At 35.3% G+C, this 144,179-nt stretch overlaps 7 protein-coding genes and 1 pseudogene across 11 annotated transcripts; 3 read left to right on the top strand and 5 right to left on the bottom strand.

Moving 5' to 3' along the window:
- Positions 1-38,462: 38,462 nt before the first annotated feature.
- LOC130967464 (NADH dehydrogenase [ubiquinone] iron-sulfur protein 1, mitochondrial) lies at positions 38,463-43,277 on the top strand. The gene is made up of 5 exons (XM_057892329.1): positions 38,463-39,190; positions 39,863-40,109; positions 40,637-40,931; positions 41,442-41,816; positions 42,159-43,277. The coding sequence occupies exons 1-5, from the start codon at positions 38,776-38,778 to the stop codon at positions 43,053-43,055; spliced, it is 2,229 nt and encodes a 742-aa protein (XP_057748312.1). The 5' UTR covers positions 38,463-38,775; the 3' UTR covers positions 43,056-43,277.
- A 212-nt stretch (positions 43,278-43,489) lies between these two features.
- Positions 43,490-45,059, bottom strand: LOC130967465 (uncharacterized). Of its 2 annotated transcripts, none has more exons than XM_057892330.1 (2): positions 44,901-45,059; positions 43,490-44,224 (listed from the first exon to the last, which is right to left on the bottom strand). In XM_057892330.1, exon 2 carries the CDS (start codon positions 44,213-44,215, stop codon positions 43,802-43,804), a length of 414 nt encoding a protein of 137 aa, XP_057748313.1. In that variant the 5' UTR covers positions 44,216-44,224; positions 44,901-45,059; the 3' UTR covers positions 43,490-43,801. The 2 variants fall into 2 exon arrangements, with proteins under 2 accessions (XP_057748313.1, XP_057748314.1); XM_057892331.1 differs by having other exon boundaries at positions 43,490-44,217; positions 44,901-45,056.
- An 8,840-nt stretch (positions 45,060-53,899) lies between these two features.
- On the top strand, positions 53,900-55,804 carry LOC130970784 (aspartic proteinase PCS1-like). Its single transcript, XM_057896970.1, has one exon. The coding sequence runs from the start codon at positions 54,053-54,055 to the stop codon at positions 55,412-55,414; it is 1,362 nt and encodes a 453-aa protein (XP_057752953.1). The 5' UTR covers positions 53,900-54,052; the 3' UTR covers positions 55,415-55,804.
- Positions 55,805-60,440: 4,636 nt separating this feature from the next.
- Positions 60,441-68,826, bottom strand: LOC130970723 (uncharacterized). 2 transcript variants are annotated; one of them, XR_009082100.1, is made up of 19 exons: positions 68,632-68,826; positions 68,015-68,113; positions 67,537-67,712; positions 67,336-67,440; positions 66,685-66,785; positions 66,018-66,096; positions 65,759-65,770; positions 65,509-65,574; positions 64,511-64,579; positions 64,361-64,417; positions 63,574-63,651; positions 62,884-62,981; positions 62,756-62,801; positions 62,436-62,563; positions 62,091-62,199; positions 61,947-62,009; positions 61,799-61,861; positions 60,912-61,703; positions 60,441-60,800 (listed from the first exon to the last, which is right to left on the bottom strand). XR_009082100.1 is itself a non-coding variant. In XM_057896891.1 (18 exons), the coding sequence occupies exons 1-18, from the start codon at positions 68,741-68,743 to the stop codon at positions 61,578-61,580; spliced, it is 1,587 nt and encodes a 528-aa protein (XP_057752874.1). In that variant the 5' UTR covers positions 68,744-68,820; the 3' UTR covers positions 60,441-61,577. The 2 variants fall into 2 exon arrangements, 1 of the variants encoding a protein (XP_057752874.1); XM_057896891.1 differs by having other exon boundaries at positions 60,441-61,703; positions 68,632-68,820.
- Positions 68,827-69,265: 439 nt separating this feature from the next.
- On the bottom strand, positions 69,266-77,609 carry LOC130967078 (uncharacterized; annotated as a pseudogene).
- A 5,113-nt stretch (positions 77,610-82,722) lies between these two features.
- On the bottom strand, positions 82,723-86,945 carry LOC130968902 (glutamine synthetase nodule isozyme). 2 transcript variants are annotated; one of them, XM_057894396.1, is made up of 10 exons: positions 86,748-86,945; positions 84,799-84,838; positions 84,599-84,702; positions 84,326-84,374; positions 84,113-84,219; positions 83,949-84,036; positions 83,646-83,849; positions 83,467-83,558; positions 83,224-83,383; positions 82,723-83,026 (listed from the first exon to the last, which is right to left on the bottom strand). In XM_057894396.1, exons 1-10 carry the CDS (start codon positions 86,819-86,821, stop codon positions 82,874-82,876), a joined length of 1,071 nt encoding a protein of 356 aa, XP_057750379.1. In that variant the 5' UTR covers positions 86,822-86,945; the 3' UTR covers positions 82,723-82,873. The 2 variants fall into 2 exon arrangements, with proteins under 2 accessions (XP_057750379.1, XP_057750380.1); XM_057894397.1 differs by lacking the exon at positions 86,748-86,945 and having other exon boundaries at positions 84,340-84,374; positions 84,799-84,823.
- A 742-nt stretch (positions 86,946-87,687) lies between these two features.
- Positions 87,688-95,315, top strand: LOC130967859 (uncharacterized). Of its 2 annotated transcripts, XM_057892893.1 has the most exons (13): positions 87,688-88,352; positions 88,649-88,852; positions 89,627-89,772; positions 90,342-90,607; positions 91,031-91,128; positions 91,282-91,429; positions 91,505-91,944; positions 92,464-92,978; positions 93,073-93,133; positions 93,249-93,527; positions 94,084-94,345; positions 94,538-94,854; positions 94,956-95,315. In XM_057892893.1, exons 1-12 carry the CDS (start codon positions 87,999-88,001, stop codon positions 94,849-94,851), a joined length of 3,087 nt encoding a protein of 1,028 aa, XP_057748876.1. In that variant the 5' UTR covers positions 87,688-87,998; the 3' UTR covers positions 94,852-94,854; positions 94,956-95,315. The 2 variants fall into 2 exon arrangements, with proteins under 2 accessions (XP_057748876.1, XP_057748875.1); XM_057892892.1 differs by having other exon boundaries at positions 94,538-95,315.
- A 28,861-nt stretch (positions 95,316-124,176) lies between these two features.
- LOC130967077 (uncharacterized) lies at positions 124,177-126,273 on the bottom strand. The gene is made up of 6 exons (XM_057891899.1): positions 125,913-126,273; positions 125,565-125,800; positions 125,062-125,277; positions 124,848-124,940; positions 124,655-124,756; positions 124,177-124,560 (listed from the first exon to the last, which is right to left on the bottom strand). The coding sequence occupies exons 1-6, from the start codon at positions 126,271-126,273 to the stop codon at positions 124,177-124,179; spliced, it is 1,392 nt and encodes a 463-aa protein (XP_057747882.1).
- Between the last annotated feature and the right edge of the window lie 17,906 nt (positions 126,274-144,179).

Below are 144,179 nucleotides of genomic sequence, written 5' to 3'. Positions count from 1 at the left end.
AAGCAGGGGCGTGAAATACAAGAGATGAAACGCCAAAAGCTCTCCTCTCAAGCTGAGGGAGCATCCACTTCTCAAAATCAAGGTTGTTGAGTCCTAACTCTGTGAAAACCTCTATCATTAGGAGCCTCTGTTTTTTGTTTTTTTTTATTTATTTTCCTTTATTTTGTTTCTATTTTTCGTTTTTCTAGTCTCATTCTATATCTATTTTTGAGTCTTATTTTTAATTCATAATTAATAAAATTAAAGTTATGCCTTAAAGTTATGAATGTCCTATGAATCCATCACCTCTCTTAAAAGAAAAAATGCTTTAATCACAAAAGAACAAGAAGTACAGGATTTCGAAATTTATCTCTGAAACTAGTTGAATTAGTTTGATGTGGTGACAATACTTTTTGTTTTCTGAATGAATGCTTGAACAGTGCATATGTCTCTTGAATTTGTTGTTTTTAAGAATGTTAAATTTGTTGGCTCTTGAAAGAATGAGGAGAAAGAGAACTGTTATTGAGGATCTGAAAAATCATCAAATTGATTCTTGAAGCAAGAAAAAGCAGTGAATACAAAAAAAAAATTTCGAAAAAAAAAAGAGAGAAAAGAAAAAGAAGAAGAAAAGAAATAGAGTTGTGATCCAAGGCAATAAGAGTGTGCTTAAGAACCCTGGACACCTCTAATTGGGGACTTTAGCAAAGCTAAGTCACAATCTAACAAGGTTCACCCAATTATGTGTCTGTGACATGTATGTGTCCGGTGGTAATACTGGAAGACAGAGTGCTTTGGGCCACAGCCAAGACTCATACATAAGCTATGTTCAAGAATCATCATTCTTAACTAGGAGAATCAATAACACTATCTGAGTTCTGAGTTCTCATAGATGCCAATCATTCTGAACTTCAAAGGATAGAGTGAGATGCCAAAACTGTTCGGAGGCAAAAAGCTACTAGTCCCGCTCATCTAATTGGAACTATGTTTCTTTGATATTTTGGAGTCTATAGTATATTCTCTTCTTTTTATCCTATTTTGATTTTCAGTTGCTTGGGGACAAGCAACAATTTAAGTTTGGTGTTGTGATGAGCGGATAATTTATATGCTTTTTGGCATTGTTTTTAGTATGTTTTTGGTAGTTTTAGTTGAGTTTTTATTATATTTTTATTAGTTTTTAGTTAAAATTCACTTTTCTGGACTTTACTATGAGTTTTTGTGTTTTTCTGTGATTTCATGTATTTTCTGACTGAAATTGAAGGTTCTGAGCAAAAATCTGATCCAGAGACTGAAAAGGACTGCAGATGCTGTTGGATTCTGACCTCCCTGCACTCGAAGTGGATTTTCTGGAGCTACAGAAGCCCAATTGGTGCGCTCTCAACGGCATTGGAAAGTAGACATCCAGGGCTTTCCAGCAATATATAATAGTCTATACTTTGCCCAAGATTTGATGGCCCAAACCTGCGTAGCAATCCGGCCTCAGAAATTCCAGCGTTAAACGCCGAAACTGGCATAAAACTTGGAGTTAAACGCCCAAACTGGCATGAGAACTGGCGTTTAACTCCAGAAAACGTCTCTACACATAAAAGCTTCAATGCTCAGCCCAAGCACACACCAAGTGGGCCCGGAAGTGGATTTTTCTGTCATTTACTCATTTCTGTAAACCTTAGGATACTAGTTTACTACATATAGGACCTTTTGACTTTGTAATCCGTACCGGATGACCTCATAACATTTTTGTACACGTTTCTTTCCACAGTATGAGTCTCTAAACCCCATGGTTGGGGGTGAGGAGCTCTGCTGTGTCTTGATGGATTAATGCAATTACTACTGTTTCTCTTTCAATCATGCTTGCTTCCATTCTAAGATAATACTTGTTCTTAATCCGGATGAATGTGATGATCAGTGACAATCATCATCATTCTCAACTATGAACATGTGCCTGACAACCACCTCTGTTCTACCTTAGATTAAGTAGTTATCTCTTGGATTCTTTTATCGGAATCTTCGTGGTATAAGCTAGACTGATGGCGGCATTCAAGAGAATCCGGAAGGTCTAAACCTTGTCTGTGGTATTCTGAGTAGGATTCAATGACTGAATGACTGTGACATGCTTCAATCTCCTGAAGGCGGGGCGTTAGTGACAGACGCCAAAAGAATCACTGGATTCTACTCCGGTCTGATTGAGAACCGACATATGGAATGCCGTGCCGTGACAGGGCATTAGGAATCGTTCCAATGAGAGGATGGGAGGTAGCCATTGACAACGGTGAAACCCTACATACAGCTTGCCATGGAAGGAGACTTGCGTGTTTGATGAAGAAGACAGTAGGAAAGCAGAGATTCAGAAGATGGAGCATCTCCAAACCTCAACCTATTCTCCATTACTGCAAAACAAGTAACCATTTCATGTTCTTTTACTTTTTACAATCAATCCTGATAATTTCTGATATCCTGACTAAGATTTACAAGATAACCATAGCTTGATTCAAGCCGACAATCTCCGTGGGATCGACCCTTGCTCACGCAAGGTATTACTTGGACGACCCAGTGCACTTGGACGACCCTTCCTCTCAAGGGTGCATCAAGACCACTTCTACGAAGTTGTGGCCTTGAAGAAGGTGATCCCCGAAGTCCCCTTTTCACTCAAAAAGGGTGAATATCCGGAGATCCGCCATGAGATCCGAAGAAGAGGTTGGGAAGTTCTTACCAACCCCATTCAACAAGTCGGAATCTTGATGGTTCAAGAGTTCTATGCCAATGCATGGATCACAAAGAACCATGACCAAAGTGTGAACCCGAATCCAAAGAATTATCTCACTATGGTTCGGGGGAAATACTTGGATTTTAGTCCGGAGAGTGTGAGGGTGGCGTTCAACTTGCCTATGATGCAAGGAGATGAGCATCCTTACACTAGAAAGGTCAACTTTGATCAAAGGTTGGACCAAGTCCTCACAACCATATGTGAAGAGGGCGCACAATGGAAGCAAGATTCAAGAGGAAAGCCGGTCCAATTGAGAAGGCATGACCTCAAGCCCGTGGCTAGAGGATGGTTAGAGTTCATACAACGCTCAATCATCCCCACTAGCAACCGGTCCGAAGTCACCATAGACCGGGCCATCATGATCCATAGTATCATGATTGGAGAAGAAATAGAGGTTCATGAGGTTATAGCCCAAGAACTCTATAAGGTGGCGGACAAGACCTCCACCTTGGCAAGGTTAGCCTTTCCCCATCTCATTTGTCACCTCTGTTATTCAGTTGGAGTTGACATAGAGGGAGACATTCCCATTGATGAGGACAAGCCCATCACCAAGAAAAGGATGGAGTACACAAGAGATCTCACTCATCATGAGATCCCTGAGATTCCTCAAGGGATGAATTTTCCTCCACAAAACTATTGGGAGCAACTAAACACCTCCCTAGGAGAACTAAGTTCCAACATGGGACAACTGAGGGTGGAGCATCAAGAACACTCCATCATCCTTCATGAAATTAGAGAAGATCAAAGAATCATGAGGGAGGAGCAACAAAGACAAGGAAGAGACATTGAGGAGCTCAAGCACTCCATAGGATCTTCAAGAGCAAGAAAGAGCCGCCATCACTAAGGTGGACCCGTTCTTTGATTTCTTTGTTATTGTTCTTCTGTTTTTCGAATTTTAATGCTTATGTTTATCCATGTTTGTGTCTTATGATCATTAGTGTCTTAGTGTCTATGCCTTAAAGTTATGAATGTCCTATGAATCCATCACCTTTCTTCAATAAAAACGTGCTTAATTGATAAAAGAAAGAATTGCATGAATTTTGAATTTTATAATAGTTTAATTATTTTGATGTGGTGGCAATATTTTTGTTCTCTGAATGTATGCTTAAACAGTGCATATGTCTTTTGAATTTGTGGTTCATGAATGTTGGCTCTTGAAAGAATGATGAAAAAGGAGACATGTTACTGAGGATCTGAAAAATCAATAAAATGATTCTTGAAGCAAGAAAAAGCATTGCAAAAACGAAAAAAAAAAAAAAAAAAAAAAAAAACCGAAAAAAAAAAAGAAAGAGAAAAAGAAAGAAAAAGAAAGAATAAAGTTGTGATCCAAGGCAAATAAGAGTGTGCTTAAGAACCCTGGACACCTCTAATTGGAGACTTTAGCAAAATTGAGTCACAATCTAAAAAGGTTCACCCAATTATGTGTCTGTGGCATGTATGTATCCGGTGGTAATACTGGAAGACAGAGTGCTTTGGGCCACAGCTAAGACTCAATAAATAGCTATGTTCAAGAATCATCATACTTTACTAGGAGAATCATTAACACTATCTGGATTCTGAGTTCCTAAAGAAGCCAATCATTCTGAATTACAAGGGATAGAGTGAGATGCCAAAACTGTTCAGAGGCAAAAAGTAAAAGCCCCGCTCATCTAATTAATACTGATCTTCACAGATGTTTTTGGATTTTCATTCATTGAGTATAGTTTTTGGCATTGTTTTTAGTATGTTTTTAGTATGATCTAGTTAGTTTTTAGTATATTTTTATTAGTTTTTAGTTAAAATTCACTTTTCTGGACTTTACTATGAGTTTGTGTTTTTCTGTGATTTCAGGTATTTTCTGGCTGAAATTGAGGGACCTGAGCAAAAATCTGATTCTGAGACTCAAAAGGACTGCAGATGCTGTTGGATTCTGACCTCCCTGCACTCGAAGTGGATTTTCTGGAGCTACAGAAGCCCAATTGGCGCGCTCTCAACGGCGTTGGAAAGTAGACATCCTGGGCTTTCCAGCAATATATAATAGTCCATACTTTGCCCAAGATTTGATGGCCCAAACCGGCGTTCAAAGTCACCTCAAGAAATCCCAGCGTTAAACGCTGGAACTGGCACCCAAATGGGAGTTAAACGCCCAAACTGGCACCAAAGCTGGCGTTTAACTCCAAGAAGAGTCTCTACACGAAATTGCTTCATTGCTCAGCCCAAGCACACACCAAGTGGGCCCGGAAGAGGATTTTTATGTCATTTACTCACCTTTGTACACCTTAGGCTACTAGTTTTCTATATATAGAACCTTTTACTATTGTATTTTAAGAAATCTTTTGATCACTTTTAGATCTCTAGATCATCTTTGGACATTTTAGTTCTTAGATCATTGGGAGGCTGGCCATTCGGCCATGCCTAGACCTTATGCTTATGTATTTTCAACGGTGGAGTTTCTACACACCATAGATTAAGGTGTGGAGCTCTGCTGTACCTCGAGTATTAATGCAATTACTATTGTTCTTTCATTCAAATTCCGCTTGTTCTTTATCCAAGATATCACTTGTTCTTCAACATGATGAAGGTGATGATTGACGCCCATCACCATTCTCACCCATGAACAAGGTGACTGACAACCATTCTTGTTCTACAAGCATCTGAGGCTTAGTGAATATCTCTTGGATTCCTGATTGCACGATGCATGGTTGATCGCCTGACAACCGAGTGCTCGCCTGACAAACGAGCCAACCATTCCGTGAGATCAGAGTCTTCGTGGTATAGGCAAGAACTGATGGCAGCATTCAAGAGAATCCGGAAGGTCTAACCTTGTCTGTGGTATTCTGAGTAGGATTCAATGATTGAATGACTGTGACGTGCTTCAAACCTGTAACCTACTGGGCGTTAGTGACAGACGCAAAAGAGTTATTCTATTCCGGTAGGGGAGGGAACCAAACCGGTGATTGGCAGCACTGTGACAGAGTGTGTGCATTAGCTTTCACTGCGAGGATGGGAGGTAGCTGCTGACAACAGTGAGACCCTATACGAGCTTGCCATGGAAAGGAGTAAGAAGGGTTGGATGAAGACAGTAGGAAAGCAGAGAGACGGAAGGGAAGGCATCTTCATGCGCTTATCTGAAGTTCCTACCAATGAATTACATAAGTATCACTATCTTTATCTTTTATGTTATTTTCGTTCATCACCATATATATCTGAGTTTGCCTGACTAAGATTTACAAGATGACCATAGCTTGCTTCAATACTAACAATCTCCGTGGGATCGACCCTTACTCACGTAAGGTTTATTACTTGGACGACCAAGTGCACTTGCTGGTTAGTTGTGCGAAGTTGTGTAATGCCATGGTATTGAGCGCACCAAGTTTTTGGAGCCATTACCAGGGATTATGAGAGTTGTGAAAAAGTATAGTTCACAATTTCGCGCACCATGAGCATATGAACTGAGAAACCAAATCTTTATTCTTATCATTTTTAGCTACTCATTTGACTAGCATTCAATTTAAGTGCATATGAAAATAAAATTGGTATACTCTTTCTCTCTGAATGGTTTATCAAGCAGAAAGTGTTTGTGCTATATAAATTCTTAATTAAAATAGCAAACCATGAAAAAGTTGTCCTGCAGAAACACTTTATTTGATTCAATTTTTCTCATGATTGTGGCAAGAATAAATAGGATACCAAAGATAAAGGAGAATTTGCTAAATGCTTCTCAAAAGATTGTGCAAAGAAAACATATATAAGAAAAAATTTTGTACACCTACCTCGGCCACTTTCTTAGATGAAGAGGAACTCATCCGTTCCTACTTTCAGATCGAAATGAAAAATTTGGTTTGCACCCTAGAATAAAAAGAAGCCAATAGAAGAACTTGAGACTCAATTGGATGAGTCTTATTACTCGCTACTGTGCAAGAAGAAACGAGAGGAAACGGGTTTACCAATTTCTGATCAAAATATGTGTTCTGTAACGCATATTCAGTGCAGATTATGAGATGAAGCGTTTCAGAGCATCTTGTTTTTTCATTACTTCAGAATAAAAAGAAGAAAATAGAGAAATTTGAGACTCAATTGGAGAATCTCGCTGATGAACAAGAAGGAAAGGAAAAGAGAAAAAGGATTACTCAGTAGACATTATTGTATGAAGCGACGCATCTTGTTTTCTTTTTTTCCTAATTACTCCTTCTCTCTAAATGGTTTATCAAGCAGAAAGTGTTTGTGCCATATAAATTCTTAATTAAAATATCAAACAATGAATAAGTTGTCCTCCAGAAACACTCCATTTGATTCATTTTTTCTCATGATTGCAGCAAGAATAAATAGGATACCAAAAATAAAGGAGAATTTGCTAAATGCTTCTCAAATGATTGTACAGAGAAAATGTATATAAGGAAAGAAAAATTCCGTACACCTACCTTGGCCGCTTTCTTAGATGAAGAGGAACTCATCCATTCCTACTTTCACATCGAAATAGAAAATTTGGTTTGCACTCTAGAATAAAAAGAAGCCAATAGAAGAACTTGAAACTCAATTGGATGAGTCTCGTTACTCGCTACTGAGCAAGGATGAAAGAGGGAGAACGGATTCACCAATTTCTGATCAAAATACGTGTTCTGTAATGCATATTCAGTGTAGATTACTGAGATAAAGCGTATCAGAGCATCTTGTTTTTTCATTACTTTAGAATGAAAAGAAGACAATAGAAAAATTTGAGACTCAATTGGAGAATCTGGCTGACGAACAAGAAGGAAGGGAAGGGGGAAAGGATTACTCAGTAGACATTACTGTACGAAGCGGCACATCTTTTTTTTTCTAATTACTCTTTCTCTCTGAATGGTTTATCAAGTAGAAAGTGTCTGTGCCATATAAATTCTTGATTAAAATACCAAACCATGAACAAGTTGTCCTCTAGAAATACTTCATTTGATTCAATTTTTCTCATGATTGCGGCAAGAATAAATAGGATACCAAAGATAAAGCAGAATTTGCTAAAAGTTTCTTAAATGATTGTACAAAGAAAACGTATATAAGGAAAAATAAATTTCTGTACACCTATCTTGGCCATTTTCTTAGATGAAGAGGGACTCATCCATTCCTGCTTTCATATCGAAATGGAAAATTTAGTTTGCACCCCACAATAAAAAGAAGCCAAGAGAAGGAACTTGAGACTCAATTAGATGAGTCTTGTTACTCTCTACTGAGCAAGAAGGAAAGAGGGGGAACATATTTACCAATTTCTGATCCAAATATGTGTTCTATAATGCGTACTCAGTGCAGATTATTGAGATGAAGCGTATCAGAGCATCTTGTTTTCTCATTACTTCAGAATGAAAAGAAGACAATAGAGAAATTTGAGACTCAATTGGAAAGTATTGCTAATGAACAAGAAGGAAAGGAAGAGGGGGAAAGGATTACTTAGTAGCATTACTGTATGAAGCGCATCTTTTTTTTTAATTATCTATACCCAGGACAGGTGTTTATTTGGCAGTAGTGCTTCCATCTGATTGATCACCAAACACATTGTCATTAGCAAAATTAAGTATTACCTTATATGACTAGAATTGCTTTTTTCCCCCTAATTTTCTAAACCCTGGACAGGTGTTTATTTGGCAGTGGAGCTTCCTTCTGATCGATCACCATGCACATTGTCATTAGCAAAATTAAGTATTTCCTCATATGACTAGAATTACAGTGCTAAAAAATATAGTATATTAATGCAGAAATTGGCTCTGGATATGCCAATTATTAATTGTTGATGGAAAATTGAACAACAAATGTTGACTTATATCCCAATTACTCATTCCCTCTATATTTATTTTTTGCTTCTCTTAACTTTTTCTTCTGAATAAAGAATGCGTTATTTCTTCTTGAACTCATTTGTTGATACAGTTGAAAGTTGATGAGAAAATTTTTAGGAACAAACAAACACTCCAATTGATTCAATTTTTCTCATGATTGCGGCAAGAATAAATAGGATACCAAAGATAAAGGAGAATTTGCTAAATGCTTCTCAAATGATTGAACAAAGAAAACATATATAAGGAAAAAAAAATTCTGTACACCTACCTTGGCCACTTTCTTAGATAAAGAGGAACTCATCCATTCCTACTTTCATATCAAAATGGAAAATTTGGTTTGCATCCCAGAGTAAAAAGAAGCCAATAGAAGAACTTGAGACTCAATTGGATGAGTCTCGTTACTCGCTACTGAGCAAGAAAGAAAAAGGGGGAATGGATCCACCAATTTTTGGTCAAAATATGTGTTTTGTAAAGCATACTTTACTGAGATGAAGCATATCAGACCATCTTGTTTTTTCATTACTTCAGAATGAAAAGAAGACAATAGAGAAATTTGAGACTCAATTGGAGAATCTTGCTGATGAACAAGAAGGAAAGGAAGAGGGGAAAGGATACTGAAGTGGCACATCTTGTTTTTTTTCCCCTAATTTTCTAAACCCAAGACAGGTGTTTATTTCAGGAAATTTGGTTTACCCCCCAAAATAAAAAGAAGTCAATAGAGGAACTTGAGACTCAATTAGATGAGTCTCGCTCCCGAGCAAGAAGGAAAGAGGTGGAATGGATTCACCAATTTATGATCAAATTATGTTCTGTGATGCATAGTCAATGCAGATTACTGAGATGAAGCGTATCAGAGCATCTTGTTTTTTCATTACTTCAGAATGAAAAGAAGACAATAGAGAAATTTAAGACTCAATTAGAGAATCTCGCTGATGAATAAGAAGGAACGGAAGGGGCGAAAGGATTACTCAGTAGACATTACTGTACGAAGCGGCACATCTTTTTTTCCCTAATTACTCTTTCTCTCTGAATGGTTTATCAAGCAGAAAGTGTCTGTACCATATAAATTCTTGATTAAAATACCAAACCATGAACAAGTTGTCCTCCAAAAATACTTTATTTGATTCAATTTTTCTCATGATTTCGGAAAGAATAAATAGGATACCAAAGATAAAGCAGAATTTGCTAAAAGTTTCTTAAATGATAGTACAAAGAAAACGTATATAAGGAAAAAAAATTTCTGTACACCTACCTTGGCCATTTTCTTAGATGAAGAGGAACTCATCTGTTCCTACTTTCATATCGAAATGGAAAATTTGGTTTGCACTCCACAATAAAAAGAAGCCAACAGAAGAACTTGAGACTCAATTGAATGAGTCACATTACTCGCTACTAAGCAAGAAGGAAAGAAGGGGAATGGATTTACCAATTTCTGATCAAAATATGTGTTCTGTAATGCATACTCAGTGCAGATTACTGAGATGAAGCGTATCAGAGCATCTTGTTTTTTTATTACTTCAGAATGAAATGAAGACAATAGAGAAATTTGAGACTTAATTGGAGAGTCTCGCTGATGAATAAGAAGGAAAGGAAGAGGGAAAAGGATTACTCAGTAGCATTACTGTATGAAGCGCATCTTTTTTTTTTCTAATTATCTAAACCCAGGACAGGTGTTTATTTGGCAGTGGTGCTTCCTTCTGATCAATCACCAAGCACATTATCATTAGCAAAATTAAGTATTACCTTATATGACTAGAATTGTTTCTTTTTCTCCAAATTTTCTAAACCCTGGACAGGTGTTTATTTGGCAATGGAGCTTCCTTCTGATCGATCACCATGCACATTGTCATTAGCAAAATTAAGTATTACCTTATGACTAGAATTAGAGTGCAAAAAATATAGTATATTAATGCAGAAATTGGCATCTAAATATGCCAATTATTAATTGTTGATTGAAAATTGAACAAAAGTTGACCTATTCCCCAATTACTCATCCCAATTAGATAAGCCTAACAACTGGCATTGGCCCCCTAGGATTCATGAAAATTTTCTCATCAACTTTCAACTGTATCAACAAATGAGTTCAAGAAAAAATAATGCATTCTTTATTTAGAAGAACAAGATAAGAGAAGTAATAAATAAATAAATAAATAAAGTCTAAAATATCATTATAAGTTTTAGCACCTTTTGCATTAGCAGAAGTCCAGGATTCCTGGTGAAACCTCAACGATCCCATAATCAAAACGCAAAAGCTGCAACGATATATTATCAGCTATATTTTTTTCTTGTTACGTTTCACATGATAGACAATAAAGATTTATCAAAGGCCAAACCTGCTACGACTTCTCCACATAAATTCAGGTAACCAATAGTACGTTAAATAACATCCATAAGATTCGAAAACTACACATGAAATAATATGTTAGAAACTTACATTAAGGTAGGATATTGTACCTGAATTTGTGAGCAGTTAATATGCTCTCTCATAGCATCAATGTGAACAACATCTTTGTAAATATGCCTGTAGATTGTGATCACCTTATGAAGAACATGTTTGGGTCCAGATGCACGATTTTGGCAAATTGAATCGGTACAGGTTATGCAGTATTGGTTTAACTCTTTCTTAAGCACGGCATGAGTTGCACAGGAAGATTCAAAGAAAGTCCTTTTCAGAAGAGACTTAAGCCACTCTGGCTGAAGAGCTTTCTTCACTTTCTTAGCCTAAAAAGTAAACACATCGTTAAAGTTTATGCTTCAAATTAAAGAGATACAAAATCTCACCCACCTTATTTTTCTTAACAATAATAATAAAAAAAGTAGAAAACTCACTGTTTATCTTCAATTCTTTGTGTGCCATAAAAGTCAGGTATCCTGCTAGAATGTTTGCATTATGTGGTGAGAAATATAGTTTGTTCATTGGACGCATCAATGCATCCAAATTCACTTTGATTCCAAAACAATGTTGTCTTTTATATTTGAAACTGAAGAAAGAAATACACATGCCGCCATTAAAATAACAATATCTATTAATTTTAAGTAAAATAGACTACAATTTGAGGATCACATTGAAAATAATAATTGCAGCAATTCTTTCTGTTTTTGCTGAAGCACTTTGCTACTCAAATCTGATAACATAAATTCTCACATTTCAATCCTGGGAAAATTCATAAGACTACAATCTTCAACCAAAATAGAAAATAAAAAATGTTTCGTATTAATTACGTTAGGACTGAATCTATGAAAAAAAATATGCCTTTAAGAACTAACAGTTTGATATATCTAAAATCCATTCAAGTTTTATTAACCTTTTACTTAACTTCCATCGTGAGCATATAAACTGAGAAACCAAATCTTTATTCTGCTCACTTTTAGCTACTCATTTGACTAGCATTCAATTTAAGTGCATCTGAAAATGAAATTGGTATACTCTTTCTCTCTAAATGGTTTATCAAGCAAAAAGTGTTTGTGCCATATAAATAGCAATCCATGAACAAGTTGTCCTCTAGAAACACTCCATTTGATTCAATTTTTCTCATGATTACGGCAAGAACAAATAGGATACCAAAGATAAAGGAGAATTTGCTTAATACTTCTCAAAATATTATGCAAAGAAAATATATATAAGAAAAAAAATTTGTACACCTACCTTGGCCACTTTCTTAGAGAAGAGAAACTCATACGTTCCTACTTTCAGATCTAAATGAAAAATTTGGTTTGTGCCCCAGAATAAAAAGAAGACAATAGAAGAACTTGAGACTCAATTGGACGAGTTTCATTACTTGCTACTGAGCAAGAAGGAAATAGGGGAACGGGTTTACCAATTTCTTATCAAAATATGTGTTCTGTAAGGCATACTCAGTGTAAATTATGAGATGAAGCGTTTCAGAGCATCTTGTCTTTTCATTACTTCAGAATGAAAAGAAGCCAATAGAGAAATTTGAGACTCAATTGGAGAGTCTCGCTGATGAACAAGAAGGAAAGGAAGAGAGGAAAGGATTACTCAGTAGATATTACTCTATGAAGCCGCCCATCTTGTTTTTTTTCTTCCTTAATTTTCTAAACCAGGGCAGGTGTTTATATGGCGGTGATGCTTCCTTCTGATCGATCACCAAGCACATTGTGATTAGCAAAATTAAGTGTTACCTTGTATGACTAGAATTAGTGTGCTAAGAAATATAGTATATTAATCTAGAAATTGGCATTTGAATATGCAAATTATTAATTGTTAAGGGAAAATTGAAGAACAAAAGTTGTCTGATACTCCAATTACTCATCCCAATTAGATAAGTCTAACAACTGGCATTAGCCCCCTAAGATTCCTGCTAATTTTCTCATCAACTTTCAACCTTATCAACAAATGAGTTCAAGAAGAAACAATGGTTTCTTTATTCAGAAGAAAAAGTTAAGAGAAACAAATAAAGTCTAAAATATCATTATAAGTTTTAGCACCTTTTGCATCAGTAGAATTCCTGGATTCCTGGTGAAACCTCAACGCTCCCATAATCAAAATGCAAAAGCTGCAACAATATATTGTTCTTCTGCAAAATATAGCATTTACCAAGGTTTACTCCGGATAAATGTAGATATATCACCACTACTAAGTTTTTTACTATTCTCTTAATCAAATGGCAACCATGGATAAAAGTTAGAACAAAGTTCTTCCTCGAAGCCAATGTCTCGTCGATCCGTCATTGTCATCGAGACCTCCGCAAGAAGCTCGGGGACTTGATGCGTGGAGCTGCTGACGTAGTTGGTCCTCCTCAGCAATGCCACCAGCCCCAATTCCCAGCTTTTTCGCTTGTGTTCTGCCATAGTCACCCAACGCCGAAGACCTGCCTCGATGCAGCTCCTGGTGGTACACTTGGGTTTGCTTTGAAGTTCCTGGTCTCACAGCCATGATATGGCCACTGCTGCTCCTCTGTCGCGCAACCTCCTGCCAAGTAGTAAGTCCATCGGCATCCCCTCTGCTGAGCATTCTCCCTATGTTGATAGTGTCATTGCTGGTGTCATTAATCGGTTGTTGCAAAGTGGTGGGTTGAAACCGCTCTTCCCCTTCAGGTGCGTGCTTGTCACTGGTTTCCGTTTCCACCTTCCCAGGTAACCTCTCTTCTCTTTGGCATCCTTGAAGGCTGGTTGAAACTAAAACCTGATTGTCTTGATTTTGATTGTATTGATTATGCTGAAGAATTACGAATTCTGCTTCTGTTCTGATTGTATTCCTGACCTATACAGGCGGAATAACTGTTCACTGCCTCTGTAGCTGATTCCCCGCTACCATCGCTGCTAGTTGGTGAGCTAAATTGTTGCCTTCTCATGGAGTCCAAGTAGCTCCCACATTCGGAGCCTCCTCCAGCAGTTGGAGAATGTCTCTGATGATTGCGTTTGCTTCAGCTAAGGGCATTCTTGCTTTAATCACTTGAACCAGAGGTAAGCAATCTGTTTCAATTATACAATTCCTTATCTGAAGATTTTTAATGAGAATGAGAGCTTCTCTGTATGCTTGAGCTTTTGCTGCTAAAGTTGATGTTGTTCTGAATATTGATGTTGTCCCAGTGATGATTTTTTCTTGCCAGTCTCTGACCACCGCTGCTGACGCTGCCATGCCTGTTTCCTTGTGAAATGTCGCGTCTGTGTTCACTTTCACCCTATTTTGTGGCAGAGGCCTCTAGGTAATTCTCCTACCCTCACCATTCCTGCCTATTATAGGTTTGTTATCTCTATTGAGTGCCTTTGTTGCATTATGGTATTTTGTTGGAAGATGCTCTGAATAGATTATTGCCTTTTGTGGATTGATTTTTGTTTGCTGAAATATGTGCTGATTTCTCGCTTTCCAAATGCACCAACAAACACATCCCAAATTGCACAAAATTTTGTCCTGTTCATTTCTTGTCTCACTCTTGATTTTGTCAATTGTGTTCATCATCCATTTTTCAAAAGATCCCACATTATAAGCCATAGGCACAATTTGAAGGCTAGATCCAAACCGCACCGCTCTAGTCCACGGGCACAAAAGTAACGCATGTTCTATTGTCTCATCTTCTTCCTAGCATATGCTACACGTGGGTGAAACTGCACTTTTGCGCTGATATAATTTCATTTTCATTGGCAGAATTTCGTGCACTACTTTCCATAAAAATATTCTAACCTTTCTCGGCACTAGTAATCTCCAAATAGTCTCCTATACCTCCCTCAAATTCTGACTTGTCGATGTTTTGCTGAGTTTTGTCTCTTCCTTTGTGTCTTTCTCTTCCTTCGCAGCATGGTATCCAGTTTTGACTGAGTACTGTCTGTTATTTCTATACGGCCAAACAAAGTGATCCTTTTTATTAATCAAACTAATGGGCGTTCTAGTTATTAGTTCAGCCACATTACCATGAAAAATGTCATGAATTTTGTTTAAGTCCCAGCCCTCGCCCTCTCTTACCATCTCGCTCACTCTTCTATATCGATTTACTCCACCTCTCCCCAACTTATCTATTCCTACCACCCAATTATCTCCCCAAATATCTATCCCTGCTCCACTTCCTACACTCCACCTTCCCTTCCTTCTGAGGAAATCTCTTCCCGCCAACATACTCTTCCATATCTATGATGTGTTTCCTCATCTTACCGCTTCCCATAGGCTGCAATTAGGGTAGTAACTGGCCTTTAGTATCCGAGCCCATATTGCATCTTGCTCTTTTAGAAGTCTCCAAGCTTGCTTAGCCAAGTGTGCTATGTTTTGACATTCTAAATCCTTAAACCCCAAGCCTCCGTTTAATTTACTCTTGGTCATTTTTGTTCACCTCTTCCAATGAATGCTTCTTTCCTTTCCATTGTTTGTCCACCAAAATCTCGCAATTGCTGATTCAATTTTCTTGCAAAAGGATTTAGGGAATTTGATGACGTTCATGGCATAGACTGAAATCGCATGTATAACTGCCTTTATCAAAACCCCCTTTCCAGCTTGATTTAATAGTTTCTCTTTCCATCCTTGCATTTTGTCTAGAATCTTCTCTTGTATCCACTCCAGTGCCTTGTTCTTGGATCTTCCTCATCTCGCTGGTAACCCTAGGTATCTTCCAGAATCTTCCCACGACGCTATTCCGGTGATCTCTTCAATGTTTACCCTCCTCTGGATAGATACCTGACTTCCAAAAATCAGTCCGGATTTCTCAGTATTAATTCTTTGTACTGATGCCTCCGTATATTTGTTTATGATCTGAATTAGTTGATAAATCTCCTCTTCTTATGCACCTACAAAAATAATATAATCATCAGCAAATAATAGATGAGTTATGACCGGTGCAGTTGGAGCTAACCTTATTCCTGAAATAAGATTATCCCTCAACGCCTTTTCTATGAGAACAGTCAAACTTTCCGCTGCCAAGATAAAGATATAGGGCGATAGAGGATCTTTCTATCTGAGACCTCTTTGAGGGTAGATCTTGGTTGACAATTTTTCATTAATTTTAAATCTATAAGTAGCAATTTTCACGCAGCTTATCATCAACTTCACCCATTCTTTACTAAAACCGAACTTTTCCATGACCCTTTGCAGAAAATTCCATTCCAATCTATCGTATGCCCTATTCATATCCAATTTGATGGCTATGTCATTGCTTCCATGATTTCCTTTTCTATTTAGTTTGTGAAACACTTCCTGTACTACTACTATATTATCTTGTATGAGTCTTCCTTTTATAAAAGCACTCTGAACTGGAGATATGATGGCATCTAGCACTTTTCTTAACCTTCTAAACAAGACCCTTGTTACAATCTTATATATGAAATTATAGCAGTTGATGGGTCTAAGGTGATTCAGGCTTTTCGGTTGACTCACTTTGGGAATCAAAACAACAATTGTTTCTCCTAAGTCCTCTGGTAAGCTATGGTGCACGAAATTGTGATCATCAACAATGGTGCCAATAGGCTTGGAGCTCTCAAACGTGAATCACACTTTGTCACAAATTCACACAACTAACCAGCAAGTGCACTAGGTCGTCCAAGTAATACCTTACGTGAGTAAGGGTCGATCCTACGGAGATTGTTGGTATGAAGCAAGCTATGGTCATCTTGTAAATCTCAGTCAGGCAGATTCAAATGGTTATAATGGTTTTCGAATAATAAGACAAATAAAGCATAAAATAGAGATAGAGATACTTATGTAAATCATTGGTGGGAATTTCAGATAAGTGTATGGAGATGCTTTGTTCCTATTGAATCTCTGCTTTCCTACTGCTTTCATCCAATCCTTCTTACTCCTTTCCATGGCAAGCTGTATGTAGGGCATCACCGTTGTCAATGGCTACTTCCCATTCTCTCAGTGAAAATGGTCCAAATGCTCTGTCACAGCACGGTTAATCATCTGCCGGTTCTCGATCATGTCGGAATAGAATCCATTGATTCTTTTGCGTCTATCACTACGCCCAACAATCGCGAGTTTGAAGCTCGTCACAGTCATTCAATCTCTGAATCCTACTTGGAATACCACAGACAAGGTTTAGACTTTCCGAATTCTCAAGAATGGCCGCCAATAATTCTAGCTTATACCACGAAGATTCTGATTAAGGAATCCAAGAGATATTCATTCAATCTAAGGTAGAACAGAGGTGGTTGTCAGGCACACGTTCATAAGGAAGGATGATGATGAGTGTCACGGATCATCACATCTATCAGGTTAAAGTACGAATGATATCTTAGAACAAGAATAAGCTTGAATTGAATAGAAGAATAATAGTAATTGCATTAATTCTCGAGGTACAGCAGAGCTCCACACCTTAATCTATGGTGTGTAGAAACTTCACCATTGAAAATACATAAGTGATGAAGGTGTTCATTGGTTCCGACCCCAAAGAGGGAACCAGCATGACCAAGACAAAAAATACAATAGTAAAAAGTCCTATTTATACTAGATTAGTTACTAGGGTTTACAGAAATAAGTCTAAGTGCAGAAATCCACTTCCGGGGCCCACTTTGGTGTGTGCTTGGGCTGAGCTTGAGCTTTACACGTGCAGAGGCTTCTTTTGGAGTTAAACGCCAAGTTGTAATGTCTGTTTGGCATTTAACTCTAGTTTGTGACGTGTTTCTGGCATTTTACTCCAGAATACAGCATGGAACTGGCGTTGAACGCCAGTTTGCATTGTCTTAACTCGAATAAAGTGTGGACTATTATATATTCATAGAAAGGCCTGGATGTCTACTTTCCAACGCAGTTGAGAGCGTGCCATTTGGAGTTCTATAGCTCTAGAAATTTCATCTCGAGTGTAGGAAGGTTAAAATCCAACAGCATCAGCAGTCCTTTTTCAGCCTAAATCAGATTTTTGCTCAGGTCCCTCAATTTCAGTTAGAAAATATCTGAAATCACAGAAAAATACACAAACTCATAGTAAAATCCAGAAATGTAAATTTTGCATAAAACTAATAAAAACATTCCTAAAAGTAGCTAGATCCTATTAAAAACTACCTAAAAACAATGCCAAAAAACGTATAAATTATCCGCTCATCACAACACCAAACTTAAATTATTGCTTGTCCCTAAGCAACTAAAAATCAATTAGGATAAAAAGTAGAGAATATACTATAAATCCCAAAATATCAATGAATATTAGTTCTAATTAGATGAGCGGGACTTGTAGCTTTTTGCTTCTGAACAGTTTTGGCATCTCACTTTATCCCTTGAAATTTAGAATGATTGGCATCTATAGGAACTCAGAGTTCAGATAGTGTTATTGGTTTTTCTAGTTAAGTATGTTGATTCTTGAACACGGCTACTTTTATGAGTCTTGGCCGTGGCCCTAAGCACTTTATTTTTCAGTATTACCACCGGATACATAAATGCCACAGACACATGACTGGGTGAACCTTTTCAGATTGTGACTCAGCTTTGCTAAAGTCCCCAGTTAGAGGTGTCTAGAGCTCTTAAGCACACTCTTTTTGCTTTGGATCATGACTTTAACCACTCAGTCTCAAGCTTTTCACTTGGACCTGCATGCCACAAGCACATGGTTAGGGACAGTTTGATTTAGCCGCTTAGGCCTGTATTTTATTTCCTTGGGCCCTCTTATCCATTGATGCTCAAAGCCTTGGACCCTTTTTACCCTTGTCTTTTGGTTTTAAGGGCTATTGGCTTTTTGCTCTTGCCTTTTGGTTTAAAGAGCTATTGGCTTTTTCTGCTTGCTTTTTCTTTTTCTTTCTCTTTTTTTTTCTTTCGCCATTTTTTTTGCAAGCTTTATTATTCACTGCTTTTTCTTGCTTCAAGAATCAATTTCATGATTTTTCAGATCCTCAATAACATTTCTCTTATTCATCATTCTTTCAAGAGCCAACAAGTTTAACATTCATAAACAACAAGATAAAAATATGCACTGTTCAAGAATTCATTATGAAAACAAAAAAGTATTGCCACCACATCAATATAATAAAACTAATATCAAGGATGAATTTGAAACTCATGTACTTCTTGTTCTTTTGTATTAAAAACATTTTTCATTTAAGAGAGGTGAAGATTCATGGAATTATTCATAGCCTTAAGACATAGTTACCAAATACTAATGATCATGTAGTAAAGACACAAACATAGACAAATATGAAGCTCAAAAACCGAAAAACAGAGAAATAAAAACAAGAAAGTTAAGGAATGAGTCCACCTTAGTGATGGTGGCGCCTTCTTCTTGAAGGACCAATGGCGTCCTTGAGCTCCTCTATGTCTCTTCCTTGCTTCTGTTGCTTGATCCCTAGTGATTTTGGTGCTCCTATCCTTAGTTGCTCCCAATAATTGTGTGGAGAAAAATGTATTCCCTGAGGTATCTCAGGGATTTCTTGATGAGGGGATTTCTCATGCTCTTGTTGAGGTCCATGAGTGGGCTCTCTTGATGTGCAGTCAAATGCTCTACTACTGAGCTATGGACCCTTAAGATGAATCTCTCCATCTCCCATGACTCGAAGGTGGAAGATTTTGTCTTCCCTTTTTCTCTTTTTAGAGGTTTCTCCGGCCTTAGGTGCCATCAATGGTTATGGAAAAACAAAAAAGCTATGCTTTTACCACACCAAACTTAGAATGTTGCTCGCCCTCGAGCAAAGAAAAGAAAAGAATAGAAGAAGAAGAAGATATGGAGGAGAGGGAGAGATGTGTGGGTTTCAGCTAAAGAGGAGAAGAGAGGGTTGTGTTGTGTGAAAATGAAAAAAGATGGAGGGGTTTATATAGTGGAGGGAGAGGGTAGTAGGTTCAGTCATTTAGGGTGGGTTTGGGTGGGAAAGAGATTTTGAATTTGAAGGTAGGTGGGGTTTATGGGGAAGAGTGGATGGATGTGAGTGGTGAAGAGTTGATGGGGAAGAGAGATTGTGGTGATTGGTGAAGGGTGTTTGGGGAAGAGTGTTATTGGATAGTGTGAAGAAGAGAGATGGTGAGTTGAGGTAGGTGGTGATCCTGTAGGGTCCACAGATCCTGAGGTGTCAAAGATTTATCATCCCTGCACCAATTAGGCGTGTAAAACACCCTCTGCATGCAATCCTAGCATTTAACGCCAGACTTAAGCTTGTTTCTGGCGTTAAACGCCCAGATGTAGCATGTTTCTAGCATTTAACGCCAGCCTCATGCTTGTTTCTGGCGTTAAACGCCAGCTTTCCTCAGGGTGCAATCCTGGCGTTTAAACGCCAGACTGCTGCTTGTTTCTGGCGTTGAACGCCAGCTAGATGCTCCTTACTGCCAGTAAGCTCTTCCTCCAGGGTGTGCTTTTTCTTCTGCTATTTTTTATTTTGTTTTTTATTTTTGCAATTGTTTTATGACTCCATATGATCATAAATCTAATAAAACATAAAAGAACAAGAGAAATATAGATAGATAAAAATTGGGTTGCCTCCTAATAAACGCTTCTTTAATGTCAATAGCTTGACAGTGAGCTCTCATGGAGCTTCACAGATCATCAGAGCATTGTTGGGACCTCCCAACACCAAACTTAGAGTTTAAATGTGGGGGTTCAACACCAAACTTAGAGTTTGACTGTGGGAGCTTTGTTTGACTCTATATTGAGAGAAGCTTTTCATGCTTCCTCTCCATGTTTACAGAAGGATAACCTTGAGCTTTAAACACAAGGTTGTCCCCATTCAATTGAAGGACTAGTTCACCTCTGTCAATATCAATCACAGCTCCTGTTGTGGCTAGGAAGGGTCTTCCAAGGATGATGCATTCATCCTCCTCCTTTCCAGTGTCTAGGATTATGAAATCAGCAGGGATGTAAAGGCCTTTAACCTTCACTAACACGTTCTCTACCAATCCATAAGCTTGTTTTATTGACTTGTCTGCCATCTCTAATGAGATTCTTGCAGCTTGTACCTCAAAGATCCCCAGCTTCTCCATTACAAAGAGTGGCATAAGATTTATACCTGACCCTAGGTCACACAGAGCCTTCTCAAAGGTCATGGTGCCTATGGTACAGGGTATTAAGAATTTACCAGGATCTTGTTTCTTTTGAGGTAGAGTTTGCTGAACCCATGTATCTAGTTCACTAATGAGCAAGGGAGGTTCACTTTCCAAGTCTCATTACCAAACAACTTGGCATTTAGCTTCATGATGGCTCCTAGATATTGAGCAACTTGCTCTTTAGTTACATCTTCATCCTCTTCAGAGGAAGAATAGTTCTCAGAGCTCATGAATGGTAGAAGGAGGTTTAATGGAATCTCTATGGTCTCTATATGAGCCTCAGATTCCTTTAGGTCCTCAATAGAGAACTCCTTTCTGTCTGGGAGACGTCCCAAGAGGTCTTCCTCATTGGGATTCACGTCTTTTCCTTCCTCTTTGGGTTCGGCCATTTTAATTATATCAATGGCCTTGCACTCTCTTTTTGGATTCTCTTCTGTATTGCTTGGGAGAGTACTAGGAGGAGTTTCAGTGATTTTCTTACTCAGCTGACCTACTTGTGCCTCCAAATTTCTAATGGAGGACCTTGTTTCAGTCATGAAACTTAGAGTGGCCTTAGATAGATTAGAGACTATGTTTGCTAAGCTAGAAGAGCTCTGCTCAGAATTCTCTGTCTGTTGCTGAGAAGATGATGGAAAAGGCTTGCTATTACTAAACCTGTTTCTTCCACCATTATTAAAGCCTTGTTGAGGCTTTTGTTGATCCTTCCATGAGAAATTTGGATGATTTCTCCATGAGGAATTATATGTGTTTCCATAAAGTTCACCCATGTAATTCACCTCTGCCATTGCAGGGTTCTCAGGATCATAAGCTTCTTCTTCAAAAGATGCATCTTTAGTACTGTTGGATGCATTTTGTCATCCATTCAGACTCTGAGAAATCATGTTGACTTGCTGAGTCAACATTTTATTCTGAGCCAATATGGCATTCAGAGCATCAATTTCAAGAACTCCCCTCTTCTGAGGTATCCCATTACTCACAGGATTCCTCTCAGAGGTGTACATAAATTGGTTATTTGCAACCATGTCAATGAGTTCTTAAGCTTCTGCAGGCGTTTTCTTTAGGTGAATGGATCCACCTGCAGAATGGTCCAGTGACATCTTAGAGAACTCAGATAGACCATAATAGAATATATCCAGAATGGTCCACTCTAAAAGCATGTCAGAAGGACACTTTTTGGTCATCTGCTTGTATATTTCCCAAGCTTCATAGATGGATTCACCATCTTTTTGCTTGAAGGTCTGAACATCCACTCTAAGCTTGCTCAGCTTTTGAGGAGGAAAGAACTTGGCCAAGAAGGCCGTGACCAGCTTATCCCAAGAGTCCAGGCTATCTTTAGGTTGTGAGTCCACCCATGTTCTAGCTCTGTCTCTTACAGTAAAACAGAAAAGCATGAGCCTGTAGACTTCAGGATCTACTCCATTAGTCTTAACAGTCTCACAGATTTGCAAGAACTCAGTTAAAAACTGGTAGGGATCTTCTGATGGAAGTCCATGAAACTTGCAGTTCTGTTGCATTAGAGCAACTAGTTGAGGCTTCAGCTCAAAATTATTTGCTCCAATGGTAGGGATTGAGATGCTTCTTCCATAAAAGTTGGAAGTATGTGTAGTATAATCACCAAGCATCCTCCTTGCGTTATTATTGTTGTTATTATTTTCGGCTGCCATCTTCTCTTCTTTTTCGAAAATTTCTGTCAAGACCTCTCTAGAGGGTTGTGCTTTAGCTTCCCTTAGCTTCCTCCTTAGGGTCCTTTCAGGTTCAGGATCTGCTTCAACAAGAATATTCTTGTCCTTGCTCCTGCTCATATGAAAAAGAAGGGAACAGAAAATAATAATAGGGATCCTCTTTACCACAGTAGAGAGATTCATTTATGTTAGTAGAAGAAGAAAAGAATAGAAGAAGGAAAAGAGGAAAATTCGAACTCAGAGAGGAAGAGGGGGTTCGAATTTTAAGATGAAGAGAAGTGTTAGTAAATGAATAAATAAATAGAAAGAGATGAGAGAGAAGAGTTTTCGAAAATTAACTAAAATAAAAGAAAAATATTAAAGTTAAAATTCAAAAATTAAGAAAAGGAATAAAATAAAAATTAAAATTTGAAACAATTAGTTAAAAAAATAATTTTGAAAAAAAAAGGGAGGTAATTTTCGAAAATTAGAGAGAGGAAAGTAGTTAGGTGGTTTTGAAAAAGATAAGAAACAAACAAAAAGTCAATTAGTTAGTTGAAAAAGATTTGAAAATCAATTTTGAAAAGATAAGAAGTTAGAAAAGATTTTTAAAATCAATTTTGAAAAAGATATGATTTGAAAAAGATATTTTGAAAATATATGATTGAAAAAGATATGATTTGAAAAAGATATTTTGAAAATATATGATTGAAAAAGATATTTTGGAAAAGATTTGATTTTTAAAATTAAAATTGATTACTTGACTAACAAGAAACTAAAAGATATGACTCTAGAATTTAAAGATTGAACCTTTCTTAACAAGAAAGTAACAAACTTCAAATTTTTGAATCAATCACATTAATTGTTAGTAAAGTTTTCGAAATTTTGAAATAAAGATAAGAAAAAGATTTTGAAAATAAATTTTAAAAATTTTCGAAAATAATAAAAAAATGAAAAAGATTTTATTTTTGAAAAAGATTTTGAAAAGATAGGATTTTTTAAAATTAAAAATTTGACTTGACTTATAAGAAATAGCTAAGTTTTAAAAATTTTTTACTAAGTCAACTCAATTTTTTAAAAATTATGAGAAAAATAAGGAAAAGATATTTTTTATTTTTGAATTTTTAATGAGGAGAGAGAAAAACACAAATATGACCCAAAACATGAAAATTTTGGATCAAAACACTTAATGCATGCAAGAACACTATGAATGTCAAGATGAACACCAAAAATACTTTGAAGATCAAGATGAACATCAAGACTTATTTTTGAAAAATTTTCAAGAAAAGAAAAACATGCAAGACACCAAACTTAGAAATTTTTCATATTTAGACACTAAGAATTCAAAAATGCATATGAGAAACAACAAAAAACACAAAACAAGAAAATATCAAGATCAAACAAGAAGACTTACTAAGAACAACTTGAAGATCATGAAGAACACAATGCATGAGTTTTCGAAAAAATACACAAATTTTTAAAGACATGCAATTGACATCAAACTTAAAAATTGACACTAGACTCAAACAAGAAACACAAAATATTTTTGGTTTTTATGATTTTATTAAATTTTTTTGTATTTTTTTTGAAAAACGAAAACAAAGAAATTTTTTAAAAAAAAAATTTGAAAACTTTTTGGAAAACAGAATTACCTAATCTGAGCAACAAGATGAACCGTCAGTTGTCCAAACTCGAACAATCCCCGGCAACGGCGCCAAAAACTTTGTGCATGAAATTGTGATCATCAACAATGGTGCCAATAGGCTTGAAGCTCTCAAACGTGAATCACACTTTGTCACAACTTCGCACAACTAACCAGTAAGTGTACTGGGTCGTCCAAGTAATACCTTACGTGAGTAAGGGTCGATCCCACGGAGATTGTTGGTATGAAGCAAGCTATGGTCATCTTGTAAATCTCAGTCAGGCAGATTCAAATGGTTATCATGGTTTTCGAATAATAAGACAAATAAAGCATAAAATAGAGATAGAGATACTTATGTAAATCATTGGTGGGAATTTCAGATAAGTGTATGGAGATGCTTTGTTCCTGTTGAATCTCTACTTTCCTACTGCTTTCATCCAATCCTTCTTACTCCTTTCCATGGCAAGCTGTATGTAGAGCATCACTGTTGTCAATGGCTACTTCCCATCCTCTCAGTGAAAATGGTCCAAATGCTCTGTCACAGCACGGTTAATCATCTGTCGGTTCTCGATCATGTCGGAATAGAATCCATTGATTCTTTTGCGTCTGTCACTATGCCCAACAATCGTGAGTTTGAAGCTCGTCACAGTCATTCAATCCCTAATTCCTACTCGGAATACCACAGACAAGGTTTAGACTTTCCGGATTCTCAAGAATGGCCGCCAATAATTCTAGCTTATACCACGAAGATTATGATTAAGGAATCCAAGAGATATTCATTCAATCTAAGGTAGAACGGAGGTGGTTATCAGGCACACGTTCATAAAGACAGATGATGATGAGTGTCACGGATCATCACATCCATCAGGTTGAAGTACGAATGATATCTTAGAACAAGAATAAGCTTGAATTGAATAGAAGAATAATAGTAATTGCATTAATTCTCGAGGTACAGCAGAGCTCCACACCTTAATCTATGGAGTGTAGAAACTCCACCGTTGAAAATACATAAGTGATGAAGGTGTTCATTGGTTCCAGCCCCAGAGAGGGAACCAACATGACCAAGACCAAAAATACAATAGTAAAAAGTCCTATTTATAATAGACTAGTTACTAGGGTTTACAGAAATAAGTCTAAGTGTAGAAATCCACTTTCGGGGCCCACTTTAGTGTGTGCTTGGGCTGAGCTTGAGCTTTACACGTGCAGAAGCTTCTCTTGGAGTTAAACGCCAAGTTGTAACGTCTGTTTGGCGTTTAACTCTGGTTTGTGACGTGTTTCTGGCGTTTTACTCTAGAATGCAGCATGGAACTGGCATTGAACGCCAGTTTGCATCGTCTTAACTCAAATAAAGTGTGGACTATTATATATTGCTGGAAAGCCCTGGATGTCTACTTTCCAACGCAGTTGAGAGCGTGCCATTTGGAGTTATGTAGCTCCAGAAATTCCATATCGAGTGCAGGGAGGTCAGAATCCAACAATATCAGCAGTCCTTTTTCAGCCTGAATCAGATTTTTGCTCAGGTCCCTCAATTTCAGCCAGAAAATACATGAAATCACAGAAAACACACAAACTCATAGTAAAGTCCAGAAATGTGAATTTTGCATAAAACTAATAAAAACATCCCTAAAAGTAGATAGATCCTATTAAAAACTACCTAAAAACAATGCCAAAAAGCGTATAAATTATCCGCTCATCAAGCTACCGTCTTCAAAAATCCGTCTCACCACACCACACACTTCTTTAATCAGAATATCCCAATACTGTTGGAAGAATAGCCCATTTAGACCATCTGGCCCTGGAGCTTTTAAGCTTCCCATACTAAAGACTGTGTCCTTAATTTCCTCGTCTTTGATCTTTGCCATTAGCTCATCATTCATCTCTCTAGTGACTCTCGTTGGTATATCTCTTATGCACTATTCCAGGTTCCTATCCCCTTCAGAAGTAAACAGCTTAGTAAAATGTGTTTCTACTAACCTCATTATGTCTACTTCTCCTTGTATCCAATGTCCTGCCTCATATTTTTCAATTTGTCAATTCTATTCCTCATTATTCTCTGTATGGTTGTTGCATGAAAGAAAACTGTGTTTTTGTCACCCCATTTTAACCATTTTAACCTTGATCTTTGCCTTCAATATTTTTCTTCTTGTTTCCAAAGATCTGATATCTGGTTCTTCAGTTCTCTCTCTCTTCTTTGATCTCTATCCGTCATATCGCCCTCTTGTATTTGATGTAGCTCACTTTCCTTTTTTTCTATTTCTTTATTTACTCTTTTAAACTTTCTTCTGCTCCACTCCGTCAACTCCCTTTTGCATCAACTTCTCTTTCTAGTAAATTGATTTCAACAGTTTCTATTTTCATCATCCTGCTGCCAACTCCTCCTAATTACCTCTTTGCACTCCTCATGCTCTGTCCAAAAGGCCTCAAATCTGAATTCTTTTTTTATCCGATCTCGCGGTTGTGTTTCCAAAATTAAGGCACAATGGTCCGAACTTATTGCCGGAGTAACTTTTAGGATAACATTCTAGTATACATACAGCCATTTCCAATTTACTAACACCCTATCTAGTCTTTCCCTAGTGATAAAGTTGTTTCTTGGATTGCTGTACCATGTGTACCTACTTCCTTTAAGGTCAATATCCATTAAACCATTATCATCTACAAACCTTCTAAATGTATCTAAATAAATTCTTGGTTGTGGATGAATGCCTACCTTTTCGTCTTGACTTAGAATATCGTTAAAGTCCCCCAAATAAGCTTGAGGTTCTTCCCTGCTCCTATTACTTACCATAAGCTCCTGCCATAGTTTCCTTCGCTTTTGGAAGACTGGGTTACCATACACAAAATCGCCCTGCCATTTTAGAACATTATTAATGTTAATACTAGCTTTAATATAGTTATCACACCACTCGTAAACATCGATATTAGTATTAGATGTTCATAACAAACATAGTCCACCGGACAAGCCCCGGGATTCTACGCAAAACATCTTGTCAAAATTAAGCCTTCTTCTTATCCTATTCATTTTTTTCTTGACTAGCCCTAGTTTCCATTAAAAACACTATAAGCGGCTTTACCTTTTTACATAGATTATACAACTCAAAAATTGTCGGGGCAGCCGCTATTCCCCTACAATTCCAGCTAATGATACTCATAGCTGAGGTTGGGGCATGTTAAGATCCGCTTCCTCAACCATTTGTATTCCTTTATTCTGACCAGAGACATGCTTAGCTAACTGATACTCCCCTGTGCCCAGAGTGGTGATGCTGTTCTTTACTTTCTTGGGTTCCCTATCCTCTTGCTCCTCTTTCAGCTTCGATTCCAACTTCTTAGCTAGTCGCGTTTCCCAATCTGTCTGTGCTTCCGTTCCTTTATCTTCATCTTCATCGCTTGCTAACTCTACATAGTAGACGTTCTCACCTGGCTTGACATGCTGACTCACAAATTCATGTTCTCCATTCTGAGCTTCCTTGTATAGCTTTCTTAAAGCATTCTCCTCCGTTCCACCCTTCAGCAGTTCTTGATTTTCCTTTCCCTCTGTTCTGGCTTCACACGCTTGTTTGTCCCTCGTTCTTGCTAACATAAGTCTTTTTAATTCCTGAGCTATGGTTTCTTTATTTTTTTCGGGCCCAACTTCCAATCTTCTATTTTATAGTTGTTCACTTCTTCTTCTTCTTCAGTTATATAATTATTCAGCCCACTTCCTTCAACATTCCATGCTTGCTGATGTAAAGCCCTTGTGTTGGGCCCAATATCCCTTATTTGTCCGTTTTCACCTGATTTTTGCACCTCATACCTCCTTTCTCCCTTCTGGGCCTTTTTGTTATTGGCCCATTCGTTGTTCCTCTCTTTTATCTCCTTAATGAGATTGCTGAGTTTATAGGCTGCTCCTAGCTCACGCTGCGTATCCCTCTCTTCCTGAAAATAAGGGATTTTCAGTACTTCTTCTACCTGCTCTTCTGCATCTGCCATCTCTTCTTCTCTCCTCATTTGGTTTTCCCAGACACTTTCCTTCCAGATTTTCTGCTGCAGTACTCGCTCAGCCCTAATCCTACTCTCCTTAGAGCTTTGTTCTTCACCACTCTCTCTATCAGGATTCAGTTGCTCACGCGTCTGCTCCTCCCCTTCCTCTCTCCATCCTTGTTGTTTTGAGATGCCTCCTCCCATGGTTGGACTTGGTCGTCCCTGACTTACTCCCAATCCCGGTGAGTATTTCTTCTTTGTTGGATCCCAGCATGCCATGACTGTTGGATTCTTGCATGTTTTCTTCTCATGTCCTAATATACCACAGTTGAAACAATAGCTGTCCAGCAGCCTCTCATACTTGAAAAAGACCCACAATTGTGGCAACTTCTCTCTATCTAACCAGAATCCTGTAGGTAGAGCCTTGGTAATATTGATGCTAACCCTGATTCTCAGATATGGTCTCCTAAGGACTCCATCTACTTTTGGATCTTCAGCTTCGACCAAGACTCCTAACATTTCGCCGATAAGAATATCTGTCTCTTTATCCATGAAGTCATGTGGAATGCCATGCACTTGAATCCAAAATTTCATGAAGTCATGGTCAACTTCGAAAACGGATTCGCCCTCCCTCCATAATATGAGATTGACCATGTTTCCTTTGACATTCCATGGTCCATTCCGAATAATCTGCAGCCCTTTCTTGCTGTCTTTGAAGCTGAATAACATCTTCCATCCAATGTCTGTAACTGCAACACCTTGAGGATTTTTCCACATTTCCAGCAAAGCATTCTTACATGTTTTGAAATTTATCTCCTTGTCACTTATTAACTTACCCACCACATTTAAGTATTCTTTCTTATATCCTAGTTCTCCAGGCTTGTTGAGCTTGATGGCTTTTCCTTCGATATTGTTCATGTTGTAGGTTACTAAAGAAGAGTTGTTGTGTATTTCAGGTTTCCCAGTGGTTTTGAAGGTTCAAGTTGAGCGAGGATTATGTGAGAATATAGATTTGGTAATTGAAACAAGGTTGAAAATAACTCCCTTTTTGGAGAAGAATCCGAAGTTATTAGAAGACTCTCCTATTGAGAGAAAAAGAGCTCCCTAAAAGAGAAAAAATAACCTTTTTTTATAAATGAATAAAGGTTAAATATTCAGATTTTATAAAATTATTTTTAGTTTAATTTTTTTCATATATAATGATTTTTGTTTTGTACATATATAGATTTTTTTTCCTTTGAAATTTGGATTGCACTAAGAAAAACGGTGGAAGCAATCACTGGGCGGGACCCAACTCAACAACCCACGATGGGCTTGGATATTTGTTAAGAACTATTCTATTATTTTTTACAGAGATCATCAAGAACTACTTAAAAGCGTAAAAAATCAATAAACAAACATATTCTTCCTAAAGAAATAGTTTGCTTGTTAATAGATATGAACGAATTAAACAAATATTTTATCCTGTTTAGTTACTCTTTCTTTTTGGACTTGTTATTCCGTTTAGTTTGAAATTTATTGTTTCTTCTTTGTGGGCCTTTAACTCGGTTCATGTATATATTAAAAAAAGGCTCGGTTTAAAACCACGTAGATGTAGACCGAAAAAAAAGCACGTAGCTGAATTCTGAATTTTGGCTTAACTAAATAGTGAAGCCTGCAAGGCCAAAGAAATAGTAGAGCCTGTTGACGAGTTTGAATTTGAGACGTTTTGTATTAGGACAAGTGGGCAACTGCTAATAAGTAATAACTCTGTCTCCTTTTACCAAAAAAAAAAAAAATCTCTGTCTCCTCCTAGCTTTAGATAAAATCATAAAAAACTGTACACCATGAAAAAAAATCATAAAAGATAATTACTATAAATATTTGAGATTCATAATATAATATAGAACGATATATTATATAGCGATATTTGTATACTTATTTTATATGTTTTACCTCTTATATTAAAAATTATAAATTGGGTAAAGTATATTTTTTGTTTTTAAAGTTTGGCAAAAATTTTGAAAATACCTCTAAGTTTTATTTTATTTTAATTTTGTCCCAAAAGTTTTCGATTTGTATCAAATATATTCTCGACAGCTAAATTTTCAAAAAATTTAAGACCAATCTAATAATAATATATGAAAATTATGCTTGATTTGTTTGTGTTGAGGGTTATTATTATGAAATTGTTGTTGAATTTGTCTTAAATTTTTTGAAAAATTAGCCATCAGAGATATATTTGATGCAAATTGAAAACTTTTGGGATAAAATTGAAACAAAATAAAATTTAAAAATATTTTTAAAATTAACCATTTGTACCCATGAGAGTTCAGAACGCTGACAAATGTACCCATCGTAGAACGAAACTGACTTTGTAACCATGAGAGATGGGCTCCGTGTGACAAAAATAGCCTGCCTTGGGTTGGCACCTGCTTCGGGTATGTAGCGTCCAACGTGGCTCTCCGAACCTCCCAAACATTAATCCACGTGGGCTATGCACGAACACGTAGCCACGAACCCTAATTCCCAATCCTCATCTCACCCTCTCAGTAACTCAGTCTCAACTCTCACCCTCTCACCCCTCTGACGAACCCTAATAGCCACCACCATCGCCACCGCATCCCACCGCTATCGCCACCGCATCCCACAGCCCCTCTTCGTCGTCCCACCTATCCTCCATTGCCGTCGCGGAGCTCCTCTCCTCCATCGCCGTCGCGGAGCTCCTCTCCTCCATCGTCCTCGCCCAACTCGCCACCTCCACCGTCGTCGCCGAGCTCTCCACCTCCACCGTCGTCGCCGGTAATACTCTGCCTTCCACCTCGGCTCCTATTCAATCGTCGCCTACTCTGTGCTTGATTTTATAATTTTTTTATTTTTCTGTTCATGATTTGTTAAGTCTGTGTTCATCTATTCATGTTTTGTTAGCTGTGTTCATCAGAAGCTCAGAACATGTTTATAATTGATTTTTCTGTTCATGTTTCTGTTCCTATTTGTTCATGCTGGATTACATGATTTTGGTTGCTGCTTGATGTTCATCTGGATTACATGATTTTGAGTTGCTGCTTCATGTTTATCTGGATTACATGATTTTGGTTTCTATTTGATGAATCTTCAATCTGTTTTTGGCTTTCTATTATGATGTGTTTATTGGTGACTTGGGATTGAATGATGATCATTGCAAGCAAATTGAGGCTGGGGCGTTGAAGGCAGCTGGGGAATATTTTTACTTTTTGCTGCTTCAATTTTGCTGCTTCATGTTTCTGTTCCTATTTGTTCATGCTGGATTACATGATTTTGGTTGCTGCTTGATGTTTATCTGGATTACATGATTTTGAGTTGCTGCTTCATGTTTATCTGGATTACATGATTTTGGTTTCTGTTTGATGAATCTTCAATCTGTTTTTGGCTTTCTATTATGATGCGTTTATTGGTGACTTGGGATTGAATGATGATCATTACAAGCAAATTGAGGCTGGGGCGTTGAAGGCAGCTGGGGAATATTTTTACTTTTTGCTGCTTCAATTTTGCTGCTTCATGAATCTGTTTAGAAATAGGGTTTTGTTGCTTCAATTTGATTTTTCTGTTCATGTTTCTGTTCCTATTTGTTCATGCTGGATTACATGATTTTGGTTGCTGCTTGATGTTTATCTGGATTACATGATTTTGAGTTGCTGCTTCATGTTTATCTGGATTACATGATTTTGGTTTCTGTTTGATGAATCTTCAATCTGTTTTTGGCTTTCTATTATGATACGTTTATTGGTGACTTGGGATTGAATGATGATCATTGCAAGCAAATTGAGGCTGGGGCATTGAAGGCAACTGGGGAATATTTTTACTTTTTACTGCTTCAATTTTGCTGCTTCATGAATCTGTTTAGAAATAGGGTTTTGTTGCTTCTGTTTGATTCAATGACGAGTATAGGGGTAATTCATGATTCATCCATTGTTTGCTTCTATTTTCCTGCCACTTTGTTCTTATTGCTTCTTGCCATTGGTGTTTGATTTGGATCTGCCGATCTGATGCTTTTCGATTTGAGAGTAGTTAGACAGATTACATTACCATATGAAATCGTGGTTGAGAATTGCTAAATTAGTTGATTAGTTGATTTAGGCTTTGTGTTAGGTGTTTAAGTAGTTGATTTATGGTGTCTGTTAGGTGTAGTAACATGCACTATTTTCTTAGAATGTGTTGGTTTATTTCACTTTTAGGAATGGCCACCATCCATATAACACTGTGTATTAATCATAGAGGACGGTTTGAGAGAGGGCCGTGTGGGAAGCTTAGTTACGTTGGTGGTGAAGTCACAGAGATAGAGAGGGTTAATGTTGATACCTTGAATGGTTTTTTCGTATCTGATTTGGTGAAGGACATAGGATATACATCTGTGTCTAATTTTTTCTGGCTGGAACCTGGAAAAGAGCTTGATGATGGATTGAGGGACCTCAAGGTTGACATGGATATAGTTAGGATGTATGAGGCAGCTGTGAAGAATAGTAACAGAATAAATGTATATACAGAGCATCCGGTGAATGAGCCTGTCTTAGTTGAGGAGAACAACATGACTCCATGAAAGATGAGGGTAAAGCGTTGTGCTAGAAAGGTTCCAACTCCGAAAAAGAGTCCAAAAAGAAGGTTGATAGTAGTGGAAGATGAGGATGATGCTGAAATTGTAAGTAATCTGCAAGTTAGGAAGGAGGACCGAAAAAAGAGTGAGGCCCAGAACAGGGAAGAGGCCTATGAAGCACATAAACAGGCTGGTTTGGAGGCCCAAAAAAAGGACAATATCAGTGCGGCCCAGGAGACAGCAGACCCACAACTTTCAGGATCTGTTGAGGCAGGACATGTTTCTCAGCCTCCCCCAACACCTGTCATACCAGATTTACCACCATCAACTCAGTCCCAACCTTCTCAGCCACCTATTGAACAAGATCAGCAACCAACAGCGTCTGCTTGTTCAAACTCAGTCCCTTCTTCTCAACCCAATGTCTCTGCACCTCTTGAACCAGAACAACTAACCCAATACACCCCACATCCATATGGGAATCCACTCTCACAATCAATCCCTCAGACAGTCCCACCATCTGAGACCAATAGGACTCCCCAGAATGATCAGAGCAATCTTTCAGAGGAGGTTCAGGGAAGGCCAAATGTGAACAAGAGGAGATCAATTAAGAGGCCCCCCTACAGGCCAGTCTTTCATCCCGAACCCCAATCCAGACAAGCCTCTAACCTTCTACGTCCCCGTTGATGATGATGATTTCTCTGATGAAAATCCTGGACATCATTACTATGAATCAGAGGAATTGCATAGCATAGCAAGTGACGATGATACTGAGCAGACGCCAGTTTTTCCACAGAGCAATGTTGATGCCCCAGTTAACCAGGTTCGGTTGGAGGTTGGGATGGAGTTTGAAACTCTAAGCCACTTCAGGAAGGCTGTCAGAAATTTTAATATCAATATTGGAATGAGCATATTATTTGCTCGCTGTGATTCTACAAGATCGAAGGCTATATGCTATGATGAGGATTGCCCTTGGCAAATATACTGTGCCAAGAGAATATTTCCAGCAAGTTTTCAGGTAAAGACATTTGTGAATGAACATACCTGTAGTAGGGACAATCACTGTAAGTCAGCAGATGGAAAGTGGGTCATAGATGAGTTGGAAGAGAGGATACGAGTGCAGCCAAACTTGACAATTAGGGAGGCTGACCAATACTTCAGATCCGAGTATGATGTGCTAATCAATGAAAGGAAAATTTATAGATCTATGAAGAAAGCAAAAGAGCGAATAGAAGGTTCTGAAATTGCACAATATGCACGACTTCGTGATTACGGTAACCAGATACTAAAGACTAATCCAGGTTCGACAGTAAGGATCCAAACGGATCCCATGCCTGATTCAAATCCAGTTTTTTTGAGGATCTATGTTTGCTTTGATGCGTGCAAGAAGGGGTTTGTGGGAGGATGTCGACCTTTTATAGGGTTGGATGGGACTTTCATAAGAGGATACCATGGGGGCAGTTACTGACTGCAATAGGACAGGACACAAATAATCATATCTATCCTATTGCCTACGCAGTTGTTGAATCAGAGAACAAAGAAAGTTGGAAGTGGTTTTTGGAGATACTCCAGGAGGATGTTGGAGATTTTCAAGCTAATGGGTTTAACTTCATGTCGGATATGCAGAAGGTACTTATGCATATTTACTTATAATCATGTATGGCCGATTCATGTTAGTAGGGACTTTGATGTTTTCTCTTAATATATGTATAATAATGTATGGCTGATTATTTGTTTTGGGTTTTGTTTAGGTATGTTTTAGAAGTTAATTGAAATTTCATTGCTTAATCGTTAGTAGCTTAATACTGAATTCTGTTTCGGAATGAGACTGATATTGACATGTTTGGAATGATGGATTAGCTGAATAGTCAATGAGACTTATGATTTAGTTTTGGAATCTGGTTTAGATTTAGTTAATTATGGTTTGGGCTGAGACTGATATTGGGAATTTGGAACCTGGTTTAGCTAAATAAACAATTCTGTTTTGTCATGAGACTGAAATTGGAATGCTGGGAAATTGTCTAGCTGAATACTTATTTCTGTTTCTGGTTTTTTGGAAATCTGAGCGATGTTTACTTAAATGAATTTCTGTAGGGGCTAATCCCAGCCGTACAAGAGATTTACCCAAATTCCAACCACAGATTCTATGCAATGCATATATGGCAAAATTTTCGCAAGAAATGGAGTGACTTGCAGCTGAAAATGTGCATGTGGTCTTGTGCCAAGGCAACCACAACACAAGACTTCAATGCTGCCATGGAGAAAATGAAAAGGATCAATGTTGGGGCTTGGGAGTACCTGCATAAGATTAGTCCTAAACAATGGAACAGAGCTCATTTCAGTGAATACCCTAAGTTGGACAACTACACCAACAACAACTGCGAGGTGTTTAATGCAAAGGTTAAGAAGATGAGGGGTAAGCCGATAATTACAATGTTGGAGAAAGTGAGGTGCTACGTAATGAGGATTATGGCTGGGAACAAAAAAGCTTTGGTTGGGTACAACGGAAGACTAGCACCAACCCAACAGAGCATATTAGAGAGGGAAAAGCGAGAGAGCAACAAATGGAGGCCTCTGCCTACTGGAGATGATATAGGGAATGTGTATGAGGTGCATTATCTGCCAACGAAGGTATGTGTGGATCTTGGGAAAGGTACATGCAGCTGTCGACTATGGAAAATCACAGGTTTACCATGTAGACATGCTTGTGCTGCTTTGGCTTACCAGAACAGAAGGCCAAAAGAATATGCCCACAACTGGCTCACCATGGGTGCATACAACGCAGCCTATCAGACTTCTATGCGTCCAGTTCCAAGCCAGGAGTACTGGGAGCACGATGTTGATACCCTCCCCATTCTGCCACCTCAGTATAGAAAATCAATCGGGCGACCTACACTCAAGAGAGACAAGAGAAATGATGGCCCTAAGGAGAAGAGTGACCCTCATAGAACAACGAGGAGGATTGGGGCTATTATCTGCAAATACTGCCTCCAGGTATGGTAAACCAATTATATGTGAAATTCTGTCCTATTCTATAGTTATTGATAAATGTGATTCTTAGTTCAAATTACGACTAATCCTTGTATCATTAGGCTGGTCATAATAAAAGAAGTTGTAAAAAGCGGAAGGAAGCTGCAGGTGAAGGGAGTTCTATCCCACAAGCACAGGCAAATGCTGAGGATGAGGATATGCTGGCTGAAATGTACTATGAGGAGACATTAGAATCTGCAGAGGCTGAACAGGAGGCCACTGAAGAGGAAAATGAAACCGCAAGAACCAACACGCAACAAGTAAGTGCATTGTTTTAGTCATTTAACTAAGTTGCCTTGTGTGATAATAACTGCGTTGTTCTATGGTTTGCAGCAGCCTCACCCAATGCCTCCCCCACCGACTGCATAGCCACAGCCACCAGCAACAAATGCAACAACCAGAAAACAGGTTAAAAGGAGAAGTGTTAAACGCCCTCCTCCAGCCAGACAAAGACAGCAGCCAAGTACACCACCTGCCAACCAGCCAGCAACAACTCCATCCACACACAACTCTCAAACTACACCACATCCACTGCAAGGTGCTAGTGCAGGAACAAGCACCTGGTTCATGCGGTTCATGCCCACACCTGGAGTTGTCACTCCAACTGCTACAGGTCGAGGCACATCTGATAGAGGGAGAGGTCAAGGTAGAGGTCGAGGCAGGATACGTGGAGCAAGCGGAGGAAAAAATGGTCTGTCAAGCGGGAACAGTAACTCGACCCCAATATCATAGACTACTATTTGGGAATTTGGAATCTGGCTTTTTGTTGTTTTTAGTTTACACTTGTGAGATACATAACTCTTGTGTTTTTTGATGCATTTTCATGCAATTGCTTAGATATGACTTAGTAAGGCTTTTTTTTAGGGTGTAAATTCAGTGGCCAGTATTTGACTTTTTTGTCTAATATCAGAATGCTTGGAACCTCCAGCATTCATATATATATAATGAACAATTTACTTGTTAAAGCAGTTATATATTTGCCTTCTTTTGCCTATTTTTGATATCACTATTGTTATTGTTACAACACTTTCTTCATCCAATTTGGTCCTTACTCATATATTGAAAAGCAAAATTATCAGGTTGCTAATTTCCAGCTTTCTGTTTGATCCTTAAGGAGAAAGTACATATTTATGTCCATTTTGTTATCAGAATCATTTCAGATTGCAGCAACAGATTCAAACATTGTGTATCTACATCAATGTATCACATGTAAAGCAAACCAGTATAGATTAGAAACAATCCATATCATGCCAATATCATTCAAAAATTTTAACTATGACAGAACAAAGACCTCCAATTTTACAAGTCTTATGATTTCATAACCAAATACATCTCACAAAACAGACAAAATGCTACCCCCAGTGCAGCAGTAATAATCATCACTCTAATTCCCCTAATTTCACCCCTAATTTCAACCCTAAATTTGTCTATCTTCTTAGCCATCATTGAGGATGCTTGCAAAATTTCCCCCCTGTATTCAGAGTCAATCCATCATCAAGCGTTGCATAACAATGCTCGAACTTTCTCTTGGCTAAACATCTTGCCACGCCCTCCTATCCTTGTTCGAGTTCATCCACCCAAATAAAGTATCTGCAATCTCTTGTCTGAGAGGGAAAAAAAAGCCCAAATTTGTCAACTAAAACTCAGAAATCATTGTCTCACCTCAACAACAACAGCACCTGTCCCTTACCGCCCATAGAGGACATCTGATGAACCATCTGTTAGGGTTTGTAATCGTTCCAGACTCCATCAACACAACATCCCTCCCACAGAAACATTTGTCGTCCAGCTTCTTCTCCTTCATCTTCTTCGAACTGGAAGAACTGCTGCGAGTTCCAAAATTGGCATCTGAGTTAAATCTGCGTGATAACATCGCTGGGGTTCTGAGATAACTCTTGGTGCACTTGAATTGCAACAATGTTTCAGATTTGGGGTTATGGTTCGAATTGGGGAAGAGAACTTGCTAAGGTTTTCATTTCAACCATTACCTACATATACAAACATTCAGATCCACGTGGATTAATGTTTGGGAGGTTCGGAGTGCCACGTTGGACGCTACATACCCGAAGTAGGTGCCAACCCATGGCAGGCTATTTTTGTCACACGGAGCCCATCTCTCATGGTTACAAAGGCAGTTTCGTTCTACGATGGATACATTTGTCAGCGTTCTGAACTCTCATAGGTACAAATGGTCAATTATTCTTAAATCTTTTATCAAACTTAAAAGACAAAAAATATACTTTACCCTTTTTATTAAATTTTTTCTTTTCGAAGAGAATCAAGACCAAGAGATAACCTCTGTGTCTGTGGTGACTAGCTTTTTATTTCATAACAATTGGGCTTATGCCCAAAACGAAATCTCATGTATTTTGAGGCAATTGAAAAGATGAGACAGGCCCTCAACGACGGAGTGGTGGCTAGAAGATGAAGAGTGAAGACCTCCTCCTAGTGCCTGGAGGCTGGAGAGAAGCTTGAGTGAGATCCGGTTTATTGTCCGGGTTGGGCGATTTCGGTTCTTTGGGCAGGTCAGCCTAGCTGCCATTGGGCCACATCCAAAAAAAACACTGGCGTAGTCACTCACTGGTCACAATCACAAGCATAGGTCGGTGACTGAACGAATGGGCAATGCTCCCAAAAAATGTGGAGAGGAAACTATAAGCGTAAGCAGCATGAAATTGAGAGGCCCATTTGAACAACATTCTACATTCATCATTTCATTCACCAACACCATTCGTATACAGACCGGATCAACCCGAATAATAAACCGGAGCATCCCACCATAATTTCTCTTCTTCCCCTTCAACTCCACACACACCAACACTCTCCCCACTCAAATCAATAGACCCAAAGATCAATCGGAGATTCAGATTCCTGCAACGATCCGACAGCACCCCTCAAATCCCACGGGAACGCCGTAACACAATCTCATATATATATATATATAGAGAGAGAGAGAGAGAGAGAGGAAGAAGAAGAAGAAGAAGAAGAAGAAGAAGAAGGAATCGGAAGAAAAATGGGGCTGGGCTTGTTAGCTTCAAAGGCCATGAGACCCACCTCAAGGCTACTCAATTCTCAAAACCCTAGGAACATCTTCATCCGCACCATTGTCTCCAAGCCCGAGCTCCAAAAGCCCGAAGCTGCCCAGGCCCAGGCCCCTCCCCCGGATCTTCCGCCCCGGACCCCCGTTGCCGGCGCTAGGGTACACTTCCCTAACCCGGAGGACGCCATCGAGGTGTTCGTGGATGGGTACCCGGTGAAAATCCCCAAGGGCATGACTGTCCTTCAGGCCTGCGAGGTTGCCGGCGTCGACATTCCCCGCTTCTGTTACCACAGCCGCCTCTCCATCGCCGGTAACTGCCGCATGTGTCTTGTCGAGGTCGAGAAGTCTCCCAAGCCTGTTGCTTCTTGCGCCATGCCTGCTCTTCCTGGTCGGCTTCTTATTCTTCTTCTTTTTCTTTTTGAATGATTAGCTGTTGTAGTTCGTCCTTATGTTGATTATATGGATAGGATTTCATTTTGGTGTCCCTCTTGTATTGTGATTGCCGGATACGTTTATGACATGTTGGAATTCGATCATGTTCATGATTAGAGGGATTCGGCACATTATGATGATTTCTTTTTTCTTTGTTTGATTTCCACTGCCATGTACAAAACTTTGTTATCAACTGTTTATGTCCAAATTTGTGCTTCCTTGAACATATTATGAAGTTTTATCGGGTTACGTTGTTGCCTTGTTGGCATGATGTAGTTTGTAGAGGATGGTAATGAAATATCATTTAGCTTTAATCCAGTTATCTTTGGTGCTTTTTGTTTTATATTTTTTTAAGAAAGAACAAACTTTCAAACCGTTGTTTCTGTGTTTAGTAATTATCCGTGTCAATTGTTAATTTTGCAGATTTCTCACTAGTTCTCCCTTTCTCTCTTTGCACACTGATTTCCCTGTATTGTGTTTCTATAATAGAGAAATTATAAGTTATCATTCTCATTAAGCCGAACACACTAAATGAATACATGCTTGGATTTTGTTTGGATGGGGTTTTTAACCTTTTATTGATCTGATTCTTGTTAAAGATTTAAGCTAATGAGATATTGATCTGTAGGAATGAAAATTAAGACCGACACACCTGTTGCAAAGAAAGCTAGAGAAGGAGTGATGGAGTTTTTATTGATGAACCATCCACTAGATTGCCCAATTTGTGATCAAGGTGGGGAATGTGATCTTCAGGATCAGTCAATGGCTTTTGGTTCTGATCGTGGTCGGTTCACTGAAATGAAGAGATCTGTGGTAGATAAGAACCTTGGACCTTTGGTGAAGACTGTGATGACTCGTTGCATTCAATGTACAAGGTAAATTTTTTGCAAATCTAATTGTGTGAATTTTGGATATAAAGGTGCTATTTCTTTTTGTATCAAAATAAATAAATAAATAAAGGTTCTGTATAGTGGAAGTCAGAAATGCATTATGTTATACAAGCTATGATTATATTGTTCTAGATAAGTAACTTCCACTTTAATGGTTTATATCATGTTTATTTGTGGAATAATCTTTAAAAGAATTAAGCATCCCCTTATTCTAAAATGAGTCAGTGGTCGATACCACATTATGGAAGATTTTGTAAAAGATTATGTATTAAACTAATTTACATGGAGTGAAAATTGCCTTCCTTGGAGATATGTTAATCTGATTTTCATTTTGTTCCTGTTTGGGCTGGCTTTGGCTTCTTTTAAGTTGTCTTAAACTAATTTACATGAAGTAAAAATTACCTTCCATTTTATGTTTTCACTTATTCACTTGAATGCTAAATGTTGTGTAAAGCAATCTTACGTGGTGTGCTAAAAGGCTCTTGTGAAATTCCTTTTTTTTCCCCAAACAGGTGTGTTAGGTTTGCAACAGAGGTTGCTGGGGTTCAGGATCTTGGCATGTTAGGTCGTGGCAGTGGAGAGGAGATTGGGACATATGTTGAGAAACTTATGACAAGTGAACTTTCTGGAAACGTGATAGATATCTGTCCTGTTGGAGCACTCACGTCGAAACCTTTTGCTTTTAAAGCCCGAAATTGGGAATTGAAGGGAACAGAAAGCATTGATGTTACTGATGCCGTTGGATCCAATATTCGAATTGACAGCAGAGGACCTGAAGTCATGCGTATTCTCCCTCGTCTAAATGAGGTTTGATCTGATGAAAATATTTTACTTAACTATTTGTGGTTCTTTCTTGTGGTTGCTAAGGCTCCAATTATTTTTTTGGCACTTAAATTTATTTGTTTCTGTAAACAAAAATCATCATTCTGTTGATACACTAAGCTGTTGTTAGTCCGCAGATGTTTAAGGAGCACTTGATCCTCTTGTGGGTGAGATATTGGAGGGACAGTAAGGTTTTAACATGTTAATATATTTTTGGTGGGGTTGCATTCCCTCATTAGTTTTTCACTCAACAGGATCCTGTGGGGGGAGGAAGGGGAGGGGATGGGAGAATAAGGTGCTTTACCTAGACTCCCTGCATGCCTTATATTGGACCCCACAAAATTTGGCCTGCAAAATTTTTGTTGTTCAACATATTTTTTCATAGTTCCATGCTTCTTTGTCATTGTTACTGTAGCACCTTTTTTCTTCTGTCTAGAAGGTTCATTTTTATATTTATAGTTTGCCGATATAGCCTATTCTGCATTCCCTTTGCAGGACATAAATGAAGAATGGATTTCAGACAAGACCCGCTTTTGTTATGATGGTTTGAAGAGGCAGAGGTTAAATGACCCTATGATTCGTGGTCCTGATGGACGTTTTAAGTCTGTCAGCTGGCGCGATGCCCTTGCTGTGGTAGCTGAGGTTGCGCACAAAGTTAAACCAGAAGAAATTGTTGGAATAGCTGGCAAACTTTCCGATGCTGAGTCCATGATTGCACTAAAAGATTTTGTAAATAAGATGGGATCAAATAATGTGTGGTGTGAAGGCATTGGCGAAAATACTAGTGCAGATTTGAGATCGGGATATATTATGAATACTAGCATTGCTGGCCTTGAGAATGCAGATGTCTTTCTGTTGGTTGGTACCCAGGTATATCACTAGTCTCTGATTTTAGTGAGTCATTTCTAAATATTCCTTATATACGTCTTTCTAACTTTGCTGATGATCAAATGGTTCTTGTTTTATTCAAATTCCATTTCTTTTTAGTAGTTACCGTGTCCATGGACTTGATTCTATAACTGTTATTTTGGAGTTTATAGGCATGGGTAGGTTTAGAGAATACAAGACTATCAACAACAAAGAATTTTTGTGAAGTATTCTATATTTTTGCTGAGTTCATCTACTATTTACACATTGTGCTTTCTTGGGTGCATTATTTTTTTGTATTTGGTTATCTAATACTATCTTGTGTGTTTAATATCAAATTTGCAGCCAAGGGTGGAAGCTGCTATGGTTAATGCCAGAATACGCAAGACTGTCAGAGCAACTCAAGCCAAGGTTGGGTACATCGGTCCTGCTACTGATTTCAACTATGACCACCAACATCTTGGTACTGGCCCCCAAACACTACTTGAAATTGCTGAGGGCCGCCACCCATTCTCCAAGACTATATCAAATGCCAAAAACCCTGTTATCATTGTCGGTGCTGGAATCTTTGAGAGAAAGGACCAGGATGCAATTTTTGCAGCTATTGAAACCATTGCAAAACAAGGTAAGGTTGTCAGACCTGATTGGAACGGCCTTAATGTATTACTTCTTCATGCTGCCCAGGCTGCTGCACTTGACCTTGGACTTGTGCCTCAATCTGAAAAAAGTCTCGAGTCTGCAAAATTTGTATATTTGATGGGTGCCGATGATATAAACTTGGACAAGATCCCAGCTGATTCTTTTGTTGTTTATCAAGGTCACCATGGTGACAAGAGTGTTTATCGTGCCAACATCATTTTGCCAGCTGCAGCATTCAGTGAGAAGGAAGGAACCTATGAAAATACTGAAGGATGCACTCAACAAACTCTGCCTGCAGTTCCAACAGTTGGTGACTCCAGGGATGACTGGAAGATAATTCGGGCTCTGTCTGAGGTGGCTGGAATCGATTTGCCCTATGATTCAGTTGGTGCTGTTCGTGCTCGAATCAAGATTGTAGCCCCAAACCTAGTGCGCCAAGATGAGAGAGAACCAGCTACATTGCCATCTTCTCTGAGGCCAACCTTCAATACTAAGATAGATACCACTGCATTCGGGACTGCCGTAGAGAATTTCTATATGACCGATGCGATTACTAGGGCTTCCAAGATAATGGCACAGTGCAGTGCACTGTTGAAGAAATGAAGCATGGATTTTAATTTTTTGGTTTAAATAAAAAACAGAGATTCATGTTTTTTGTTTTCCTTGACAATGCAAGAACTTGCACCCCCAAAGTTTCTCGGTTGTTAAGAGTACCTAATAAAATTAAATTAGGCTTTATCTATTCCATTGTAATATGCAGTGTAAAAGAACCATTTTGTAGAATTGTTGCCATGTACAATTTCGGGTTACCCGATTGATTGTGAAGTTCACTCTTACCATGAAATTTTTCCATGCGAGAAAACCAAATGGTCAAATTCGTATGGCTAACTGTCGGCTCTTGCTATTGTATATAATTAAGTGTTTATGCTATGCAGAGCACTGGCCAACATACCATAACAGTCATTAAAACAAATATGAAAACTCGTCTCTCTTCCCATCTCATATAAAGGAAGCATAAACATTCTAAAGCAAGTATATCGGTCAAAGAGACATAACTTGTTCGTGACTCTTTCTTTTTCTTGTTTTTAGGTCAATTGTGAGCATGTTGGTTTGGGATACCAAATCCACACCCAGATATTCATAATGTTCAAGTATCTGCGGGCACTTACATACAGTAATGCAAAAGCAGAAAAGAAGTGGAAGGAAAAATATCTTCCAGTTTTTTTAACACTCGAGAGAATCCAATGTGATCTCTCACCTATAATTCTATAAGTGGAACCAGAAATAAATGAGAGAGAGAGTAATGAATCCCCTATTGATCTCATCTATGTCCCAGTTCTTGTAGGGAGTTACTTCTGAACCTTTGAAAATGAAGAGATGTCTGACTGATTAAACCAGCTCTCCCAGTTCTTGCCATCAGCCTTCCTGATTTCAATGTGTGTCAATGTTCCAGGGTCCACACACCTGAAAGTAACCGCAACACCATCCGGGTTCGACCGCGGATGATAGAACGAGCTTATACCGCAGATCTTGCAGAATGTGTGCTTTGCAGTGTGAGTGCCGAAGGTATAAGTTGTAATAAACTTGGAAGATTCCCCTAAAAGCTGAAAATTGACAGCAGGCACAACAAAATGAGTATTGCCTCTCATGGAGCAGTCAGAGCAGTTGCAGTCCAATGCAACAACACTTGAAGGAGCAACCACTTTCCACCTCACACTCTTGCAATGGCAACCTCCAGTATGCACCACTGTCTCAGCATCCATTTCTAGTATCTAGAAAGAATGAATGAATGAATGAAAACAAATGGTTCACAATGAAACATTGTTATTAATTCCTCTCCAAAGTTCACAGAGACAAATACACAAACATCTTATGAGCAAGTAGATTATCCCAATTAATACGCACAGATATGGGATTGTTGACCTCGAAGAAAGTAGAAAACTTTGTAGAAATGCATGATGACAAATAAGCAACAAAATTTAGAATGTTATTGCTCAAGAAAACGAAAGCAGGAGTGTTATTTTTTCCCTAAAATTTGTTAAAATTTTTAAAATTATCCCTACATTTTATCTTGTTTTAGTTTTGTCATAGAAGTTTTTAATTTGCAATCAAATTTACCCTAATTACTACTTTTTCAAAAAATTTATGACAAATTCAACAAAATTTTATAAGAATAACATTCAACACAAACAAATTATAATTATCATGGATTGGTCCTAAACGAGTTGTGAGAATATATTTGATACAAATAAAATAAAACTTAAGAATATTTTTAAAATTTTTAACAAAATTCAAATGTAAAAAAATATATTACCCAGTAAAAATACAACAGTTTTCATGAATGAAACAGAACTACCAAGCACAGCAGAAACTCAGAATCTATGCATGAAAATGATCAAATATTCTTAAGAATAAAGAGTAGGTATCAGCACAAAAATGAATTTTGACCTGAGGGGAAGATAGTTATTTGGGACTCAGCCTACTTCACTTGAAAACAGGAAAACTTCTCCCAACTTTGCTTCCGCTGATCTGATCTTTCATATCTTATATTTTTATATATATAACCTGTGACTGACTTTTGTTTAAGAAACATTTAAAATACAAATAATATACAGAAAGCATGCTAGTACTTAGTTGTGTCATTTTTCGTTTAAATTTAACCATAAAATAAAAAAAAATGAGCCTAAGCAACTATTATACAATAAACGATCAAATTCACTATTAAATTCGCTCCTAAAATATCACTCGATTTTTAAATTAGTTTCAAAAATTTTTTTAATCAAATTCTTCCTTCAAAATTTGTTAATGTACGCCTTAAGTGACACTACAATACACTTCTAAAAATTTTAATTGATTATAAAATTAGATCAAATCAAAATCTAATTGAGAAAAAAATTTGAGGCATTAGAATTTTTCGATTTAGAATTTATTTGATTTAATTTCACAAACTTATCATATTAGTCGCCAATTAAAATTAATAGATATGTGTTGTGATGTCACTTAACGTGTCATATCAACAAATTCTGACGTCATTGACAATGAAAGTGATGAAAAAAGTAACATGACAACTTAAAATCTTTAAAGAATAAATTTAATTAAAAAGACTTTCAGAAACCACTTTGAAAAATCAGTCATTTTTTTGGAACTAATTTGATCATTTATTCGTATTTTTTTCTGTTCTTTTTTTTTTGGACAGGTTTCTCCCTTCTCTTTTATATAATTTTTGGGTGGATGTCTTATCTGCTTCTATTTGTGTTTTTGGTCATGGTCTTATCTGCATCTGACGTAACCCAAAAAGTAGAGGCTTTGCTTGGTTGAATGGGCAGCCCAAATTATGGGAAAGGCTGTCCTATATGGGCTAAAATTTCATAATAGCGGCCATGACTTTTTCTTAGGCCACAAGCAAGTATTGGCAGGGTTTGAGAAGTTATCAAATACCGAAAAAATAGTGTATATACTGTATGAGAAGTGAATGCAATTTTTTTTTATCATTGCTAATTTTCCCTTTCCTTACATGTAATCTTTATATGTGACACAAATTTTCAAGTTAACCTTAACAACCTTAGTTTACTTGATTCGTAGGAAGTTTGTTCTCTTTTTATTGGTCTAGTATTTAGCTTCTTTCAAACAATATTTTAAAAAAATAGCAAAAATAGCAAAAATTAGAAGTCCTCGGTGGGAACCAAGTCCATACTCCATACCCTTTTGCAATGGCGGTTTTTCTTTTTGAGAAGGTTATGTAACAAAGCACATGGAAGCCCTAAGAAGTAACATAAGAAGTTGTGTTGTGTGTGCCCCTCCTGAGGACCACATAGTGATGAGTGATGACTTAGGGTCCTTTAGCTTCCTAATTGTGGGCAGTGGGCACCCATTACCTGAAAGATATTTATGGTACAATCTTCCCATTATTATTGAGCTGGATTCACATGCCCAACTTTGTACTACTCCACCACTTTCCTTTTCAATAACTATACCTCTTAACCTGTGTAAACACTAATTTACATCATATGTTCATTGCACTTAGCAAAGGTAAAGTATAAGTCATAACCAAAAACAAAATCATTATTATGGAGCTTAGGATAAGGAACATAGAAAACTGCTGACCTGGTCCACAATTACATTGATTGATATTCTTCTTCATTTTCTTCTTTTTTTCATCCATCCATCCATGTCTCTCTTTCTCAGAAATCGAGTACTTAGCCCCACCTTACCTAAGCTGCGACTTATATACGTCACAACTCACAAGGTTTCATTGCCCTTGGGACCTATAAGCATCACTAGCATACAATAGTGGTTATTTTTGTAATGCAGATATTATATTAATAATATTTTGTTATATTTTTATTTCTTCCAAGCATACAAGCTAGCATGCGCCCCATGAGATATAACAATTTTTTTTCTAAATCTTTTTTTACCCCAAACATATGTTACTTTTATATATTTCAAAAGAAAGTAAGGTCATTATAATAAAAAAAAATGGAATTTTTCAAAAACATCGTCTAAGAAAATTACAATAATATTTAATCTAGAAATAGTGTAGAAATTAAATAAAGAAAGACGAATAAAAGATAAAACATATGAATCATACTATATTGTACACAAATAATAGAGATTTTTTCTTAGATAAAAAAATGTATAAGTTATTTGCATGATTCCAGATGACATTCAAGGTCGCTTCTATAGTGGGGACTACGTGGATGTCTCTTGAAAGTGATGCAATGATGTTATGTAAGAAGAACCTTTCTCTGATTTAGGATTAAGATCATTGATACAAAAAATCCAACTCAATAAGTGGATGGATCGGATTTCATGCATGGAGGTACATATGTGATTAAAATATCATATGGTTGCTCCTGTTCCTTGTAAATGTTCATCGCATATAGACGACTCAACTGACTTACAAAGAACTTTATTAAATCAAATATAAAAAGTATTTCAATTTTAATTATGGGTACCTTGGAACATGACTTTTAAATTAAAGTATTTTGGACTTATTCTTATGAATTAAACTTTATACTATTATTCAATGAAGCTTATGCATGCATTGAATTACATAATCAAGCTTTTGAATTTAATTAAATTAATACTTATTGGGATCTCATCCCTATACATTATCACCCAATTGAGGTTTAGAAACCCTATATACTATTGGTTATTAGTATTTACTTTAGGAGTTAAAACCGAAACGCTAGGGATAATCTAAACACTATGGTAAGGTAATGATTATTTTAAAGTATTGAGACAGAAATAGAGAAGTTAAGATTTAGTATTATGTTTATTGGTTTAATAATTAATATTAAAATTTTAGTTTTTATTTTTAAAATTTTAATATTTCAGTATTTTTAAAAAGTAGAGATATATGAAATTAAATTTTTTTATAACAAAAATTAAAATTTTAATAATATTTTATACCTAAAATACCATCATTTAAATTAATTAATATTAATTTTATTTTTTGTACAAATTTAATTTCGGTCTCTTTTTTAAATACTACCTATAAATCCTACCCCGTCTCTAATACAAAAGCACTTGTCAAATTACGTTTTGTTTAGAAACTGATTCTAAGGATTTATTATGCACTCATTTCAAGGTAAAACAAAACTCTGTTTTATAATCTAATATTATACACATCATAGTTTGTCTTTAGCATCATCATCGAATTCACTTTTTTATTTCGTCCCTAAGGTAGCGTGTGATACTGAGAGACAGAGACTAAGAGACAGAAATTGAAATAAATCTCAATATTTTGTTTAGTGTAAAATAGGAGACATAAATTGAAACAAAAATAAAACTTTAATTTAATTTGCACAAAGGGTAAAATTGAAATTAATTAATTGAAATGAAAGTATTTTAGGTATAAAATGTTATTAAAGTTTCAGTCTCTATCTCTAAAAATTTTAGTCCCCTGTGTCTCTACTTTTTAGAGGTACTAAAATCCTGAAATGTTAGAGACAGAGACAGAAATTTTAGTATCAGTCTCTGAACTAACTAACACAATACTGAGTCTCAATTTCTCAGTACCTCAAAACAAACGCTACCTAAGTGCCGCGCATCGTCGTTTATTGCCTTGTTCAAACTGTTGTTCACTTTTATTTTAGAGGAGTTTAATCCAACTCTAATAATCGAGCTTAAAATATGACGTTTAAACAACTAAACAACAACTAATTGGGTTAGACCTTATATAGTATAACGGAAATATTTGATAATAAAAAAAATATTAATAAAAAACAGTCAAAATTTATCTTATTTAATATTCATTATATATTATAATAATTAATAAATATTAAATAAAACATGTTCTGTCAATTTTTTTTCTCGCTAGCATTATCGATAACATAATCATAGTTACATTGTTCCATCTAATTTTCATAAAATGTTTGAAATATTATGGACAAATGAGATCTACATATAAACGATTTTTATAGACATGTTACATAATAGAGTTTAATAACATCATTAGCCGACCTCACCTAGTTGGACAAGCCTTCGTTGTTATTGTTGTTTGAAATATTATGGACATGGTAACGTGATCAGTTCTAACTCCGATACTTAGTTTATATGTTGTAACCAACTAATTTTGGTTTAGTCGAATGGTCAACTCACTCGTTTATTTAAACAAGTGTTGGGAGTTTAAATTTCATTTTGTGCATGCAATAACTCATTAGCCAGTGCAACAAAATTTTTAAATAGAGCTAAAATTTACACAAATTAATCTTTAGTATGTCAGATTGAAAAATACTGTAAAAAAATATAATTTACATATTGTAACCCATGATAGTATAAATTACAAGTATCTATAATTCTACTGAACCTAATTAATTAACCAATCTCTAATGATTTTCTTTTCTTCTTTTGGGTACTAATTGTTAGAACTCAGGGAGTTGTGACTCGAAACTGGAAAAAAAAAAGAGTGAAAGATAGATAGAGAGAACAGAGAGATTAGAATTATGTTAATGTCGTAAGTATGAGGAGTATATAAAATTAGTCTCACATTAAAGAAATGAAGAAAGAATGAGAAATTTATAAAATAAGAGACTCATTAATTCACATTGTTTAAAAATATTGTTGGTTATCTATATTTTTCCTTTTAAATTAAATGTGATATCTTCTCATTTTATATTTTCTCACTTAGATCTTTTTTAAAGTCTCTTGCTAATCAAAGAGAAGTGTATGTGATTATACATTTAGTGTTAGATTAGTGAACTTCAAGTTATAAAGGAGGAAAATGTTGCTTAATTACAAAGCACCTTCACCTAACTACACTCACAATCTATCTTCCTTCAACTAACTCAGGGTTAACTGTCTTAACTGATTTTGCTAATACTAATTTACTTGTACAGCAAGATAAGTCTACCTACACTAATAATCTAATTTAAACTCAATACGTTATTATACAAATAAAGTTCCGTTAGTATTAACTTTTTTAATTATATAATTTATTATTTAAGAAATGATTTAAAACTAATATGTGTCAAATTAAAATGCATGCAATCATGTAACAGTAGCCTGTGAATTATTTTCTCTATGTTTGGATCTGACCTGTTGAGAAATTGATATCCAGTAACGTCACATTACTAGTTTGATTTTCTATCATTTATTCTTTTCTTAATCAGCATCCATGCTCAAACAAGTTTATTCACTAATAAAGCTAGCAACAGAAAAAAAGACAAGGAATGCGAATATATAATGGACGATGAATTAGCGATGAGAAATCGGCACTAAAGTAAATTAATAGTAATGACTCTAAATCTTATTCTTAAATGAGGCGACAAATATTCCCCTTAAATACGGCCAACCATATTGTGTTTATTCGGTGGTGCGTTTCATAAGACTGAATAAACAAACTTTTCTATAGTATATTGTTTTATTCATTAAAAAGTTAGATAATGTTCTGTTTCTATGTCTACATGCATTGCTCTTATTAATTATCCCAATGCATATTAAGATATATAGCGCCAAAAGTTATAGCGGTGGCAGATGGAATATATCATATATGGATTATAGTCCAAAAATTTCACCACCTCATATCGTGCATTCGTGCTACTCATTTTGATCATAATATCCATTTAGGTAAATTTAGCTATTACTGCTTCAATCGTAACTAGCAGGTCTTTTCCTTCTTAAATAATGCTCTAATCCTAGCCTATGAAGTACGGACATTTTGTTAAATTGTCGTATTTAGGTGTCGGATATATTTCAGATACGATACTCATTAACACTCGCCCAACACATGTGTCTGTCATGTCCAACCGTGTCTTAATAAAAAATAATTTTTTTTAGACATCTTATTCTTAAGATGTATTGTTGAAATAAATTTAAAAATAATATATATTATTATTTATTAAAATAAAAAATATTTTAAATATTTTTATATAATTAAAAGAAGACATTAAAAACAGTTAAAAAATTATTTATATTTTAATAATAATAAAATATCAAAAACTCATTGTAATTTATCTAACAAACACTTATATTTTATATATATCCCGTGTCCCATGTCTTATACAATTTTAAAATTTGTGTGTTTACGTGTCTCATATCGTATTATGTCCATTATCTGTGTCAGTGTTTCTGCATCATAGATCTTAGTATAAGAGACTAATAATACTGTTTATTTTTAAGTTTATTAAAGGGGAAAAGAAATTTTAGTTATTCTGCAAGTATTATTAAGGAATTCAAAAGCAAAATTTACTTTCATAAATATTTAATAAAACGTCATTTTCATATTAATTTATTATTCTAGTGTTTTATTTGTTGTCCTATTATATAAATAATATAATTGAAATTTTCTTGATATATTTTCATAACTGTATGCATAAAATTTAAGTGATATACTACATATTGGTATATGCTTATATATATATATATATATATATATATATATATATATATATATATATATTATTAACAGATAATAAGATAACTAATAAAATATTCATAGTCAAAGTAACATAGTAGAAACTAGAAAGTAGAGTGGAAGTAATAATAATAAGTTAATAACTGGATAGATCTACCCAAAGTTCAATGCATGTGAGCACTACTACAAAGTATGTTAAAGCAACAAAATGGAATTTGCTTTTTTTTAAATCACATTCTCTGAACCAAATTATTGAATCATATGTCATTTTTGTTATCAAAAGTGCTGTGTTTTACATACCCGTGATCCGTTTTATCGATCTTTTCTTTTCCTCAATCCTCATTATGATCATAATCCGTGAACCACCACTCCATACAATGTTTATCTTCCTTTTTTTTTTTTCAGTAATTTTTGTTTAATAATACCACTCCATTCCAGTCCATTTAATTCCAGTTCCATATATATAATTTACCACAAAACATATGATATGATATGCCTAAAGGAACTAATAAATATGGTAACGGAAAATAAAAAGGCCCTAGTCTCAATATATACAAGTGTACACATCCGATATACTACACGATATACATGCATATATGGTGAGCTAATAAGTAATAACTAGCTCTATTATATGTACAAGAATCTAATCGATTGTCTTCTTACGATGAGGTGCCATGCATTCATGTATAACATGTCGAAATAATATATATAAGAGAGTATTAATAGTGACAAAATATTAGATATAACTTTGCTATCTGTGTGAGAAGTTTTCAAACGCATACATTGGTGTGTGTTAGGAGTATCATCTATGTATGAGATAGCAGCGTAAAATACAAGTAAACATTGCACACAAGTGTCCAATTATACATGTAAACCTACTAATTATATCCACTACACTGAGAAAAAGATTTAAAAATAAAGTTTCTCTCTAAGATATATATAAGTTTTCTCTGAACTGGTTTTGGTCTTCTAAACTTTACTTGGATTGAATTGCAGTTTGTCACTAGTGTTAAAACCTAATTAAATTCAATATCAGCCGAATTATAATATCATGAAATGTAATTTATTTTACTTTTGCGTAAAATATTTTTAATTTAATAGTTTTTTAAGATAATTACTTGCATGAAGATACTTTTTTATAAGATAATAGTTAATAATAATTAAATTATTTGACATAATACGTATCTAATTTTAATAATAACTATTATTTTTATGTGAATAACTATTTGTTTAATTAGTGGATCTTTTACTTAGAAAAGATAAATCCCTGTACATTTATTTGTATTAAGAAGGAAAAAAAAAAAAGATATATTGCGGTATAGTGTTTAGTAGGTGATATTTGGAGAATGTGGGAGAAAGTGCATAGAAATATAAACTAAAAATATGTGTAGTAGCAATAGTGCGGTGGGGTTAAGAGTCTTAATGTTAATGGCGCTATTATTTCCTTTTCACCTTGTGTTGACCACCTAATGTCCTAAACCCTACATATATGGTAATAATGGGTGGGTGGCGGCTTCTTCTTCCCCTTCTTCTAACTTCCCAGCTGGGTACCACTACCAGCTGTAGTTAGTTGACTAATCAACATACATATAATGTTACTTCTCCAATCTCCAATGCATAATGCCCCATATCATATGCCATTCTTTTTTTATTAACAAAATCTTACTTATTATACATATGGACCAATTCAGTACTACATATAACATTGTATCATGATTTATGATACAAAATTAGTATATTTACAAAAGAAATTGGTGATGTACCGCTCTTGAACACATTCGAATTAATCAACTGCATGTGAGAATGGGAAGGGTGGGGTTGGATATATATTGGGGGTGGTGAAAGTGTTAACCCCTTTTTCAATTCGGAAATTTACATTTTAATAAAGAACCTCGGGTCTTAGCTAGGCACCAGTTCAATAAAGAGTAATGGCACATACCTTACTTTCTGAACTACAATAAATAGTACTAAAATCGTTCTCAATGACTCCATGTATTACTGGTGAAGGGAAGGGTGACCAATTACATTATGGTTAATTGTAAAAAGTAAACCCGCTTTTTGAACTTGATAATCATCATCAAGTAATGTCAAATAACCTGCAGGAATGCAGTAGTAGACAAGTAATGTCATCTTTTTGAATTGTTAATTAAGAAAATAAAAAGAATATGAATATATGATCACCACCGATTGGTGGATGTCACAACTGACACGTATAAAAGATTATGTTTTACGCATGTACATATGTCCACATCTAATCCAATTTGAGAAATATAAAAGCCTAATAAATGGAATAACACAGAGTCAGAGACAGAGGTGGGATCATAGGACAAATGCACATTCACATAAATGAGAGAGGGAAAATCATTAACTAACACACACCTTCCAGATTTAAATGAGATGGTTCCACAGTAGGAAAATATCTCAGGGACAAAAAATTCACTTATTTGTTTGTGAAAAAATAACACATTAGAGATTGTTTTTATCAGTTCTTAATGTTTCAACTGTATTTTTGGTAATTTAAAGAGAACATATATTTAAAAAACAGTGATCCTTACGACACATGGACATGGCTTTTGCAAAGACAGGACAGGATCCATTTCACCCACCCAAAACTCAACCGAAGAAAACGCGTCTTCTTCTTTTCTTTCTTTCTTTCTTCATTATTCCAACTGTTTAATGCTACTTTTTCTCCCTATATAACCACATCACTACTCACACCTCACTTTGCTACTCTCTCACTCCAATGCCTATGGCCATGCCTCTGTTACCACTCTTCAACATGCTTCTCTTCTTCCACTTCTTCATCACCATCATATCTGCTGCAAAACTCACCACCACAAACTCATCCTTCTCAATGTCATTCCCACTAACCACACATTCTCTCTCCACAAACGCAACGGCAAAGATGCTATCTTCCTCTCTCATGTTCTCATCGAGGAACACCAAGGCTCCTCCTGCTTCTTCTTCTTCCTATAACTTGAGGTCCACATTCAAATACTCCATGGTACTCATAGTGACTCTACCCATTGGTACACCCCCACAGGCACAACAAATGATTCTCGACACCGGAAGCCAACTCTCTTGGATTCAGTGTCACAATAAGAAAGCCGTTAAGCCACCACCGCCTCCTCCAACCCCCTCCTTTGACCCTTCTCTCTCTTCAACCTTCTCCGTACTACCCTGCACCCACCCTCTCTGCAAGCCTCAAATTCCCGATTTTACCCTCCCAACCTCCTGCGACCAGAACCGCCTCTGCCACTATTCTTATTTCTACGCCGATGGAAGCTATGCCGAGGGCAATCTCGTCCGCGAGAAACTAACCTTCGCGCCTACCCATTCTACCCCTCCCCTCATCCTTGGCTGCGCAACTTACTCTAGCGACGCCAGGGGCATTTTAGGAATTAACCGCGGAAGATTGTCCTTCTCATCCCAGGCCAAAATAAACAAATTCTCTTATTGCGTTCCGCCAAGGCAGGCTCAACCCGGACCCGCTCCAACCGGGTCTTTCTACCTTGGTAACAACCCGCACTCCACCGGGTTCAAGTATATCCCTATGTTGACTTTTTCACAGAGTCAACGCATGCCGAATCTTGACCCCTTGGCCTACACTGTCGCCATGAACGGTATTCGGATAGGCGGGAAAAGACTGAACATTTCGCCGGCAGTTTTCCGACCCGACGCTGGAGGGTCCGGTCAGACTATGGTGGACTCTGGATCCGAGTTCACGTACCTGGTTAGTGAAGCCTATGACAAGGTACGGGAGGAAGTGGTTAGAATCGTGGGGCCCAGAATGAAGAAGGAGTACGTGTACGGTGGAGTGGCCGACATGTGTTTTGACGGTCGAGATGCTGGAGTTGAGATCGGACGGCTGATAGGGGAGATGGTTTTTGAATTTGAGAAGGGTGTGGAGATTGTAGTTCCGAAAGAGAGGGTGCTTGCTGACGTGGGCGGCGGGGTCCACTGCATAGGGATTGGGAGTTCCGATAAATTGGGTGCGGCAAGTAACATAATAGGGAACTTCCATCAACAGAATCTGTGGGTGGAGTTTGATCTCACCAATCGCAGAGTGGGCTTCGGTGGTGCTGATTGTAGCAGATTGGGTTAAGTAGCAGTAGCCAGTAAGTGTGTGCGTGTTCGTGTGTCTGACCGTTGATCATCATAGCGATGATGATGATGAATCGGACGGCGGAGGAGTGAAGTTGAAAAGGAGATATGTTGTGTTCCAGCATGACGTGACAAGGTCAATTTGATTTGGGACCACGCGCTCTTGCATGGACCTTGCATGCGTCAAAAGCCATAACTAAATTAGTAGTAATCACGTACACTATAATATCAAGTTATCAACGAGAGATGTAAATATGAGGATTAGGTTTATGTAGATTATTACTGTTATATATTATTTATTATTATTAATATATGACCCGATGCCTTTGTTTATTTGAAAAAACAAAAAATATTTAGTGTTTGCGAATGTCATCCTTAGCTTTACCTTTTATATGTATACTTTATGCAAATATTATGTATTAATTATTAGTGTTTATTAATTACTACACATGTGTGAGGGATTATTAATATAGCCGTTTTTCTTTTGAATCCCATTGGCACTAATTAATAATTAATTAATTCAAACTGATTAAATAATAAACTCACTCATTCATTTAAGTAAATATCGAAAATTTAAATTCAATTTTATATATCCATTAATTTATTGGCCAACAATAAATATTTAAATAAAACTTTAATTCGCAAATTAATTTCTAAGGATACTTTGAAAATGAGAAAGTATAAGGAATCAATAGAGTATTTATACAATGTGTACAATAAAAGTTTAAAGATGTTTGATTCAATAGGACATCAGATATTTATTATTTCTGATACCTATATGGTTATTCTGGATAGTATGAGTGTATTGTGTTTGAGAAATTAATAATATTTTATCCTATTCATTTTGTAACTCATATTGAACCAAATAAATAGTCTATTGTACACATTGTACAAATATTCTATTAGCTCCCTAATAGGATTCTTTAAAAAATAAAAAAATAATTTTCCTAATTAAAGACCATAAATCTGCTTTAAATATTGTGTATAACCTTTTTCTTCATACAGCCTACAGCATTGTTGGACTATTCTTAATTCTTAAATGAGTCGTATCTCATTCCGCTATCAAGTATCAACCCCACCATGCATCCATGGCTGGTCATCAGTCATAAGCAATTCTAGAAGGTACATTATTATTGTTATAGGAGTTTAAATCTTAAATAAGAAAAATACTAGCTACTAAACATATATTGTTCATTTTATGAAAATATACAATTAACCATAAAGATGTTATAATCGAACACACAACAAAAGAACAAAAATGAACAGTTGTCAACAGCCTTAAGCCTGGACTATGAAGTATTAGTGTGTAGTCCAATGTAGCCTTCAAGAACAGTAGGATATTATTTGAAATTCATTGCATTTTTATTTATGACTTTATAGCCAACCTGGCACTATAAATTTTGGGAGCAAGAAACAGTGCACACGCACTGGAACATTGAAGTGCAATCTTTATCAAGACAACTACAACAACTATATATACAAACCAAAGTTGTAGAGAATCGGAGGAGGATAATTGAATAGGACTTGTGCGTCTTAATTATACTCTAGATGTAATGAGAAGGATGATATTTTTGTTAACTTGTTAACTTTGACAGGAGAAGATGCTCTTAATTAAAGAGTTTCCCCACAAATTAAACACTACTAAAGCTAGCGCTCGCTCATCATGCGTGACAAGACACGGATACAATGCTTAATTCGTGTCTTTTAAAGTTGGATCACTCACTTTATTTCATTTATATGATTAGGGGGACAGAACGAACTATTAGAATATAAATATAAATATATAAACAAGTAAGATAAGTTTCCCTCTCTTTATTTTTCATGTGTTCATCAGCAAATACTCCAAGTTTATCTAACACTCAAAATAAATAATTCATAACCTCAATACTCTCTGGTTTAAAAATTTGGTTATGACTCATTAAATGTCATATGATGAACTCCTACCGGAAAATGTGCGCTAAGAATTTATCCCAGGAGACAAAGAGAGTGGTTTTTTTTTCCGACAAATTTTTAGAGGGGCAATATTTTTTATTTTTCCATAAAAACTTTTTCAAGGAGCGAAAAACATGTTTGCTTATTTCAGGTAGATCTCTCTATTCCCAATCCCCATAAACATAAAATAATTCACGGATTGCCTTTCATTCTAAAATAAAAATCTCTAAAAAATTGTTCAAAAAATAGTGTTAAAAAAATCAATTATAAAAACATGTTAGTTATTATGTACACGTATTAAAATTATTATTGATAGAAAATTTTTTAATTTTGTATCTTAATAAATATAAAAAATAATTAAAAACTAAATTGTGCATGATTTGTTACTAAAAAATTTAATTTATGTTTTTAAGACATATGTTAATTTTTTTTATTGAATAATAAGATATATGTTACTAAATCTTTATAAAAATATATATTATTGTATATTTTAAAGATATATTTTATATCTTATCGTACTATTTTAATGATTTGTTTTTATTGCTGAAAAAAAAAATCTAAAATGTGTTGACCACGTGTGGACATGAACCAACTCGAATCCCATAACTAAAAGGGAAAGGCTTGTTCCAAGGAAGAAAGGATAAAAACTAAAAAGGATGTTAAATTAACGTCACAATCACAAATTCACAATTAAGTGTAATTAAGTGGAGTACTATATTAACAGGATCCAGCTGGCCACAAAAGCGTGGAGCAACACTTCTTTTTCTGGTTAAAAGTTAAAACTTAAAAGCCTGTGTCTCGAGAAAATTGCAAACCCAAGTTATTTAGGCTACCCTCGGGATATGAAGAAATTGAAACTAAAATATAGAGATTGAATTAAATTTTATATTGTATTTAGTATAAAATATATAAAATTAAATTATATTTTAATATATTTTAGTTTATAATAGAGATTGAAAAATTGATTTAAAATTTAAAAAGTTAAATAATAATAATTTTAAAAATAAATATTATTAAAATTTTAATTTTTATCTGTATAAACTTTATTTTTTTATGTTTTTTTTGAAAATATTAAATATAATAAAATTTTGTGTCTTAAAACTAAAATTTTATTTCTGATAATTGATTATCAAATACAATACTTAATTATCATTTTTCAGTTTCAAAAGACAAATACGACCTTAGAGTTTTAAATGCTTATATGCACGAGGCATTTAATTTTACAGCTATAAATCAGTTGTAAATGGCCATATATACACCCCTTTCGAATCTCATTTTCATCACTTTAAATTAAAAAAGGGAAAAGAAAAAGAAACCAACAAGATTAAAAAAAAGAAAAGGAAAAGATTACCAAAGAAATCATAACTCATATCACATCATATAATACTACAAAATACAAGTAGATACAAAAACAAGGTTGCCGTCTTCCTTGAAAATTGAAAAGGAAGGGGGGCGGTTGATCTTGAATTCAAACTTCAAATGGTAATAATATAATTAAAAAGTCATATTCAATCCTATTATTTATTTATTTAAAAAAATCAAGCATTTCATGATTTTATTACTTTTTTATGGTTGAAAAAATGTTAACTAAGTTTTAATGTTTGTACTTTGTAGTGGCATAATCGTTTGTTTATTGAGTTTAATTAGTGCAATGACTATGTAAAACTCAACCAATTTAGATTAAGATTTAAGATTTTGTGCAACTGTAAAAATAGTGAATGAGGGACATAGTGATACGTGTAGTGACACTAAGGTATAACTTAATGTATTTAGGTTCGAATTATTTAATATTTATCACTTCAATTTTCCGAATTATCGTAGATTCTATCTTTAACATTTTTTTTTATCTCTTCTAAAGTTCTAATGTGATTATGAAGAATGTAATGGGACATGGGAGCAGTTGGGGTTAATAGACTTAAGAGAATGGTCCCAAATCTACGATTGGTCCTTCCTGATATGGTTACTTACTACTTGTGGCAGTTTATGCATTAGCATTACTGCAAGCCAGCTTTGCTTACAGATTTTTCCTATTCTTTCACATCATTTCATGCTCCTTACGTTTTGTTTTGTTTTGTATGATGCATTCCTCCATTGCTTTTTCCCTTTAGTTTTTACTTGGTTTCTTCATAGCAAGACAAGTGAAAAAGATAGCAAACAAAAAGCCTTTGCTTTACTTGGTAACACTACAACTACAAGCCATGGGTTACACCAACATCCATAGTAATTTATGTTTTCTTTGGTTGTGTTTATTTCTGAGAATAAGATAAGACAATACACTAAAAATAATATATAAAAGACAGAGATATAAAATTTAGTGTTCATGTATTTTGTTTGGTAATAAAATAGAACAAAATATGAAAATTTAATTTATTCTCATTTTTTTTATTCAAAAAATTTGAGAAAAAAATATAATAATAGAGAGTATAATTATAAAAAATTAACAAGAATAATGAAAAAATAAAAAATAAATTGTATTCCTTATTAATGTCTGTGTCTTTTCTGTCAGGATAAATACAAAATACACTAATTCAATGTTTCTAAACACAATATTTCTATTTATATCTCATCTGTCAAACACGTCTCTATCTCAGTCCCGTCCCTGTAAGCCTTTGTTACAATAATTTTTATTCATATGAAATAAATCATGTTTTGTTTTTTGGTTTTTAGTCATCCAATAAAGTCAATTTGTTGCCTGAATGCAGCCAAAAATATTGTACTATACTTTTTAAATTGCACCAGTGATTTATTTCCTTTTCTGTCAGATTTGTACCACAATTGCACCAACTACAAGCCATCAAGATTCCAGAAACACCATACATAGTAGGCCTGAGGGTGAAAACAACACGCCACAGAGAAGCATTTTCACGAGAGCAAGTGTGTGGTAGTGAGTAAAATGAGGTGCTGTTAAAAATTGATCACGCAATGAATTGATTTTATTTGTCATATGTGGCAGAGAACTAGAGAAGTACGAAATAATTCACATTGTTTAGTATTTTCATTGTTTACTAATATTTTTTCTTTTATTAATTAATTAATAATTATTTCAAATTTTAAAATTTAAAAAAATAAGGATTTCAATTAAACCCAGCCGCTGCTTCACTTTCCCCCTCTCCGGTCAGACGCCGCCCAGACTCCAGCCGCTGCTGCCTAGCCCTCAACTGATGCCGCCCAGCCTCTCGGCGAACATCCGATCGCGCTGCACAATCCCCGGACAGCCTCCTCCACAGCCCACTGCCGCCCAGACCCCAGCCAAACAAGCACACGATCACCAACTCAACTGAAACGATCATTAAATTATTGAATGCAAAACAACCATCCGTATACGTGGTAAAATAATCTTCCGTCTTATAAGTGAATATCGAACATCTAAAGTCATTAGGTAAAATAATCATCCGTCTGAAGTGAAAATCGAACATCCAAAGCCAGTAGAACATCTGTGCCGACTAACGTAATGCCTGGACAGACCAAACCAAATTCAAAAAATATATAATCCAACATGGTAACAAAATAAGAAATCAACAACAAACAGGGGTTCTTATCTTCCACAGCAGTCCAAGAAATCAAACCTGAAGCTTGCTGAAGATTGGAGGCGCGTGGGAGCTCCTCCGCGACGGCCGGCGCCCAATGGTGGCAAGGGAGGGACGCGGGGTGAGGGCAGCAGCGCACAAGCACTGAGAGGGAGCGAACCTGAAGCTTGCGGGCTGTTCGGCGTTGCCGTTGGTGCATTCAACTGCGACGCCGCGTGCGGAAATTTGCTGGCGCAGCGACAGCGAGTGAGAGCCCTTCCGCGACGAGCAGTTTTCGACGGTGGCGTGAGGGAGGGATGCAGAATGAGGGCAGCAACGCGCGAGCATCGATAGGGGACTCATGAAGCCTGTGGTTGGAGCGTGTGGGTAGTGCCGGATGTTCAGCTTGCAGCGAACTTGCCGGAGGTTGAGTTGCAACGCCGACAGTATGATTCCTGGAGTGTGGCTGCGTCTCAGGGGTCAAAAGGGGTAGGAATAGGATGGTTAAAATTAGGATTGTAAAAATTAAGGTTTAGGGGGTAAATTAGGGTGGACTGTGTTTTATTTTATTGGTCCAATTTTGGAATCCATTGTTCACAAAAGTTATTGTCTACCTAGCAAAACCGTCGTACAAACACGCTCTACAGTAACAAAATAAAAAATTGCAGCTTATAAAGTTTTGGACCAACTTTGTTTCTCACACCAAATCTAAGGCAACTGAGCTCTTCAAGATTCTATTAATTCAGCTTCTGGTAGTCCTTTATTACCGAGCAAGTTTTGAGCAACCTTCAAACACGAAAGGTATTCCTTCTTTATCTCAGCGTTCTCAGGGATTGACTTATCGGCTACAAACTGCCAAAACAAGTTTTGAGTTGGTGATAAATATTCAAAATCCTTGCTTTGCAAGAGACGTGATTGTCCATTGAAGAATAGATAGTTAATTTTACCTCCCTGTAAGCATGAATGCATTGAAGAAGTGGCTCCTTAGCCTTGAGGTTACTTTTTCCTTCCTGCTTTGCAAAATAACACCAGAAATTATTAATGTGCCTCATAAAAGTTAAATCCTTGCTTATGTACTAAGGCTTAGAATCTGACCTGAATTTCCAGCAGTTCTTGCTTTGCTACCTCCACCGACGATAAAGTACTGAATGATTGCAGCTGTGAAAAATCACAATTCTATTTTAATAGACATGCATAAGAGAAGAGGAATAGTGGATGCAAAACCAATAAAATACAGACCAATATGAGCAGCGCTGCTTGGGCTTCCTTTCTGGAATCTCCCGGTGCACTGTGTTTCTTCAACCTGTCTTTTTGTTTCGATACTCTATCTAAATATTGACGTGCAATCCTGAGACGGAACAAGGAATCGGTGAGAATATAAAGGAACAACCACTAAGTTCCTCAAAGCATGAACATAAATTAATGTCACGGGGATTATCGTTAAGGGCATTATCATTAAAACCGCATAGTAACAAAGAAAGGATAGTTGGAATTAGAAAAAGAAACAAGCCTAAGATAATTTGATTTAGTTTTGATATTCAAAAGTAACTACTACAGGTTCAGGTGTAACAAACTGATAGAAACCTTATTGAATTATGTACATGATCCTTTGCGATATCAAGCTCGGCTTTAGCTCTCTTGACATCAAATTTTTTATGTTGGCTGCTATCAAGCATAGCAACCTGTGCTAGACGAAGTAGGTTTGCACCAATCTGAAAATGAGTAGAAAAAAATATCATGGTATTATTTTTACTCTTAGCCAGCATATTCATTGCAAGCATAGATGCAATAAAACAGTATCTTTGTGTATGCATCAGTTTATTGCCAGAAAATTTGGAGGAATTTGAAAGTTAAATAGAATGGAAAGTGGAAGCTACTAAAATACTTGTCAAGGAACAACAAACCTGAATATGGTCATCAGGAAGTAAGACTTTCCGCGCATTTAGACATCTGCAGGTTGAAATATAACAGGATTCCAGATATAGCGAAAGTTAAATCCAAGGATATAACAAATTAATAATATTAGAATAACCTTTCAAGAAGTTCTTTTGAATCTTTTAAATTGCAAGACGCTTGCAGGGTCAGAGCTAAAGATTCAGCTGCAACAACTGTGTCCAATGAATTCCAACCCTGTATACACAATTTACATTATGTTTCTGGCAGGGACCATCATACTTTTTTCAAATATAAAATTTTATTATAACATTGAGCAAGAGAACCAAAAGTAGTTCTAAATGACAAAATAGAAAGCAAATAGGGATTAAAAATTGCCAGCCAAGGGACAACATATAGTATCCATCTACTTGGCCAGTATTAATATCTATTTTAAAGTAATCTACAACATTTCTGTGAAAAAACCCAACATTGGTGGTTGTTTAGCACAAAAATAGAAATACCATATAATAAATTTGAGATGAGGAAATAATCCTGTTCAGCCACCATATCTACTACAGTCGTACCCACTATAACATAGCATAGATTATAAGAAAACATGATAGAAAGAAAATTCAAGCTTGCATAGGTTGTTTCTACTGGAAGTCACAAATAAGATTGCAGGTATCAATTTGCCTGAATTCAACAAGAAAGGAATTAAACCAGCTCAAGTTTAATTGCATAGGTTGTTCCTTTACAGAAATTTTAATCACCATTAGTCCATTACAGAAAAAGGCAATTAGAAAGGGAATAATACAATGAGAAAGAATTTCAAAAATAAATAAATAACCTTTGACAATTCCAAAATATGCAGGATCTTCCTCTGGACCATCTCAGCTTCAGCAAGTCGATGTGATTTCAAATATATCTTAAACAATATAGCAAAAATATATCAATCAGACAATTAAAACCCTAAATTTAACAGCCAGAAAGTTGGAAAAAGCACACTTTCAAGATAGAAAATGCACAGAATCGATATCAATTTACTTAATATTCTCAATTTAATTATAAAGAATGCAAGGTCTTGGGACTAAGGATCTAACTCTAGAACTGCTTTGCTTGCCAAAAAAGCATCGAATGCAATGGCAACTACAAGTACCACCAGTTTCGTATCTGACAACTTATGTGGACTTTTGATTTTTTTTAAATCTAATGTCTAAATACTTGGATTGTCTGACCTGGGTCTTAAGTGCCCCCATTTTACCAAGACTGCATAAGATTCTACTTACTTCATGTGCACTATGCGGAACCTCCCACAAAGTTGCTAAAAATTCAAGAATAGTAGTGCAATTTTTCATCCTATTGCAAAGGGCAGCCCGGTGCAAAGCATCCTGCATTTCACAGAGTAAGGGAAGGACTACATCTAAAGGGTGTAATGCAGGCAGCCCAACTATGGCTGATTCCACGGTTTAAATCCATGACTTTGAGGCCACAGAGATAACTCAACCGTTGCTCCAAGACTCCTCTTCTTTCATCCTATTTCAAAGTTCTCCTTAACCTTTCCCCCTCTAAAAACATACACTTTTTACTCTAGTATTGTCAAGGAAGTTTTGGGAAAGAATAAGGTAAAGGAAAACCTGCGACAGATATCGAAGTCTTCTAATGCATACAAATGACTCCCCTTCGCCACCTTCCTACACAGGAAAAAGAACGTTGGCTAAAAATGAGAATATTCAAAATAACTGAATCTCACTGCTGAGGTACTTTACATTAGGAGAAAGACACACCTCTAATAACCTTATTGAGTCCTGAATGGCGGCCTCAGCATCCCTTTCTTTTCCTTGGAGATACAACACCTGAAGAAAAAAATAGCAGCTTAAGATTCAGTTAAGCAGACATTTCAAGACGCATCAAAGAGGGAAATTATACACCAAAAAATTACATTCAGACAAACGCCACCAGAAAACCAATAAGCACGGGAGAAACAAGAAAAACTTGTCTACCAGAAATATCAAACATTTATTTTTAATAGAAGATCTCAACGTTTTGTTATTGCTATTAAGTCATTCTGGAACATGGCAATGCAGCCAGACAGAACATTTAAGTTTTGAAAACACTTATTTCAGGGCTTCTTTAGGTGTTACCTCAAGAAAGAAGAAGAAATTAGAGGACAGAAATATCCTCTGTTATGTTTACAGAAAATAGATTGAACATATATAAAGAATTTAACCTCAGAAATGGTGAACTAAATGTATCAAGCTTAATGCACAAGAGCTCTCCCTTTAGCTTCATGAATAAGAGAAAATAAGAAATTCTACGCTCAAGATGCCCTCACATCTCCAGTCCTCCCACAAGTTCCAGATCAAATATAAACTTCTCCACCCACGTTTTCATTTGCAAGTCTAAATTATGGCAAAAATAGTAGTGAAAGAATTGCAAGAAGCATGTTCTATTATTAAAAACTCTTAATTCCAACTCATTTAAAGGATGGAAACTTTAACATTCAGTGGTTCCATGGTTGCAGTAGTTTTATACTCGTATTTTTAATATAAGTATGCAATTTGTCATATCCAATCATCATCTAATGCATTAAGCAGCAACTGAGTGAAATATTCTGAATATGAATGCCGTTCAGTGAGTTTTACAAAATTGCCTTAATCAAATGACCTTCACAGTGAGATTTTAGATTTCCGAACCCCGGAGCCCTCCCTTAAAATCTAGATTTCCCATCTAAAGACAGTAGCAAAGGAAACAGAAGAAGTACAGTGAAATGAAAAATAATTACCACTCCTAAATGATACATTGTATCTGCACATTCTGAATGGCCATATCCCAGAACACGTCTTTTTATCTGAATAAAGAGTCATATTACATGATAAGCTCAAGATAACATAGAGCCTCTATTTTCAAACACAGAAATGATGTTCAGATATAAAATTAGATGCAACGTGATAACAATGTACTAGGAGGAGAATATAACTGTTTCAATATCAGAGGAAAATAACAGTCGCTGCCTGAGCACAGTAGGTCCATACCTTCAGTGCGCGCTGTTAAAAATACAATACAAAAATGAAAGAGAAAGGACGGTCAGTAGAAGTGAAAGAACACAAAGCACAGACTAACAAGTAAAAATAAGATGAACATGTCACTGCCACAAAAGGACAAAGTGGAAAATGGGAGGGGAAACAACCACATATATAACTTAGAAAATGTTGAAATCTGGTTCCACTTATGAGTAAAATTGTCATCTACCCCACATATGAATCACCAAGACTGTTAAACTCAGCAGATTACCTCATAGCTAACACAAGCATTTTCCAACTTCCGCTGTCCAAGGTAGAACTGTCCAAGGTTGTGAGCAGCAGCCCCAACCCTGCATGAGTATGGTTTCGTATTAAAGCCATCAAAGGTTAATGGAACTCACCATATCAAGGCACTAGAATCATTGGTACTATGTAACATAGCACGTGCGCAAATATATTTCATCATGAATATATAACAGCTTATACTCAATTTGGTCTACCATCAATGTAAGAAAAAATTTCCATGGAAAACAAAATTTTATCACATGTGAAAAAGGGGGATAAAAAAAATCAATTTCATTGATGAAAAAATTAATTTGAACTATTGTTACGCAAGATTTTTATACTACCAATCATCAAGAAAATTGGCAACATCAAACACGATACTAGCTCACAGGAAGGGAAATAAAAAATAAAGTTTAATGTCCTGTCAATTCACTCAATTGTTTACTTCTAGTTCATAAAATGACATTGAGATGAAAAGGCTCAGTAGTTCCTTGACCATAATTCCATTTTCCTAAAATCTCCAGCTCCATGCAAACTAAGTCATAACTTACGTTCTTTAGTTTCAGATGCATTATTGACCCCCTTGTAATGATGTCTACAAATACAGTTGAAAGAAGCATAATCTATGATGTTGCACAGCAGCAGCACTATACCGTATATCATCTGGGCCAAAAGCTTTCTCTAATATGTCGATAGCTTCCAAGTACAATGGTTCTGCTTTGTCAAAATCCTTTTTGATCCTGTATAACTCTGCCTGAAATGAAAAATAATAGAAATAACTGAGGGGTGTGTTATCAATGTCATTTACTTTTTCAATTAACATAGAGAACTGGTACATATTAGTAGCATATTATATACAATCAATCTTTCAAGAAATTTAAGCAGTTAGAAGAGAGGGAAAATTAGATGGAGTTAAAGAAAATGTTGGTACATGTGTCATAGGAAGCTGAATATTTCAATACAACTTCAACACCAGTATGCCAAATTATTTGAGATTTGACCATTTTAAGTTGTGCATCAAATGTAATCTCATAATATAGCTTTAAGCCATTCTTCATATAATAACTATGACAGATGTACCAACATTTTCTTAGTGCGTATGAAAATACTTCAGCATAAAAGGGGAATACCAAGTTAGAGGTAGTACACATCTCCTTCCCTAGTTTTATTTTGCCCTTGTCCCCTATAAAACTTCTAAATCAACAGCCAACAATGATCATTTTTGAAAAAAAGGTTGCATCTGTCTAAAAGTATACAGGATTGTAATTAAGAATAGGACAAGTATCAAGTATAGGTAAACTAACCAGGTTATTGCATGAAGATGCAACATGTGGATCTCTTGGGCCGAAACCCTCTTTAGCTTCTTGTAGAGCAGCAAGAAAAAGTTTTTCAGCTGCATCTAGTTGTCCCTGGCAGAAAATGAACATACAATAGAGGTTAGTAGAGCAGGAAAAATTTTAAATGAAGAGAATGAAAAAGAAAAACAATAAGCAGAAACTGCTTGCCTTTATGAAAAATTCCCTCGCTTCATCAGTAAATACTCTCCATTTTGCTGTATGTGTATTTGATACTACAGAACCATCCTCAACTTTTCTTAATCCAATTAAGTCATCATCTGGAGATGCTTCATTAGTTGGATCTTCTGCAAACACAGTGTTGGCACCAGTCCCTAGTACCATAGCTGCACAGAAATAGCCAATTCAGTCGTGCACAATAATTCTTTAGTCCCCTTCCAATATTGATAATGGGTATCATACAATTTATTAGTAATCAATGGGATAAAGTTTTTAACAAATCCTCACTGTATTAGATACCATAACATGTTTGATGTCCACAAAAATTTATATTAATCATTAATCAAATTAAACTCCAATATAGCACCATAAGGCTAATCTTTTTCAAATGGGTAATAAAGTTACATATAACATTGCAGCTTGCAAATACTAATATTGCAACGGTTAAGCATTAGTTACAGAGGCATACCAATATGTCCAGATATAACAATCCACAGACAAGGATCCCTAAGATTCATCCTCGAGCCATTTGCTCCGGTTTGATACCAGTGGGAAAGTTTAAGTTTGCCTGGAAGAGCAACACAAAAACAATAAGACAGTATAAATAGGCATATATCATCTCTGACTTCATTTTACTAGACAATAAAAGTAGTCATTTGCTCTCCATATGCAGCAGAATCAAGTAATCAACAAATGAAGATGTAAAAACTAAAACTACGTAGTAGGTAATGTCTTTTTTAAAAAAATAAAAAACCTACAATTAAAAGATGAATCTTTTTTGGGCTAATTAGAAGCAACAAATTCCTGTTCTGTTTCCAATTCCATTAAATACCAAACCCAAATTGGACAACAAAGAAGTAGAGCCTAGAACTGGCGCAATGAAACAGAGCAGAAAACGCAGAAAAGTTCCAAATTTGACTTGCATAATTACAAATTAGCAATGGGAAATCAACAGGAACCCATAAGAGTACAACCTTCACAACGATTACTAGTAAGGAAGATACCACTTCTATGAAAATTGAACAATACAGGTTATGACATCAATCATAGTAAAACGTAGATTTTTTTTAAAGAAAAAAAAAGTACCAGAAAATGAGAGTGGAAATGCGTTTGGGGATACACGAGATGCACAGAAGCCATGGGAAGCGGGAAAACGAAGTCTTTTGAGAAAAATGGCCGCTGCAGCGCGCAGAGACATCAGCTTCACCGACGAACAACAAAAGGCAGCTGCTTCCAAATTCACTCACTTTAGTGTCACACAGACTAGGTTCTACGTTTGGCTCTTTCTCTTTTAGAAAGAAAAAAAACAAATGTGATTTGTTAGCATAATTTTATTCTATTAATTTCTTGGTAATTTTTTTTGTGACTGAAATAAATTAAAGAGAAAAATTCAAATCAGTCCCTGACAATTATCTCGAAAGACAACGAGGCTTCTGACAAAAAAAATTTCAATCCAGCCCCTGACCAAAAAAAAAAATTCAACCCGGGCCCTAACAATTACCTCGAAAGGACAACGAGGCCCCTGTGCAAAAAAAAAAATCAATGTTATTTTTTTTGGCACAGGGGCTAATCAGTCCCAAAAAAAATTATCAGGGGCCGGATTGGATGTTTTTTTTCTTGGGGGCCTCGTTGTCCTTTCGAGATAATTGTCAGGGGCCGGATGGGGTATTCACTCCTAAATTAAACAAAGAAAAACAAAACAAACAAAATAAGGAACTGCTTAAATAGAGGGGCAGTCCCGTTTAAGACTACTCTTAAACTGTTCCCAAGGTGAAAGAAGCTCCACATGCGAAAGTTGTAACTTCATCGCCATCTTTGCCATAGTATCTGCCACCGTGTTTGCATCTCTCATAATCAAACGAAAGTCAACACGCCAATTCCAATGCATGATATCTCTTATTTTGAGCACCAATGGATCAATAAACCCAAAACCATCTTGAGTAACAAGATTAAATGCTTCCACACAATCCGTCTCACAAATAACATCTCGTTGACCCACATCCCAAGCTAAGAGATATCCTCTCCAAATAGCAAACAATTCTCCTTGAAGAATACTATTACTCTCAATCATTCCCAAACACCCCCTTTGCCAACTCCCATTACAATCTCTAATAACACAAGCAAAACCAACACTATCACCCGAACCAAAATAACTAGCATCACAATTAATCTTAAAAGTACCAATGGATGGGGGATTCCAAAAACCATTCAGAGTAGAGGGAAGGGACATACGTTGTAATTCAAAAATATTCCTAAGCTCCTTTTCTGAAGTTAATGCCAGACAAATCACTTTTTCCGGAGGCCAAGTTTCATGGGGATTAAATATGTCATTATTCCTTGCTCGCCATATCCACCAAAGTCCCGAAAAGAACTTGAACGGATGCTCTCTGCTATGATACAAGAACCAGTTCTTCAAATCCAAAGGATGACAAGAAATATCCAACATATGCTAGAGCAAGTTGAGCTTTTGGACAATCCCGAATACAATGTAAAACCGATTTCTGGCTAGAAAGACATCTTGGACACCTATCCGATGACGACATCCCTCTTCTAAAGCGAAAACTTGCAGTAGGAAGAGCCTCCTTAAGACACAACCAAGCCAAAAACTTATGCTTTTCCGGAACAACCTGACGCCAAAGCCAAAGCCAATTCTCCCGCTCCTCCCAACCAAACAGTTGCTTACACAACCACAAGTAACCATTGCGTGAGTTATAGACTTTGGCAGCAGACCCACTCCAATACCAACCCACTTCCGGACCTGCTTGTTCATCTGGATTGTAAGAGAGAATATTACCTTTCAGATTTTGAGATAAAGGAGAATAAAGAGTATCCAAATGCCACCTACCAACCGACCAAATATCTTGTATCCGGAGATTCGAATCAGAAATGTGAACATAATCCATCTCATTAGATAACCGTCCTTCTCTCTTCCAGCTAGAAAACCAAAAATTCTGGTTCAAATCTCCAATACACCAAGCAAACCCATCCTTCAACACTCCCCAAGCCTTGCAAAGACACCTCCAAATGGGAGAATCCTTGTTCTTAGGATAACTAAAACAGTCATATAAAGATGATCGGTACTTGGCATCCAACAATTGGACCCATAGCTTGTTTGGCTGCTGGAAAAAAGTCCAAACTAGCTTCCCAAGAAGAGCAATATTTACACAATAAGGATCTCTAATCCCCAAACCTCCATATTTTTTTGGAGTAACTAGTACCTTCCAACTAACAAGATTCAATCATCTTCCATCAACTTGTCCTTTCCAAAGAAAATTCCTCATCATAAACTCCAATTTACTAATGATTCCTTTGGGAAAAATAGAGACCTGCATCTGGTACGTGGGAATAGCGGCGGCAACAGAATTAACCAAGCAGAGTCTACCAGCCCGATTGAGTAAACTCCCTTTCCAGCTTGCTAGCCTACTCCGAACCTTATCCAGGACACCATTGAAAGCTGAACGAGTCACCCTAAAATGGCTAAGGGTAACTCCAAGATACTTGCCCAAGTCTTGGACAAATCTGATAGAGGATACCCCAGTGAAAATCTCTTTCCTTGTTGCAGAGACATTCTTAGAGCAAAGCGCTTTAGACTTCTCCACATTAATCTTCATCCCAGATGCTTTGCAAAAAGTCCCTAAAACCAACATCACATTTTGCACTTGTCTCTTTGTAGCTTTACAGAATAGAAGCAAGTCATCTGCAAACATTAAGTGAGATATTCTTGGTCCCCCTCTAGAAATAGCAACCGGCTCCCACAAGCCCAAATCAACCTGATGACTAATAAAGCATGCCAATCGCTCCATACACAACACAAAAAGATAGGGTGACATAGGGTCTCCTTGTCTAAGACCTCGACTAGGAGTAAAGCCATTCAGACGACTCCCATTCCAAAGAATAGATAAAGAAGAAGCAGTGACACAATTCATAATCAAATTAAGTGTAGGAATAGGAAAACCAAAACTCTTAAGGGTATGAGCTAAAAACCTCCAGTCAACTCTGTCATAAGCCTTCTCCAGATCAATCTTAAAAGCCAGTGTGCCTTTCTTTGATTTAATCTTCTTCATAAAGTGGAGGACTTCTTGAGCAATAATGATGTTGTCAAGAGTTCCTCGTCCCGGAATAAATCCTCCTTGAAGCGGGCCAACAATATCCGCAAGATGAGGACGAAGCCTATTAACAAGGACCTTCGTGATGATCTTGTAAACTACATTGCAGAGACTAATCAGCCTGAAATCTTTCATAGATACCGGTGATTCAACCTTTGGAATGAGAACCAGTAAAGTCTCCAACATTCTCGGATCAAGAGTAACACCGGAGAATGCCTGCTTAACCATCTTCCAAACATCAAGACCAATGATCTCCCAATATTCTTTGAAGAAGAAAGCTTGAAATCCATCAGGACCCGGAGCTTTAAAAGAGTTCATGTGAAAAATAGCTGTTCTGACTTCCTCCATAGTAACTGGTGCCGTAAGATTATTGCAAGCTTCCTCATTTAGAGAAGGAAGAGGCACATTACCAAGGCAACCCAAATCAACATCATCCAAATGACAGAATAAGCTTTTATAGAAAGACTCTGCTTCTTGACTCAGAACCTCTGGATCAGTTTCCCACACTCCATCCTTGAGAAAAAGGCCATGAATCTTATTATGCTTCCTTCGCGCAAGAGTTTGAATATGAAAGAATCTTGTATTCCTATCCCCGAACCTAACCCACTGCTCTCTAGACTTTTGGAACCATAGGAGCTCTTCTTGCACTAGAGTATTATTATAATCATCAAGCAACTGTTGCTCTTTCTGACGCAAATAAATACTATCCACCACTTCCAAACGCTTTTGTAAATAATTAATCTGCTGCTCTAATTCACATTTCTTAACAAAAATGTTACCAAATACCTTCAAGTTAAACTCTAGTGAATTCTTCTGTACTTCCGAAAGCTTGCCATGAATCCCTCTATTTACCATACCACCATGACTGATTCACAATATCCCTATACCCAGGATGAGTAGCCCAAGCAGCAACAAATCAGAAAGGTCGATTCCCTTTAGGCTGAGGACGACCTTTACAACGCACCAGAATAGGGCAATGATCAGACTGAAGCCTATTTAAAACTTCTGCATAAGCCTCTGGAAAGATAGATAACCAACTACTATTTATACAGACTCGATCAAGCTTTTTTGCCACGTCAACATAATTTTTCACCCTCCTGTACCAAGAAAATTACCTCCCAATAGTCTTCAGATCAAACAAACCACTATCCCCTAATGAAGTAGCAAACATGTCTGCTCTTTGATGAGAAAATTGACAGCCTTTAGATTCATGAGAAAATTTGACTTCATTAAAATCACTAAGAACAATCCAAGGTCCTTGAAAAACCATGGATTGTGCAACAAGATAATCCCAAAGGAGAACCCTTTTCTTAAATTGAGGACTGCCATAAATACCACTACACCTCCAAATTAAATTATCAAAGTGAACCTCAACAGTAACACCCTGATCAAAAGCATCAATGAACTTACAACAAACACCCTTCATAGAGGATAGAAACCAAATACCTCCCTTATGCCCCTCTGCTTCTACTATACCAACAGAGTGATACCCCAACCTTTCCCAAAATAATTTTAAATGCTGAAAAGGGGAGTGAGTTTCAACCACAATAAAGAAAACAGGTCTAAATTTTCTAACAAGTTCCTTACAATGCACCCGGGCTAACTTATTAGAAACACCCCTAATATTCCAAACAATCATATTTAAACTATCCATAAATAATAGGGACAGAATAAATAAGAACATAAACTCTAAACAGAATCACCAACCTCAATAGGTGGTTTGTCCTGCGGTACTAGCACACTCTGATCCTTAATAATTGCCACCTTCGGACCTCCTGACACTGCACTTGCCATGCTTCCATCTACTAAAGTTTTCTCTGTTGTGCCACCATTTTTATCAACTGGCGAGTTCTGCAAGGAGAAAGGCCGAGGACGCTTCCGTAGAGAAATTCCACGATGTGCAGGAGTTCTGCGCGATGGAAATTGATGATTGGATTTTTGACGGTTTAGAATTTCACTAATAAAATCTCGTTGTAAAGTATAATTTCTAAACCAAACAATAATCCTTTCATACAAAAAGTTGTTTGTCACTAGTACAAACCCCTAAAATTTATAAACCGAAGTATTCAAACCTCGGGTCGTTCTCCCTAGGAATTACAATAAAGTGTCTTGTTATTGGTTATGAGTTATTTTGGGGTTTTGGATAAGAAGCATGAAAAGTAAATGGCAATGAAAATAAACTAACAACTATAAAAGGCTCTTGGCAAGATGTGAGAACTAGAAATCCTATCCTAGTTACCTTTCTCAATTGTGATGAGAATTATTCATTGCTACCACTTAGTTAACCTCTAACTATGGAGGGAAGTCAAGTGGATGAATCAATTTGATTCCTCAAGTCCTAATCATCTCCTAAAGGAATGACTAGCTTTAGAGATATTCAAATTAATTAGCAACTTCTAATTATCAATCAACAAAGGAATTAGATAACTCAAGAGTCACTAATTACTCTCCCTAGGCCAAGAGGAACAAAACCTACACTATATCTAGAAGAGACATTTCATCAAACACATAGAGTGCAATACAAGTAAACACTATTAAATGCAAGAATTAAAGGAATCTTCAACTACAAAAACAAGAGATCAACAATAGAAAAGCAATGAAGAACAATTATTATGAATTACCTCTTATTGAATTGAAAGAAAATGGAAGTAGCAATAGTAGATCTACAACAAAGTATAAGAGCAATATAAAGGAAATTACAACAAAGGAGTAGAAGAATGATGATTGCAACAACAAAGAATTGGGAAGTAGAAGTAGAAGAAAACTAAGATAAAAACCTAGATCTAAGAACTAAACCTAATCCTAATTCTAGAGAGAAGTGAGAGCTTCTCTCTCTAAAACTCTAAACTAATCCTAAGTATATTCTATATTTGATTCCTTCCTTCATTCATTGATTCCTTCCCCTTAATCCTTCATCCTTTTATTCCTTCCCCTTAGCAATTGGCGCCAAAAATGGGTTCAGAAACCCTCTCAAATTGCCAGTCACGTGTTGCATTAATGAGGTCATGTGCTGTCATCGACGCGTGCGCGCACGGTACGCGTGCGCGTCCCTGGCCGATTCTGCAATGTGCGCGCGAGCGCCTTGTGCGCGTGCGCGTGCATGGCCGAGATCAATTTCTTTGGCTTTTGTGCTTCTCTCCACTTGCATGCTTCCTTCCTTGCTCCTTTGATCCATGCCTAACCTATTTCATCCTGAGATTACTAGCAAACATATCAAGGCATCTTATGGAATCAAAGAAGAACTAGAATTCATCAAAATAAGGCTTAAAAAGCATGTTTTTACACTTTAGCACAAATACGGGAGAGATTACAAAACCATGCCAATTCATAGGTTAAATGCGAGAAAAGGTTATCAAAATACCCTAAATTCAATACAAGATAAACCCTAAAAATGGGGTTTATCAGAGATGGCACAATTTTATGTTTTTCTCGCTTCCCCATCCTAATGCCAATTGATTTGCCTCCATCACCATGCAAATTGGGCCTTGGAACCCTTCTCGAATCAAACTTGTGCTGCTTTCCATCTTGGTCCTTCAAACCTGATGACTGGCCCATTGTGAATTTCCCTTACGCAGCACTTGTTGCCAGCCCTCTTCATCATCCATGCATGCCTCATTAACATGACCATCAGGCACGTGAGGAGCCAATGATTTCATAACCACATCCTTCCCTTTAACAACTCCTAATTTCTCACACAAATTACGAGGATTCTCACCTAAATCACGAGCTTCTGATTCAGTCTCTTTTTGAATCTCATGATTGTTGTGTGGCACTAGTGTCGGGGATTCATTATTTTTTCCATCACCAAAGGAATTTCCGTTTCCTTCCAAGGACTCCTTCTCCATGCATAATGATTTATCATGCCCATACCGTGCACAAGTAGCACAAATCAACTGTAAACTCTCATACTCCACTTCATAAGTCACACCCTCCACTATAAGATGTTTAATTACAGGCAACTCAAGATTAATTTGAACACAAGCTCGGGCATACTTTCCTCCTTCTGCAAGCTTAGTGGCCAAATCTACTTTCACCGGAATCCCTGTTGCAGAAGCAATTCGCAGCATTGCTTGTTCCTGGTAGCACCAAATTGGAAGTCCCGAGACTCGAATCCATACCAGCGTTGATCCAAAGGATTTTTCGCATGGCCTAAAATCCACATCCCATGGCTTTACTGCAACATAGTGACCGTCTATCAACCACGGGCCACCAAGAATGACTTTCTCACGATCTGCAGCAATATCAAATTTAACCAAAAAATATCCAAACCCCACATCTAACAAATCAAACCCTCCTTTGATGCGCCACATTATCCGAAGCTTATGCATGAGAGCCGTGTAGCCATAATGCTTATCCAGCACCTTGATCACGATGGCTTCCTTATAAGGTTCAGCCAGACAGCTCTTTGCCTCCTTGGTAAAATTGACACTTGGTGGACGAGAATCACCCTGCTTACCTGTGACCGTCGCGATACCATCCCCAGATAAAGACCCTACTAATGCAAAGGCCTTAGACTTTTCTGCACCAATAACTTTATTTCGAAAAGAGACATTGGATGGCTTTTCTAACCCATCTCGAAAAGAACCCTCCTTAACACCGGATACACACCCACCCACGCTCTCCCCCTTATCTCTTCCGATGGCATGACCATCTTCCTCACCGTGTTTCACCCTCAACTACTTGCCCCCGCTCTCTCCTTCTCTCATTCTCCTTGAGTACGGAGTACGTACTCTTTCTCTGCTAGGGTTTTTTTTCGGTAGACAGAAAATTGTTTCTTTAATTTCTTGGTAATTACATTGTCCTGAAAGATCATACTTATTAGAAAATGATTAATTAATTGAGTGTACAATATTTTTACACCTTACACGGGTAATTGTAAATGTTATATTAAGGGTGTATTTAAAATAAAGTAATAAACTCAAGCAATTTTATACATTATGAATTTATCATTTTTATGAATTATTTAATAAAAAATATTAGAGGTCTTCAGAATTTTTTTTCAATTTTTTATGGGATCTTTTTTAATAGGTCAATAATTAATCTATTGCAGATCGAAACTTTATTTAAAGATTTATTGTTAGCCAATAGGTTAGTACATGTACAAGGCGTACAAAGCGACAATATTCGAACTCTTAATACCTGCTTAAACATACTCATTGTTTTTAGCCATCACTTTTAGCTATCAATCCAATTTCTTTAATTTAATAATTCAACAACATATTTTATCCAAGACTTTTAAATATTAATGACTAATTGATAACCAAAAACAATAAATTTTGATAATTATTTAGTATTCTTTCTATTTAATTCATTAAATAAAAATTAAAGAATGTTATGAAATAAAAGTATTGATAAGATTTAACAAATATAAAATATATCAGTTTACAAATAAACAAAGAAATTTTTTCTAATATAAATTATTAAAAACACTTATTTTTTCAAAATCCATTTTTGAGCTTTATTTGTTGAAATACACTTTTTTTTTTGTATTTGGACAAGTTCGCCGCATCCATGACAAACTTTATAAAAAGTAAAAACTAGCAAGTTAGCCGTATCCCCCAGTGAACTCTATAAAAATTATAGAGTTTGCGCGTACCCTCCCCGAACTCCCCTTTAAAATTTTTAAAAGATACGTTTTTAATCTATGTCATCGTCTCCAAAAGAGTATATAGATCTACAAACAGTATATAAAAGTACACAAAAATACGCAGATAATAACCATGGCTTCTTCAAAGATTTTTTTTGAGTAAATAGCCAAATTGGTCCTCGAAAGATAGCCCGATATCCAAATCAGTCCCCGTAAAAAAAAGATAATAAAAATTGTCCCCGAAAAATTTAAAATTGGTAACATTAGTCATTCCGTCAAATGTTTGAGTAACGGCGTGGACATTTGCTGACCTGACCATTAGTGTGACACCTCAGCAAGAACCTAAACAGCGTCGTTTTGCAGCTCCCCATTATAACGCTTTCAGCAACACCTTAAACGGCGTCGTTTTCTTTGCTCCCCATTACAACGTTTGGGTTTTCATCCCTGTTTCCTTGCACACGTCTCGAGTTACATCCTTCTTCTGAGAAGAAAAAATCTCTGTAATCCTTCCCTCATACTTGTTTTGTCCAGGTAGATGAAGCTTTGAACGGTGACCACCAGGCTTGACCGAAGACGACATTGTGCTGGAGTTGCAGGTTTTGGTTTGTGACAACGTTGGTCAACAGAAAAGGGCACTCCATCGCCTTGCGTGAGAGGTAGGTTACCTTTCTTTTGTTATTTTGTGAGAGTGATTGTGGTTTTATCTCCTGATCAATGTGTTTGTATTGTCGTTGGAAATCAAGTGTTACTGTTTGCAATGTTAGGGTTTAGGAGAATGTGTTCAGGCATAGGGCTTTGGTGATGATTCATGAATGAATGACCCTGTTTTTGGATTGATGAGAATGATGTTTGTGCTCTGTGTAACTGCATGTGTGTGTGTTAGATTCATTTTGGTTGTTGATGTTGAATATGCTATGCCTGTTGATGAAAAAATTTTTCATCAATTGTGTGTGTTGCTGCTTTGGTTTCAGATGGATGGTCCCCCTATGACCTTTGTATTTCACCATGGTGGGAAGTTCCAAACAGATGAATCAGGCTATCTGTGTTATGAACCAGACAATACTAAAGTATTAATGGGTGTAGATTCAGACACTCTAGACGTTTTCTTTGTGAAGGAATACTATAAGGTGCTGGGGTATGCTGAGATGAACAATTGCTTGTGGAAAGTGCCTGGAACGCTGCTGGATAATGGCTTGAGGAGGCTAGAAACTGACGCTGATCTGTTGGCAATGGTTAAGGATTGCAGGAGGAATCATCACCTCATAAACATCTATTTTGAGCATGTAGTGTCTAAGCCACACGTGGTTGACTGCATGAGCGAGGATGATGATGATGATGTACTATGTTTGCCAACCATCCGTGAAGAAGCAGAGAAGCTGAACAATGACCATAATGATGCAATGTCCCAAGATTATTGTAAGACAACAAAGAAATCACCTCAGCTAAAAAGAGCTAAAACTCAGCCCACACCTAAAGCCACTCCTCAGCCCACTTCTAAGCCCACTCCTCAGCCCACTCCTAAGCCCACTCCTCAAACCTAAACCAGGCAGACCAACAACAAATAGAAGAAAGGACAATGATGAAGGACCCAGTGGCATGAAGACAAAAATGAAAAGGAAGTATGCTCCAATTTGGTGCATGTACTGTGGAGATGTGGGCCACAACAAGAGAACTTGCAGCAAGAAAAAGCAAGACGATGCTCAAGAGAAAGCAAGAATTATGCAGTTGCAGCTTGCAGTTGTTCAACCACCACAACCTGTACCTGGTCTAGAAGCATAAAAGGAAGATCACACTCAGCCCATACTACCTGTAGTAGCAGCAGCTGCTCCAGATGAACAGACTAAAATTCTTGTTACTCAGCATGCTCATATTCCACTGATACAACAATCACAGACCTCAACCAATGTCACTCAGGTTATCTTTTAAATAATTTTAAATTGAGCATTAGTTACTTGTAGCTGTTTTTTAATTCAGACAATGATGATAACTATTTGATGCAGACTAGAGGTAGAGGAAGGCCTCCAAAACTCCATGTCACCAGGGCCAGGGCAAAGGAAAATGCCTCTCCAGGAGCAGTTGCTGTATCTGCTGAAACCATCAAGGATAGCAGCTCCGCAACAGCCAAAAAACTTGCCAGCTTCATGACATTTGTTCCAACTCCGGGTTTCAAACCTCCCAGAAAAAAAGACATGGAATGACTTCAAGACTTGAAGACATAAAATATAGGGCAATTAGTATCTGTTATTTTGTCAGGACTAAATTTTGCCATTTATAAACAATGTGGTAGTTGTGGTATCTTCAATAGCCCTGCTTTTTGTATAGCCCTTTATGGTTTACTGCTTTTAACTGTCAGCTACTAGCTTATGTGTTATTATCATGTTAAAATAATGTTGTAATTTGAATCTGAGACAATGGAAACTAGTACACCATTGGTGATGTTATGATATTCCTACTTCACTTAATTTTAATTCTGCTTATTCTGCTTTGCTTACATTATGTTATGATCAACAACAATGTTGCATGTAAAGGTTTTACTAGTAAAGAAACATGAATATACAAGATTTTCACAACAATAGAAAACTATCAAGGTTCACAACATCATCCTTTTCACACTAACTGCTTCACTTTCCATTAAAGAACATACACATAATCATAAAAAACACAATAACAACTATTAATCCAAAATACAGTTGCATCCTAAGTGCTTTTACTTCAGCTTCTAAGGTCATCATTCTCCATGATATGTTATGGTTCAAGAAAGCAGCATCACTCTCCATTTCTGCATCAGTTTTAACTTCTCCTAAGTGCTCTAATGCTTCATACTCGTCGTCCTCAGCCCACCTAAAGTAATTGCAGTGGCTGCCCTTCTGCACAACATCAGGGTACCAAAATGTCAAAATCCAACTCAAATAATTGGAAGTTTCAAGAAGACTACATTCATAACTCACCCGGTATCTTGGACAAGCATGGAACAATCTATCAGGATTTTCTCTTGTCCCAAACTTCTTGATCACTGTCTTCAACCCACAAAAGCAAACTTGGTCGGAGTTCTTCCTCCGCCACCGTAGCGAAGAGTTCGAAGCATGGCTTCCGTGTGATAGCGACGCTTGTCGGCTGCGACCCCCACCTACGTTACCCATCGTGCAATTGGTCAAGAATTTTCAGCCTCTGCAGAATCAATCTCAACCTGCAGCAACAATGGCATTTAAGACGAAGAAGGGATTAGGGTTTGCAGACCAAGAACTAATTTGACATACATCTGGAAACATATCTTGTCACCAGCCACTCTGCGCCAAGCTGGCATGCTGATATGGCACACTAACAGCCACATAAGTAATAGTTAACGGCGTCAATGACGAAATTCACAGAACGTTTACGAAAGGACTAACGTTACCAATTTTAAATTTTTCGGAGACAATTTTTATTATCTTTTTCTTACGGGGACTAATTTGGAGATCGGACTATCTTTTGGGGACCAATTTGGCTATTTACTTATTTTTTTAATTATAAATTAAGAAAACAAGCCATATTTAACAATGACAACCATTATTATCGTCTCAAAAAATACATAGTACATCGGAATAAGTCATATTTAACAAGAATTTTTTAATTATAATTAAAAAAATAATCATTTTTCAAAAATAAAATACAACTTATTCCTATGTATTCTATGTATTCCATGAACAAAGAACGAACGAACATGTTGTAATAGATACACTTATGTGTGTGTGTGTGAAAAGTGAAAATCTAACTTAACATAGGAATAAATTGTATTTTATTTGTGAAAAGTGAAAATCTAACTTAACATAAGATTAAGTTGTATTTTATTTTTGGAAAATAATTATTATTTTTTAATTTATAATTAAAAAAATTCTTGTTAAATATGGCTTATTTCGGTATATCGTGTATTTTTTGAGACGATAATAATGGTTACCATTGTAAAATATGGCTTGTTTTCTTAATTTATAATTAAATTTTTTTTTAAAGAAGCCATGGTTATTGTCTGCATATTTTTGTGTACTTTTATATACTATTTGTAGATTTATATACTCTTTTGGAGACGATGACATGGATTAAAAACGTATATTTTTAAAAATTTTAAAAGGGAATTCAGGAGGATACTTACTAGTTTTTACTTTTTATAGAGTTCGCAGTAGATGGGCGAACTTATTCAAATACCAAAAAAAGAAATAAAACTCAAAAATGATTTTTGGGAAAATAAATATTTTAATATTTTATATTAGAAAAAAACCAATAAATAAATGTTTTTTATATATAATATATTAAAATGACAAATGTAATATTTTTGTTTTTAAATAAATACATATAAAGTATATACATAAACAAAAAAATATACATATTTTTTATTCATTAAAATTAATTATTATGCAAACAAATTCATATTAAATGTTATTTTTAATTACAATCTATAAAATATCAAATAATTTAAATTTATTTTTTTACTTTACAAATAATTAAATTGTTTCTTTAAGAATTATTTAAAATGGTTTTAGTTTTAATATGAAAGAATATAATCACCTGTGAAGTAATATAAATAAAATTTAATTATTTTATATTTTATATGTTTCAATTAAAAATAACATTGTAACACGAATTTAATTATAATATAATAAGAATATTGTTCTATATTTATTAAATTTAGTGAATAAAAAGTTTTATAATTTTTTATATATTGATATACTCTGTATTTATTAATCTATTTAACATATATTAAATAAAAATAAAATATATTTATATTTTTATCTAATAATATTTTATATTTACTAAAAGCTATATGTGATCTTCTATTCTATCATTTGATTTGTATTTAATACAATCTTTTAATTCATAAAATTGACGCATTTAATACTCATCAAATTATTTAAATTTATTTTTTATACTGTATAATAACAATATTTTCTATAATTATTAAAAATGTTTAAATTGCATCAACAAAACATTTAAATTACTTTACATTTTTTTCGGTAAACTATTTTACATTTAAAAATTTAGTGACAACCTTCGGATTATAAGATAATTGGGCAATAAACCGCAAAAGAATTTCTATAAATTTAGTCTCACAAAAATATTTTAAGAATATTTAAACAATTTTGTCAACTAAAAAAAATATTATTCGTACACCAAAATTAACCACTAAAATCAGACACCAATGTATTTGTATATAAATATATGTGTGATTTAATTTATTTTCAACGTATATTTATATTATTCCATCATATATTTTATACTAGTGACTAACATTTGTGGGTGATTTAGTCGTACACCTAGTATGTCAAAAAAAAAAATTACATATGACCTTGTGTAGCTGTGCTACTTAGTACTTACTAACCGTGATTTTGTTGATATTGGTCAACACAACACTGCTGGATAAAAAAATTTGACTACCATTTAACTTGGCTATCACAGCCAGAGGTAATGATGGAAACTCTAGTTTGCATAATCAGAATCATAACTGAAGCAGAATCTTTAGAGGAAAAAAAACCTATTATTATCATGAAAAGTTCATACCCTTTCAAACACTAAATGAAAAAGAGGAAACAACCATAAGCTTCTGTAGTCCAAAACATGCATGGATCGGATGCTAGCTAGTCCTAACACTTAGAATATAAAGAAATCACGGCTTCCAGAGAATGGTTGTCTCAGCAATCATGGAAGTGACAACATAAGGATCCATGTTAGAAGCTGGTCTCCTGTCCTCAAAATATCCCTTCCCTTCTTTCTCTGTGTCCCTTCCAACTCTAACGGAAGCACCTCGGTTTGCCACACCCTACATGCAATACATGGATTAATTAATAAAAAAATAAAATTTTAAGGCCTTTTTTGTGATACATTTAGCTATCAATTCAATTCTTTTAGTCTATTAATCTAACTATATATTTTTAGGCACAGTTTTTCTTGATAAAACGTTAATAATAGGATCATCAAAATCCATGCATGTTTTCTTGTTATGTGATTATTAGTTACCCATAAGAAGGTTTTGATGTTTGCGGTCTCGTGCTTTCCGGTCAAGCGTCGCTCATTGCCTTCTCCATAAGCAGCAATGTGCTCACTGTGCCTCTTTCCAAGCTTCTCAATTGCAGTCTTTATCACTTCATACCCACCATCATTTCTCATCGACTTGGTGCTGAATCATAACAACAATGCAATTGTCACGCATAAAACCCCTTCAACACATTTACTTAATCCAATCTTAAGAGTTTAAGCAACCTGTAATTAGTGTGAGCACCAGCACCATTCCAATCACCCGTCACTGGCTTCGGGTCAAGGGAAAGCCGAACACCAGCGGCCTCAGTGATCCTCTGTCATACAACACAACTAGTTTTCAAAAAAGGTCTTAAATTTTGACTATAATTGCTATTGCTACTAGCTAGCATTATGCTACCTACCTCCAAAATGTAACGAGCAATCCACAATTGATCACCTGCGGTGATACCAACAGCAGGACCAACTTGGAATTCCCACTGGGCAGGCATGACTTCTCCGTTGACTCCACTGATGTTGATGCCAGCATAAAGGCAGGCTTTGTAATGGGAGTCAACCACGTCGCGAGCAAAAGCCTTGTCAGCACCCACACCACAATAGTACGGTCCCTGTTAGAGCAACAAATTAAACACATTAAGCACTAGCAAGCTAAGGGAAAATCAAAGTAAGAAAAAGAAACACATATAATAAATGAAAGCTTATTATACCTGGGGTCCAGGGTAACCACCAACAGGCCACCCAACAGGCCAGTTAACCTCTTTCTGCATCAAGGTGTATTCTTGCTCAATTCCATACCTAACTCCAAACCATGTTGCAGTTAGTTATCAGTTCAAAGAAAAGTGATTTAACAATTCTGATATATATTTGCTACCAGGGCTCTTCAGCAGCAACTTCAGGATTGTTGAATATCTGTGCAGCACCGTGTCTCTTGTTTGTGGGAATTGGTTCTCCCGCAGGAGTGTAAGCATCACACATAACCTATATTCATTTACAATTTCTGCTTATAAATATTATATGGAAAATGGAAATATTGATGATGCGGCATAAAAAAATTAAAAAAATAATTCAAATGAAATAAACCCACCAGGATGTTCTCACCCCTTCTGAATGGATCTCTGAAAATGGCTTGTGGACTGTGAAAAAAAAGAACAAATTAACATTAACATTACAAGGCTGTGAAGATTTAAAAAAAAACGATCAATATTCAATTAAGGATAATGTTGGGTATCTACCAAAATTAACTATTACCGTAAAATATATGTTAAAATTTAAAATATATATTGAAAACGAGTTAAACATACGATGACTGATTTTGATGTACAATGAGGTAAATATACGATTAAAAATTAGGTCATACCATAAGATGACTTCACTATCTTGGCCAGGGGCTTGACCTGTGCTAGAACCATCATAGTTCCACTTGGGAAGTTTTGAAGGATCGTTAACTGGTTCTGGGAGCGTCTACATACCAAAATGCCAATTGACAATGATATCAATTAAAGGAAACAAAATTATACATTCTTTAGTTCTTTTTTCCTAGAAGGAAAAGTAAATTACCCTTGCTTTGCTCCTGAGGTCCAATCCTGACCCACCAATCCTGGCGTAATGAAAACGAAGGCAGGTTTTAGAGTCTATCAAATTGGGAAAAGGTTTTGCGAAAACAAATCAGGGAGAACAAGCTAATGTATATGAAAGTGGGGTGATTATACCATTTATTTACTAGTTGTAGTAATAAGTTTGTAACAACGAATACAAAGCAAACACCGCAATATACAACCAAACAAGGGTGAGCAGAACATTTATTTAAAATCAAGGTTCCTATACTTCCTAGTTTCTCATGAGTGAATGTTCGAAATGAATAATCAACGGAATGGAGCCTCTCTCTAAGTAACAATTCTGTTGATAGACCAAGATACTATGTGTGTAACGAAATACCGATATTGTGCTGTAATGTGCAGTTATTTAAATTAAATTTAAGTGTTTTTTATGCTTGGATTATATTGTAAGACACACTAGATTTTATTCCTCTTATTTTGAACTAGATAGTTCTATCTATTTTATTATAAGATATTTTTTTTATATTTTAAATGCTTTCAATTTTTTTCCGAGACTAAGTTAAAATTCTCGATCACAAATGGGAGAAAGTTTCAAGATCTCGAGTCTCGACTATACAAAAATAGTTGAGCCTTGTAAATCTAATAACACGCCACAAAACAAACAAAATAATTAAAAAAATGTTATTAAGATTTCAGTGAAATTTCAATCTCTTGTATACTCAACTTTTACAAATACTAAAATAATTAAAATTTTGTGTACTCAGTACTGAAATTAGCCAAGAGAACCGGTTAAAACAGGAGAAAATATACAGCATAGTTTTCTCGTCAAACAAAAAGTACAAAATGCATGAAAATCTCAAATTCAACATATAACAACTTCATAATTGTGACACATTACCATAGATCACATAGAAAAAATAAATACAAAAATAAAATGAAATTAAAAATAAAATAAACAAGGTTTTATTATTTTGGTACTCTTTACAATTTCATGAAAAAATTTAAAGTTTAATTACAATGTTATTTTCTATCCTTTTACCAAATTTTCAATTAAATCCTTATTCTTTTATTCCTTTCAATTGAATCTCTATATTATGTTAGAATTTATTATTAAGTCTCTATAACGACAAAAATATTGAAATTAACAACATATTAAATAAAACGAATATGACTAACACTTTGAATGAATATTCTATTTTATTTAATAGAATATTCATTTGATTTCCATATTTTGCTAACCATAAAAATATGATATAAAGATTCAATTGATAAAAAAATGTAACTGAAAATTGATAAAACTAAGATTAACAGAATTTTTAATTAGATTGTTTAACTTAAAAGTTTATAATTAAATCTCTATATTAAATAAAAATATTTAATCAACCACTAATAATCTTATTTGTTTTAAAATAATTTACAATCTATCAAACATAAAAACAAGCATTTCACAAATATTTTTTATTTGTTAACAAAAAAAAGTCAAAATGATTTTTTTATATAATATAAAATTTTAATTATAAACTTTTTTTTAATTAAAAATACCTAATTCAAAATAACAAATAATTAAACCAATAAAATAACAAATGACTCGGAAAAACAGGGGTTGATTATGATGTTTTTCTAATGCTACAATAAAGTTAAAGATAGCTGTGTAAGAAAAAGAAGCTAAGATCAAAATGTTCGTGGAGGGTGGAGAGAGGGGAAATGTTAGAAAAGATCCATTGCATGCATGGAGTATAATGTAGTGCAAATGATAGATCAAGTGAGAGATCACCAAAAAGAAAAGGAAAAAGATGGCGATTATGAGAGTGATCAAAGTCCATGATATGATGAACATCAGTGCACAGAGAAAACATATCATTATTATCATGATTAAGAAAATAACAAAAAGATCGATAAACATAATTCAATTAAAAAGAAAAGAAAAGAAGAAGAGATACAAACACTTACCATACGTACTCAGCAATCACCTTATCGGTGACGTCAGAGAGGTTAAGGTTTATGAGATCTGATATGATTGTCATCTTCAAAATCAGATGTTGCTTCACAGGAACCCTTTTTAATTCTCTGATTCAATGCTGGAACGTTCTGAGAACACTAGGCTTTATAATATCTCTGCCTAGTGCTTACATGGAATTTTAATAAAATATTTTTTTAACAACACTTTGAAAATTTTAATTATTACAGTTACAATTTTTAATAAAAAAATAAATCACATTTTAACGAGAGCTTAGGATCTGAAATCTTACCTGTAGTACGTACATACAATGCTCCTGTTTTTTCTATGGTTAATACTAGGTGGGAAAATATCAAATAACACAATCAATGGTAATAATAAATAATAGTTATTATTATTATTATTATTATTATTATTGGTGGCCCATTTCAGAGAATCAAAGGTCTACTTGGGAATTTTTTGGAAAAGAACCTGAATAGGTGGTTTTCACCTAACAAATATGTCAGTTTTGGTATGAATGGGATATTATTTGACCTTTATTTGGAATTTGGAATCTGGGGAATTCATTGCTTTTAAAATTGTTTCCATTAAGTTAAATATTTTTTTTATTGTCAACAGTATTTTCTAATAAATTACTGTATATATATGAGGTGAAATTCGAATCCTTAATACAATACTTAAAATGACGGATGAGCTGAGTAATCTACTAACTCAAGTTGGTTTGTACTGTGTCCCTTTACTCGGTGTTCTCATTTTTGTAATAGATAAGTGGGTCTGCAATCTGCTATGGCCCATATAGAACAGGCCCATTAACATATTTTGTAGACTCTTCTGATTGCACAAAAAGAAATACTGAAAAAGTAATAGATCACCAAAAAAAAAAAATAATGACCAAAAAGAAGTCAACTAATAAGTTTGCCAATGAGCCTTGGCTCTAGTGGCATTTCTCCCCCCTCCCTACCTCAAGGTCTAGGGTTCAAACCTTAGAAGATGCAATTAAAAAAAAATGTGATAAATATGTAAGGAGTGTGTGAGTGTGTTGTGTACCTAGAATTGGCGGTTGTCCAATCCATTGGGGTACTTAGGATTGGGGGTTGTCCAATCCACCGACCAAAAAAAAAAAAAAACTAATAAGTTTGAAAAATTCTTTGACTCCCGCTCAAATTCAAAACCAAACTCAACGATCGCGACTGGGTATCCTGTCAAGAATTCACAACTCAGATCCTCAACCACCACCACCACCAATGGAGGAGAACAACCGTTTGGAGCAGAAAATAGCCGGAATTCTCAACGACGCTCGAGCCTCGTACGCCACTCACAACCGCAAGCTCAAGGAGCTCTCACTACTCCGATCCAAGTCCTCCTCACTCTCCCTCTTCTTCTCCGCATTCTCCAAAACCCTAACCCCGCTTTTCGACTTCCAGAGGCGCCTCGCCCCTGCCGAGCGCACTGTTGCCTTCGTCTCTGCTTTCGCCGCTGCTCGTGACCCAGCTGCAGACTCTGACGAGTTCCTCGACCTCTTCCTCAGGTTCCTACTCCTCGCTGCACCTTCCGCCAACAAGACCGCCAGGTTTCGTGCTTGCCAGATTGTCTCTGAGGTAACGGACTCTCCAAATTCTGAGTTCCAATTCTGAAAAAAAAAAACCGTCAAAAGTGATTGAGCTAGATGCAAAATTTTGAGCGGACTCTCCAAATTCTCTGAGTTCTAATTCTGCTAAATATAGTCACTTCACACGAAGAAATCATTTTTAATTAAATTATATTATTGCAAAAAGCAAAATATATGAGACTCAAGTTTAGGTATGTGGAATTGAACAAACACCAACTGTGGTCAATAACTATTTTCTTGATACTTCCATTGTTGTTAAGATTTGAATGAAATTTGATTTTGTAGATAATATTGCTGCTACCGGATGATGCAGAAGTGAGTAATGATGTGTGGGATGAAGTGATTGAGTGCATGAAGCTGAGGGTACGGGACAAAATTCCTGGGGTGCGCGCATTTGCCATCAGGGCGCTTTCTCGCTTTGTGAATGACACTGCAAACAGCGATATCCTCGATTTGTTCCTCGAGCAGCTTGCCTTGGAGCAGAATGCGGTGAGTGCCCCAACTGGATTCGGTGAATATATTTACATATTCCTTGTCCAATATCAAGTTTTCTGTTTTATCTTCTAGCATTTAGATACAGTAGATAGACATCCAAATATGCAAGCTCCATATTCTGTAGATGATTAGCTCCTCATATTAGCACGGATTTGCAGTCTTATCGTGAACCTCTTTCAATTTGGAAGATATCACATGTTGGTGATTTATAAATCATAGGCTAATATGATTATCTCATCTTGTTAGAGTCTAGCTGACCTGTCTGTCTTAAATGTTACCAATTATGGGTAAAGTATTAAATCGGTCTCTTACGTTTGGGTGTAATTCTGTTTTAGTCCTTAAGGTTTAAAGTGCCCTATTTGAATCCAAAAAAGTTTCATTTAGCTTCAATGTAGTTCCACCGTGAGGTCAAAGTTAAATAATTAATGGAATGTCCTACATGACAGCAGTATAAGAACAAGATCGATAATCTGGAGAACAAGTACAACCTCCAGAGGCACAAAATCAACTGTAGATGCATCAATACTCACGGTGGGACTAAATTGAAGCTAAATGAAACTTTTTTTGATTCAAATAAGACACTTTAAATCTTAAGGACCAAAACAGAATTATGTCCAAACGTTGGGTACCAATTTAGTACTTTACCCTACCAATTATTTTTTGAATATCCATTGAAAATGTGAGCATGAAACATTTTGTGATCTTAGCCACATCTTAATCTTATTTTTATATAGGTCTTCCTGCTATTAATTGTGGAAAACCATGCAGGATGTTCGCAAGATGATTGTGTTGTCTTTGCCCCCTTCTACTGCAACCTCGCAAGTTATCATTGATTGCACCTTGGATGTGAGCGAATCTGTACGCAAAGCTGCATACTGTGTTTTAGCTAATAAATTTCCTCTTCAAAGCTTAAGGTAAAATTCGGTTCAGTAATAGAATTCTATTTCTATCCTGATCCTTCTACCTTGTACTATAAATTTGTTTTTCCTCCCTCAGAGATCCGCTAACTTGGCTGTTTTCACTTTTAGCTGTAAGTTCCACCGTTGGAATTTCTTCAGCTGCTGAAAATTCAATTGCTAAAAACTGCTGTACTTCCAATGTTCTATGTATTAGGGTCTTTTGAAAATTTTCATATGTTGGCACCTACGGAAACTAATGGATTGATACACACTATTTGAATACAAACTTTTCTAATATTATGTGTAAGAAAAAGAAACGAGTGGATAATAATTCATATGTAATTAAAATGTTAGACACTATGGTTAGTTAGCAACGGGACTCAGCTATATAACAATTAGTATAAACTTTGTCTTATGCCTTTGACCTAGTCAATTTGATAATTTATAATGTTATTCATAATTACAGCTGTTAAAGGTGGACATCCTACTTCAAAAGTTGCAGTCCTGTCAAATATTTTTATCATTTTGAATTTACGAAACAACTGCTTGCTAACCTTTTCCATTCGTTTATCTGCTTTCTGTAGCATTAAGCTCAGGACAGTAATTCTTCAGAGAGGACTTGCTGACCGATCTGTTGCTATCTCGAAAGAATGTTTCAAACTTTTGAGAGATGAATGGCTCACTAAGTGCTGTAACGGTGATCCTTTAGAACTTCTCAAGTTTCTTGATGTTGAAACCTATGAATCAGTTGGTGAGACTGTTATGCAAACGCTTCTAAAAGCTGATTTAGTAAAGCTACAGAATGGTGCAAGCATTCAGCAGTATATATCATCTGGTGATGCAGAGGATGGTGAGCTTAGCTTCTTGAAGTTTGAGTTGTTTTCTATGTTTCATGTAAAGTGTTGAGTCACTATTTGATGAACTTATGAATATTTAAAATATAGATTGATATATTTGTCATATGACGATAAATGCTTAGCTTAAGTTTTCATGAATGTCTGATATGTTGTTCAATTGTTCATGAGGTCAAATGTTTTGAGAAAAGATTTATGTAATAGTTTTGTCAAATCCATGGTGACTAAGATGTTGCCATTTCTCTATCTTATACTTGTACGTTACTGTCTAATATCACAACACCTGGAATTTGTTTTCTTGATCTTGAATGCCATATTAGAACTTTCCTATTCATAGTTAGCCGCTAATAAAATAATAGTTAGGTTCAAACCTTGCTGGCTGTTGTATAGCTTGCTTTATTGTTTATCATATTATGTAGGGAATTCTATGCACTGCGCACCTAGCATTCAGCTGATAGAAGCAGAGGCTTCTCTTTACTGGAGAACTGTATGCCAGCATTTGCAGTCAGAAGCACATGTGAGTTAAAAGGCATAGTTTATTTTTCTTCTTATCTTATAAGTGCAACCCAACAAAGCAGTGGAGTCATGTTTTATCACACTTTTGTTTAATGCATATTTGTGGTTATATCCAAAAATATGTTCGAACAACTAATGATTCGTGCCCCATTAGGCCAAAGGCTCTGATGCCGCAGCCACAATGGGCACTGAGGCAGAAGTTTATGCAGCTGAAGCATCAGACAAAAATGACCTTCTGGAAAAAATTCTTCCTGCAACAGTTGATGATTATATAGACCTGGTCAGAGCTCATATTAATGCTGGTGAGTATGAATTTGTGGTTGATTCTAGTAGTAATAGTACACCAAATTAATTCTTGATCTAACATACATCATCAGGATCAATTCATCGTTTTACATGCCGGCAGCTACTTCTGCTTGGTGCCATGTTCAATTATTCTGATGCTACAAATAGGAAGTCTGCTAGTGCATTTCTGCAGGAGCTGCTGCACAAGCCTCCTGAGCATGAGATTGATAATGAAGGGAACGTGGTTGTCATTGGAGATGGATTAAGTTTTGGTGGAGACAATGATTGGGCTCAAGCAGTGGCCAGATTGGCAAGGAAAGTCCATGCTGCACTTGGTGAATTTGAAGAAGTTGTTCTTGCTATCATAGAAGAGCTGGCTCAACCTTGTAGGGAGAGGACAGCAGATTATGTGCAGTGGATGCACTGTCTTTCTCTTATTGGCCTTTTGCTGAGACATGCAAAGTCAATGCGCTTGCTTCAGGGCAAGGCTATTGAACCAGATGAACTACTCCAGTCTTTACTGCTCGCCGGGGTAAAAATTTGTTTCATAATCATATCTCCCCGTTAACATGCATGTTTGAGCCAGTTTATAACAGCTAGAAATGATACTTACGTGTGGTTCTTCACTTGCATGACTCTATAACACTCTATTATGTTCAGGAATTGGACTGATCCCTTTCAAGAATAATAAAGGTGTTAAAATGGTGAGAAGTATGACATGCAAAAATAAAAATACTATTAAAATGAAGCTAGGAATCTATTCACTATTGTGAATATATAGTTGAATAGCTCATTCATTCATGCAATTTCTTTACTTCCATTCCTCATGCCTGAACGAACTATGATAGCTATAGTACTAAATATTGATTTGACGTTTATTGAATCAAATTATATATGAACTTGGTAATGTATAAATAGGAATTAACTGTGCTATGAACAATTTCTTGCTATTTAGAAAATGGCCTTGTGTTCCAAATAATCAAATACTGGTAGATCTTGCTTTATTGCATTGGTTTATAAGTACCTACTACTGTTTACATGAAACGCACAGGCCAAACATGCTCACTTGGATGTGCAAAGGATTGCTGTCAGATGCCTTGGCCTTTTTGGGCTTTTGGAGAGGAAACCACGTGCAGAACTTCTGAAACAGTTGAGAATTTCATACATCAAAGGTCCACATCCAATTAGTGTAGAGGCCTGTAAAGCGTTAATTGATCTTGGGATGTGGCATGGCCCTCAAGAAGTCGACAGGGTGTTAAATCCCCATATATCATCCAAGATTACCTCTGAAAAGAGGAGTTTTAGTCCTGTGAACTTTTCTGATTTGGAACGGGATTTGGATGTCGATACGCTTGATCTCTTATTTGGTGGATTTGAAAATGATGACTGGGCTGATTCTTTAACTGGCAATGAAGATGAATGTGTTCATGCCGTTCTTGGAGAGGGGTTTGCAAAAATTCTTCTCCTGAGTGAGAACTATCCAAGCATATCGCCTTCTTTGCATCCTGTGATTTTATCTAAGCTCATTTACTTATATTTCAGGGATGTGTCGGATCACCTGCAGAGGTTGTAACTGTTCTTCTAGTCTCCCTTTCCCATTTTGTACTATTCCTGTCCTGTGCTGGTAGCTAATCGAGATTCTTTTTCACTCTTTGGACAGGTTGAAGCAATGCTTGTCTGTGTTTTTTGAGCACTACCCATGTCTCTGTGCTAATCATAAGGCAAGCATAGTGACAAATCATATCTTTGGTGCTGTAAATTAAATATCATTCTTTATTTTTTGCGTAACTTTTGAATGTCGTGACTAATGCCCTGGTTATTGTTTCAATAATGCAGAGTTGCATATCCAAGGCTTTCATTCCAGTAATGCGTTCAATGTGGCCTGGAATTTATGGCAATTCAGGAGGATCTTCTTTTATGGTGTCCCAGATGCGTAAGCGCGCAGTTCAAGCTTCACGTTTCATGCTGCAGATGATGCAGGTTCCCTTATATGTTAAAGAGACTCAACCAGAGAGTGAAAATGGAAGTACAGAAATGCCACAAATCATTGATCGTTGTTCAGAGGTTCCGTTTGATTGTGGTGAGGAGGGTCTTGCACTACGCATTGCCATAGAGGTACGAGTCCTTAAATTTGATGTTAGTTTAATATATGCCAAGACTTGTCTTTGTTCACGTAGCATGCCATATTAAGGCTGCAGCTTTGTATTAATTGTGTTGGTAGTGCTTAGAATTCTTCACCTACCATGACATGAGGGCTGCACCTTTGCATGAAACGCTACTAGTGAGATACATTGTCTTAAATATTAATAAGTAAAAGTATATTTTTTTCTTTCCTTGGAAATTAATCTACCCTAGTGAAAAACTAGGTCTAAGGATGTGAAAATTTTAATGAAGGCTCTCCCGTAAACTACAAGAAATTAGCAAGTTTATAGGATATATCAAAACTACTCCAACTGACTGATGCTTTTGATGATGTTTAATGCTCGAAATCCAATAGCCATCAATATTTTCTAAAGCTAGTCGAGTTCAGTGGTATTCAATAGACTGAAGGGAAAACTATAACTTGATGAATGAAAATGGCATAAAAGGATTTCATATTTGATGGCTTAGTGAGAGTATTGCATAAATTCTTCTTTGTCCTCCTGTTCTCTCACTGTCTAACCTTGTTTAGGTCACAAGCTTTCACTCGAAGAAGACAGCTGCTGAGAAGTCATATGTATCGGCACTTTGTAGAATACTTGCATTGCTTCAATTTCGGTTATCGGAACAAGGGCCAATAAAGTTGATGAGGAGACTTCTAAGTCGTACGGTTGAATGTGTATCCACAGAGAAGGATCTTGTAAAAGAATTGAACCGCCTGGCTGAGCATCTCATGACAGCAGATAGGCAGCCAGATCAGGAGTTCTTGCAAGATGAAGTGAATCTCATTTTGGGTAATACATTTTTTCTTTCCTCATGTTAGATGTCTACATTGTGTGTATGGTTTTTAATAAGCTCATTTGTATTCCTTATTTGCCTATTCAGTATCTTACTATCTTATCTGACCAAGGGCATTGTATTAGGCAGTTTTAAAACTTAAAAGAAGTGTTAACTCATGCTCCTTCTGCCACTTTTCTTTTTTGAAGGTAAATTGGAAATTGACTTCAACCTAGATCTAGATGGTTCTGTTGCTATGCCACAAACACCAGCTGCAGCCTCGACTAGAACCCGTGTTTCTAGGAGAAGGGTAAGGATTGAGGACGATGATTCTGATGAATATTCACCTGCTTTTGCTGTTCCTGCTACCCAACAAACTGTCCGAAGTCGTTCGCAGAGAGCAAGTAAAACTGTGGCAATGAGCAAGATGTCTGCAACCAGATCAGTCAGAATTGATGAAATTGAAGAACAAGAAGAAGAACACGACTCTGATGTAACATCTGAGGACTCTGATGAATACTGATCAGTTAAGTGAAACGTTTTGTTGATACGTCTTGTGGTCCTTCCTTTGTTATTATTAACACATTTATGTTGTTGTACTGTAATGTCTAATTATCTAGATTTCAGGTTTTGTACAGAAGAGCGCATCAGTAGTCTGGCTTGCATTTGCTCACAAGCCAATAGGGTATTAGTATTATATTCAGTTGGGGTGAATGAAATTCTCCTGTTTGGCAATTATGGGTAACTCCATTATCCATCTGTTGCCCATTATTTGAACGAGCTTTCTTGTGAATTTGTTATTGTATGATATCAGTGTGTGTTAGTAGTTGGAAAGAAGCAAAGGACTTATCTCAAGTATGTATCTCCATTGCAAACCATGACATGTTCAACCTATGTGGACTAGTATGTATATCTTGAAGAAAAATGGTGTGCCAAACTATCGAATTATGAAAGATTCGTTTACATGGACATCTTAACATAGAAACTTCTCCGACATCTATATGGTGCTTCATTTGGGTGTAAGTTCTTAAATATCAGCTGGTAAACATGTCCTTTTTATCATGGCAAATGCTATTCCAAGAGCCCGGCAAAACAACTCTTGCGACAAGCTTGTGATTTTTGCACGGTTGTGTGTTAAGCAGAAATTGAATTGAATCTATATTCTACACAGCTTGCATGAGGTGTGTATGACACATCGTGCTTTTACCCGGATCGTGTGACTCAAACAAGTTGTGTAGAATGTAAATTTAATTCCCATTTCATTGTAGAGCTTGTGCAAAAGTACATGTGAATCAATTGTCGCTCACATACCGTACACACTCATTATGATGTTTAGTCCCAATTAAGAAGCGCTGATTTATCACTTAAGCTAAAGTAGCTAGCTTTTTTTTTTTAATTATATTGGATGAGAACTAAAGCTACTAGCTTGATTGTCGTTGTTAACCAATATGAACCCCTTTTTTTTTGGAATTCAGTAATACTATGGTTGGTTTGAGCTCATCAAGAGACCAAGTTACGAATCATTCTGAGACATTAGAATTTGGTTAAGTTCAGAGCAAAAAACGAAAAAGATGGCAGAGTTTGACCGAGAAAAGAGGTTGGTTGAGTTGGCAACTCAGCAGCTGGCAAGTAATAAATAATATAAAGTAAAATTCGTTTTTAGCCTTTCTTCATTTTCAGACAATTCGCACCTGACAATTGAAATTGACAATCCGTTTTTTTCTCTTTAATTTTTTTGTGACTGAAATAAATTAAACAAAGAAAAACAAAACAAACAAAATAATTTTTTTGTGACTAAAATAAATTAAACAAAGAAAAATAAAACAAACAAAACATTAAACTGCTTAAATAGGAGAATAGTCTTGTTTAAGACTACTCTTAAACTCCTCCCAAGGTGAAAAAAGCTCTACATGCGAAAGTTGTAACTTTATTGCCATCTTTGCCATAGTATCTGCCACTGTGTTTGCATCTCTCATAATCAAATGAAAGTCAACACGCCAATTCCAATGCATGATATCTCTTATTTTGAGCACCAATGGATCACTAAACCCAAAACAATCTTGTGTAACAAGATTAAATGCTTCCACACAATCCATCTCACAAATAACATCTTGTTGACCCACATCCAAAGCTAAGAGATATCCTCTCCAAATAGCAAACAATTCTCCTTGAAGAATACTATTACTCTCAATCATTCCTAAACACCTTCTTTACCAGCTCCCAGTACAATCTCTAATAACACAAGCAAAACCAACACTATCACCTGAATCAAAATAACTAGCATCACAATTAATCTTAAAAGTACCAATAGATGGGGGATTCCAAAAACCATTTAGAGTAGAGAGAAGAGACATACGTTGTAATTCAAAAATATTCCTAAGCTCATTTTCTGAAGTTAATGCCAGACAAATCACTTTTTTCGGAGGCCAAGTTTCATGGGGATTAAAGATGTCATTATTCCTTACTCGCCATATCCACCAAAGTCCCGAAAAGAACTTGAACGGATGTTCTCTGCTATGATACAAGAACCAGTTTTTCAAATCCAAAGGATGACAAGAAATATCCAACCTATGCCAGACAAGCTGAGCTTTTGGACAATCTCGAATACAATGTAAAACCGATTCCTGACTAGAAAGACATCTTGGACACCTATCCGATGACGACATCCCTCTTCTAAAGCGAAAACTTGCAGTAGGAAGAGCCTCCTTAAGACACAACCAAGCCAAAAACTTATGCTTTTCTGAAACAAGCTGACGCCAAAGCCAAAGCCAGTTCTCCCGCTCCTCCCAACCAAACAGCTGCTTACACAACCACAAGTAACCATTGCGTGAGTCATAGACTTTGGCAGCAGACCCACTTCAATACCAACCCACTTTCGGACCTGCTTGTTCATCTGGATTGTAAGAGAGAATATTACCTTTCAGATTTTGAGGTAAAAGAGAATAAATAGTATCCAAATGCCACCTACCAACCGACCAAATATCCTGTATCCGGAGATTCGAATAAAAAATGTGAACATAATCCATCTCATTAGATAACCGTCCTTCTCTCCTCCAGCTAGAAAACCAAAAATTCTGGTTCAAATTTCCAATACACCAAGCAAACCCATCCTTCAACACTTCCCAAGCCTTGCAAAGACACCTCCAAATGGGAGAGTCATTGTTCTTAGAATAACTAAAACAGTCATATAGAGATGATCGGTATTTGGCATCCAACAATTGGACCCATAGCTTGTTTGACTGCTGGAAAAATATCCAAACTAGCTTTCCAAAAAGAGCAATATTTACACAATAAGAATCTCTAATTTTCAAACCTCCATATTTTTTTGGAGTAACCAGTACCTTCTAACTAACAAGATTCAATCTTTTTCCATCAATTTGTCCTTTCTAAAAAAAATTTCTCGTCATAGACTCCAATTTACTAATGATTCCCTTTCATTTCATTAGACGCATCAATCTTTTTATGAGATTTTCTAGCAAAATAGAAAATACTTATGTGATTTGTGTGACTTAACTTCTCCTATTCTATGTAGATAATAATCATATCATTGGAACCATTTAATTTCTACACAGTCATAAAAATAACATCGTACAAAGAAACTAATGAAAAATTTCACCGTCAGAATTGATTTGAAAGAGACGTAATAATCCACTCATAATAATTCGAACAAACAAAGAGGTTAAGCTAAGAAGCTATCTTTTTTCTTTGATGACCATATTACTTGTATTGTAGCAGTTACCTGCTAGCTTGTAATTTGCAGAATTGTGTTTTATAATGTCAGTGAATTATTGTATCTCTTTCAAACCAATTCTATGTTTAAACTTTTTATAAGTCTTCTCGTGCAATGTTATTTTGATGATTGTATATAAACTAAGTTAAGTCATGCGTAAGTATTTTTTGTTGTTTTTTATCAAAAAATTTAACAAAAAGAATTATACATCTTGTGAAATAAAAAGATAAAAGGCGAATTGTCATTTTTTAATAATTAGAGCACAAATTATCTAAATTGAAAAAAAAAAGACAAGAGTCAAAAAATAATTTTACTTTATAATATAAAAATTTTAAAAGGGAACAAATCCTGATGATTGAACTCTTTTCTATTCTTTGAAAAAAGAACAATCTTACGATTATGGTTATTCGGTTAATTTAAAAAAGAAAACTTATGAGATATGAACAGATTAAATAACACATTTGTCATCATGTAAAAGAAGGAAGACATAAACATTTCTTCATATTATTAGGGAATTTTCTTTTAAGGTTTATTATACTTATTTTCTTTTGAGTTGTAGTGAGCCTTTGTGCCCTTGTCTATTGCTACGCTGAAGTCCTTATTCGTGAAAACAAATAATCACTAATTATTTGAGAAAATTTATGATGCTCCACTAGCTCCCAAATCCTAATTTAATGCAAATCTGAATGATGAATGGACCGAATTTAAACACCCATACCCAATGATGTATCTACCCCCGGCCGTGGTCCCAAATCATAAATGTCATCATGCGCTCTTTCAAGTATTAACTAAGACCAACTAACCAGACAAGAAAATTATGCAACCCCTCCCACAAATTCAAAGTTCTCGGATAAATGAAGTGGATAATATATATCAGTGTTTATTATATTTTGCTGAGCTTGGCAAAAAACAATTCTATAAACTTGTTGTGTCTTCAACCTAAGGCTTATTATTATTATTATTATTATTTTATTAGTTAATAGTTATTACTTATTACTAGTGGTGGATGTCATGGAGAGCACACCATCCTAACTCGATAAAGAGGAAAATCTTACACACTCCCAAGTCCCAACCATTTCTTTGTGGGCAATATACCCATTTTTGTGCTTAATAAAGTGTAAGATTTTCAAGGATAAGGTTAAATCTTTTTTTTTCTTAAAGATAAATATTATTTTATTATTATAAAATAAGGTTGTTTCAATAAGGAAGTAAAAAAGAAGTTGGATATTTTCAATTATCACCAAATGTGATTGAAAGACAAATCGCTTAAGAAAGAATAAAGTAAGAATAAAGAGAAATTAGCAACATCCATTAAGTATGGCTATTGAGTTCACGCACTAAACTGTTGGCTTCTTGTACTATCTTCGGTGTTGAATTTATTAGCTTCTCAAAAACACACTTGTTCCTAATTTTTTAAGTGTTCCAATACAACGTCGTGATAAAAAATTTTTTGTCTAATTTTTATTTGAGCCGTTGTCCAAAATAAGGTTCGTTGAGACCAATTGAGGAAAGTGAATAAATGAAAGAAAATGATGTCACTAGGATTGATTTGGTAGGAGAAAAGAAAAGGAAAGGGGGTAATTAACACATTTTGGTATTTGAAGTTAAAAATGAACAAATTAGGAAATATATCAGGATAAGTTGGTCAATAAAAACATGCCAAGTCCTTAATAAATGAAATCCCACTCTTTTGTTTAAAGTAGTCTTTGGAAATAGGAAATTAATCATTCTTACAATTATTTAGGATGTGAGAGAGGGCATTGACCTGATCTATCTATTTTTCCCAAGTCTTATTTAAATGGACAATATAGGCCTTCTACATGCAACGTGTGGTCCCCCATGTTTAGCCATTTCGTTTTCTTCTTTCTACTACGACTTTAATAAAGGTTATGGTACCAAAAGTGAGTAACTGAAAACCCAATCTCAAACGAAAACAACCACAAAAACGAACAAGGAGGCAATAACGCTTTAAGTATCCCTTACGTGTAAGTAACCGTTCTTTGGAAATATGTCACCTAGTTTCACTGAATTTTGTGGTTTAATTCAATTTGAATGTTGAATAATGATAGATATTTGTTGGAAAAATTAACTTCGAACAAAAACGTAGACAAAAAGGCCTAAACTTAATTATCGAGCGAGAAGGTAATATACTTAATATAAAATAAAAAAGTGTGAATATAATTTTATCATTGAATATAGTAGCTTAATATATAACATGCTGCAACCTTCAATGAAGGCATCAAATCTAGGGTACACATGGGGTGCTATAACAGAAAGAGTTTGGTGTGTTATTCTATTGACTAAACTATATGAAACTCAACGCTCTCATATCATCATACCTAATTTCTCTTGAGCTTGTCGGGGGCACTCACTGATTAGGCATATATTTATTTATTTATTTATTTATTTATTTATAATAATGGTGCTATCTGACTAGAAAATTTTAATGTGGTAATTTACACTTTATAATTGCGTCACGAAATTGAAAGGAAACAGTGAAAGCAATATGCCCCACTAGAAAAGAATCTTACCCCCAATATTTAGAGAATAGTGCTCTTTATTTTTATTTTATTTTTTTCACTTTTTTCTTTTTACGTACAAGAGTTTAGTTTGGGGGGTAAATTAAATCTCTCTTGTTAGGGGGTGTATTTCCACATCTGATCTATAATTTACGGATATAATTTGAACTGTCCTCTAATAAAATTAGATCATGAATATCATATTTGTATTTACAAATCCAATTTGTATATCCATAGATCCTTACAAAATAATAAATAAATAAATAATTGTATATATATATATATATTATTTTAATTAATAATTATTATTTATATATATTATATTTTTTATTATTTAAGAAAAAATAGCTTAACAATATTTTAGAAGTAAATACATTTAAAAGAGTGAAAAATTTATTATAATAAAAAAATAGGTTTTGTTTTTTAATAAAAATAAGTTTTTTAATATATTTTTTGTTTTGCATATTACCTGATCCATAAATATAAGGATTGAATATGATCATATCTTAGAATAAAAGTGCCAATATAAAATTTGATTCAATTCAATGAGTTTAGTGCATAATAGATCGAGATTTTAGTTATATTTGATCCGATTTGTAAATATTCATTTCGCTAGTTAATCAGAATAAAAGAGACATCTCAATTCCCTTTAAGGTTTGTTTGGGTGAACTTTTAAGAAAAGATCTTTTTTTGAGTTATCTTTTTTTAAAAGATCTTATAGAGAAGTAAAAGTAATTTTATGTTTGGATATCTCATGTAAAAAGGTCTTTTTATCTATCAATTATGTTTGGGTATAACAATATAAAAGTACTTTTTTGTTTATTTATTACATGAAAAACATCTTTTTTTAAGGAAAAAAGATCTTTTAAAAAAAGATGTAAATTACAGCTTTTCAAAAAAGATCTTTTTTGATTTTACTGATACTTTTACTTTTACTACTAGAAATTTGCCAAACACGTTAAAAAATAAAAAAGATATTTTTTCATTGAAAAAAGATATTTTTTTAACAAAATAATGGTGCCAAACATGCACTTAGAACTTTTGGTTAAATTACTTGTTTAAATTGCATAGACTTAGTGTTAGTTTGGATTGGCTTATTTGAATAGAAAAAGTAAATTTCATAAAAAATAAAATATTTTTATTAAGTTTTAAACATGTTTGCATGCATCTTTTAAAAAAAGTACTTTCATTAAAAAAATATTTATTTTTTTCTAAAAACTAATAATATCTTATTTTTAAAAAAATATAAAAGTAAAAGACGTTTTTAATATTTAAAATTTTCTTTTAAAAATCTATCTAAATCTAAAATAGTTTTTGTCTATTAAAAAAAATTTCTTAAATAAAAAAATATTTTTTAAAAACCATCCAGGCGTATCCTTAATTTTGGTATCATTTGCATATATAAAAAAAGTTAAGTACTGTTCCATCCTGAGGACACCGAGGTATATGGCTTTCAGTTGAGCACTTGACTTCTTGGTTAAGCTATACGTCGTCTTGGCTCAATGGTGCGGAATGACCTCGGTCCTCTGAAACACGGCGGCAGGAGCACCTGCACAAGACACTCCGACGCTCAAGTAAGTATGTGAGTTATAAGAGAGTAGAGAATAATAAGTAAGAATGAGTTCTGTGACCTGTCTTTTGTGGGTTGTGCAGCCTGGTATATATAGGCAGGTAGTACGTTGGTGAGAGCTTTATTTGCTCCGAAATATTTGGTAAGTGCTGTTGTTGATATCTTTGATTTGTGATCGTGTTTTGGTAGTGGCTTTCTGTTTGTGAGTAACGGTTTTGAAGATAATGCTGATGTGTGAATGAGTTGGTTGGGAATTTTCGATCATTTCTGGGCTTAATGATCAGTCCTTCTGCCGAGCATATCGGGGTACACATCATAGCCCCCAAGCTCGGCTAGCAATGCATCGGAGTGGTAGGCGAGCTTTTGACTTAGAGCTGATTTTTTCTTCTTCCTTTTTTTTGGATTGAATCTGCGAAGACTTGGGTGAGACTCTTACTTTTCGTAAAACGTGTCCCCTCTTTTAATGCGCTTCTTTCACGTTTGGGTTTTTCGATGCGGTTTTAATGGTTGTAGGTTAAGTTACCCACTAAGTTAGTGGGCTGGTAATAATATCCTTCGGGTATTTTTTGGAAATTACGCTTTGCTGCTTCAAATTTTTCTTGGCGGACCATGTCTTCTAGAGGTTTGTTTCTTTCCAGAGGTTATTTTTCGCTTGCTCTGTTCTTCTGTTTTTCGTTTACTTTTGAAATGGTGAGGGAAAAAGAAAAGGAAAAGATTGTTGAAGAGAATAAAACTGACCCTTATCACTGGGTGCATGACGACGTAAGGACTCGCTCGTCGTCTTTCGTTAGTGCTGACTCCCTTAGTGGGCTTCGAGGTTTGAATGTTGTGAGGGAGGGTTCAGGTGCAGCCGTTGAGTTTCTTCTCTGTTCTAGTGAGGATAGGGTTTGTGAGAGAAGGGAGGATTGGCGGTATTTTTATTTTTATACTCTTGTTCTCATTGAGCTTCATGTTAAGTTTCCATTCACTGACTTTGAATGTGATGTTCTGACTCAATTGAATTGCGCGCCCTCGCAGTTGCATCCTAATTCTTGGGCATTCTTGCGCACCTTTGAATGTTTGATGAGTTTTCTGTCTGTTCCTTGTTCTCTTGCTGTGTTTTTTTCTTTGTTCCAAGCGAAAGGGGTGGGTAGGGGTATGTGGGTGTGTTTGAGTAGTTTTCCTGGTCGTTCTCTCTTTCTTCTTTACAAGTCCTGCTTTAAAAATTTCAAGTCTTTATTTGTAAAAGTACGTTCCGCGGAGTCTGAGTACCCATTCTACCTTGATGATGAGTTAATAGAGAAGTTTCCGTTGTTCTGGTGTTCGGAGCCTTGTCAAATACTTGAGGCTATTGAACGAAGTGAGGAGGAGGAGAGGTTGGTGGATTTCTTGGTAGAGACTTTTTTGCTGAAGAGTTATGTTTGTCTATACCCGATATTCTTCGTTATTACGATTCAGTGGATGAGGAAGGTTTGAAAACGTATATAGGTAATTTTGTTTTGTTCGTGTGCGTTGTTCTTTGTATTGCCGATTTATTCTGATCCTTTGTTTTTGACCAGGTGGACGAGTCCCTTACCTTGACCCTTCACGTTTCCAGTCTTTTCTTAAGAGAAAAAAGGAGAAGATTGGTGATGTTTCCGAGGCTGGGAGAGTGGGGGGAGGTGATGTTGCGATGTCCATTCTTCAGCCGGCCTCTTCCTTTAAGAGAAAGAGGGATGTTGTTGAGCAGTGTGTGGAGGTGATTCTTGAGGACGATAAGGAGGTTGGGGGTAGTAAGTTATCGTTTGGCAAGCAGCGGGGGTTGCATGGTTTTGTTTCTGGTGCGAGTTCTCATTCCCTTTGGAGTGAGCAGTTCGATTTTGCTGGTCTTTCTGAACGTGCATCGTAGTATCCTGGAGATATGCTCATGACTCGTCGGGCTGGTGTTGAAGAGCTTGGAAAATTTGTTCAGGTTTGTTCTTGTTTTTGCTCCAGTAGACTTTGTATTCGTTATATCTCACTTTGTGTTTGTTTTGGTAGGTCGTTGCAGCTCGTTTGTTGTGTGTTGGTCGCACGACTGAGCTCATTGGTGCCGAGCAGCAAGTGGTGGTGAATAAGGTTGCTAAGACAGAAAAGGTGTATAAAGATAGGATTGCTGAGCTAGAAGGAGCTCTGAAGGAAAAAGGAGAAGATTTTGCTGATGCTGATAAAAAATTGAAGGAGTCGTTGGAAGAAGTCGGCCGTTTGCAAGATCAAATTCGGTCGTTACAGGTTGAAGTTCAAGAGAGCGACCTTGCTAAAGGTCGGCTTACCTCTCGTGTTCATGAGCTAGAGGAAAACGGGATGGAGATGTTCTCCTACGGTTTTGAACATGCCGTTAGCCAAATTGCCGTGCTTGTTCCAGAATTTGATAGTAGTAAGCTAGATGTGACTAAAATAGTGGTAGGTGGGAAGTTAGTTGTAGATGGCACTGTGGAGGAGCATGACGAGACTGTTCCTCCTTCTTAGTTTGTTTTATTTTGTTTATGACTCTTGACTGTTTGGTGTTGTTTGACCGAGTCTTGGTTGTTTTTCTTTGTTTGAACTTTGGATGGTGTTTTGTTTTGGCCGAGGTTAGGCCGGGTTGACAATATTGCCCCTTTTGGGTTTATTAATATATGCTAGGTTGTTATAAGAATCAAGATTTGTTAAGCAAAAAAAGTAGTCATTGACGTTTATTTGAATGCGTTCGGCGTCCGGCCTCGTTAAAACCATCCTTAGGCAAAAACCCTTTTCTTTGGGAGAAAAGCTCTAAGGGGGAAAAAGAGTACCTTCATCCGCTTTTGGTACATATCATAACCTATACACTTTTAATGAAGAGACATTCCAATTCCCTGGTATTGTATTGCCTTGCAGTGTTTGATGTTGGTAAGCCCCCAATCCGAGTACTTTTGCTATTCGGAAAGGTCCTTCCCAGTTTGCGGCGAGTTTGCCATGTGTGGGAGGTCGTCTTGCTTCTTCTGTTCACCTGAGCACAAGATCTCCAGTTGTGGATGTCCTTGGATGTACTCTTTTATTGTGCTTTCTCTCGGCTAATTGTTTTTTTTCTCTTTGTTTGATAGCGGCGATCTCCCTTTCTTCTTCAGTTAGATCGAGTTCGGCATTTCTTCTATTCACGTTTTGTTGTTCGTCATATAGTTCGGCTCTCAAAGTTGGGATGCCGACCTCAACGGAAATTAACGCTTCAGACTCGTAGACTAACTTGAAGGGTGTTTCCCTCGTGATACTCTGTATTGTTGTATTGTAGCTCCATAGTACTTCTGGGATGAGGTCTGCCCATTCTCCTTTTGCGTTATTGAGTTTTCTCTTAATGGCCTGTAATATAACTTGGTTAGCAGCCTCGGCTTGCCCGTTAGTTTGCGGGTATTCCACCGAGCTAAAATGATGCTGTATATTAAAATTCTTTAAAAATGAACCGAGCTTATTGTCTGTAAATTGTCTACCATTATCAGATGTTATTTCTCGTGGTATTCCAAACCGGCATATAATGTTTTTCCATATAAAAGATCGTACTTTTTCGGCCGTTATTCTTGCAAATGGTTGGGCTTCTATCCATTTTGAGAAATAGTCTATTGCTACCAAAAGGAACTTTACCTGGCCTGGAGCTACTGGGAAAGGGCCGAGGATGTCGAGTCCCCATCTATGGAACGGCCAGCTTACCTCCATGCTGTGTAATACCTTGGTCGGCTTTGTAGATATAGCTGAATGTTTCTGACAGTTGTCACAGGCTTTCACTTTTGTTATGCAATCTCGCTTCAAGGTCGGCCAGCAGTATCCTTTCCGGACGATCTTGGCGGCAAGGGATCGGCCTCCTATGTGATTTTCGCATACCCCCTCGTGGATTTCATCCATTACCTCTTTTGCCTCCTTTTCGTTTAGGCACTTCAGCAATGGTTATGAGGAACCGCGCCTGTATAGCTCTCCTGCCACGTTTGTGTAAAGGCTGGCCCTTCTTCTGAAGTTTTTGGGTTGAGCTCATCTTTGGGTATGGTACCTGTATTGATATATTCAAGGAAAGGAGTTCTCCAATCTCGGAGGTGAGTAATGTTTGTAACTGATAATGGCTCGATGCTAGGCTTTTCAAGTGTGAGTTGGGATAACGTTGAAGTTTGTGTGTCCGCCCTAGTGGCGGCAAGCTTAGATAAAATATCTGCTCTAAAGTTTTTCTATCTATTTACGTGCAATATGATAAATGAATTGAATTTTGAAATAAGATCCTTTTCCATGAGCCAATATCGCTCTAGTAAAGGATCTTTTACCTGGAATTCTCCTCGGATTTGTTGTACCACCAGGAGGGAGTCGCAATGTGCTGTCAGGCTTTGAACTTGAAGGTTCAGGGTGAGCTTGAGTCCTGTTATGAGGGCCTCATATTCTGCCTGGTTATTGCTTGCCGGGAAGTTGAATTGGAGGGACTGTTCGGCTATTACTTCGTCTCCTTATTTTAGGATTATACCAGCCCCGCTCCCTCTTCGGCTAGACGCTCCGTCTACATGTAATTCCCACGGCATGTTGTTCTTGTCAGGAGTTAGCTCGGAAATGAAATCTGCAAGGATCTGTGCTTTAAGTGCCGGCCTTGGTTGAAACTGGATGTCAAACTCTGAAAGTTCTATGGACCATTTGATCATACGTTCGGCGAGTTCTAGTTTTGTTAGTATCTGCCTTAGTGGTTGATTTGTCCTTACTATTATTGTGTGGTTTTGGAAGTATGGTCTTAGCCTTCTTGCCGTTATTACTAGTGCCAGGGCCAGTTGTTCAATTTTCGGATATTTTTACTCTGTTGGTTGCATAACTCTGCTAACGAAGTATACCGGTCGTTGTACTTTTCCTATTTCTGTGACAAGAGCCGAGCTTATAGAATAATTAGAAATTGACAAGTATAGGTATAGAGGTTTTCCGACTTCTGGTTTTTGTAGTACTGGTGGTGTAGATAGAATGGTTTTAAGTTCACCAAATGCTTTCTCGCAATCCTCGGTCCATTGAAATTTCTTGGCCTTTGATATGGTTTGGAAGAAATGGTATGATCGGCTTGATACTGCTGGTAAAAATCGAGATAATGCCGCTATTCTCCCTGCCAGTTGTTGTACTTCTTTCTTCGTTTTGGGGCTTGTCATATCAAGTATTGCCCTATATTTTTCAGAGTTTGCTTCAATTCCGCGTGAGGTCAGCATGAATCCGAGAAATTTTCCCCCTTGTACTCCGAAAGCACACTTCTCTGGGTTGAGTCTCATGTTGTATATTCGGATTTGTTCGAATATCTCCCTGAGATCGTCACAGTGTGACATCCCTTGAGTGGTCTTGGTGACCATGTCATCTACGTAGATCTCCATACTCCGACCTATTTGATTGTGGAATACTTTATCCATCAGTCGTTGGTAGGTTGCACCTGCATTCTTTAGGCCAAATGGCATTACTTTGTAACAAAAATTTCCATGTTCAGTTATAAATGTTGTTTTGCTTTGGTCTTCCGGATGCATAAGGATCTGGTTGTAGCCAGAGTATGCATCCATGAAGCTTAAGCTTTTGAAACCTGATGCATTGTCTACAAGCTTATCGATACAAGGTAGGGGGTAAGCATCTTTAGGACATGCTTTATTTAAATCTGTAAAATCGACGCGCATGCGCCATTTACCTGAGTTCTTTCATACCATTACCACGTTTGATAACCATGTTGTGAATCGGATCTCTTTGATGAAATTAGCTTTAAGGAGCTTTCCAGTTTCTTTTAGGGCCGCTTTTGATTTCTCTGCTCCGAGGTTCCTTTTCTTTTGAGCTATGGGTCGGGCAGAGCTGTTTGTGGCGAGCTTGTGACATATGATGTTAGGGTTTATGCCGGGCATGTCTGCCGGGGTCCATGCAAATAGGTCGGCGTTATCTTTTAGTACTTTGATAAGTTCCGACCTTTCTTCTCCATGGAGGGCTTGGCCGATGTATGTGACCTGTCCTGGCTTTGCCGTCAACGAGACTTCCTGGAGCTCATCTGCCGGCTGAGGTCTTTCTTGAGTGTCCTCCCTCGGGTCGAGCTCTGCGAGAGATAATACCTCGTGTGTGTCGTGAGTGTCTCTGACCTCTTGGTGTTCTTTTCCCGAGGCCGATCTTTTTAGACTCGCGTTGTAACATTGCCGAGCTTGTTGTCGGTCTGAGTGGAGTGTCACTATATGTCCGTCCTGTGCCTAAAACTTAACATATAGATGGTAAGTGGATACTACTGCCCTGAACATGTTCAGAGCAGGTTTTCCGAGGATAACGTTGTAAGGACTGGGGCAGTCAACTATTAGGTATTGTAAGTCAATAGTTTTTGATAATGAGTTCTCCCCTAGGGTTGTTTTTATCCATATGTATCCCTTGATGGGGACCTTCTCTCCAGAGAAACCTACTAGCTCCCCGGATGAGGGTTGCACAAGTTTTTCGGATAAGTTCATTTTTAAAAAGGTAGAATAGAAAAGTACATCTGCACTACTACCTGGGTCCAGGAGGACTTTTCTTACCAATAGTTCACCTGTTTGGATAGATATTACCACTGGGTCGTCTAAGTTCGGTGCTGCCGAGCTGATGTCCGCCTGGCTGAAGGTGATTTGGAGGTCGGGATTGTCTTTGTTGTTTAGCGGCATGGTTCCTTCGATTGCCAGCATTGCTCGGTAGCTTCGCTTTCGTACTGAGGTTGTTTCTCCTCCTCCGGCAAATCCTCCGGATATGCAATTTATGATGGCTTTTGGTGGTATGTTGTGTGGCCATTTGTTATCTTCTTTACTTTCCGAGGTCTGTCGGCGCTCGTCTCGGTCTCTGTTGTTGTCTTTATGCTTTCTCCTTTCGATGTATTTATCTAGGAGGCCTTGGCGAGCTAATCTTTCCAGCAGATCCTTAGCTATTACACACTCATCAGTTGTGTGTCTGTATTTCTGGTGGAAGGCACAGTGCTTGCTTTTGTCAACGAATCGCTGATCTTGGTAGCTCCCCGCTCTGGTTGGTGGTTTTATAATCTTGGCATTGATTATTTCTTTGATTATCTTTTCTCTCTTCGTATTGAATCTGGTGTAGTTATCGAATTTTGGGATGAGCTTGAATGGTTTGCCGAGGTATCTAGTGTTCGCCGATCTGGAGGGTCTGTCGTCCTCTTTTTTTGGTCTCCTTTCGGTTTTGTCTGCCTCTTGGAGTTCTTCGATCTCCATTTGTCCTACTGCTCTTTCCCGGAATTCGTCTAGTGTTTTTGGCTTGGTAACCGCGATTATTTCTCTGAACTTTTTGGGCCTGAGTCCGGCTTTGAGGGCATGTAGGTGGACGGTAGGGTTCAGGTCAGGTATTTCCATGGTGGCATCTGTGAACCTGGTCATATAATCTTTTAAGCTTTCTTGTGGGCCCTGGCGGATGGTGCTGAGATAGTCTGATCCATGTACATAGATCCGAGCTGGTGCAAAGTAGTCGATGAAAGACCTAGCCAGATCTTCGAAGGAAGCGATTGATCCTGCAGATAATTTCAAAAAACAAAGTAGGGCAGCCCCGTCCAAATAAGTAGGGAAAGCTCTGCAAAGCACAGGATCGTTATTAGGTCCGTTAAAAAACATCATAGATTGAAATTTTTTTATGTGAGCCCGGGGGTCACCAATCCCCTTATATGGCTCAAGAGAGGAAGGGAGTGTGAAATGCTTTGGCATTTGGAAATTCGTGATTTCCTTAGAAAATGGGTTGTCCAAAGTCAGTTTCTCCTTGGGGGGTTGACACCTATGAGTTCGGCTCCGCCTTGGGTTGAACCTTTGGAGTTGCCTTCCTCTTGTTTACTGCTCTGGGTGGATAGCTCAGCTAGTCTCTTGACTTCTGCTTGCAGTTCGACCATCTGGGCCATAAGTTCGGCCTGACTGGGTTGATGAATTCCGTTGTCAGCCATGTCACCAGCTTGATGAACCCTGCGTAGAAGAAGAAAATAAAAAGGAAAGTGGAAATAGAGTGGGGTTAGATTTCGGACCCCACGGTGGGCGCCAAATGTTCCGTCCTGAGTACACCGAGGTATATGGCTTTCAATTGAGCACTTGACTTCTTGGTTAAGCTATACGTCGTCTTGGCTCAATGGTGCGGAATGACCTCGGTCCTCTGAAACACGGCGGCAGGAGCACCTGCACAAGACACTCCGACGCTCAAGTAAGTTGTGAGTTATAAGAGAGTAGAGAATAATAAGTAAGAATGAGTTCTGTGACCTATCTTTTGTGGGTTGTGCAACCTGGTATATATAGGCAGGTGGTACGTTGGTGAGAGCTTTATTTGCTCCGAGATATTTGGTAAGTGCTGTTGTTAATATCTTTGATTTGTGATCGTGTTTTGGTAGTGGCTTTCTGTTTGTGAGTAACGATTTTGAAGATAATGCTGATGTGTGAATGAGTTGGTTGGGGATTTTCGATCATTTCTGGGCTTAATGATCGGTCCTTCTGCCGAGTGATGACAAGTCATCATAAGTAAGTAATTTGGAATGAAAATGCATAACTTCTTTAAATCAAACAACCACCATTAAATTGATGCTAAATCATGAGGTTTGAGCTAAAATTTATTGATTTTTAATGAATTATAAACCTTATGAGTTTAGAGATACTTTGATTGGTTGTTTTGGTTTCTTGTAGGTGAAGAAAGGAAGAAAAGAAGAAAAACGTGGCTTAAGAAGTGTGGCCAAGAGAGGAGAAGTGTGGTGCAACATAGAAGGAGGAAGCAAACACTGCCCTCCACGAGAGCATACTGCCCTCCAGGAGAGCAGCATAATGAACCAAGCCTTAAAAGCATCACTGCCCTGCCCACAATAAGAGCGGTGCACAATTCTATGCCAAGGACCAAAGGAAGCAAAAACTCTGCCCTGCCCTCCTCAAGAGCAATATCGGGCTTTCATGAAAAATAATTCAAAGGAAATTGCTTCCTAGTGTTTCCTATGGGTTTCGAACCCAAGAACAAGGAGGAAAGGAGTAGCGCTCAAATACAAGGAAAACAAGCAAAACTTGGCTTGTTTTCAATCTCCAAGAATCGAACACAGCACCATGAGGAAGCAAGGAACTAGGCGTTACTTTGGTGCTAAGAAAACCAAGGAAAAAGGGGCAGCGTGTGCCTCCACCAAGTTTCGAAGTTGGGACCTCACCCATTGGCAACATTGCCCTGCCCTCCACAATGGCAGGGCAGCATTTCTTCTGTTGAACCACTGCTGCAATCAAATTTCCATTCCTGTTTGAGCTCTAGTAGAATTCAAATCATCTCTTGCTCTGATAATTGTTGCAGTTTAAGTTCCCTTGCTTAAATTCTGAATTCCCTGTCCTCAAATCCATTTTCCATTCAAGCAATTTATATTTCTTACACTTTAAGTTACTGCAATTTACATTTCTTGCACTTTAAGTTTCAGTCATTTAATTTCTTGTTCTTTAAGATTCAGCACCTTTACTTTCAATTCTCTTTAATTTCAGCAATTCATCCCTCTCCCTTTACATTTTCTGCTATTTACTTACTGTTGGATACAAAATCACTCAACCAATACTTGATTCGCTTGATTAAATCAACCACTGAACTAAAATTGCTCAATCCTTCAATCCCTGTGGGATCGACCTCACTCCCGTGAGTTTTATTACTTGATGCGACCCGGTACACTTGCCGGTGAGTTTTGTGTTGAATCGTTTTCCACACATCACCGAGCATATCGGGGTACACATCAAGTACGGTTTTGGTTTTTAAGGTATAGGTTGAAAATTTTTTTATTTTTAATTTTTTTTGCATACAAAAATCATCTCTAAGATTTAAAATCATCTTTTTATTTAAATATTAAAATTTTAGACCAAATTATCCATAACAAAAAAATTATAAAATAAAAAAATAAGACAAAGAGAGTGTTTCTACTCCTACGAGAGGGGAAGGGAAGAAGAAGAAGAAGCTGTCGATCCATGATCCACTTCTGCCTCCGCTTCCGCTGCCAGCTCCGTACGATTTTGTTCCTTGCGATTTTAAAACCAAGTTAAATTTTTGGGACGATTTTGAATGCAAAAAAAGGTTAAAGACAAAAACATTTTCGGCTTATACACTAGGAACCAAAATCATACTTAACCTTATAAAAAATATTTAAAAAATAATAAAAATAAATTTAAAATAATTTATTTTATATTATTTAATTATTGTTAAAATAATTAAATAATATTTGTTGAGTTTGAGAAAAGCAACAATACTAAATTGATGATGATTAACATTATAATTTTAGGTTGAAAGTTTTAAAAATATTTGTGATATGTGTGTTTTGTGCAAAAAATAAAAAACAGACCCAATTACAAAATTTAACATTAACTCTCTTTTCTAACCCATTATCATTGTGCTTTAAACTCCAACCAAACAATCACTTCTCTCTTCTAATTGCTACCCACGTAAATAATCTTAAATCAAAGTTAAAAAATTCTACAAGCAAGCAAAGAAAGAAAAGCTCAATTTATAGTTCCATCAAAATATAAAAGGTAATCACCAAAATCCAAACAACAAAGAAGAAAGTGAAAGAAAATTCAGATGCTAGTGCCAAAAGTAAAATAAAATCAAATATTGAATCAGAAGAAAAATATGTATAGCATGTTATATTTATGCTACTATTCTAGCTTATTGAAGCTGCCCTCCTCGTGCATGCACTATTCGAGTTAGAAGAAGAAAATAACGATTGTGTATTTCTGCTATAAATTAAAGATCACATTAAAACTTGGAGCCAAAAAATGAATTAATGGTTCATATTGTTGAAACAAAAAAAAAAAAGATAAAAAGAAAAAAAAGCAACAAAGTAAGGATTCAAACTAACCTTAATTATTACTGCTGTCCAATCTCTTCTCTATTTTTCTATTCTGAATTTTGAGAAAAAAAGAACAAAATCAAATATGTTTAACCAAGCTCAAGTTTTGAAAATTTTATTCTTATCTAAAAGGGTAAAGGCCACTAATTGGAATAAGGAGAGTGAACATACTGTTTGGGTCTTCATAGCGTTCGAGCTTAACTTTCTTCTTCTTCTTCATGGTTTTATATTGAATTTTATGTTCTTCAGTTTTTATCTTTCTTCTTTTTCATTGCATTCGCAAATATAATTTGTATATCCGTAAATTCTTACAAAATAATAAATAAATAAATAATATGTTGTATTTGTATTTTATTTATATTTTATTTTAATTAATAATAATTATCCATATATATTGTATTTTTTGTTAAAAAATATTAGTTTAACAATATTTTAGAAGTAAATATATTTAAGAGTGAAAAAAAGAATTTATTATAATAAAAAATAGGTTTTAATTTTTAATAAAAATAAGTTTTTTTAATATATTTTTTGTTTTGCATATTATCTGAGAATAATAAAAGTGCGAATATAAAATCTATCCAACTTAATGAGTTTAATGCGGATCGGATTGAGATTTTGGCTATATTTGATTCGATAAGCAAAATTGTAAATATTCATTTCTCTGGTTAATTAGAATAAAAAAGACATCTCAATTTCTTTTAGAATCTTTGGTTAAATTACATGTTTAGGTTGCATAGACTTAGTGTTAGTTTGGATTGATTTATTTGAGTGAACAAAATATTTTTATTAAATTTTAAACATGTTTAGATGCATCTTTTAAAAAAGTACTTTTATTAAAAAATATATATACTTTTTCTAAAGCCAACAATATCTTATTTTTAAGAAACATAGAAGCAGAAGACGTTTTTAATATTTAAATATATTTTTTAAAAATCTATCTAAATCTAAAATGGATTTTGTCTATTAAAAAAGATTTCTTTTAAATAAAAAAATATTTTTTAAAAACTATCCAAACATATCTTTAATTTTGATACCATTTGTATATATATAAAGAATATTTAAAAAATAATTTAAAATATTTTATTTATATTATTTATATTATTTATTTATTATTAGAATAATTAAATAATATTTGGTGAGTTTGAAAAAAGCAACAATAATAATTTGACGATGACTAATATTATAATTTTAGGTTGAAAGTCTAAAAAATATTTGTGATGTATGTGTTTTATACAAAAAATTAAAAACAGACCCAATTACAAAAGTCAATATTCACTCTCTTCTCTAGTCCGTTATCATTATGCTCTAAACTCCAATCAAACACTCACTTTTCTCTTTTGATTGTTACCTACGTGAATAACCATAAATCAAAGTTAAAAAATTTCAAAAGCAGTAAAGAAAGAAAAGTTCAATTTATAGTTCTATCAAAATAAAAAAAGATAATCACCAAATTCAAACAACAAAAAGAAAAGAAGAAGAAAATTCAGATGCTAGTGCCAAAAGTAAAAATCAAATCAAATGTTAAATCAGAAGAAAAATTATCAGCATAGTATTTTCATTTTTGTGCTACCATTCTAACTTGTTGAAGCTGTCTTTCTCCTACATGCAGTAAGAAAAAAAAATGAAGGTTGCGTATATCTACTGTAAATTAAAGGTCACAATTAAAATTTGGGACCAAAAAATGGATTAATGCTTCAAATTGTTGAAACCAAAAGAAAAAGAAAGAAAAAAAGCAGCGAGATTAGGATTCAAGCTAACTCTAATTACTGCTACTGTCCCATCTCTTATCTGTTTTTCTGCTCTACATTTTGAGAAGAAAAACAAAGTCAAATGTGTTTAACCAAGTTTAAGTTTTAAAAATTTTACTTTTATTTAAAAGGATAAATGGCCAAAAATTGGAGTAAGGACAGTAAACACACTATTTAAGTCTTCATAGTTTTTGAGCTTAACCTTTTTCTCCTTTATAATTTTATATTAATTTTTTTATTTTTCAGTTTTTATCTTTTTTTGTTTCTTATCAATAAAAAAAGACATTAGATATCAGTAAAAACCATTAAGAGAAAAGACAAAGAGAGTATCTATGAAAAAAAGTCAGAAAATTATTTCAATGTCTTTTGTATATATTTCTGTTTTGCATTCATGATCCTCAGAGGATTCTCTTGCTATGTTGGGTGAGCACTTAGTGGTTAGAAGTTTAGGGAGTGAACTTAGCCAAATTAAGATTGGGTAGAAGTTTGGTTTGTCCTAACAGATAGGATTGGGTATAGTTTTAGGGAATTAGTTATTGTAATATTTGTGAAAGATAGGAAAAATTCCATTACAGTTGTGATAAAGACGGGATGTAAGCCACATTGTACAAAGTGGTTGAATCGGGATATATGACTGTGTCATTTTCTCTTCTCTGCTCTATTTCTGTATTCATTCGAGATAAGACAAAATAAAATTATCGTCTGCATAATCAATCTAGCAGACGTCATAGCAACTCAAAATGCTTAAAAGTAATTTGTTTGCTCTATTCTTGATCAATCGATAAGAGACAAAATAAAATTATCTCCTACATAATTAACATTGCAGATTCAACAATACTGAGTCAAATCCAGTTTGAAATTAAAGTGAACAAATTTAAAAGAAGCCATAAATTTAACCCCTTATCTAAATCGGTAAAAATATTTAATATTATATGTAATAAATATGTAATTATAAATATAAAATGAAATTAAATAATTTTAAATTATTGTGTCCTTAATATTATTGTTACTGTATAATCGATCTCCTAGTTTAAAGAAAAAATCCACATTAATTGCCTTTGAATATCATAAATATAATCTATATAGAGAGTATAAGTTTCCCCGCTTTTCTTTTAATGCTTCAACTTGTTTGCCATTCTATAATATTTGATTGTTTTCAAACACACTTGGTGAAGAGCAATATTATTTTTTGGATGTTAAATTGTTAATTCTATAAAATTACATAGAAATCAAATCAGTATTTTCTTTAACGATTGTTGGATTATTATGGATAATATTATGGAATTTATTTATCTAAAGAATAAATGACTATTTGTACTCGTGACAGATAAAAACACTGACATTTGTACCTATGATAGCTAGAAACTAAACTTATACCCATGATAGATGCACTCCGTATGACAAAAGTGCCCTGACTTGGGTCTGAGCTTGGTTCGTGGGAATCTGAACCTAGGTGGCACTCCCACCCCCCAAAGCCATATCTGACATGGATTTGAATATTTTTGTTCACAAAGAGTGTGGAAAAAGGAACGACAGTTCCCACGAGAATCAGTCGTGCCCTAACAGAGATTCGTCGTCGCCATTGGTCCATTCGAAGTCGGAGAAGACGACTAGATTATGCCAAATCAAGTAGCGAGCAGAGCCTTGTACCAGTCCTTTCGTCTTCGACATCGAGGAGGTCACTCCCTTTGAAGAACAGAGGTATGTCGTTTCCCACTAATGAATAATTTCATATGTCGTTGCCACTAGTTAGACAAATGTTGTTACCTGATCAAACCCTATGAGTAACTTTATTTCCTTCAGAATTGATAGAGAGTAGTTTGTTGAGGGTTTGTGTTAGCATCAGTTACAGAGAATGTGTGTTTATTGCTTTGTTTAATTTTACTTCCAGGAATGGCCACCATCCACATAACTCTGTCCATTCATCATAGAGGAAGGTTTGAGAGAGGGCCGTGTGGTAAGGTTAGCTACATTGGTGGAGAAGTGACAGAGATAGAGAGGGTAAACGTTGATACCCTCAATGGTTTTTTCATGTCTGACTTGCTGAAGGACATTGGATATACCTCAATTTCTGAGTTTTATTGGCTAGAACCTGGGAAGGAGGTTGATGATGGGTTGAGGTTGCTAAGGGTTGATATGGATGTAGTTAGAATGTATGAGGCAGCCATGAAGAATGAAAACAAAATTAATGTGTATACAGAGCATCCCGTGGATCAGCCTGTGGTAGTTGAGGAGAAGGAATTGACTCTATCAAAGATGAGAAGAAAGGTCTGTGCTAAAAGAGTACCAACTCCGAAGAAGACTCCAAAAAGAAGATTAGCAGTAGTGGAAGATGATGACGATGTTGAGATAGCTGGTAATGTCCAATTTGAGAAGCAGGCCCAAGTAAGTGCTGAGGCCCAGCCCATGGAAGAGGCCCATCAAGAGAACAACCCAGCTGATGTTGTTTCCCAAAATAAGGTCAGTCTGACAGTGCCTAACCAGATACCGAATCCAGCACCTTCAGCAACACATGAACCAATAAACATTTCCCAACCTCCTCCAACACCTGTCCAGCCGAACCACCATCAACTCAGTCCCAACCTTCCCAGCCACCTCTTGAGGTAGAGCAGCAACCATCCCAAACTCATGGGACAGACCCAGTCCCTCCCCCTGATGCCAATGTATCTGAAGCTTCCCAGCCTATTGAGCATGACTAGCAACCTTCCCACACTGATGAGACAGACCAAGAAACTCCCTTTCAGGCCAATGTCTCTGAACCTATTGCATTTGAGCAGCTTACCCAATACATCCCACATCCTTACAGAAATTCACTTTTACAATCAATCCCTAAGTCAGCCCCACCTTCTGACTCCAACAGGACTCCCCAGAATAATGAAAACAATCCTTCAGATGAGACTGAGGGTCGGCCAAAAAGGAACAAGAGAAGATCAACAAGGAGGCCTCCCCCTACAGGACAATCCTTCATCCCTAACCCTGATCCGGACAAGCCTCCAACCTTCTTTGTCCCAGTTCATTAGGAGGATTTTTCTGATCATAATGCTGGGTATCATTGCTATGAATCAGAAGACTTGCATAGCATACCTAGTGATGAAGATTCTGACGAGACTCCAATTTTTTTCTCAGAGTAATGCCGATGCCCCTGTTAGCCAGGTGCGGTTGGAAGTGGGCATGTAGTTTGAAACTCTAAATCAGTTTAGAAAAGTAATCCGGAAGTTTAATATAAACATCAGAAGAAGTATTTTCTTTGCACGCTGTGACTCTACAAGATCAAAGGCTATATGCTATGATAAGGATTGTCCTTGGCAGATATACTGTGCCAAGAGGACATTTCCAGCAAGTTATCAGGTTAAGACTTTTGTCAACGAACACACCTGTAGTAGGGACAGTCACTGCAAGTTAGCAGATGGAAAATGGGTGATTGATGAGCTAGAAGAGAGAATAAGAGTTCAACCAAACTTGACTGTGAGAGAGGCTGACCAGTTCTTCAGAGCTGAGTATGATGTACTAATCAACGAGAGAAAGATTTATAGATCTATGAAGAAGGCAAAGGAGAGGATTGAGGGATCTGAGATTGCACATTATGCAATTCTTAGAGATTATGCTAATGAGATTCTGAAGACTAATCCTGACTCTACAGTTAGGATACACACAAATCCCATGCCTGATTCAAATTCCCTTTTTCTGAGGATCTATGTATGTTTTGATGCGTGCAAAAAGGGATTTCTAGGTGGTTGTAGACCATTCATAGGGTTGGATGGCACCTTTCTTAGAGGGTATTATGGGGTCAGCTATAGGGCAGGATGCAAATAACCACATTTACCCCATTGCATATGCAATTGTTGAATCAGAAAACAAGGAAAGTTGGAAGTGGTTTTTAGAGATCCTTCTAGAAGATGTGGAAGATTTCCAGGCGAACGGGTTTAAATTCATGTCTGACATGCAGAAGGTATTTGTGTTTTAATTCTGTTATGTGATCAGTTGATTACAGTAATTCTGAACTAGGTTTTCATGCTTCATTATTGAAAATTGATAACTGTTGATAATTGTTGAAGAGTGATTATTGAATGCTGTTCATATTAATGTATATCTATAGGGTTAATACCTACTGTCCAAGAAATGTACCCAAACGCCAACCACAGGTTCTGTGCCATGCATATATGGCAAAACTTTCGCAAGAAATGGAGTGACTTGCAGCTGAAGAAGTGTATATGGTCATGTGCTAAGGCCACTACAACACATGACTTTAATGCTGCAATGGATAGGCTAAAAAAGATCAATGTCGGGGCTTGGAAATACTTGGACAAGATTAGTCCGAAACAGTGGAGCAGAACACATTTTAGTGAATACCCTAAGATGGATAACTACACCAATAATAACTGCGAGGTGTTTAATGCCAAGGTTAAGAAGATGAGGGAGAAACCGATTATAACCATGCTGGAAGAAGTGAGGTGCTACGTAATGCAGATCATGGCAAGGAATAAAAAGGCTTTGGTTGGGTATAGTGGAAGGTTAGCCCTTACTCAACAAAGCAGATTAGAAAGAGAGAAGAGAGAGAGCAACAAATGGAGACCCCTTCCTACCAGAGATGATGCGGGAAATGTTTATGAAGTCCAATGTCTTCCCATGAAGGTCAGTGTGGACTTGGGCAAAGGTACATGTAGTTGTAGGCTCTGGTAACTGATTGGGCTACCTTGTAGACATGCATGTGCTGCTTTAGCTTACCAAAACAGAAGACCCGAAGAGTATGCACATAACTGACTCACGATGGGTGCTTATAATGTTGTATATCAGACTTTAATGCGTCCAGTTCCAAGCCAAGACTTCTGGGAGCACCTTGACACCCTACCTATTCTGCCACCACGGTACAAAAAACCAATCGAAAGACCTTCAACCAAGAGAGACAAAAGAAATGATGCCTCTAAGGATAAGAGTGATCCTCATAGAACAAAGAGGAGGATTGGCACCATCGTATGCAAATATTGCCTCCAGGTGTGTTCAGTATATTATTACATATGTTTAACTTCATGTGCCACAATTTAACTAGTACCTGTTTTACGTAGGCTGGTCACAACAAGCGAAGCTGTAAGATGAGAAAGGAAGCAATGGGTGAAGGGAGTGCTACACCCCAAGTCCCTGCAAGTGATGAGGATGAAGATATGCTAGCTGAAATATACTATGAGGAGACATTAAAGCTACAAAGGCTGAAGCAGCAGCAACTGAAGTAGGAAATGGTTCCACAGCAGCCCAGCCTGCACAGGTTAGTTCATTGCATTATTCATTTCCTTAATTACACTTGTTTAATCACTCATACATTTATTTTGGTTGTTCTTTGGAATCCAGCAACTGCCCCCGATGCCACCACCAGCAAGCACACAGCCCCAGACTACAACAACCACTGGAGCAGCGAAGAAACAACCTAAAAGGAGAAGTGTCAAGCGACTCCCCTCGGTCTGCACATTCACCACAAGCATCTGCACCATCTCCCAAGAATCCATCCACAACCCCTTCCACACACAACTCTCAAACAACCTCAAATCCACTGCAAGGTGCTAGTGCAGGGACAACCACAAGGTTCGTGTAGTTTATGCCGACAACTGGTGTGACAACAAGTTCTAGTGGCCGAGGCATAGCTGTTAGAGGCAGGGGTGAAGGAAGAGGTCAAGTCAGGAGAGGTGCATCAAGCAAATGGTGTCTCGAGCGGGAGCAGTAACTCAACACCAATGTCATAGACTGTGTTTTCAATGTATTTTGCTATTTTGATGTAATCAACATTGCTGATACACTACTTATATTTAGGTACTAGTTGGTTTATTTCACTATTTTGGAGTAAGCAATAGTGGTATTTTGGTTGTTTTGACTATGATTTGCTATTTTTGCTGTAATCAACTATGTTTTTTGGTTATGCATTTTCATGGTCAGTCCACTTGTTGAGTTAGCTATGCTGGTTTTTAAGTTATGCTTTAAGTTGCAAAATCTATGTATGACTGTTCCCCACTCTGTTATGGAACAAGATTATCATTATTCGAACAGCACCTATGCCTGATTTTATACTTCATTACCACAACCATCAGGTTTCTATGTCACAGATTTAGCTTAATTATGATTCTTTAAGTAGAAAACATAGCTTCATGTGCATATCCAACTGTCTAGGAATAAAATTTATCAAAAAGAACTTACAAAGCAGCAACAGATTCAAAGTGTCTATGTCAAAATCAAGAAATACATTCACTCTCTCGTGATTTACAAAGACCCCAACTCCATACAAATTTTACATTTTCATAAAGAAATACATCTCACCTATCAAACAAAATGCAACCCCCAATGCAATCCATAAAAGCAACACTCTAATTCCCCTAATTTCACCCCTAATTTCAGCCCTAAATTTGTCTATCTTTCTCGCCAGGATTGATGATGCTTGCTGATTTTCCCCAGGTTCAGTGACAGTGAACCCATCATCATGCCTTGGATAAGAAGTCTCTGACTGTCTTTTGGCCAAACATCTAGCTATGCCCTCCCATCCTTCTTCGATTTTATCAACACATACAAAGTATTTGCAGTATCTTGTTTGACAAAACAAAACAAACGCACCGATTGGTTAAGTTAAAGGCAAAGAAAACTTTCTCACCTGAACTCCAACAGCGTCTAGCCATTACCGCCCATAGAGGACATCTGATGAACCATCAATTAGGGTTCGTAATGGTGCCAGACTCCATCAACGCAACCTCTCTGCCACAGAAGCATCTGCCGTCCAGCTTCTTTGCATTCATCTTATTCGAACTTGAAGAACAACTGCGACTGCCATCATTTGCAGCAGAGTTCAATCTGCGGAAAGACATTGCGGGAGGTACGAGCTAATTCTTTATCACCGTGGGTGCACGTCACACTCAATGAGATTCAACAAGCATCAATTTTTTGGAGCATGGTTTGTATTGGAGGGGGAAGCTACCTAGGGTTTCGATTTTATGCGTTCATTCTTTCCCCCTCTCACATACCAACGTTCAAATCCACGTCAGATATGACTTTGGGGGGTGGGAGTGCCACCTAGGTTCGGATTTTCACGAACCAAGCTCAGACCCAAGCCAGGGTATTTTTATCACACGGAGTGCATCTATCATGGGTATAAGTTTAGTTTCCAATTATCATGGGTACAAATGTTAGCGTTTTCATCAGTCATGTGTATAAATGGCCATTTATTCTTTATCTAAATATATTACATTTTTTGAACAAAAATTCTAGTTACATAACATTATATTTTTCTCTTTTTTGAATTTGTCATCCCCCATTTTCTTTGCTCAATTGTTTCTTTTAAATAAATAAATACTAAATTTATAAATCATTAAATATATCTGATAGAATGAGTTTTTTTTTTTTTAAATTAGAAGTAAGACTTCAATTTGATAAATCTATATGAGAATGAGAAGACTATGTCATTTGAATTATAGTTTATTGGTATATATTTGTTAGGAGTTTGTTAGATAGTTAATATAAGATTTCATTCTAGATTATATTATTTTAGTTAAGTTGGATTTAGTTAATTATTTTATTCTAATTGACATAAATTAGTTAAATATTTCTGACAAAATATCTATTTTTATGAATAATTACTTAAGGTGTGACCTTAATGTTAAGTTTTGAAAACCTTGTATAAAAAATTTATATTGGTTTTTTTGTCTGATTTATAATTAATGATGTTCGCATTATTAATGTTTTCAGGGTAAATAGTTTTTATTATTGCGGTTATACGTGAAATGGTTTTTATTACAAAACATCATTTAAGTCATATATTTGTAGTGGAAGGTGTTTTAGCTTAGGTGAATTAATCATATTATGACACTTATCAATATTTTGACGTCATATTTCGTATTTTAGGGATTCTTTTTTTGATAATACTTTGATCTTCGTTTTTATCGAAAGATGACACTTTAAGATACAGACACATTTTATCAACTATGAAAGAATGTACGATCACACTTCAAGATGTGATATAGTTAAATTTTTTTTCTCCCGTGTATATCATGTGTTTACAGATCGATAACGACATACTTAAACATGTATTTCATTCTCAGTACACACTAGATTAATGCAAACGTATCTTGTTCAAGAGTATTTCTAATAGAGTATTTTTAGATCTAAATAACTAAATATTCTAGAATATTCTTAGAATATTACTTTCGATACTTTTAAGAAGTGAATTGATTTAGAATTTAAATCTGCATTAGAATTGATTGATGAAATGAAATTAATATCACCTTAATGATACGGTATCACCTTAACAAAAAAATAATAAAATTTTGTCACTCGTATAATCATCACTACAATAAAAGCGGCACTTAGTGGCAGTTTCTGCAGCCGTTTAGTGGCGTTTTTGAACCGCGCAAAACATTTCGCGACGGTTTAATGAAACTTCAAAAGATGGGACGCGGGTAAACGGCTAGCGGCGGTTTTATTCAATCGCTGGAATAATCGCCGCGAAATAAAACTTGGGTTTTGCGGCGGTTATTACCCGCTGCAATTTGTGGATGAAAAATGTTATTTCCCAATTTGCGGCAATTTGTAACCGCCACTAAATGCCAGTGATTTGAAAACAACGGAGTTTTGTGGCGGGTGATAACTACCGCTAAATTCAAATTTCTCATTAAAATTTTAGATTTTCTATTGTTTTGCCTCTTTTGAAAAAATATGTTTATTAAACTTTAATGTTTTTACTTTTAATCAATTTAAAGAAATTGCAACAAAGTAAAACAGCTCAATTAACATAACAAACCAAATTAAATATATACAAACATAACATATATAATGAAATTGTCATAACATTATCCAAAATAAAGTAAGAATGCCTAAGTTGAAGAAAATAAGCATAAAGCACTAAACCAACTTAAATGCAAAAGTATCTAAGAGCATTGATTGAAATTCAAAATTTTTGTTGAGGGTCGTAATTGCCAAATGAAGATGACCCTGCACATGACAAGTCTGGTGTACCACCCAAAAAAGCCAGCTCTGCAGCAACCTTAGCTAGGGGTGGAAACAGGCCAGGCCAGACCAGGCTTTGCTCTTAACAGGCCTGGCCTGTTATACAATTGATTGGCCTGAGCCTGGCCTGCAGCCTGTTATAGGCTCTTCATAAAGTACTAGGCCTGGCCTATTATTCAGCCTGGCCTGGCCTGAAGCCTGTTAAAAGGCCTGAAAATTTTTTTTTACAAAAATAAAAATATTATTTAAAAAAATTATTTTTTAATAAAAATAGTTATATGTAATATGTCATATATTTAATATTTATAAAAAATTTTAAACTTTTAACATATTTAAAATATACAAAAATATTTATAATAAAACATAATAAATTTAAAATATTTTATAATTTTATTAATAACAAATAATTATTTATATATTTAATTATATTTTAACAAGTCCAGGCAGGTCTGACAGGCCTATAAGGCTAATTAGTAAGCCTGAGCCTGGCCTATTAATGTATTAAGGCTTTTAAAAGAGCCTGGGCCTATACCTATTTTATAACAGGCCAGGCCAAATACAGGCCAGGCTGCAGGCCCCTGGCAGGCTGCCTGGCCTTTTTCCACCCCTAACCTTAGCTGGCAAATTGCCTCCTTGCTGTTGGACTAGATATCCCAAGACCTTATGTATCGACTGCCTCTTCACCTGCTCTTCTTCTAGCTTAACCGTCAATTCTGCAATCCTCCTCTCGTACTCTTCATTGGGCTCTGCAGAACCCGACGGTTGTCTAGCAACGTTACCAAAGACTTGGGTGGGACATGGTCCAGCACCTAGGGCACGAACCCGTCCTGGGTGCTCCTTTCCGAGAACTTGTGCTAGCGAATCATTTTGTGAAAGGTGCTTAGAGGATCCATCTTGCCTCTCAACATTCGCAATTGCTTCCTACAAATATACAACACATTGGAAAGGCATGAGTTAACAGTAGCACGATATATACAATAAGCTAAGTTGCTTCAAATTTTCAAACATGACTTACACTAACAACACGCGCATCGGGATGGATATACGAGCCATCTTTTTTCTTATGAGTCATGATAAACAACTCTCCTCTATCAACGGGCCTTCCTTGCTCTTTCTCCTATATTATTGATATCGACACAATTTAGTAAACAACAACAACATATTTAGGAAGATTAATAAAAAACTTAATGCAAATAATGACTTATTACCACTTCGTCTTTTTTTCTTGCCAATGTTTTGGAGCCCCCAGTATGTGTGTAAAGTTGCTTGCTCCGATTTAAAGCGTTCTGTTTACATTTTTTCTATGAACAAATAATAGAACAAATGTAAATGAGAAAGAGATGTTGAATATAAAATGTATGGGGAGTAATATGTAAACACATGTATGTTTTTGTGGAAATAATAAAATATACCAAGGCTTACCTTTGTTTCTTCCTTCTGACGATAGTCAATGAACTTTTTCCATTCATTTTCTTCTATTCCTTTTGGGTGATGCTTAAGATTTTCCTCATAAGTCTTTATTTCTTTGTAACACCTATGATACAAGTGGTGCCTTGTATCCCTCCAGTTCTTTCTTATCCTCTTCATAATATCGCGCTTTATTTTTCCTACGACACTGTTCTCATAGTGAAAGACCCGCTGTAATTAGTCGACATTGTCATTAACCAAGACCAACTAACAAGTATAAGACTGATAATTTGAAGAAATGCCATAACCATTATAGGCTAATTTAAATTGTTAAAGTATGATACTCAAATCCAGTATAAGCAGTCACAATAACATATAAATGAGAAGTGCTTAAATAATAATGTGAAAAATAAAATATGAAAATTTTATGAACCATATAATTTACCCATGCAAAAGCCCTTACAAAAAAAAAAACAAAATACTAAAATTGCTTAAATTGTTGAAGCTTAAAGTTGTACCTTAATTATGTCGTATGCATGTTCCTTCTTAGCTTTGTTCACATGCTTCCAACTGTTTGCACATATGGGGAAATGGGAATAATCCACACCCAAACTCCCTAAGAAACCACTGAATAATCTAGCGGCCTGACCAATCAATTGCAGCTCTTTATTAAATGGGAGTACTATCTTTGTATTGGAAGGGAGCGCTATAGCCTCCTTCATGCTCAGCCTAGAAGCTTTTCTCACGCCGTCCTCTAAGAAGTGTATGGGAAACAAAATTACTATCTAATCATTGCAAAAAAAGAAAATAGAAGTAAAGGACTTTAAAGATAACTATTTATGAAAATAAGAGAAAAAAAAGTTTACCGATAACAGTAACTTTCCAGAAATCTGTATCTTTACATTTCCCGTTGTTGTGCTGACCTTCGACTTCTTGGGCAGCAAACAAGTTGTCGATGTAGTCATCAAACGACGGAACTTCATCCGCCTCTGGGTCATAATTCTCATCCTCTAATTCATGATCAGCCACTTCCGCACGATGCCGAGTCTCTACGCGTTCTGTGGGAGTTTGAGGATCATTAGCACTGCTCGACTGCGCAATCCTATGATCGATGCGTGGTGCACGAAACGGTTCATTGATGCGGGTTGGCGGAGCTCTATTAACTGAGGACAAAATCGGAACCCTATCACGTGGTTGCTCACGTGATGTCTGAGCTCCTTTAGTCATGGACCCAACCTTAAGGCAATATGAAAAAGAATTATATTTTAAAAAAAGATTTAATATTGAGAATTAATTTAATTCATAAACTAATCATTTTGCTGGGAGAAAAATTAACAACATGGTTCAATGATGCAATTGAAGGATATCTAATTTTCACATAAGGTTACGTCAAGAAATGTTAACCACAAACACTAACCGTTGTCTCTTCAGTTCCGGCATTAGTTTCGGCATCTTTGAGGGTTCCCGTATAATGTTGTATCGTGATTTCCTAGGCATCCTTACAAACCTTGACAAAAAAAAACAATATTACTAGACAAATAACATGCACAACGTAAAAAGACCCTTAAAGCAAATAGAGAATACAAACTATACCCCAAAATTAGGAAATACAAAATTATGAAATCTATATGGAACACTATAAGGCACATTACTTGATACATCATGATAAATAGAATATTAGAATTTATTTTTTTGAAATAATTTAAGTTTTTAATCAATTAAGTCTAATTAAATTAGTTTAACATAGAAAACATTAATTAGTTTTAATATTAGTTCAAGTCTTATTATTTAATAGCATTAATGACTGGTTTACAAATAAATTTGAATGTGTCATAAAAGCATATGTATATCAAATTAATTCTTGACCTAGTAAGTAAAAACACTTGAATAAGTGAAAGATTATTTATTATCAAAAGCCAAGAATCAAGCTTGACAAACTGCTACTAATATCCTACATTGGATATTTATTATTGGAATAAATAAACAAATAATAGTAGTATTTCATAATATTATAATAAATAGATAGATGAGTTGTTATATTGAGGTGGGTTCCCTATATTGAATGTAGTAAATAAATCTTGCACTGATACTCTTCCCTACTCTCTACTTACTTTGCTTATTTTTGGCGATAAAAAAAGGGAGAAGAAAATAAATCAAGAATGCACAAAAAATCCAAAACCATCAACCAAGGTCATAGTCACAGTAATAACATTATTTTCACAGTATCAGCAGCAACCATACCAAATCAATTAGCTGATAACATAACATCAACAAGAATTAACATACCATATCAAGAATTTCATAACTCATAAGCCATAACATAGCAGCAGCAACAACCAATGAAATTAACCCAAAATTAAGATATGCAACCAAAGAAAAAAATACAGAAGCAATGGAACAAAAACAAATAAAAGCAGAGAAATGGGGATGGCGAAAAAGGAAAAGTATAAAAAAATAAAGACAGGAACAAAAAAAGGAAGAATATGAACCAGTGAAGGGACGGCGTAGGGAAAAAAAATACACAACGGCCGGCAGGAGAAAGGGAAGAACAGCAGCGGCTGAGGGAGAATAAGTGAAACTCTATTGGATTCCCGAACTAGGCCTTTTTGTTGTTTTTTAGTATCCAAAATGGTGTTTAGATCCTTCATTTATTTTCAAGAAAGAAGATACATAAATACTTTTGTTTAGAAATTAACCCAAGCACGCGTGACGTACATGAAATTTGCAATGCTTCCCTTTTTAATCTAAAGTTGTAGTACGAGATTTAATAGAATTTTCGAACCAAAATAAAAAATAATGGGAGTTACACTTATCAATTATCATAATTCTGGAAGAGGAGAAAGGAAAATACGCACAAAAACATAATGATTAATCTAAAATAATGAAAGAAGAGAAGGAAAATTACATAAGAAATCTACTTAACACATATTTTTTATGAAAGGCTTGATTTGATGAATATGAATATTTGATTGTCCCATCCCCTTGAACTAGCTGCCTCACTAATTGCTTTTAAAACATGCAGATGCAATACAGCCCCAAGCTCCTCTTCATATTTTGTTTACTTACTTACTTAGCTTTTAGTTTATTTACTTTGCTTATTTGTGTTTTTGAATATTATATGTTATTTTTCCTATTTTATATGTTATTTTATCTTATATTAATTTTTTTTCTGTTAAATACTGTTTGCTAATAGGCTTGCTATGACGGAAAAGTTACTTTTATAACTGAACAAGAAGAAAATCAGACACGGAAAAGTTACTTTTATAACTGAATAAGAAGAAAATCAGACACAGAAGCCAGCAAGCCCAAATATTGTATTTTAAACATAAAGATTGTATAACGATAAAGATAAATAGAATACAGTCATGGGAAAATAGCTGTTCTGCGAGTGAGCAAAATCAAGTAAACCAAAGAATCAAATATGACCCCTTTAAACAATTAAAACAAATAAATCATGGAAATAAAGTAAATTAGTTAGGAAAAAAAATATCAGACATGCACACATACGAACAGAAATCAATTTTTTTGCCCATCATCGCAAATGGAAGATCCTATTAATAGGAGACCAGATGTTTGATCCGCAAATTGTATATGACTCATTGACAACATCAAGCTCTTTACAACAACAATGCACTAAAACTAATTGCAAATCATAGTAAAAAAGGAATTAAAATTATTTTTAATTATTTTCCTTGTTTCCGTTATTCCAGAGCATTATTTTTCTCTAAACAAGTAATAATAAACCAAAAAAGCAGCGAATGAAATTAATACAAGTTAATGATTTAAAAATATAATTTTTTATTTTAAAAAAATATTTAACAATCCAGACATATAAACGAGGATACATAGAGTTAAATTAGAATAATTTGAGTAGTATACATTACTTACCGCCGAATGATATATAAAAGAAAAATAAATTAATTGTAATGAAAAGATAAAAAAGAGCTTGAAAAGAATTTAAAAGTCTTCGAAAGGTGAATAAAGGAAAACAGATTAATTGTAAAGGTCTTATTCAAATTACTAAACAATTTCAAATATAACTTTTATTAATATTGTCATCAGTTTTTTTCTACCGAGTACATATAGTACTCTCCCTTTTTTTTATATGTTAGATAACTTAAAGCTGATTTATTTTTTTAGTTTAATTTCAACCGTTAAATTTAGATTTTTAATTTGAAAATATGAATAAAACCATTAATTTTTTAAACGCTGAATTTTAATGATGATTTCAAACGGAGGAAATTGTAAAAAATATAACAAAACAAAATACTCATTTTATCTTTTTTTGTCAACTAGTATATTTAGTAATCATTTTCAACTAAAACAGATATCGTGACGATCGTTAAAAGGTCCAAAATTGAAATGAAATTCACGAAAGACAACGCGTTTGAGGTTTCCAAATAGTAATTATTTAGTGTTTATATGTTTTGTTTTTTGTGGTTTCTAAATATCATTTTAAGTTCTTTATATTTTTTTAGTTTTGTACTAGAGTTAAATATTTAACTATTATTTTTTTGAAATACACGTTACATATTATGATGGAGATGAATCACCTTTTTTTATGTTATTTATAATATGTTAAAGTATATTTAAAAATGATATAAAATAAAAAAATAATTAATATTTGATCATCAACTAATAATTGAGAAATCCAAATTGAAACCGTATGGGATCTTTTATTCTAAATTAAAAAGTGCAGACAATAAAATTAATTTATTGAATTGAATTTATAATTTTTTTTAAAATAAAAATATAATCATTAATGGATTTTAATATTTAATTTTTTCAATATTTGTTAACGTAAAATGAAAACACCTTCGACTAAGTTGCATGACACCTAAACAATAATTTAGTGAAAACAAGTTGAAGTAATAAAATATTTAATAAAGATATTAGTTACACATTTTTCACTTTAAAGTACATTGACAAAAGTTTTAAATAATAACAATGCCAAAATTATAGAAAGTGCTAATAAGACTGTCTGTCATTATATTTTATTTAAGTATTATTTGTCACAATGTCTCTTATGAAAATTATAGTAGGTAAAGGAAAGATATTTTTTATATTGTGCAAACCTCACTAAATTTCATATCAACTGTAATTCGTTAAACCTAAATTGCCAGCTAAAACTAAATTGTGATAATTCTGATGGAGAAAAACTTTTACAAGCTTGTTTTCTCGCTTTTCTTATGCCACTATTAATTAGTTTGATATATTTTGATACTATACTAGATATTGATAAAACCTGGATTTTAAAGTCACGGAATAATGTGGAATATAGGCAAGGATTGAAAAATTTTCTAGACTTTGTGTTTGCGAATACATCCTCCGATGGCATGATAAAGTGTCCATGTCCTAAATGCGGGTTTCTACTAATGCAAATAAGGGAGGATGCATACGATCATCTGTTGTTACGACCATTTTCCCTAGATATACTATTTGGCTGTGTCATGGTGAGAAGCCGGTTGAAGAGAGATCTGGATTGGGACGAGTAGATGAAAATATGATATCCCAAGTGAATCAAATGCACCAAACGATCAACGAGGCCTTCAATTTCATGATGCAACATGCGAGTGAGGACATCACAACAATCGAACATGTAGATGATGATGAAGACGTGTTACCATACTTATATGAAGGTCTAAGTCACGCGAAGCGGGATTTTAACGATCTACGGTCAGATAGAGAGCAGGAGTTATATCCCGGATGCTCAAAGTACTCCAAATTATCATTCTTAGTGAAGTTGTATCATATCAAGTGTATGTGTGGTGTGAGTGACAAATCAATGTCCATGATTCTTGACTTACTGTGGGATGCATTCGAACAAGCAAAACTTCCAAAGACAATGTACGAAGCCAAGAAGACAATAAGAAAGTTGGGTATTGAATACACCAAAATAGATGCTTGTCCAAATGATTGTCTGCTGTACCGAGGTGATGATGAGAACATGACTAGGTCTAAGAAATGTGGGTGTTCAAGATGGAAGCAGAAGACTAAAAAAGGCTCTATTGTTAGGCTCAAAATACCAGTGAAGAGAAATGGAAAACCTATAGCAACCAAGACTCTTCGTTACTTTCCCCTCATACCACGATTGCAGCGGTTATTCATGAGCAGCAAGACATCAAGTGATATGTTATGGTATAAACAGGCGTCTAATAATGATGGTTTCCTTAGGCATCCAAGGGACGTTGAAGCATGGAAAAAGTTTGATGCAAAGTATACTAATTTTTCGATGGATCCGCGCAATGTTCGCCTGACCTTGGCGAGCGATGGATTTAATCCCTTTGGGAATATGAGCACAAAGTATTCCATCTGGCCTGTGATTCTTATTCCGTATGATCTTTCACCATGGCTATGCATGAAGCAGACATCTTTCATTTTATCCACGCTTATTCTTGGGCCGAAAATGCCAGGTAACACCATAGATGTTTATCTTCCGCCCTTCATAGATGAGTTGAAGCAATTATGGGATGGCATCAAAACCTATGATGCCAAAGAGGGAAACACTTTCTAGATGTGTGTAGCACTTATATGGACTATCAGTGACTTTCTGGGACTGGGAAACCTATCTGGCTGCAATATGCACGGTGGATTAGCTTGTCCTACGTGTAACTTGGACGCTAAGCCACAACGGATGAAAAACAGTAAAAAAATGGTATTTCATGGGCCATCGGCACTTTTTGAATCAGGGACACAAATACAGACTAGACCGGAATAAATTTGATGGGCAAGTCGAAGGTAGAGATCCACCAAAGAAGTTATTTGGAAGAGATGTATTGAGGCAACAGTCTAATGTGCACGTTTCATTTGGGAAGAGTTCAACCGTGACATCCAAAAAAAGACGCAATGGTTAGGATGCGGATGAAGATGACTCGCATTGGAAGAAGAAGAGTGTTTTCTTTGACCTCCCTTACTGGGAGGATCAGATGTTGCGTCATAACCTTGATGTGATGCATATAGAAAAAAACGTGTGTGAAACGATTGCGGCAAATCAAAAGACAATCTTAAAGCTCGCAGAGATTTACAATGCATGAGCATAAGGCCTGAATTATGGCCAGAGAAAGGTGATAAATATCCTTCTACAATATTTGCGATGTCGAATTCACAGAGGGATGTATTCCTGAAGACTTTGCAGAATGTGGTCTTTCCAGATGGTTACTCTAGCAATGTTGCTCGTTGTGTTGATTTGCGACAGCGCAAGTTATCTGAGTTGAAAAGTCATGACTGCCATATTCTGATGGAACAATTACTCCCAGTTTTGGTGAAGAATGCACTTCCGAGTCCGGTGTCCAATGTGATTACAAATTTGTCATCATTTTTCTGAGAACTTTGTGGGAAAGCCATAAACCCTATGCAGCTTGCTGAGTTTCAGAATCATGTTGTGCAAACCCTATGTCAGATGGAAATGATTTTTCTTCCATCCTTCTCACCGTCATGGTTCACCTTACTGTGCATCTTGTTGATGAGGTTACTCTTGGTGGACTAGTACATTATAGGTGGATGTATTCAATAGAAATGTTAGCTGGCTGATAAACCCCTTTAGTACACTCAGTTGAATTAATTGTGTATATACTGAGCATTTTATTGTATTTATATAAAAGGTATTTAGGACGTCTGAAGCAATATGTTCGTAATAGGGCACAACCAGAAGGCTCAATTGCAGAAGGTTATTTATCTGAGGAAATCCTGACTTTCTGTTCTAGATATTTGGAAAATATTGAGACTAGAATCAACCGACCAGGGCGAGTTGATGATGAGCCCGTTGATGTTCTTCATATTTCAGAGGAAAGTATGTTTCCAGCTATTGGAAAGGCATTAGGGGCTGTTTCGCATTTCGAACTCATTCCAATGGAAAAACATCAAGCTCATCGTCATGTGCTAGTCAACTGCGATGCCGTGATTTCATTTGTTGAGTGAGTATACACATGTATTTCTAAAACACCAACATAACTCTTTTCTCATAGTGACTAGTTGGACTAATTTTCTTTTCTCTCATAAAGTACATTTAGGAAAAAGAAAAAGCGAAGCTTGCGTCATCAGACAAGGTCGCAAGCTAAGATAGTGTTGTCCTTGCAGAATTTCCTCGGTGGTTCAAGCATAAGGTTGACAGAATACTAACCTGACTAATTTGTTTTTAGCCTGGAATTAGTACTATATGAAAACCGATTTTAATCTAAAGCATGAATGTTATGTGGTTCCGGGTTCCTATGGAAAGTACACTTCATTTGAAAGACTTGAAGTTGCTTGCATGCGATCCCATGATTCAGGCAAGACATTTTGGGGCGAACAATGTTAACGGGTACAAGTTTAGAACTACCACAAAGGAAAACAGGATGAAAACACAAAATAGTGGAGTATATGTATCATCTAATACAAGAAGTTATGCAAGCATGCGTGACAATAAAGTAGTTGTTGGTGGCATTCCGTATTACGAAAAAATTGTATACATAATTGAATTGAATTATAGCTGTTCCTTCACGGTGGTATTGTTCAAATGTGTTTGGGCTGATACCACTACCAGCAGAGGCATCAAACAAGACCATTTGGGGCTTACCAGCGTTAATTTCTCTCGTCCAATACACACTAGTAATCGAGAAGAAGATGAACCGTATATATTGGCATCGAAAGCTCAGCTTGTATACTATGTGGATGATAAAGTAGCTAAGGAATGTAGTATTGTGGTTCATGTGAAACCAAGGGATTTGTATGACATGGGATAAGAGAATGAAAAAGCTGAAGTTGGTTTTTCTCCACAGCTAAGGTTGAACATGTCAGCGGAAGGTGACATTAGAGATTTACTGTTAACAAGGGAGGAAGATATAGAAGACCTCAGAGAATTTCGATAATGTCACGTAATGCTTATATGAAGCCTTTTAATGTAATTTAAAAATGATCTTTCTGTCATAAACTAAGTTAAATAAACTCAACGTTGTACGTTGTTTTCTTTGGTTACTTTATACTTGTGTAGTTTTTATTTGCAGTTAAATATTTATGTTATTGTGAATTTTCATGAGTAAAAGCAGATTTTTCGTTTCTTTCAACGATTTTAATACGAAAAAGTTAGTTTACGTTAAATCTTTATTCCTTCTACAGTTGTTGTTTTTCTTAGGGTTGCATTTTTTATAATCTTACTATCTATTACGCAATATAATTTTACTAGTGTTACGTTTTGAAAACAATAGTGAACATAACATGATGGTGGAACAGGATCAATGAAAACTGAGGACTTTTCGTCATCGTCTGCAAGCACAACAATTGCTACAGAGCTTCTGTTTAAGAAATTTGCCCAAACTACTAACAAGGGTGATGGTAATTGTCGAAAATTTGCGTTTAGTTTTAAAATTGTCTTAGCATCTTGTAGTTTGGTTTTTTCTAAGTCAGTATTTAATGACTTCGGAGTTCTCAATTTCTTCTATGTATGCTCATTTTGTTATGTGCATGTTGATATTTCAGTCTTACCTGAATATTCCGGAGAAATAGTTTCTGACAGTCTAGATGGAGAAGAGTCTAATTCAAAAGACAATTTAGATGATATCTCCTCTGTCGCAGTCGACAGATCCATGCAGTTTGATCTGAATAAGGTTCCGGAAGAAGACGATGAAACTTTAGAAGACCAACAAGATAAACAAGATGATATACATGTTAAGAAAATGTGCTTTGATCTGAATAAAATGTCATGGTATCGAGATGAAATATCAAATCCTCTAAAACGTGAAGCCCATAGATTCATAACAGAGTATTTTTTGTCAGCTCAATACGATGTTGGAGAGAAATTTTGATCTTTTATTATAACAGTTACGCTGATTTCCTTAGTTTAATGATTTGGGTTGCAGTTGTACATGTTTATCTACTTTTAGAGTATCTTGATTTAGGTTTAGTAAGACATAACTTTAAAGAGGAGTAACTTTGATTTATGCTCTCTAGAACTTTATTTTAACTTTATAAATTCAAAGTATGATTTTATTTTCTTCTTTTACATCCATGTTTGAAAGCAAATTTAAATGCCAATAACGTAATTAAGAAAATCTTATTGGTAAATTTGTTCACATGAGTTAACATATATAGCTTATTTAACTTGTGAATTTTTTTACGTAAAACGAATGTAAAAAAATGTTACGAGTTTAAGTAACAACGATTTAAACATATATAGCTTAAGATAATAGTCTTTACTTAACTAGATTATACCCAGATGATTTATTACTAAAGAAAACATTGCAATATGTGGTAATACGCATTTTGCGGTGGTTTAAACGAAACCACCGTAAAATATAAAACAATAACTCACCCGGCGGTATATATAGCGGCAGTTTTCGAAAATACGCCGCTAAATGCATACCTGATGAAATATAATGGCGATTCGAGAAAAACCGCCACTAAATGTCAACCTGATTGCAACCCTAACCTCTAACTGCCACTATATGTGCTGCAGATTGTCGTTTCGCAGCAGTTTTACAAAACCGCTACAAAATTTTCGCCGTTCTATGCTGGAATTGTTGTAGTGTATATTAATAAAATAATTAAAAAATATAAAATTCTAATTGAATTAAAATTAAATATTAGAAAAATAAATTTTATTTTTAATTTTAAACTACTATTTATGATAAATAATTTCACAAATATTAATATTAAAATTAAAATTAAAATTAAAACTGGCTAGGAGATACAAACGTAATACTTTGCTTTTGTTCTACATGTATCTGGATACATTAGAAAATGAGATAAATTGATAAGAAAAAAAAAATCATCGTCTGGGAAGACGAGATAAATAACAAAGAAAAAAACCGTAAATTTCTGTAACCGTGATTACATCTGGAAATTTAATATTTATTCTATTTATTAAAAAAAAAAGCCCTTAATTATTGTGATGAAACAGAAAGCTAAGGCGTTAAAGCATATTAAAATGTGGCTATTATATAGGGGTGACTTCACCCAACTGAATGAATGATCTAGTGGAATCCACCTATAAACCATATGAATATGAAGTAAGGTTACAAGTTTCTGTTTCTCATTATTTAGGTAAAGCATACTTCTATTACATAAGACTATACATCAAGTTGGCCAAAATATGCGGTTTTGAAAAATGCTTTTCTTTAATAAACTAGACTACCAGACCTTTTAAGTTAGGGCAATTTATAACGACTATCTCCACTTTGAAAACACTCTACACATTATTATTGGTTATTTAAATACTTTTCGGTGCATATAGCACCAATCTTCATGTTTGTGTCCCTATAAAATTTAAAAAAGGAAACAAGAAATTGCAATTCTTCTAGGGTGGACAAAGATAAGAAGAGAGGAATCGTGTTTAATTATTACTTATTAATTTGTGCTTGGAATTGTTATGCATAGTGCGCATGCATGTAGCTAGTTGATCATAGGTATAAATTATAATCCTACGATATAATGTAATGTTTGATGAGCAAATAAATGAAAATCATATCAAAGATATTGTTTGTTAGGTTATAGGTAGCAGAACCCATGTCTACCATGCTTCCACCAACTAATTTATTTCGTGCGGTTGTGGACCTAAGGAAACAACAGTAAATAAAATAAAAACACAAGTTTATGCTGATTAGTTGCACAACATTTCACATTTGCCAAGAAGATTCTGTTTTCTTAATTATTTGTGACTAGCGGTATTAAATCACAACTGGGAATCATATTCATGCATGAGACCTGCCACTATTCTCGCTAATTAGGCCTTTCATTTGCTTAAAACAACATAAGATTATTGTTATTAACGTCATCCGTGACTTTAAGTATATTATTATTATTATTATTATTATTATTATTATTATTATTATTATTATTATTATGTCTTAAATGCACAAATTAGCTAAAATTATTATTAATAAAATGTTTTAAATTTTTTATTTTTAATAAATATATAATAATTGTATTAGAAGTTTTATTAGTAATTTTAACATGTTCCATAAAGATGTATATTAGCTATCCATTATTATTATTATTATTATTATTATTTTTTTTTTTTTTCTGGGATCGTATATATTATTATATTATGTAATGTAATGACCATTGTTTTATTACATTATAGTAAATAATTAGCACCAATAACTATGAGATAACTTAAAATATAGAGTTAATCACCGTCATCATCAAGTTAACAGCAAAAGTAGATCATTTCGATGGGACTCTATAGTTTAATGTCAATTACCAACTACGTGTGAAACTCGAATGACTTTTTATCTTCATTTTCATATATGAAAGCAAAGCCATTCCAAAAAAAAAAAAAAAGTGTCGTAGGCAAATTTTCAAATTCAAATGACAAAAACTTGATAATATATATTGATGAAAACGTTATATATTTAGTTTAGATACGTCAATTTTAAATTATTTCACCAAAAACAACTTAAATAACAGTAGTTATTATGAAACAGAAAATTTGTCATTTTGGTGCGTTAGGAAACTTCGTCCGACTGAGATCAATGTTTTATGTCCCAACCACACACCAATAGGCTTCAGGAAAGCGATCGCACATATTACAAAGAATATATAAAATATAAATGTGCCTTTTATATACTATTTAAAATTTTAGAATAAATATTAAATAATTTATAATATGACACCAGACAGAATTTTTAAATGTAAAAGAAATAAACAAAAAAATAAAAATATGTAAAATTTACACAAATAAAAAAATCTTTTAAAAATGTATAACTATGAATATGTATTTTTCTATAAGTCATTTAAAATTTTTTGAATAAATAATTTTTCTGACAAATAGAGTGAGAATATCTTATGTATGAATTGTATTTATTGTAGCATAATAAATTAATAAGCAGCAAATGAAACTATGCATGCGATACAACTTATTTAATATATAATCATGCATATTTTTTTATTTGATGACTTAAATTTTTGAAATAAATAATGAAAAAGTCTAGGGAGCCAATGGCCTAAGCGTACAATGTGTACAATGGAGGTTTAAGAAGTATTAGAGATATGACCATTAGTGTTATATTGTCCTGTCAGGTTACGCTTTTGGGATGAGTGGTTTCAGATATGGTATTAGAGTTCTAGATTCGAAAGGTCAAGAGTTCGATCCTTGGTGAACCCTAAAATCAGTTTAATTTAGTTCATTTTATTCATGGACCAAAAATTTAGCCCATTGTACACATTGTACACTTAAGCCATTGGCTCCCTAGCACTACTCATAAATAATTTTATAATACAATGTCAGAATTTATATAAATAAAAAATTTAAATTTGATTCTTATTATTCCTAAATTATTTAGCCTAACAAAAAATTATAAGAACACTTTTTAGCGATATAAAATGATTTAATAATAATGAAATGGTGGATGAAGATGCATGCATGTTTGCTTTTTGGTGTATTTGATTCATTGATTGAGTCGTGAATCAGACCATTTCCCAAGCTAGCTCTTATATTTAGGTGCCTGAAAATTCTTAACTTTTTACATCAATTAATAAATGTTATAATTTAAGTATTCAATCCATTTCAATGAGGACAATAGGCGCGCGTAAGGAGTGATGAGGGGCTACTCTTCTCCCTACGCATTCCATTAATTAATTGTGATACTTATATAACATATTTTGCTTAAATTTTGTTTTTTCAAAAAGGTTGTGCAAAACGCATCTGGTCCAACCAATGCAACTTCAATTTTGTCAAGCCTGAGGCAGACTTCAATTAATTTCTCAAAGTCTTGGTTCGGGCTGGTAAATCATACATACACATATATATACACTATACACGATAAATATTATTAAAAAATCATCAAAATTTATTATTTTTGTCATCAATTTATTATTAATATTTAAAAATATAATATAAAATATATTATTAAATTATTAAAATAAAAAAAATAGATTAAAAAACTTAAATTAATAATTAAGTGATAATAAAAATAATAAATTATGATAATATATATATATATATATATATCAATATTTTTATTAAAATTTAACCAGTAGATAATCATTAAAAAAAGTGTATAATTCTATACTAATAAATATAATCTTATTCCAAGTTAACATGCCACCGACATCTGGAAAACAAATTAAAGCTTAACATATTTTCCTTTATTTTTATATATTCTTTTTTGAATGCCATTGATAAATATTAAAATTCATGATAATATGTAAGAACCCAAAGATAAATTTGACATCAAATAATGTATGTGAAAACATACAATGAGGATTGAGAGTATCTATCTATAGATTAAAAATCAAATTTAATTATAATGATAAAACAAAAATGTTATATTCACTCAAAAATCATTTACTAAAATGATAAAATTATCTTAACATTGAATTAAATAAACATAAAATTTTTTATATTGTATTAAACTATTAATCTATAATATCATAATAAATATAAATTTAATTTTGATGCACTATTAATATAAAATAATTTTATACATATATTTAATTATGTAATATTATTTCAACAAAAATTAATAATTTTTTATATTAATCACATAAATAATCATTAAAAAAACAAATACAATTAAATAACTATATATATTTTGTTAGAGAGACAATGGGGGTATTTATACAATGTGTACAATGAGTTATTTATTTAGCCCAATATGAGTTAAAAATAAAAATTATCCACGAAATAATAAATTTTAAAACTCTTATTCAGTTATTTCACATCAAATTTTAAATTTCAAATTTTTAAAAAATCCAATTAATTATTTCAAAAAAATAACCATATGAAATTCTCCAATACTCTCTTCTTTTTCAACCGGCGGCGACCCCACCTTCATCAATAATCATTCCATTTCACCATCATCGCTACTTGGCTTGTCACACGCCACTCACCCTTAATAAAAATAACCATTCACTTAAGGATAAAAATAATCATCCGCATACCTAATGAATTGAACATCTAACATATTTTAATTATATATAACCAAACTTAATCCAATCAAAATAATCATCTACATAAAAATAAAATAATCATCTGTATACCTACTAAAATGATCATCCTAAATTGACCATTAAAATAGAAGAAGAAGATGAATAAACAGAAAAAACTATTATTGTGGTGAAACATAATTTTGAAGGACTAGTCATGACAAAAGCGACACTGTTGTGAAGCATAGGATTCAAATCATGAAAGAAGCTAACCATGCTTAGATTCGAAGAAGAAGAAGAGCATGCTGGTATCATCGGTGAGAAAAGGCTTGAAGGAATGGGATAAAGCGGAGCCAGTTTGGAAGAGAGGCACGAAAATAGCGACAGCAACATTAGACTGAGCGTCGGAAGGCGAGGTGCATCGGGCTGACCGGCGGAGGTGAGAACGATGTCGGTGGGAGGATGCCACAACTTCGGTATGGCCGGAGAAATTCAATAATGCAAGGTGAGAATCGGAGAAGATGGCGGTCAATTTTAAACGTAAATTAGAAATAACCGTACATAATATAAATGGATTTAAATACTAATCTTAATTTTTAAATTTTAAAATTTTAAATTAAATAATTAATTAATAATCTAATTTTAATTTTATATTTTTTTAATTTATTATACACATTATACACAATTAATTAATATTGGTTCCAATACTTTTCCTTAATCAAAACTAAACTCATGAAATATATTATGACAACGAATTTATGGTGTATAATAGAGAGAGAAAATCTAAAAATGGATTGGGTCAAATAAAATTAAATAAGATGTCATGGTATTAAATAATTTGTTCATAAGACGCCGTTTGGATTGCAGAAAAAATGGTTCGCCGTCAAAACGATAAGAGTCAGAGTCTCTCAGATTTGGTGTGCGGAGAGAAATGCGAGGATCATCCATTTATCTCTCTATCTCTATATTCTGCTGTCTACATTACTCGTTGACTTCATCAATACAATGCTTCTCTCACTTCCTGTGTCTCCTTTCATTTTAATTTATTTCCACCCTTTCATTTTTTCTTATCTATCTAGAACAAACAATTATTGTTATCATCTTTTCAAACCGATTCTTCTATAAGTTTCTTTTCTAGATAGGCAGACTTTTTTTTCTCGCGTTTACTTAATAAATATATATAAATCTATATATAGTATTCTCGTTATCTAAAGAAAACTTTAGGAGTGCATGTAAAATGTGTAATATATATAAAATGTGTAACATTGATCAATCCATCAAGGCCAAAACATGTTTTCACACTTGAACTTTTACATTTTTGTAAAATATATTTTAAGCCTTTACCATTGTATTTATGATTCTTCAAATAAGGAGTATATTAAAAAATATTTGTAATATGTTAATATACAATTAAATATTTACGTAAACTAATTTTATATTGAGATTGATGGCGATTAAATTAACAAAAATTAATAGTGAGAGTTCCATCGACAACATGACAGCTAATCGATGTAGTTTATGAATATATACCATCATACTTTTTGTGGTACTTCGAAAATGGCCAATTTGTCGTTGTACTCTGATCTCTACCTTTTTTATTTTTTTTCTTTTTCTTGTTGTCTATATATGTATACTTGATCTGCTTAGGTCCAAAATATTGATTCCTACTATGATTTGGATACTAGCTTAATGTTATCACATGGATACTTGAAAACTTTGGTAAATATAATAAATACTAGTTATTTAGAAAGTTTGAGGAATTTTATATCAAGTTTATTTTAGAAAGATAAGATATATATGTTACGAATAATCCATATTACTATGGGTTTATAGTTTTTACCGAGAGTTTGAAATTGGACCCTGAGGACTCAATTATTATTTATTAGCATGTCCACGATTGCATCTAAAGGAGCTATTTCTATATTATATATAAATATATGAATGATTACTATCTTAGAAGCGGAGTCAATAGTAACCACTAGGTAATAAACCTAGAGAGCTTGGTCTCAAGTTAGATATAGAAAAGAAAAATACTAGGAAGTTAATTTTAATTTTATTTACAGTAGGGTTCAATTTTATACCGAGTTATCTAACTAATTATATATATTTTTAATGATTATTCACATAAAAAAGTATTTTTTATTTGACAATAAATAATTAAATACATATAAATCTTTTTTATACTATCATACATCAAAATTAAATTTATTTTTTAATTGTGCTTATTATTATAGCATAACAATTTATATCTCTACCTATTCATTTAAATTTTTTAAAGTAAGTAGTTTCATCGATAAATTTAATTAAAACTTAACAAAATAAAAATAAAATAAAATACAAAAAAATATGGATATATTTTTTTAATAATATCCAAAGAAATATAATTATATCATAATTTTGTTCAACACTAAGTATATGTCAAAATAAGCTATCAAAATCAAATAAATATAAAATATACATTAAAAATAAAATAAATTACATATATATTTATACACAAATGTATTATAGTTTATTTTTGGTGTGCACAAATCTATTTTGTATTTTTTTTATATTACCATTGATAATTTATTTTTTATATTTTAAAATTCAATATGTATTTGTATTTTTATAGTATTTTGATTTTAGAATATAATCTCTCTCTTTATATATATAGAAAAAGTATGAGAAGTCAATGGAATATTTATACAATGTGTATAATGGAAGTTTATGGAGTATTAGAGATATAATCATTAGTGTTACCTTTTCCCATCAGCTGAAACTTTTGGGATGAGTAGTATCATGACATGGTATTAGAGCGCTAGATCCAAAAGGTCAAAAGTTTGATCCTTGGTGAACTCCAAAATCAGTTTAATCTTTTGGGAAGATGTTTATTATCCCTAGTATTCGGATGATTATTCTAGATAGTATGGGAGATGTTCATTTTATAACTCAATAACCCATTGTATATATTGTACAAATAGTTTATTGTCTCCCTAGCGGGATCCATATATATATATATATATATATATATATATATAATGAAAAATAACATTTCCTTTGTATCCGTAAATTTGAACACGTAGGCACATTATTATATGTCAATGACACTTACTAGAGTTCTTTTATTAATTGGTTAGCTTGCAATTTTATTGCTGTTGTCTTGATATGATTTTGAACTGTCAATTCTGTTTAATAGATTGAAATTTGTAGCCATACATCAAAACTCAATTATTTCATTTTGTAGGTAACAAGAGTATCATCATCAACGATATCTTGTCCATCTTCGTTTCTGAATTTTAGGGTTGCCGTGTGTAACAGCAAATTAAAGTGTATTTCGGTGGATAATGTGCCTCGTCTTCTCAAACTTAGGATTAAGAAGGAAATCAAACTAGTCGTTGTCACCATGCATGCGTGAACAGGTTAGAACCTTGTTTATTGTTATTATAGTTATTGTGATTATTGATTCTGTTTGGCACCCCAGTTTTTTGTGAATGCATAAACATGTTTCTAGAATTTCTATTCCTTTTGCCCTTTTTATTATTGTTTATTCAAATGTTGGTATATATATGAAAGTAACAAAGTGTCTCAGTTGATTTTCATTGTGAATTTGTCATTAGGCAAATTTCAATATAGAATCCGTGATTTCAAAAAGAAAAATTGTTTTAACTTTTATTGCTGATATTGGCCGGACCAATCCAAGAAATATTATTATGGGGTCAATAATATATATAATATTAAAAAATTATGTAAAAAATTATGTAATATAAAATGTATTACAAATATATACTAATAGAGAATATATTTTAAAATACAAAAAATATGTGTGTACTTTTTATTAACGAAGTAGTCGATTTTTCGTATAATAAAATTCATTGATAATAAAATTTGTGTCAAATTTTTCAGCAATTTTCTTTTCAATATAATTAAAAGACAATTAACAAAAAATTCATCTTTCATTTTTTTTCTGAGTCATTCTTCATAATATTCATAATTAAAAAAAAAATTCAATTGTAGTAATTAAAACAGAGAGAATTAATACTAAATAAATCAAGAAAAATGGTCATAAGAAAAAATATCCATTTTATGAGATTTAAAATTTTTTATTTAATTAAAAAATAGTAATAATAATATCTTTTTTAGATTTTTTTAATATTATTATTTATTTTTTAAATATTAAAAATCATTAACTTTTAAATTAGACTAAACTTTTATTTATATTAAACTAAATATTAAATAAAATTATTTAAAAATTTAAATCATATTTAATAACTTATTATTATTATTATTATTATTTTTTAAAAAAGATTGTGGAG

Source organism: Arachis stenosperma, chromosome 3, assembly GCF_014773155.1.
Source record: "Arachis stenosperma cultivar V10309 chromosome 3, arast.V10309.gnm1.PFL2, whole genome shotgun sequence".
NCBI classification, from domain to species: domain Eukaryota; kingdom Viridiplantae; phylum Streptophyta; class Magnoliopsida; order Fabales; family Fabaceae; genus Arachis; species Arachis stenosperma.
Note: the sequence above shows the minus strand (reverse complement) of the source record. Positions and strands in the feature narration are given on the sequence as shown.

Coding starts and splice junctions, on each gene's coding strand:
- LOC130967465 (XM_057892330.1), bottom strand. CDS start 44,215: ATGGATGCTGAGACAGTGGTGCATACTGGAGGTTGCCATTGCAAGAGT.
- LOC130967077 (XM_057891899.1), bottom strand. CDS start 126,273: ATGACTAAAGGAGCTCAGACATCACGTGAGCAACCACGTGATAGGGTT. Junction 125,801..125,912: donor CTGGAAAGTTACTGTTATCG/GTAAACTTTTTT, acceptor TACACTTCTTAG/AGGACGGCGTGAGAAAAGCT. Junction 124,561..124,654: donor CCGATGCGCGTGTTGTTAGT/GTAAGTCATGTT, acceptor GTATATTTGTAG/GAAGCAATTGCGAATGTTGA.
- LOC130970723 (XM_057896891.1), bottom strand. CDS start 68,743: ATGTCTCTGCGCGCTGCAGCGGCCATTTTTCTCAAAAGACTTCGTTTT. Junction 63,652..64,360: donor GACTTCGATATCTGTCGCAG/GTTTTCCTTTAC, acceptor ATATTGTTTAAG/ATATATTTGAAATCACATCG. Junction 62,564..62,755: donor TTCCTGATGACCATATTCAG/GTTTGTTGTTCC, acceptor ACTCATTTTCAG/ATTGGTGCAAACCTACTTCG.
- LOC130968902 (XM_057894396.1), bottom strand. CDS start 86,821: ATGACAATCATATCAGATCTCATAAACCTTAACCTCTCTGACGTCACC. Junction 83,384..83,466: donor GGTGCTCACACTAATTACAG/GTTGCTTAAACT, acceptor GTTATGATTCAG/CACCAAGTCGATGAGAAATG. Junction 83,027..83,223: donor ACATCAAAACCTTCTTATGG/GTAACTAATAAT, acceptor TATTGCATGTAG/GGTGTGGCAAACCGAGGTGC.
- LOC130967859 (XM_057892893.1), top strand. CDS start 87,999: ATGGAGGAGAACAACCGTTTGGAGCAGAAAATAGCCGGAATTCTCAAC. Junction 91,945..92,463: donor AGTCTTTACTGCTCGCCGGG/GTAAAAATTTGT, acceptor TGAAACGCACAG/GCCAAACATGCTCACTTGGA. Junction 93,528..94,083: donor CACTACGCATTGCCATAGAG/GTACGAGTCCTT, acceptor AACCTTGTTTAG/GTCACAAGCTTTCACTCGAA.
- LOC130970784 (XM_057896970.1), top strand. CDS start 54,053: ATGCCTATGGCCATGCCTCTGTTACCACTCTTCAACATGCTTCTCTTC.
- LOC130967464 (XM_057892329.1), top strand. CDS start 38,776: ATGGGGCTGGGCTTGTTAGCTTCAAAGGCCATGAGACCCACCTCAAGG. Junction 40,110..40,636: donor CGTTGCATTCAATGTACAAG/GTAAATTTTTTG, acceptor TTCCCCAAACAG/GTGTGTTAGGTTTGCAACAG. Junction 40,932..41,441: donor TTCTCCCTCGTCTAAATGAG/GTTTGATCTGAT, acceptor TTCCCTTTGCAG/GACATAAATGAAGAATGGAT.